This window comes from Mesoplodon mirus (genome assembly GCF_964341445.2).
Source record: "Mesoplodon mirus genome assembly, chromosome: 7".
Lineage (NCBI taxonomy): Eukaryota > Metazoa > Chordata > Mammalia > Artiodactyla > Ziphiidae > Mesoplodon > Mesoplodon mirus.
Genome location: NC_138983.1, coordinates 86,200,227 through 86,302,671, shown reverse-complemented (window position 1 = coordinate 86,302,671; position 102,445 = coordinate 86,200,227). Strand labels below are relative to the sequence as shown.

The 102,445-nt window shown below is 42.7% G+C and overlaps 5 protein-coding genes across 5 annotated transcripts; 1 reads left to right on the top strand and 4 right to left on the bottom strand.

Moving 5' to 3' along the window:
• Positions 1-5,462: 5,462 nt before the first annotated feature.
• On the bottom strand, positions 5,463-7,580 carry LOC309808849 (spermatogenesis-associated protein 31A6-like; the record flags this gene model as incomplete). The annotated part of the gene is made up of 2 exons (XM_082629421.1): positions 5,463-6,461; positions 6,840-7,580. The coding sequence occupies 2 exons, from the start codon at positions 7,578-7,580 to the stop codon at positions 5,463-5,465; spliced, it is 1,740 nt and encodes a 579-aa protein (XP_082485547.1).
• A 16,957-nt stretch (positions 7,581-24,537) lies between these two features.
• Positions 24,538-39,426, bottom strand: LOC309808848 (centrosomal protein of 78 kDa-like; the record flags this gene model as incomplete). Its single annotated transcript, XM_082629420.1, has 5 exons — positions 38,923-39,426; positions 36,135-36,265; positions 26,572-26,649; positions 24,934-25,100; positions 24,538-24,556 (listed from the first exon to the last, which is right to left on the bottom strand). Exons 1-5 carry the CDS (start codon positions 39,029-39,031, stop codon positions 24,538-24,540), a joined length of 504 nt encoding a protein of 167 aa, XP_082485546.1. The 5' UTR covers positions 39,032-39,426.
• A 7,894-nt stretch (positions 39,427-47,320) lies between these two features.
• On the top strand, positions 47,321-49,405 carry LOC309808847 (uncharacterized protein; the record flags this gene model as incomplete). The annotated part of the gene is made up of 1 exon (XM_082629419.1): positions 47,321-49,405. The coding sequence occupies exon 1, from the start codon at positions 47,978-47,980 to the stop codon at positions 49,403-49,405; it is 1,428 nt and encodes a 475-aa protein (XP_082485545.1). The 5' UTR covers positions 47,321-47,977.
• Positions 49,406-52,349: 2,944 nt separating this feature from the next.
• On the bottom strand, positions 52,350-70,814 carry LOC309808846 (BCL-6 corepressor-like; the record flags this gene model as incomplete). Its single annotated transcript, XM_082629418.1, is given in 12 exon segments — positions 52,350-52,790; positions 54,153-54,309; positions 54,474-54,551; positions 54,995-55,140; positions 56,293-56,459; positions 61,339-61,572; positions 61,576-61,593; positions 61,924-62,105; positions 63,350-63,595; positions 68,959-69,145; positions 69,617-69,670; positions 70,332-70,814. Coding segments are annotated over 12 exon segments (2,244 nt in total), but the record flags the coding sequence as incomplete, so codon positions are not given.
• A 1,316-nt stretch (positions 70,815-72,130) lies between these two features.
• LOC309807690 (interferon regulatory factor 6-like) lies at positions 72,131-80,799 on the bottom strand. The gene is made up of 2 exons (XM_082627545.1): positions 80,119-80,799; positions 72,131-72,387 (listed from the first exon to the last, which is right to left on the bottom strand). Exons 1-2 carry the CDS (start codon positions 80,192-80,194, stop codon positions 72,215-72,217), a joined length of 249 nt encoding a protein of 82 aa, XP_082483671.1. The 5' UTR covers positions 80,195-80,799; the 3' UTR covers positions 72,131-72,214.
• Positions 80,800-102,445: the final 21,646 nt, after the last annotated feature.

Genomic DNA, 102,445 nt, shown 5'->3' with positions numbered 1-102,445 from the left:
TGTGTGTGTGGAGAGTACAGAATGCAGGTCCGGGCTGGGGACAACGGACTCTTCTAGCTACCACAGTGAGTGGTGCCCCTGCAAACCTGAGTAAGGAAGACAACTTGCCTTTGGGTGGGTAGTGTTACAATCTGCATGTCTCGGGGCACAAATGTAAAGACCGACCCTGTTCTGGGAATGATTATGATTCTGACTGACCTCAAAGGGGTAATTATGAAACCCCTGGATCATCAGGATCTGGATGTTCCCTACTTTTTCCATGGTGTGATCATGACCGAAAGTGTGGCTGTAGATATCTGGGAACATTTCCAGAAATGTCCTCCTGTAGGAGTTAATTATAAAGTAAATGTGTATAAAAGAGAAAATAATATTGAAACCTATCAAGGGGAGTAGATCTTAAGGGTTAATATTGTAGATGGACTACTTTGGAAAAAATCTTTTTCCCTTGGAGTATTAAGAAGTCATCGCATAATTGCCATCTCTCCACATTTTGTTCTAGAGTGCCTGGTTTATTGATATCAGTGTGAGACCTGTTTTAAGTAAAAATCTATTTGTAAAAATCCGGATCTGTAATATGTTCTAAATATCATTATAGTGTCTTTTAACTATAGATTAAAAATCACTTCATTTTCAACAAAATATTTTGATGTAAACATCAAATGTTTTGAAAACAAAGGGGATCTGTTTTTGTTGTTTTCTCTTTTATCTAATTTTTGTATCCATTTTGTCTGGGCATATTAAATGGTAAAAATATTTATAAGATTTGCACTAGGTGAATCTTCTTAAAAAAAAATACTGAAGGCCACAGAGTCTGGGAATATTAATATCTTTTTAATAGATTGATCCCCCTTGATTTCTTATTCTGGAGTAAAGGTACAAGTTTTTCCATGAAAATTAGACACACAAATCATCTGACAGAATGTATGACAGATGGAAAATGATTGATGGGAATTTTGCTTTAATGCACAGTGTTCGTTGTAATTTTGCCCAGCTTAATGAACTGTGAATTAATAATGAGGAGCAACACATTCAATGTATTATAGTAATAAAGTGCTTTTATGGACATTTTTCATGTTTCCAGACTTTCTTGGCCACCCTGAACAATTTTAACTCAAAGGATTAAAAAATAATCGCTTATTTAACTGTGTTAAAATAGTCAACTTTGAAAAGGATATTTTCCTGTATGAACTTTTTCCTAATTGATTCCATTTTGTTCTGATCAGTAAACTTACCTGAGTAAGCTGCACTATTTTAAAAAAAGTGATCTGATAGAGTATTAGATGACATATATGACCATAGTCCATTGTTTTCTGATTCAACGACATAAGAAAGTGAAAAATTAATAATTATCCATTTTTTAATTAGGAGAATAGAAAAACTAAATTTCTTGTAGAAATAAGCCCAAAGAGTCCTCGTGTCAGCCCTGCTCCTCTTAAAAGACCGTGGCGCTGTAATACCAATGGATAATCTGGGAGAGAACCAGCTGTCATTAAAATAGATTTTACCAAGGCAAGGACAATAGGTTGCTTATTAGCAATGAGAAATCAGTAGTCTTTTAGAAGTGTACCCTTTGGAAAATGTGAGATATATAATAAATGAAAGCCTTTCATTATTCATTGTTATAAGCCAAATGTAGATTAAATGTACACTACCTTCAATTCAGATATTAAGATATCCTTCCCTCAGTAATTTTATGAGGTAACATGTATAATGTCAAGCATAGGCTAAGTCATATATTTTATAATCTTTCAAAACTTTTTAAAGCAATGTGTTAACCCTATAATGAATATAAAATGGATCCTAACTGCATGTCTTAGAAAATGTGCATTTCATAGAATTATTGAAGAATGAATCCTTAATAGCCCATCTTTTTAAGTATGTTAGCTGAACGTTATGATTGTGTAATATCATTTTAGGGCATTACCACATTTTAAGAAATAAAATAATATTCAGAAGCATAATTTTGCCAGAATGTAAAATTTAAAACCAGAAATTTGACTTGTGAAAAATCCTCACATGATTATTGGCCTGTTAAAAACTAAAGCAAACCCCACAAACCTGATGCAAGCTATTATGTGCAAAATAACGTGCTAGTTACACAGCCCTCTGGGAAGTGAATGTGAGTCCGGATGCTTCTTTCTTGGTTTATTTCATTCCTAGAGTACCTTTGTTGCAGGTTTTTCTTATGTTTCCAAAGGAAACAAGTAAGCCATCTCAAGTTTAAGTTCTGTCCTCAATAAAGTAAAAAATGTGCCAGATACCATTTGACTGGATGATAACTAAACTGGACAAATATTTTCTCTCACTGGAGACTGACAGTGTTTTAGCTGTGCTTACAATTTGTGATTCTCCTAAAAAAAGAGTACAAATGAAAACTTATGGTTACCAGGAGATGATAAGGGGGGAAGGATAAATTGGGAGATTGGGATTGACATATACACACTACTATATACAAAATAGGTAATAATAACCTACTGTATAGCACGGGGAACTCTACTCAATACTCTGTAATGGCCTCTGTGGGAAAAGAATCTTTTAAAAAAGTGGACATATGTATATGTATAACTGGCTCCCTTTGCTGTACACCTGAAACTAACACAAATTTGTAACTCAACTATACTCCAATAAAAATCTTTTAAAATAAAAAAATAGAGTACTACATGCATTTCTAAGAAATAAACATTATTTTCTTCATTCCTCTAAAATAAATAAAAATAAAATAATGTAATATGTGATCTTCAAGCTAATGAACACCTAAGAATGAAATTTGAAAATCTACATTTGGAATGTATAATTCTTTTGTTCAGAGGCAGTGACATTCCAAAAGAACAAAACTTCTCCAACATTTCCCCATTTAGAGTAATGCTGACAGTGAGTGTCTGGTGGATCTCAGAGGGGCACAACTGATAATATATTTATCATGCTGCCAGTTTGCTAAGTGGTTTCATATTCACTAAGAAAGACTTGTCAATGGATACTGAAGAATAGATGTGAGGTCTCTGTGTGTTGTCTCTGGGTGAGATCTCTGTATGAAGTCTCTGTATGAGGTCCCTTTGGAAGGTATCTCTGGGAAATCTGTTAAATCTGTGCTAGGTTTCTGTCTAAGGGTCTGTGAAGCAACATGAGGTCCCTGTGTGAGGCCTCAGTATGTGATCTCTGAGAAAGGCGTTTGTGTGAGAAGTCTCTCTTGAGAGGTGTGTCCGTGAAGTCTTTGTGTATTGTCTCTGGGTCTCTCCATTTCTTTTTTTCTTTTGGTCTCTCAATTTCTTGTCTTACTGTACCTTATGGAAGACGGAGCAGCAAGAGAAGGGCAAAGGGACTTGCTTCTTTCTGTTTTCTTGCTGTTCCAACAGCATCACCTGTCTGTGGCACTCTCCCAGCAGGAGCCAGGGGGGTCCAAGTCCAGCTTCCCCATATTCCCAGAACTCACTTCTGGGTGCCCCTGAGAGGACCCAGCAGCAGCCAGGCTCAGGTCCCAGCCCTGTCAACTCTTTCCTCTGGGTACTGACCCCTCCCACAAGTCCTGGCTCCACTCTCACTGTTCTGCCCATTCTGGAGGCTGCCTTGGGAATCGGGGCCCAGAGGTAGGGCCTGGCTCCAGGGAGAAACCAGGGGCGTGAGCAGTCCTGTGCTCACTCTGCCCCCTCCACCCCAGGTCACAGCATTTCCACGTGTTGAGGGGCCTGACAGGGATGGGGGATGGGGTCCATTTCTGTTGTCATCTGGATCAGGGGCATCAGCTGGAACAGAAATCTCCACAATGAGAAAGACACCACCTAGAGCTGTGTCCACCATGCGCCCTGCACATGGCAGAAAACACCAAATCACTCTAGAGAAATTCTTCCTCATCTCCCTGCTTTTCCATATGGATGGGGGTCAGGAGACAAGAAAAGCTGTGCCAGAAGCAGATCAGTGGAACACTCCTGGATTGCACCCTGCCCCATCCACTTTGCACAGGTCACCTCCACACCACCACGAATCCTGTCTGATTGCTTCTTCACCTGCCAGGCTCTGGGGTGATCAAGGACTGGGAGACAGGCAAGGCTTACTACACAATCACAAGCCAGTCCCCACCTCTCCCCTGGAGCAGTCCTTGGGCCATGTGTTTATGTGAAGGTCACCAGACTAGGAGTCACATCCCAAGTTCCCTAGTCCTGGCTTTTACACCTATTGTTAGGTTATCCTTTCTAAAAGTCAAGAGGTGATGATGTGTAAGCTTATTAAATATAGTATTAAGAGATTCACCTTCCCTGATTTGCTTTACTTCTATAAGTTTGACCTTCTGTTTTGACCTAAAGGTGGTTTCTCTAGGTCTGTGATCTTAGAGTTGGAATAGGGTAGAGACCCTGGCGTGGGGCCATGGTGAGCTACTGGACCCTTAACTTTTCCTCCCCTTTAGGCCTTTAGATGGTGGTTGTATGTCAGGGGGCTGTTCTTTCAGAACTGCAATTTATGGGAATCTGGTACCACTTTGCCTCCTTCCTTGGATCCAATGATTTTTCTACACCTACATCCCACCCTAAATTCACAGTGTTTGACCATCAGATAGTTACTATCCACAGTCACACCCCTATTCCATTCATCCAAAACTCCTTCTCTGGGGTTAACATAGAGTGGAAGGTAGGTGACCCATGAACGCAGCCGTTCATTTATATGGGACTGGACTCAACACAGCCCTCAGCAGCCTCCCTGATACTCCCCCCACCTACACACACAGAGCTGGAAATGCCATCCTTGCTGCTGCTCTAAAGTGTAGGAAAAACAGAGGTGGGGGAGGGTGATGCTGTACATTTTATTATGGCTAAGCTAAAAGGGGTTCATAGGGCATACCTCAATCCCAACCTTCATCAGAGAGAGAAGGAACTCTTAAGAGCAGATGTTGTATATTCCCTACCAAGAGATCCAGGGGCAAGATTTCTCCTGTTTCTGAACTCAGAGCCCATACTCTATTCCCCCCAAACTTCCATCCACTTGGCTCTGACACTTCCTGGAGCCTGAATTGGAATGTCCGGCCCTATCGTGTAAACCTATCCACTACAGTTGCATAAAGTTCAAAGTAGCATAGAAGGAGGAGAAAGACTGGTTGAACCAGATCCTTGGGTGTGGGTTTCATAGGTTTTTCCCGTCTCATTGTTAGAGTAATTTTGGTCTGTGTAATGACAGTATCATAAGGTGCAATGAAGGGACACGAGACAAGGAGCAAGCTTGTGATGCTACTGTCCACCTCCCTCCATGCCCCTCCCTTCTAGAAGACAAAGTGCACGGCACAGACAGCAGCCATTACACTATGCTTTTATTAGGAAAAAAAAAAAAATATATATATATATATATATATATATATACATGTATTGGGGAACATTAAATACCTTGGACGTGCTAAGGAGAAAATCATTTTCTCTACATGGACTGAATGTTTACTTGGAGACATGTCTTCCTACTAAAGGGAAGACTAAAGAAGGATTTTACTGTCGACCAGGCAAGACACCTCCCCAAAGATGACAATGCCTTGGACAGTGTTGATGGCGGGCTGGGGCACCTGGAATCCTTGGCCCATACTGGCAGGTACTAACTGGAAACAAACTCTTCTTGGGGGGCAAGGATGGGAGGCACCTTAGGCCCAGCTGCTCATCGTCGAACCTTACACTTTTCAAACTATGTTGGTGTCTGACTTCCCTTTCCCTGATAGAACAACTCTGGCCCTTGGAGGTGGCTTTATGACTGCAGGCTGTATAACCCATCATTCTCCGTTGCTCTGGGTAGGAGGTAAGCCTATGGCAGCAGAAACACCCACATACTGGGACTTGGAATTCCAGTTTGTGTTCATTTAACTTTGTGGCATGAAGTCCATGGTGAATTGCTCTTTTTTCTTCTGGGATCTGTCCAACAGCTGTCATGAGTGCCTGACCCTCAGCAGTCTCACTCTTCAAGATTGATCTGCTTTTGACTGATCCGTGACTCTGGGCAGTGGCTGATATGGGCTTGAATTTTTGCAGAGCATCTCGACCATTGACTTTTTTATTGGGGAAAATCCACTTTAAAAATAGCCTCATCCTTTTTCTGAAGAGGCTTTCTGGAGGGCTATGTTTCTTCTCTGGCATGAGCTGGAGACATCTGCTCCCAATAGAGTCTGTTATTCCCCTGACCTGGGCAGGGTGGCTCATACTTCCAGCTTGAGAGGTCCCTAATTCTTTAAACCTTTCTTCATGCTCGCCTGGTTTATGCCTCCTACAGTCCTCTCTTTTGTAAGTAGGGGCAATCATCTTGCTCTGGCTCTTCCATGAGTCTTGGAGTTTTGAAGTTTTGGGCTCCTGCTGCCCTAGGTTGCTCCTTTGGGCTTCCATAAGGCCACTTGGCTCCTGGGAAGCTAACCTGTCTCTGGTGGGGACTCTCTGGGGATGGCACTGAGGCACCTGAGAAGCCAAGTTGTCTGCAGCAAGGAACATGTGTTTGGGAAAGTCCTGAATCTGGTTGTCTGACTGTACCTTTACTTTGGAGTTAAACTCACTGGCAACCCCCATGTTAAGGCATGGCTCACCTGGATGTTGGAAAACAGACATTCTAGGTAGTAGGAAATGTTTACTGGCCCCTGGCACCTCTAAACTCCTCATATGTACATTTGTGGTTTGGGATTTTGTCAACACTTTGGTTTCCAAGATAACACTAGACTGTGGTTGAAGAGCAGGAGACTCCTTGGCCTCCACAGCCTCCCTGGCCTCTTCACCTCTCAAAGATTGGGATCCTAAGTTCACCTCCATCACTGTTACCCTATGGCAGGGGTCTCCTGAGGCCTGACCACCACTCTCCTCCGTTGGCTCATTCCTGACTATTGCTGAACTTGGACCTGGCTCTAGGCTGTCCCTCTTGACCCATTCCACAGTCTCACTCTTCCAGGTTCTGCCCACAAGGCTGAGTGTGAGGGACTGAGAAGGTGGCCTGCCCTCCTGTCCAGTCAGAGAAGCCTTTGAGGGCCCATGGTAGTCAGCAGATGGAATCGCTCCCAGGGCACTCTGGATTTCCTTACACACAGTTGAGGGGACAAGGAGAGGCCTCTTCAGGGTAGGAACTGACTCTTCTGTTATCACCTTCTCTCCTGAATGAGCCTGAGGAGGTTTCTCCAGGAACTCAGCACACTTGACTGTTGAGTGGGACCCAGACACACAGGTGGCTGAAGGGGAAGAGGCAAACTGCAGAACGGTGGAGGGTTGGAGCTTTTTCCGCTTCAAGAGATTTATGGGCTTGAGGACCTTGAGGGGGAGGGTCCACCTGTGCTTTACCCAAAACCTTCTAATGTGTGCTTCCAGCACCTCTCGAGTGTCTGGATCAAGGAAGGAAACCCTACAGGAGGTGTTCATGCAGGGTTCCCAACCCTTCAAGCAGTATCTTCCACAGGCTCCAGCAGGCACTGCTTTGCACGTCTCACCAGGAGGGTCTTGACATGAGAGCTGATGAAAGTTGCCCTTGCCAGGAAGCCTCCCCAGGCAGCTGTAGGAGAGCAGATGGGGCCAGGATGGCTGGACAGGACAGGCAGGGGTGGGCACCTGCAGCCCAAGAACCCTCCTCTGCCCCCACACTGACTTCATAATGCTCCTGCTCTCCCTCACCCTAGGGCTTTAGCCACGCCCTCCCATGGCTCCCCCTCCCAGGGCTGGGGTCACATTATAGGCTCTGGGAGGAAGGACGACCCAGGAGAGAAGGGGAAAGATTCTTTACCTTTGCAGAAGTGAAACCAGGTTGTGAGTCCCCTCCAGTTCTTCCAGGCAATCTCTGCAAGCTGGAAATCAGGAGACTGGGTCATGGTGGTGAAGGCAGAGGCCTAAGAGTCTTTCAGGAGGCTGAGTGCAATGGCCCTTTAGGGAAATCTTTGGAGGATTAGACTCTGGAGCCCAAGTATCAGTGTCCAAGGCCACATGTCCCTGACAGTGATGCTAAGTCTCACTTGAAAAGGGTTTGTCCTTTGCAAAGTGCCTTCACGTTAATTAACCCCTGTAGCCCTTACAACTGCCGTGTAGGGGAGAAAGGTCAGTGGTCATCACACAGAGGAATCTGAGCAAAGTTAAACAACTTGTCCACAGTTGGACTTGGAGGTCCCACTTCCCAACCCAGGCACCAATGGTCCACCACAGTCCACACACCCCATTTCTAGGTCCTCATGGCTTCATTCTAAGCACAAATTTCTGGGAAGTATCTGGGCTCTGATCTCCTTCCAACGAGCCTTCCCAAGGCTCTGTTTCCTGAAGAATAAGCTCTGCCACTGGCATCCTCAGAGACCGTGAAGCTGGGCCCTCAGGATTAGGAGAGATGGAAGCTAACTCTCGGGGGCACGCAGGACTGAATGGCAAAGGCTTACCTTTCAAAGATCCACTTTTCTTCCTACTCCTGCTCCTCCCCTTCAGCTCTACTTGATGCTGAGAGAGAAGAAGAAATGAGGGGCTAACACCCAACTCTCACTGTCATCTATCTAGGCAAGCTGTGTTCATGAACAACATGACTTTCTACATTTAACTAAAACTCTGTGGGGTTTTTTCCCCTTTTACTTATTTTTAAAGTGGATAAAAATATTTTCAGTTTTTCTTCTTTGAAGAGTGCAAAGAAGGATTTTTTTTTTTTTTTTTTTTTTTTGCGGTACGCGGGCCTCTCACTGTTGTGGCCTCTCCCGTTGTGGAGCACAGGCTCCGGACACACAGGCCCAGCGGCCATGGCTCATGGGCCCAGCCGCGCCGCGGCATGTGGGATCCTCCCGGACCGGGGCACGAACCCACGTCCCCTGCATTGGCAGGCGGACTCTCAACCACTGCACCACCAGGGTAGCCCAAGAAGGATTTTTTAAGTTTTAATCACCATAGATTTCTTCTGTCACTGTTCCTCTGATCAAGAAACACACACATTCTCAGACCTAAATGCCCACGTGAGCTTTGTCAGATAGGATTCTGCTTCCCAAGGCCAGACCTCCACTCCAGCCTCTTCTCTCAGGCTCTCAGGGGCTCAGCATTGCCCTTAGATCAGCCCCAACACAGAGGAAGGTCTCACTTGAGACACCCGCTGTGGGAAGGTGGCTGGTGAACCAGGGCTCAGGGGTCAGCCTTCCTGCAGAGATTGAACTCTTAGTAATCCAGTCCTTAACCATTAGTCACTGCATTGGGGACTTGCCCTGGAGCCCTCTACCATACCTGAACTCCTGGTCTACGATCTTAGGCTAGAAATCCTCATGCCCACTCTAACCCCTCTCTGGCCTGGCTTTTCCCTAGAAGGATGATGTTCTATACTTTTCTGAGAGTTCCCATCTCAGGAGTCTCTCTAGGTGGTTAAGAAAAGTGGAAATAAGAATAAGAAAAAAAGAGATAATCTCTGCTGGGATTAAGCCAAAGGTTTCTTACCTTCCTGATGTTTCTATGTTTCCTAGGTGGTGCTAAGAATGGATTACTCTGGAAGCAGGGGAGTAACATTAGGAAGAGCCCCAGTCCACACAGGAACCCAAGGATGATATCAATCACCCAGGAAGTTGGGCTGGATCTCAGCCAGATAGCAACCGTGTTTTTCAAAGAAAAGAGATTCTCCATCTTCTGAACTGCATTGCTGCCCTCAGGCAACAGAGCACTGGGAGTTCACTTGATGGCAGAACCCCAGGCCTGCATCACAGAGCTGTGGCCTTGTCACAGAGGGCTCCTGAGTGTGGGGGAGGGGCAATAAGAGAAAGAGGCTGAATCACTGCCCCTCCTTCCCATCCAGACCCATAGACACCTGCACCCTCCTGGGGCTTCCAGATCCCTCCTTCCAACTACTCTCATCCTGTCAGAGAGACCTTAGTCAATTTTCTGTTCATTCCATCTGGAACCTGGTTCCTTCATCCATTAGAGACCTTTACTTGAGGCCCACCAACTTGATAACTCTTGAACATCTTAAGCTGACCCTGGAAGACTGGCTGTTTCACAGACATTTTTACTCAGGATTTCCTTTGTCCTCAGATCCAACTTTCCCACGTCATGTTTGTGTCTTGTGTAAACCCAGGGATAGAACTTGAATTTCTTTTACACTTATTTAGTTTTGTGAATTTTGAATAGTGTATGTTTTGCCTCATTTTCTATCAGAGGGAACTACACACAAAAATTAAAATAATTTATTTTTCAAAATTCATAAGTATGAAAGAATTATAAATAGTTATATAATAGGGAAGAACAAATCTGACTCCACATCAGATCTTTTTTACTTTAATCTTTATGCTTTGTTGCCTGAGCTAACTCTGTCCATCCCTGTGACCCAGGCTGGCTCTGCACTTTTTGTAAAACAATGTTGCCTAGAACCTGAAATATACAAGATAGCCTATTTCTAAGGCTCTGACTTTTAAGAGCCCATTCCTGGAGATAAAAAGTTGCAGAACAGAAAATAATAATTGTTTTGTTGGAGGTTTACAGGAACACGTGACCTGACCAGGATCTGACCCATCTGGCCAGCTGCTAGAGCAAAGGATCCAACACCAAGATATTTGCAACAATTAGCCATGCCCCTCCCTCACCTTGCCTTTAAAAAGGCTTTGCTGAAAGCCTTCAGGGAGTTTGGGGTTTTTCCTGGGCATGAGCCACGTGTCTTCTTGCATGGCACTGTGTAAACCTTTCTCTGCTCCAAACTCTGATGTTTCAGTATTTAGCCTCACTGTGCATCAGGCACACAGACTTGCATCTGGTAACAGTTAAACCTTCAAATGATATTTTTGTAAGTTTGTAGTGTTTATAACTCTGGAGTTAGTAAATCTTTAAACTGCACAAAAACTTTTGGGACACACTGCAAACACGCACACACACACGTACTCATTTTCCTTAACCAATCTAGTACTTTCAAATCCAATAATCCATAATTTTCTACTTTAAAAAATCTTTCATATGTTGTCTCAACCCAACTTCTTAGTTTGCAACGATAAGACAGTCCCCACTCTCCAGATAAATTTTGAATCCATTAGGGCTGCTCTAACAATATACCATAGACTGGGTAGATTAAAGACAACAGACATTTATTATCACAGTTCTGGAGGCTGGGAAGCCCAAGATCAAGTCACCAGTATGGCCACCTCATAGTGAGAGCTCTCTTCTTGGTTCACAGCTGGAGCCTTCTCTCTGTATCCTCATATGATGGGAGGAGGCTAGAGATATCTCTGGAGTCTCTTTTATAAGGCACTAATCCCATTCATGAAAGCTCATAAGCACTTTTGCATGGCCCGGCCTCCTATCTTTAAGAGGTAGGATTTCAACATGTAAATTTTGAGAGAACACTAACATTCAGATATGTGCACTCATTCTATACCCGGAAGCTAGGAATGGGTTAGGGTGAGCCAAGGTCCTGACCCTAAAGGGCTGTAGGGTGAAGAGTAGGACTAGGGGTCAAACCCTTGGGGCTGAGCCAGGTCTTGAGCAGCCTCTTCAGATATCCCTAGTGTGTTATGTATGTATTCTCTTTTCTGAGTGTGCCTTGCCTTTCCTGCCCCATCCTCCCAGGCCCCTGAAGCTTCAAGTCCAGCCTGAACCATATAGAAAGGGAGCTTTGAGTCTTACACAAAATTCCCTTATGACACCACTTCCTACCCCTTAGCAGTAACACAAGATTCACTGAAGGATTCACATGGTAAATATGTCTTAATGCCCCATGAGGGCTTTAAAATAATGTGTATTCTCTGCTTGTTGGTCATAATTTTATACAGTTTTAGTGGGAACGTGGGCATGTGAGTTTATTTGGCTATATTGCCATGAATGTGCACTTTCACAAACATATCTCCTACATCTACTATTTTTCCTACAGTCTTTTCCTCCCATATGATAGTCTCACCTTAATTCCACCTTTTATCAAAATTTAGACTTAGGTCTGTCACCATGTGGACATGCTTTGTAACAAAATAGCTTCAACCGAGGAGGTCAGTGGAAGGCCTGGACCAGCTATCTTGGTTCCATGATAGTAAGCAAAGGATCGCAAACTCCCATGTTAAGCTTAAGCAGAAAGCAAAGTTTAGTTAAGCATAGGTACACTCTCAGAGAGGGAGAGAGAGAAGGAGAGAGAAAGAGCAGGCTGTTTCTGAGAACAGGCTATTTCAGCGAAGTGAAGCAAGCCCAAAGCAAAGTATATCGAAGCAAAGGTACACTCTCGGGGTGGGGGGGGATGGGTGTACTGTTTCTGCAAATTGAAAGCAGCATTCCTATAAAGGCTTACGAGCGCTTTTAAGGAGCATTTTGCAGAGAGGTGGGGGTGAGTGACAAGGATCATTATTTGATTGACAGTCCTGAGCTATGGAACAAGTTTTCTGCTGCGCATGCTCTCATCCTTGAATCCCCAAGAAATGCCTACTGGGTGGGGGGAGGGGCAAAACCACATGTAATTTATTGTAATTATGGTATAATGAGTTTGGATTTACTATAGGTTATACGCCTGTCTGGTCTGGGCATGCACAGCCTGGAGAAGTCCCCTTGTGTTACTGTGCCTCTCTTTAACAGGATAAGCTGCCCACCACCCGACCATAGTTTCTCCCGTTCTGGGTGGAGTCAAGGGAGAGTCCCCAGATGGCTGGGTGTGACTCAATTTCTTCTTCTTGTCTTTCTCACCACTGTCACCTCCTTGCTGCTAATGTCTGACTAACTACCTAACAGGTCTTCCTTGCATTCATATTTGCTCTCTAAATTTTCTCTATTACTTTATTTTCAATATGTTTTGTTTGATGGGGTTTTTTTTTGAAATTTAAAAATCTTATGGTAACATTTACCTTGATTTATTTAATTATTGTTCTACTGTTATTGATTTCTGCCATCTTATTTTATGCTTTATTTTCTACATTTTCTTTATTGTTTCTTTTTTTCCCTTCTTTGGCATCTTCCATTTTACAGGTCAAGGGTACTTATGTTTGTTTGACATTTGGGAATTTTTAGTATTGTAATGGTTTTATATCTTGAATTATGTTAATTTTCTCAATTTCTTACCCGTGGATGAAAAATGTTCCCTGCCATATCAGTAGACAAAGGATGTTGCAGTCATCAAGTCAGACGTCAAAGCGGGAACCCTCAACTGTGCACCTTGAGGGGATTCGGGATGGAGAAAAACAGGGTACTGGTTCTAGAGTTAAGGTGCATATCAAAGGAATGATTTCACGGAGCCCAGATTCTTTCATCTTCTCATACATAGAAAAATGCTAAAGTCCTTAACTTGAGAGGTCTAGTTTTCTTTAATTAATAGTAATCTTTTGATGTTCTGACTACCTGGTTTTTCTTGACTGCTCCCTTAGGTCTTCTGAGCAGTTCCTCAGAGTGATCTGACAGGCTGTGTTCTGGGCTTAAGTCCTCAGAAAATCTGCCAAATAAAACATAATTCTCCTTTTGGGTTGTGCATATTTTTCAGTCAGCAGTCTTGGCAACCAATGAAGGGGCCCAGAGCAGACTTTTCTTCTTTGCCTGAACTCTATGAGGATCCAGAGTCCTGGCACCAGCAGAGGCTTCTTGGGCCTGTCGCTTTCTCCGAGAGTCCAGACGAATTTGGGTGAGTATCTCCTGGTTCTTGGATCTCCAGTTTTGGTTGATGATCCTAAGTTTTATTCAGTGGTGTTAAACTCTTCTCTTGAGTAGTAGGTTATCCTTGAAACTTGGTTTCAAGAAGAAGTACCTGGGTCATCCTCAGTGAAAGACACTGGGAAGATTTTTACTCAGTTTAAACACTGAGAGTTTAACCTCGGTAGAAAAACACTGGGAAGACTTTTGCTCAAGTGGGTTAGCCTCACTTAAAAGACACTGGGAAGATCTTGCTCAGTTTAGACACTGCGTGGTTTATCCTCAGTTGGAAGACTGGGGAGACTTTGCTCAGGTGAAAGACACTGAGTAAAAGTTGGACTGGGTAATTAGGTGGAAGACTAACCTGTCTTCCTTGAATTGGCTACTTTAATAGAGTTTGTCAAAATAAAAGTGATCTTCACAAATTGAACTCAGAATGGGGAACTTAGCTTTCAATACAAAAGGAAAAGGAACAACAACAGATTTCCAGCTTCCAACGGATATCCTGGCCAGGTTTATGTACATACAAAATTTACATTTACAAGTGCTTACTTTCTTGGGACTTAAAGAAAATCTTGCCCTAAAAATGACTAAGATAGGACTCTTTTATTGCATATGCAGTTAAGTTAGAAAAAGCTGGCTTGATAAAAACGTCTTTTCAGAATTCTGACTTCAAAAAAACAAAAGGCTTTCTAGGGGAAACTTGCATTTCTCTTCCTGTGTCTTTGAAATGTTAAGTGTTCTGATATTCTTCAGTGTGTGTGTGTGTGTGTGTGTGTGTGTGTGTGTGTGTGTGTGTGTGTCTTGAGAACTTGGTCACTACCATCCAAAAGTACTTATATGGTGTACATTTGCCAATTTCCTCACTTCCATTGTGAAAGGAGTTCCCTATTCCTAAGAAAACGGACCTATGTCCGACTGACACAGAAGATGGAGATTTATCCCAGTGCATTTATATATGTATATCTATTAAATTTATGTATATATATATATAATGCCTAATGGAAACATCTCAGATGTTCTATTTGGTATTTTTCTTTAATTTTACTTATAAAATTGTGACCATTTTTAACTCAAAAGAGGAGAACTTTAAAAATTAATTAAGAAGACAACCTCAGTAGTCTAAGGTTCAGAGTGACTTGGCAGAGAAAATTGCTGAATGGTTAGATAATAGTGCCGGTATGCTTGGCTATTGTAACACTTTACATTTGAGTTTCTCTTCCTTGAAATTACAAGAACTATATGACTCAAGACAAAGATTGATAATTAGGAATATTCTGCTTGCTTTATTTTTTTTTATTATTTTGTTGTTGTTGTTGCGGTACGCAGGCCTCTCACTGCTGCGGCCTCTCCCGTTGCGGAGCACAGGCTCCGGACGCGCGGGCCCAGCGGCCATGGCCCACGGACCCCGCCGCTCCGCGGCATGTGGGATCCTCCCGGACCGGGGCACGAACCCGTGTCCCCTGCATCGGCAGGCGGACTCCCAACCACTGTGCCACCAGGGAAGCCCCTCTGCTTGCTTTTCATAGAGCCTATTGAAGAACATTTTCATTATTTGCAGGTCATAGGAAGGAACCTTCATGATCTAAGTTTTGAACAAGTAGTGTGGCAACACAAAGCTATGACTTAAAAAGGAAATTTGAAATGACCTATTTCTTTTGGCATCTCAATCCAGATATCTGTCAGTAAAATGCGTCACTTTTCAGTCAAATGGGTGGTCAGCAATATAATTTTTTATTGGGAAGCTGAAAGACACCATTGCCAAGCAGAGCACCTGCCGTGTTCACATCTATATTTGAGCATCTTTCGTTTTCCCAAGGGGTGCAAGGGAAGAGAAGGAAGGCCGAGAAATGCACTTGAATAAAGCTTTTCAAGATGGATAGAACAGAGAGCATTCCCAGAGGCGGGTCAAGTTCAACCCAAGAACAACTCTCTCAGTGCTTTCACAACTAGGTAAAATACAAGACCAGTAGTAACTCAGCTCTCAAATCAGTGCTGAAATCCAGCAGAAGGTTGTTAATATTGATACAGTTAACATACATCAAATAGGATTACTGAATTTTCTGAATCCAACTGAACTCCCAGGATTGTTTGGTTTCAAAGGCTGTTGGGCTCAAGACGCATTTGGTTTTAAATAATCCTTCCTAAAATGTTCAGCTTTCAGTCTGATATGATTGAAACCCAGCTTGAGTGTGTCTTATAATACACTGGACTGGAAAGACTATGGGCATTGAATTATTCAAAACATGGCAGGCGAAGGAGTGATATGTGGGGAGGATGTGATCATAGAAATGAGTGAGACTTGATATGTCTTGTTATCTCATTTGATTTACCTGTTAGAACTCTTCCAAATATTAGAGGAAAGAAATCAATATCAATTTTCACCTGTCACGTTCCACACTTCAGTGATGAATGAATGTCAAATTTGACCAGTTTTCTGTACCACCTGCTCTGAAATAATATTTCTGGGCCTTTATTAAAAAGGTAAAATTTTCATTGAATTTCCAAATATGATTCTGCAGTGGCTAATTCAGCTTGTTTTATTAGTAAGCAAGTTCTGATGAGTAACACTAATTTAATAAGCCTGCATATGAGGTTAAAGTTTAAACTATTCCTGCCGAAGGTGATGAGATATGACTGTGATGTGGTGGTAGGGCACTCACCTTCCTGAACGAACCCTGCGAGCACACAGTTCTTGGGAGAAACCAGTACAAATCTGATATCATTGTGCATGTCTCCTGTAGCAGTGGAATGCACACACATACAGACATGATCATGGGTGAAAAAACACACATGCGCACCTTAGAGGCTTACATTAATTTCTGAATATAGTTCTCTGGAAAGAAAAAGCTTTACTGATGATTTGTATTTTTATAGTTTATTGTTTTATCCATACTAAAACACTTCATGAAATCACTTCCTGCTTTGTTGTCCATGGAATCCTTTCCATTTTGAGATGCTAAATATAAATCGAAATAATGATTATAGTCCTTGGCCATGAAAGACTAAGTTACAGAGGACCCGGTGACTGGAGGTCAGAGCTGCCACGGAATTATTCTCTGCTCCAGAGACCATCAGAATATCACTGTGTACCCACTTAAGGATAGAATGCTGCTATTGAGAAACGAGCTCTCTTTTATTTCTACTAAAAGGAGAGAACAGTAGGGGACCTTGGCTGCGCCAGTGTATGAGACTTTCTCTGTTTTGGACAATAAGCCAAAAACAATACATGAAATAGCCTCACGCCTTTTGTCTTTTGTACTCAGCTCCTTCCTGTATTGCTCCTGATCAGTTACACTTAAATCAACAAGAGTTGCTTGAACATTTTGACAGTTATGTTCCCCATACCCTGAAGCATTTTTAAAGGGTTACTGAGATAAAGCTATTTCAAAAATACTCCCTCCAAATTTTTTCAGGGTGGCATCAATGAAAGTAACTTAGAGGAAAAAAACTTGAGTTCCTGGCCTACCACTCTAAGGCCAGGCAAGCATAAACCTTCATAGCAAAACCTAAGTTTGCTCCCAGTTGAGAATTTGGTTTCCACGGTCTTATATAAAAAGTATATGGAGACTTTAATTCCCTATAAGCCCTTTCCAAAGAGTGAATACAGTTCATCATTCGTAAGAGATGATGAAAGTTACAATTTTGTTGAATAGGTGGAATATATATTACATATAATATACATATTTATTTTTAATATATATATATATAATATATATAAAGTTACTATTCAGAGTCCTAAAACGTGGATTTTTCTTACTTACCAAGAATGAACAGTAACTTGATCTCTAAACAATAAAGCACCTGGTCATAACAGAATCATAACAAATATTTGATATCAGAATGAATTCACTGTTCAGGTGTAAAGAGGGAATAGCTCCAGTTTTCCTCTTTCGTGCACCCCATTATTGCATCCTGGACAGAGGGGATTTTCTTGATTTTAATCTAAAGGAGAAATGGTCACTTTTGTTGAGATGGAAATTGACCACCTCAGTAGGCAGAGGCACTGTTTTTATTTGGCTGAATTCATGTTTCTAGTGATAATTCAAGGTGTAATAGGGTTTTCTCAGCCACTCCAAAATCTGAAAATGATAAGCATCTCACCAGAGTTTCAGGATGGCCCATTACCTATGCTGTGGAAAGGATATTCAAAATACCATGCTTCATCAATGTCTTCTTTGACTTATTAATGAATGGACAACTACTGAGTTAAGACAGTGTCTTATCCTTGCTTCAAAAAATAAAAACAAAAAACCCCCACAAACACAAAAAAAACTGTTAACAATGAAAACTTATTATGCCAGGCCTTAGTATGGCCTGACTTGGAAATTTAGTTTCAGAGGCTTTTGTGAATATACCAAGGAAAGAGGGCCTAGGTGTATCTTATTCCCACAGGCCGCCAATAAATATTTGCTTAACGGACAAAAAATTAATATATAGTATAGGAGAGAACCTGACAGATGCTTAACATTATTGAGTGATAGCAACGCCCAAACTCATCTGTGATCAAACACTATGAAAGTATCCTCCTAAGGATAAACTTATTACAAATAAGAAGTGAAAATTCAATTATGCAGATACTTTCAGTGTCAGCTCTGATATGCAAAAAGCATGGAAGTTGTCACTGTATCTTGTCCTTACAAGATAATGCTGTACAAAATGAAAATCAGTGACTTTTCTCAGACGTGATTAATAAAACATGTAACTATGAAAGAATTTTCAAACGGTAATTATGTATGCATATATATGTGTCTCTGAAAAATCTGTGTCAAAGAAAACTGAGGCTATCAGTATAAACTTCTTTAACTTCTATCTCTTCTTACCTTTATTTCCTCCCAAACTTACCAGTATCCATCCAGCTCGAAGGATACAAGTGATTTTTATATACTGTGCAAGGTTTTTTTTTTCTTATTCATATGTCCATGTTTCCCCAATTCTCTAAATTATTGTCTACATCTTCAGGATCTCCTTTATTGGTTCCTTCATTTCAACATATAAAATAGAAGTCCTTCTCATTCTAAAAAATTCTTTTTTGCTAATTATTTTCTCTTTTCATCCAAACTCCTTGAGAGTAGCCTATTCCCACTGTCCTCACTAGCCCCGCCTGGCCCCGACAGGCAGCCCTACACCCTCAGTTTATTGCCATCTGGCTTTTCGTCCACCACTTCACTGCACTGCTCTAAGGTCACTGGGGACCTAACTGCCCAAATCCAATGGACACTTACATTCTCTGAAGGATGACACTGTCATCTACTTCCTCCTTCTTGAAACTCTATCACCTCTCTCCTTCCCAGAATTCTTTCTCTGCTTATTACTTAAACGTTGTCAGTACTCACAATTCTCTGAAATCTCATCCATTTTCATGATTTTAATGGCTGCTATGTGCTGGTGACATTCAAATTTTTATCTTTCCATGTCTTCACGTGCATGTCCAGTTATCTACCAGTTTGTCTTCGGAATTCTACAGGTGCTTTCAAATTCTACATGTCCAGAACTAAAGTCTTTTCCCCACTTCAGTTCTTTATCCCCTATTTCCAAACTCAATGATACCACCACCCAACCTTAGTCACACAGATGGGGGTTCAGCCTCCGCCTCCTACTTCTTCCTTACTTCCCAAGGTCAAGTCTTGCTGGTAATTTCCTAAATACAATTAGAACTTATTTCCTCCCTTCATCTATACCTTATTTCAGACCCCTTTCTTCTTGCTATTACCTGGTCTAGAAGTTACGAAATTGCTGTTTGGTGGAACCAGTTGTTAGACATTCTATTAAAAAAGGACTCTAGAGTCAAATAGCTTTGAGGATGGCTGTGTACCATACGCCTGCTGTGATGATCCAGAATGAACATTAGCCTACAGCAGCCCCGAAAAGCTGTACAGTAAAGAAACCTGATTAACTTTACTTAAGCCAGGTTTTCCCTTCTGCCGGCCTATAAACCTTTCAGTAGGGACAGGAGAGGAGGTGGCAGCGTGAAAATCCCACTTGAAAATATAAAGCACTGCTCCTCAGAAGAGTAGGGCATAATTATCTCCAGGCTTCTTCAGATTCCTCATCCATACTGACGTCAGTGGTCTAAAATGCCACCTGAACTTGTCCTTTCCATTCTTAGCTATTTTCTGAGGAAACCAGCTCCCCGCACATGGATGGTTAAGACCTGCTCTCCTCCTCCTCGCTGCCTCCTTTAGGGGCACTTGCCGCTGCCTGGGGACACTGCACTGATCCTCCAGAGCCTGTGCCTGTACCTCTGTGACACACCCCGCGCACACTCACGGCTCTGGACTTCCGCTGTCCACTCTGCCTTGAGTATCCTTGCCTTTCACCGGCTGACTCACCAGTTTCTCACGAGTCCTTTAAGACTTAGCTTAGGGACTGCCTCTTTTGATGACTTTTCTTTGCCTCACGGCTCCCCCTCTTCTTCCACAAACACTGACTAAATGCCCTGAATATGCCCGTCACAGCAGGTCACGTGCAGGATGAGACATCTGCTGTGCGTCTTCCCCTCTCACTCCACTGCTAAAGGGCCAACACTACATCTTGCTCGTTGTTTCACTCCTCTAACACTCAACCCATGACTAAGGAACTAACTAGTACTGTAGTAGCCCTCTTAGTAACAATCAGGCAGGACCTTCTACCAGAAATCTGACACTCCAGCTTTTCTCTCATCTCACCTTTCACTCTGATTGAACTAAAGACTTATCTGTACACGTTTTACCAGGGAGACATCATTTAATCCAGAGATGTGTCATCACATACTCTTACATACTCTGCCATTTAAAAGTTCTGCTCAGATGGGGGAGGAGACAGGTGTGCTTTCTGACAGCCCCACTGTTTTTGCACTTCTACTGGTCACTGGCTTCTCTCAGTGCCTTCCTTAAACCCTTCTTCTCTTAACAAGGAAACAGGATAACAAAGTAATTAAGAGCCTGGGTACAGCCTGTGTGTGAACAGAAACATAACCAAGGACATAGAGAATAGACTGGCGGTTGTCAAGGAGGAGGGGGTGGGAGAGGGTTGGATTGGGAGTTTGGGATCAGCAGATGCAAACTGGTGTATATACAGGATGGATAAACAAAAAGGTCCTACATGGGACTTCCCTGGTGGCGCAGTGGTTAAGAATACGCCTGCCAATGCAGGGGACATGGGTTCAAGCCCTGGTCCGGGAAGATCCCACATGCCAGAGAGCAACTAAGCCGGATGTCACAACTACTGAAGTCCAGGCACCTAGAGCCCGTGCTCTGCAACAAGAGAAGCCACCACAATGAGAAGCATGTGCACCTCAACTAGAGGAAGCCCGCGTGCAGCAACAAACGCCAAACACAGCCAAAAATACATACATACATACATACATACATACATACATTTATTTTTAAAAAGTGCATGTATTTAAAAAAACCCCAAAAAGGTCCTACTGTAGAGCACAGGGAACTATATTCTATATCCTGTGATAAACCGTAATGGAAAAGAATATGAAAAAGAATGTACATAAATGTGTAACTGAGTCACTTTCCTGTACAGCAGTAATTAACACAACACTGTAATTCAAGTGTATGTCAATAAAAAATAAAAATTAAAAAAAAATGCCAGGGGCTTCCCTGGTGGCGCAGTGGTTGAGAGTCCGCCTGCCGATGCAGGGGACACGGGTTCGTGCCCCGATCCCGGAAGATCCCACATGCTGCGGAGCAGCTGGGCCCGCGAGCCATGGCCGCGGAGCCTGTGTGTCCGGAGCCTGTGCTCCGCAACGGGAGAGGCCACAGCAGTGAGAGGCCCGCGTACAGCAAAAAAAAAAAAAAAAAAAAAAAAAAAAAAAAAAAAAAAAAAAAAAAAAAAGCCAGAAAAATGGTCACATAAGGGGAACTTCCCTGGTGGTCCAGTGGTTAAGACTTCGCCTTCCAATGGAGGGGGTGAGGGTTCAATCCCTGGTCGGGGAGCTAAGATCCCACATGCCTTGAGGCCAAAAAACCAAAATATAAAACAGAAGCAATACTGTAACAAATGCAATAAACACTTTAAAAATGGTTGACATCAGAAAAAATCTTTAAAGAAAAAATTCACATAAATCAGAAACAAATGAAAGATAATAAAGTCCATACATTAAAAAAAAAAAAAGAGCATGGGTTCGGGTCACATTGCAACTTCCCACTTACTTATAGCTGTGTAATTCTGGGCAACTCACATAATGTCTCCTCAGACTGTTCATCTATAAAATGGGGATGGTAAGAGTTCCCTACCTCAGAGCGTTGCTGTAATCCATAAACACGCTTAAGTGCCTTGGTAAATGTTTGAGGCTCTCTGGTTATTATGAATTAAAATATGTCAATGGCTTCTGGCCGTGTGATTTATATAATAGTTTGATGTTTAACCAAATGGTAAAATTATTCCATTTATTATTCCCATCTCTTTTTAACCCTTAGCCTGCTTTGTTGTTTATGTTTTCTGCCACCACAGAGTGCTAGTTCCAGGAGAGTAAAGGCTTTATTTTGTTCACTGCTGAAAGCAACAGCACCCAGAAAAGTACTGTACATATGAAGCCCTCAGTAAACACTAGCTGAATGAATGGTGCAAAGTGTTACAAGGAAAAGTACACCCAAACTTTCATTATAATAAAAAAGTATAGATAAAAAAATCTTTCTCTAATGGCTTCCAGTCAAGTAACTGAAAACACCATATGCTATAATAATAACATAAGTAATTTATGAAAATTTGAAGGCAAAAACATAATTTTAAAAGATGTAGACCTATGTTAGGCGTGATAGAGTATGGATGCTTTCTTGAAATTCACAATCAGATCCAAGAGTATCACTTTCAGACTGTTCTAGTAGACTGAGTTTACTTTTAGTTGTCTTTGATGAAACAGTCACTATTCTACTCTCTTTCTTAACAGAAATGTGTTTTTTCGAAGACTCACTTCTAATTGGTTCAGTAAGCAAAGAATTATTTTGCCCAATTCCTTTGCTTTTCTGCTTTACAGGTGAGTCAGAGCAGGAATGCAGGTCCTTCCCAGGTTGTTTCTTAGCAGAGTAGTTTTTGGTCTATTCACCTGCTTTGCTCATTTTCTCTGAAGAAGACCTGCTATTTCTAGATAATTCCTCTTCTTTTCTTTGACTTCCAGTTCCAGAAATGACGTCTGCTGAAGGAGAACATGTCCTAGCAATGAAATCTTCAAAAGACTCCTGCCGCTGCTCTGTGACTGGCACCCCCAGGTTGTCTTTGGAAGTTTCTAAGGCCTCCTGAGTAGACGCTGGGACACGGAAGGAGTCGAGAGGCAAAGGAATCCTAGCATCACCTGTAATTTTCGGAAAGTGGAGGGGAAGACAAAAGACAAGACAAAAATTCAGTGATGAACAAAGCCAACCATTAAAAAGTAGAGTTCAAAACTTCAATGTTACTCTGTAATCTTATTATTAACACAGTCAATTGATTAATCAGAAGATTTCAGAGCCAGTTTTTTTTGTAATTATATCTTGCCAAGTGATTCTCAGCTTAACCTAGCTATATCCAAGGCTATGTCCGCTACGTTTTCAGACTTTGGTGATTGGGGTAGTTATTACCCATTTCCTTTCCCTCACTAAAAATAAAACCCTATTCTGTAAGATAATTAATTTCTTTGCTATCCTCCAGGCACATGTAAACCGTATATAGTTTGTGACCAGACTGTGTTCTCAAGCTGTCAGTTCCCAAGGCCACTCTGAGATTGGCTGATGGGGGCTCCAAGTAAGGCTAGAGGAAAAGCTGACAGGTTTTCCCCTCCCATTCCCATAACCAGGTGATTCACTCTAATATGTTACCTATTAGCTATGTCTGGATTACTTATTTTAAAAATTATATCAGTATGTGTACCTTCATTAGTGTTCCTTCATTGTAAGCTGACTGCATACAAATAGAAACCTAGATAAAATATGAACAGAACAGACATTTATACAATTTAAAATCTGGAATATTTTCTCTAATGTCTTCTTTCTTCATTAAGGATAGTTTGCTTTAACTCATAAATTTTCTCAAGAACTTCCAGTCTCCTTATTTACAAAAGTACAGTATCATGAAATGGGCACACATTTACTAATCTCAGATTTGGAAAGGACTCCAGAGTCTTCTAGCTCCCGAGCATGTGAACTATTAGAGACTGATCATTATTGTTTTCTCCCTGACTTGGTCATTTCCTTTTTGCTAATCACTCTTAGAATCATTAAGTGCTGTTCTGTCCATTTACTTGGATATTTTGCATTTGTTATGGGGCACCCTGTTTTGATTCTGATTTTCCTTCTTCAAGTGCCTTCTTTTCTTCTTTAGGTGGACTACTAACAGTAGAATTCACCTGGGGACGACCTAGTAAATGAAAATATGACTGATCTATACCAGCCATTGTGGCCAAATGCCCAAGCCTAGACGAGAGGAGGAACGGAGAAAAGACAAAGGTTATTATAATCACAGAAGAGCAGTTTAGATTTCCCCAGACCTACAATCATGAAATACTTCTAAAATCTTTTTTTTTTTTTTTTTTTCCTCCGGTACGCGGGCCTCTCACTCCTGTGGCCTCTCCCGTTGCGGAGCACAGGCTCCGGACGCGCAGGCTCAGCGGCCATGGCTCACAGGCCCAGCCGCTCCGCGCCATGCGGGATCCTCCCAGACCGGGGAACGAACCCGTATCCCCTGCAGCGGCAGGCGGACTCTCAACCACTCCGCCACTTCTAAAATCTTAAAAGCCAACATCCTACTCCAGACTACAAGCCTCTCTCTCCCCCAAATCCTCAGCCCTTTCCAGATTCATCCTCTAGGAGACATCCCACTGTCTCACTAGCAGCTTCAATATGTTCCATGCACCCTGTCCACTGCCTGTCACACCTCCATTCCCACACTTCTTTACCACCTTTCCTCCAGTTTCCAAGAATGTGTTTGTTCCTTCCTTCCCAACACCAACACCAATTCATTCACTGACAAAACACCGCTCCATCAACTATCAATCTCCACTTCCCTCTTTCAGCAAAATTGCTCCCGGTTGAGAACCACTGACCTATATCTCCCCTGCAGATTAATAATCATTTTTATGTCTAAGGCAAAGATAACTTTAATTCAAACTTATCAAACAAGCAAAATAAGTGAAAGATAGGAAAATTCTTATGCATTCCCGACTATTTTCAATGAAAACTGCCTTTAATTTAGTCTTTACAAAACAACTATACCTACTAATTACTCTGTCTACAAGTTACTCTTTTATAATGGGCTCCCCACTCTACCAAAGCAGGCTTCCCTATTTGCATTTCTTAAAAAATTTAATTCCTCATTTTAAAACGTCAACTATATTACCTATAATTACACTAAATTTGGCTAAATATAGACACGTAAGTGATGAAAATTGCTCCAGTTCCTCAGCAAACTACCATTAGAGTCGCAAAGAGAAGAATGCCATGAAGAGAAATGAACTAACCCAGCATCTTTAAGGAGAACCAGAAAAGCATGGAACTTCTGAAAAGAATTCTCAGTGCTGCCCAAAACACCTTCATCATCCAGGATCATGCTTGTCAATGAGTGGGCATGAAGGGCTTCAGACAAAGAGAAAGTTGTGTTTCTTAACTGGGCATTTTCATGTTCCAGCTACACAAGAAGAGTGAAAACGTCTGACATGATTTTTTCTCATTGTCATCAAAAGTAGTCTTGCCTTGGGCTTCCCTGGTGGCGCAGTGGTTGCGAGTCCGCCTGCCGATGCAGGGGACACGGGTTCGTGCCCCAGTCCGGGAAGATCCCACATACTGCGTAGTGGCTGGGCCCGTGAGCCATGGCCGCTGATCCTGTGCGTCCGGAGCCTGTGCTCTGCAACGGGAGAGGCCACAACAGTGAGAGGCTCACATACCGCAAAAAAAACCCCAAAAAACAAAAAACAAATAAACAAACAAAAAGTAGTCTTGCCTAGTTTCAAGGAACAAAACTAAAACACTCAAAATGTAATTAATTTGTAATTAATGTAACCCTCTGCCAGTAAAGACAGAGACCATATCACATAATAACCAAAACCCACAGGCACCCAACAAAGTTTCCTATATAACACTTAGGTGGTATATAAATAAACCAAAGTTACCGTTTTATTAATGATCTTTCACAAAAGATCACATTTCTAACTGGTTCAATTCATAATGGAGCCTCATTCCACATTAGAAAATGACCTGCTTTAAGTTTCCCTTAAATTAGAAAGTGAATTATAGAATCTGATTTGAACAAAACATATTACAACTCTGCTGAATGTTAAGAATTAACTTTAGTGAGTAAAATATCTAATGCTTACGTTTAAAAGTCCTAAATCATACCCAACCCGATTTATTAAATGTACCATCACCAATATTTTCTTTGGCTTCTTGAACATATTCACCCCCGTGCACTCCTCCCCTTCCGCTCATCATCTACGCACTTAAAACCCCCTGTAAGCTCAACTCTCGTATTTCTCAGAAAGGCCGTTAATGTTCATGATGCCCCTTTTGCCTTACATGAGCAGGTGCTCAACATTTATTGAATGAGTGTCTGCCAATCCAATGGATGCACTTTCAAAAATTCCTCCCTACACTCACCCTGTGATAAATTATATTTAGATAGAACTTTTTAGATTATGCCCTGCTTTCATGCACATTATCTAATGTAATTCTCATAGTATATATTTTTATCTTTCATTGCATTCTTAGAAGTTTTCCAATATCTTAAATTTATTTAAATGATTCACTTTCCTAATTCATTGCCAGGAGAGTCTCATCATGTCTTTTATGTTACTGTATATACAATACATGCACAGAAAGTGCCTTCTTGAACAAAGAATCATGAACAGGAAATAAGCTAATGTCATATAAAAGCACACACAAACACACACACATACACAAAACCAGATTTTCACATCTTTAAAAACATGCTTTCTGGAATATAGATCATATGATCACTAAATACCAGTAAATGCAAAAGTCCATATGATACAACCAATTTGCAACATATTACAGTTTTAAAGCTTACAAAATATGTGTATACGGCTTAAAATCAAATCAAAATAAAACCAAAACACTCTCAAAAGCAGATGAAACGTGTTTACCTCACTGACTCGTCTATCAGCTTTCAGTCTTATTACTCCTTCCTCCTTTAACTGCTTTAGGCACTCCTCCAGGGTTTCCTAAACAAACAGAGTCAATATTATAAGTAATTCATAGTATAATATCCAAAAGCCTTTCCAGCTATTGGTCTCATCAGGATTTAGGGGCAGAGGCAGAAGTGAACTCAGATTTTAGTCTGCTACTGGTCATATCATACCATGCCAGTGAAATGAATGATCAAAATCTATCAAATTTGCAAAGATTTATTTAAATTCCACTCTTTCCAACATAAATTTGTGGCAGCCCACCATAAAAGGCATATGCATATAACATAGTAAGTCAGAAATAAGAAGTTACGACCAAGAAAGAAAAATTCTATTTTTATTTGTGGGTCTCTTTATAGCAGGAAGTCCTATTAACGAACCTGCTTAGCATACCTGAATTGCATAATTGCAGATTCAAAAGCATGTTTTAAAAAAGTGATCACTTTTAAAGCAATTTACAGTCAAGCACTGTTCCTGGAGTTCCCTGGGTATTAAATAATCGAATCATCAAAACCCTAAGAGGGGGCTTCCCTACTGGCACAGTGGTTAAGAATCCGCCTGCCAGTGCAGGGGACACGGGTTCGAGCCCTAGTCCAGGAAGAACCCACATGCCGCAGAGCAACTAAGCCTGTGCGTCACGACTACTGAGCCTACGCTCTAGAACCCACGTGCCACAACTCCTGAAGCCTGCGCGCCTAGAGCCTGTGCTCCGCAATAAGAGAAGCCACCGCACCGCAACGAAGAGTAGCCCTCCCCTCGACACAACTGGAGAAAGCTGGCGAGCAGCAACGAAGACCCAATGCGGCCAAAAATAAATTTATAAAACAAAAAACCCTACGAGGAAAGAACGATCACTAACTCCATGTTATTTTACAGATGAGGGAAACAGAGGCAGAGAAGTAGAGTAAGTAGAGCAGCACAGCCAAGGTCACACCACTAAGTAGCAGAGCCACACTGTGGACTCAGGAAGCTGGCTGCCATTCCTGCTCACGGAGGTGGTAGTCTTCCCTTCACCAAGGTCACTGAAATAAAATGAACACTGATAAACTATCTTAGGAGTTTTAGGAACTAAGACACTTCGGTCCTTGAAGTGGGGACACTGCTTGCAATAGGCAGAATTCTGACAGAGCCCCCAAGATGACCACTTACTGAAGTACACAAACCTTCCACTTATCCAATCAAACTCTAAATGTAGGTGCTGTAGTGAAGGGATTTTGCACATGGAATTAAGGTTCAAAATCAGTTGATCTTTTAAGATAGGGAGATTATTTTAGGTGGATGTGGCCTACTCAGGCACCCCATGAAAAGGACCTGAACTCTTCCTGAATTGAAGTACAAAAGGGACAAGAGGGAGACTCTCCATTGCTGGCTCTGAAGAAGTCCAATGCTGTGGCAGGGAAGGCAAGCGAGGCCTCTAGGAGCTGAAACTCTCCCCCGACTGACAGCCAGCAAGGAAATGGGGACCTCTGTCCTGCAACTGCATAATCTGAATTATGCCAACATGTCGAAGAAGCCTGTAGGCATTCTTTCCCAGAGCCTCTGGACGCTAACACAGCCAGACTGACATCTTGATTTCAGCTCTGTGGCCCACACAAACTATGGTGAACATCCAACGTTTGGGGCTCAATATCTTACACTTAAATTTCACGTGCTTTAACACTCTCAGGAGGGAACCCACATGTTCCCCTGTGTATCTGAGCAGGAAGCCCAGTCACGCTGTGCCTGGACTTCTGACCTACAGAACTCTGAGCTAGTCAAATAGGTATTGTTTTCAGTCAGTAAGAGTGTAGTAAAAGAATTAATATTCTACTCAACTTCCAGGTTCGTGAACAAAATAAATGATTGTCATTGTTTTAGGCCACTGTTTTGGGGTAGTTTCTTATGCAGTGATAAACAATCATAATACCTATACTTATGAAAACAGTAAGGTATATTTATACATGTTAACTGCTTTGAACAATCACTTAAAGAATGAGGAACTCTATTATATGCCATCATTGGGAGAGGAGCTGGTATCACTGTCTGGACAGTAGCTTTTGGTACCTAACAACAATCCTACATCAGGAGTTTACCCTAAGGAAATCAAAGATGTGGGCAAAGATTTATCTACCAACATGATGTCATAAGATTGTTTATAACCAAACCCTAGAAGAAAGCTTAGAGCCTCCGAATTGGGACTGGTTTAAATAAAAACAGCTCATTGTCTGAAGGAATGCGCTATGAAGCCACTAAGAATGACAAGAGGTCTCAACCAGAGTTTATGAATGGGCTTCAGGAGTGCTACATTCAAAATATATCTGTGCGTTTTTCCTGGGAGATGATGCATAAGCTTAATCAAATTCTCTGATGTAGAAGAGTAGTTAGTGACATGGCAAAATATTTCGGATACTTTTTTAAGACAAAAGAGCAGATTAGGTGTGTGTACATGCAGAGGTGGCTTTTATTTCCTTCAAGAAGTTGTTCATTGTTTTCAAACATTTGCTCAATGAACATATATTTTTATATTCAGAACATGTTTAAAAAATTGAGAGTCTAAGAACTTCAAATTCTTTAATGTTTCATTACTAAAGCCAGTCAAGTTTTCAATGGGGAAAAAGGGGAAAAAATTGCAAAATTCCTCTACTCTTAATATAATGGTTTAACCAATCTTCTAAAACTGATTTCAAAGAAATTCTAAACAAATAAACAAAAAAACAAAAAACCCTCAGCACGGTCAGAGGAAAGGAGACTAAAATTCCTGACTGGTTCTAAATAGCACATCAAAGTGCAATTACATGCAACAGTTTCTCCCTCAAATGGAGGGAATTAGAACACAGTGTTCAATTTTTGTGAAAAAGTGTACCCTCCTCCTACAAAGTGTTCAGAATTCATGTCCCTTACATGGAAATACGGAACCAAAAAAGTTAGAAAGTAAAATTGCTTGATATTCTATTACTTAAGTAAGACTAATGATAAGGCTTTGGAATAATTTTCCTTCCTGCCATCTGCTCTCCATTCCACCCTTCTGTACACCAGCTAGGGTGATTTTTCTGGGACAAAGCTCCCATCATATTGGATATCAAATTTTATGTTCAACTTTTCTCCATTTAACATTGAAATCAATCATTTCTCATATAATCAGGGGATTCATAACCTTGATTTTTTTGTGCGGGCTACAAAATATTCCACTGCGTGGGTTTACTGGTTAACCATTTTACACATTTAAATTCTTTCCAACTTTTCAGTATTATCAGACAAAATAACCGTTTTTATGCATGAAGGCTTTTTTCCATATTGAGAATAACATTCTTACAATAAATCCATAAAAATGAGTTTGAGATCAAAGCAAATGAACATTTTTAAGGCTCTGAGGTACCTATCTCCAGACTTCTTTCCAAAAGATTTCTGAGATTTTACACTGCCATCAGCGATGTATCACTTGGTATATAACCTCTACTATAACTGTTGGCTTACTTCCTCACTTAGAGTGCAAGTTATTTGAAGATAGGGGGTGTATTTTATTAAGTGTTTATCCCCAGCACCTGTGCCTAGCACAACGTAGACGGTCAATAAATAATTGCTTAATAAGGAAAATCTCTGCCACACACGTACATATAAGATGTACCTGTGTGAAAGAGAGACTGTGTGTTTTTCTCTAACTGGATAGATGAAAACTTGTCATCTTCTTTAATGTGCAATTTTTTTGCTTATAATTAGTCATTAAATTTATCTTTTAGATTATATTGTAAATATTCAGATTCTCTGAGGCAAATGGGCCTGGCACTACCCATTAGCTACATAACCTTGGACAAGTTCTATAACTCTAGGCCTCAACTTCCTCATCTATAAAATGGAGATAAGCTCCCATATTACAGAGCTCTTGTGAGAATTACATGAGTTAAAACACATATAAAATTAGAAGAGTGCTTGGTACATAGAATATGTGCAATTAATGCTGAATGAATGAACATGCGAATGCAAACAGTAGTGAAGGGCTTAAAATGAAACGGTCTCATCCCACTCCCACATCCAGCACTCAAGAAGTGACCGATTCTTTACGCAGTTTTTAATTGTAAAATACGATATGTGTACTGAGAAGTGCACAGAACAAAACTGTCAATGTGACAAATAAAAAGAGAATACTTACATAAGCACTACTCGAATCTGAAAGTATTGAGACTTGTCAGCATCGCAAAAACCCCCCATATCCTTTTCTCATCACAAGCTCCTTCCCTCTTCCCGGTTAAACACCAACCTCACTTCTTGACAGTCATTTCCTTTAACCTGCATGCATCCCTAACAAAAGAGTTTAGTTGTGTCAACATCTAACTTTACGTACAGGATCATAGTATATGAAGTCTTTTCTATCTTATTTCTTTCTCTCAACATTGGTTTAAAAAATTCATCCACATTGCTGCCTGTAGCTCTAGTTCATTCAATTTTATTGCTGGATAGTTTTCCCACTGTACAAATACACATCATTTATTTTTGACTGTTAATGGACATTTGGTTTGTTTTCAGTTTGTGCTAATGCAAATCATGGACAGGAATCCTGCTGTACCCGTTATTCTGGTGCATTTACACAGGGCGGGGGTGAGGGCTGCTGGCTCACAGGCTATTTATATACCTTCAGTTGATGGAGAGGGCTAAATGCTTTCCAAAGTAGTTGTGTCGATTTACAGTCCAGTATAAACAGGGTAGAGGATTCCCATAGTACTTCAGGTCTACAATACCTGATACTACCAGACTTTATTTATGTATTTGTCAATCTGATTGGCATGTAGTTTCCTTGGTTTTGACTTACTTTTCTCTTATTACTTAATGAAGTCGTACACTTTTCTGTGTTTACTGGCTGTTTGGATTTCCTTTTTTATGAGGTTTACGTCAACTATTGTTATTTTTTATTATTTTTTTATTATTTATTTATTTATTTTTGGATGTGTTGGGTCTTCGTTACTGCATACAGGCTTTCTCTAGTTGCGGCAAGCGGGGGCTACTCTTCATTGCGGTGGCTTCTCTTGTTATGGAGCACAGGATCTAGGCGCACGGGCTTCAGTAGTTGTGGCAGGTGGCCTCAGTAGTTGTGGTTCGCAGGCTCCGTAGTTGTGGCACACGGCCTTTGCTGTTCCGCGGCATGTGGGATCTTCCCAGACCAGGGCTTGAACCCATGTCCCATGCCTTGGCAGGCAGTTTCTTAACCACTGTGCCATCAGGGAGGTCCAACTATTGTCATTTTGAATTCTTCTGCATTTCCAAGTAATACTCTCACATAACTATTTTCTCACTAAATAGGAGGCATTATCTGTTCACTTTCTGAATTACTAACAAGTAAGGGTTTAGTTCCTCTACATTCTTTCCTATGTCCACACTGCTCAATAAAGTTATGTCATCATGAGTTATTCCACTGCTCATGATCTCTTTGACATGTAGTGATATACTTAAAAACCTACATTGGGGGCTTCCCTGGTGGCGCAGTGGTTGAGAGTCCGCCTGCCGATGCAGAGGACATGGGTTCGTGCCCCGGTCTGGGAAGATCCCACATGACGTGGAGCGGCTGGGCCCGTGAGCTATGGCCACTGAGCCTGCGCGTCCGGAGCCTGTGCTCCGCAACGGGAGAGGCCACAGCAGTGAGAGGCCCACGTACCACAAAAAAAAAAAAAAAAAAAAAAAAACCTACATTGTTGGGCTTCCCTGGTGGCGCAGTGGTTGAGAGTCTGCCTGCCGATGCAGGCGACATGGGTTCGTGCCCTGGTCTGGGAAGATCCCACATGCCGCGGAGCGGCTGGGCCCGTGAGCCATGGCCGCTGAGCCTGCGTGTCCGGAGCCTGTGCTTCGCAACGGGAGAGGCCAAAACAATGAGAGGCCCGCGTACAGAACAAAAAAAAAAACAAAAAACACCTACATTGTTGATCAACTAGAAACTCTCTCAACGTCACGCTTTGTAAAATAAGCACATTCATACCATCTTCCCTTTTTTCAACCTCCTGTCTACCTTCCAAACCTAGCTCTTACATTGTCAAAGTTGAAATTTATATTCTATTCTATGTGCAGTTAAGTCTTCTGTTATTTGAGAGTCAGTACGGAGTAAGGTTTAAGAGAACAGGCAGAGAGCCTAAACTCAAAGCCTCGATCCAACCTTAAATTAGGTACAGCCCGGGCAAGTTCCTTCCCTGTCTTAGCTTCCTGCTCTCAAAAGTGGGAATGATATTAGCACCAACCTCATAAGGCTATTCAGAGGATTAAATGAGTTAATATATGCAAAAACACTTAGAGCCTAATATATACTAAGTACATACCAGTATACAATACATTTCAGTACATACCAAGTTAATACTAACACATACTAAGTATAGTTTACTTTAGTTATTTGTGATTACATGCACGTTGACAATAAAAGCTGCAAACCAAGACAGTATTGCCATTATTACAATGAAATTAATATTGCCCACTGCAGATGCACTGTGTCTCTGTGTATAGACTACACCTCGTTCCATACTGTGTCAGTGTCACTGCCCTTGTGCAGGGTGACCACATACCCCAAGCCGCCTTGGGCTGTTCCAGTTTATACCTGTTGTCCTGATGTTACAGCATTCGAGTGCCTCCTTACACTACTGAAGTGTAAGGAGTTTGGACAAGTTCCGGTTTGGACAACCAATTAGATAGGTGGTCATTACCCCTGTGTGTCACTGAAAAGGGGGACATCTATAGTGTCAGGTTGAAGTGGATTCTTCCCTTCCTCACCAATAGTAGGTTAAAAATCAACCATAGTCTAGTGTGCTTCAGGTTTATGTCCATAGAGCCTTTTCTCCTCTGGAGTTCAAGTTCCTTCTCCTCTTCCTCTCCCTCCTCCCTTCCAACAGTGCCTAACACCTAGTAAGTACGATATGCCTCAAGGTGTTTCGAAGCTCTCAATCACACAATCAATAGAAGCCTCTCCATTCTAGACTAGCTGCAATCTGCACTGAATCCCCTATTACCTTCCTTCTTGGTTTATTGCCTCATTTTGCTGGATTATTTCTATAAATAGCTTAAGGTGTAGCACAGGAAGTCAATTTTTCAAATTTCTTTGGGTACAAAATATCTTCTTCAGCCTCCACGTATGACTGATAGTTTGGCTGGATACAAACCCCTAGGGTGAAAATTATGTGCCTGAAAAACTTTGGAGGTATCTTTCTAATGCCTTCCAGGATCCATGGTGCTCATGACAAGTATGATAAAGTCAGATTTTAACCTTTTTTTTTAGGTGACCAGTATTTTTCTCTTTGGAATGGATGTATCCTCTCAGTATTTTATTCTATTTTAATTTATTTTTTCAGTATTTGAAAGTTTCACAAGGAAGGGTGCCTAGGTATGAGTCTATTCTTGCTCATCTTGCATAACTATTTTCAATCTGAGGCCTGATGTCTACTTTCAGCTGTGGGGAATTTTGTTGCCCTTTGACAGCTTCCCTCCATTTTTTTTCTGGGTCTGGACTTTCTAATAGTAACATGTGGGATCTCCCAGATGCAGCCTCTCTAACATATTTCTATCACATTTTCCATTGTGTCTTTCTTTTTTATATACTGAGAAATTTTTAAAATTCCTACTGAATTTATTTCAGCAACCATATTTGCATTTCCAGGAGACCCCTCTTGCTTTCTGACCATTCTCCTTTTCATTAATACCCTAGTCTTATTTTATAGTTGCTAGCTCTTTTTAAACCTCTCTCGGGATACTAATTAGGGTTTTTTCTTAAATTATTCTGTTCCCTAAATTGTCCCTGGTCCTACTAGGATATGTTTGCACTCTTTCCCCCTCTCTCATATTGTAAGCTTTACTCAACTAACAGGCAAAAGACAGTTATTTTCTATTTAAGAACGAGCGCAGAAAGCTCCCTGAAGTCAACGATTGATTGGCTTCTTATGCAGGAAGAAGCGGGGAGTAACTGTAACAGGATCTCCCCCAAACACAATTTTCGAGGGTGTAAAAACTCACAGTAGCTGCCCCAGTTCTCGCCAGTTTCACTGTTTTCAAAATGAAATCATCTCATTTCAGGAGGGTGAGGGCGGGGCTGGGAGTCCACTCCTCCAAACACATCCCTTCAATGAGCTCCCCTATTTGTCACACTTTTAACTAACTCCACCCTCTCTCCTACATGCGCACCTGAGCATGGGGCTACTTTTTCAGATGGGGTCAGAATCCTCCTCAGTTGCTCGTGGTCCCTGTGCATATTCTAGGTGATGCTTTTCCTCTGTTCTACTGCTTCAGTTTCACACTCTTCCACCTGTCTTCTCTCTTTCAAAACTATGTTGAAATCTCTTGATTGTTGTGGGCATATATACTTAAACACTTTGATACCATCATTGTAGTGTCTTGTCAAAACAGAGAAGAGCTAAAAGGGTTCTCAGTGTATTCTGAATCTGCTATTCTGTGGTCCCAGTGTTTAAACTTCTTGGACTTCCCCACTGTCTATTACTGCTTTTACAAATACAATCTCGTGGTCTATTCGTGAAGGAAATGAATACACCACACCTAAAATAACAAGGAATGCGGGTTAGATGCTCTAGGGTCTTGTCATACTCTGCCATTTACTAATAAACCACTTACGTTCTACAAATTGTAGGTGCTCATTTATAAAACGAAAGGGAGTAACTCCACTTAAACTATAGATTTCTCCTACTCTAACATTTCATAATTTTCTAAGTTCTTTTCTTAAAATTTCTCTATATTATCATTAATTTTAATTAAAAAATAAAAATCTAACTTTCTCTTTTGAAAATCAAAGAGTAATTCCCGTAGTCCTACAATAATGGGATAATCAGTTCTGAAACCTGTCAAGTGTCATGTTTCATATGAAGAGAAAGTCATATTAAATAATTTTTAAAAATTAAACATGGACTTTGTAGCACAAAGACAAGGTCCCCCCAAATGGTGTTCCTTTATTTACTAGAAATGTTCAGCTCTGCATTAAAGTTGAAATAAAATAAATATATTAATTTTGAGGTGCAAAAATTTCTTATAAAAATCAATTTTTCTTTTCTGCCCATACAAACAAAAGTATGGAATGACATTAGAGGTCAGGTTTATTTGGTAATAGAATGTAGCTTCTTGATATTTTTGATTTTAGGAAAGGCGAATATCAACATCAAAACGTTTTTCAACTTTACTTTTATTTAAAATGAGGCCATATTTTCCTCTTATAAAAAGAGAGTTCAACTAGAACTGTCAATTTTCTCATCTGTAAAACAAGAGCACTGAATCAGCTGACTGTAGTCATTCAGAACTCAATTTCCTTATCTTATGATCACTAAGCTTCTCCCTAAATCTAATATACTAAGGTTCTAAGGAAAGGAAAATATATTACTAACGACATGTTTTGATTTCCGTTTCTTAGAGTTCAAATGTCCACCATTCACCTTGGTCTAAGCTTAAGGAACCATTCAAGGGGATACAGTGCAGGTGGGAGGAGAAAACAGAACCCTCACACAAGCTGTGCTGTGTTGCAATCAGCCTTCCGTTTGAAAAATAATCTTCTCTATAGCTTTAAAGTGATAACTTTGTACCTGCAATGCTTCTTGTTTCAAACGGATTTTCTCTGGCTCCTCCTGAACACGTTCTGAGGAATCGTCGACCTCTTCGATTTCTGAGGAGGAAGGACTCTCTACTGTCACAGTCACAGGAAATTCTGATGGACCTGAGTGTCACAAGAAGAAGATAGGAAACCACAGAGTTGTTACACTAAAGTGCAAAGAAAGAAGACAAGATTGTATAAAAGACAACACAAGCCAGATACCAAATATCCAAATATTAGAGGACATTTAACAAAAGTGATCTGAGGTATCATTATTTATAAATGTCTCTCACTGCTCTTTAGTGTAAAATAGGCAATGACTAAGTAAAAGTACAGTAACTTATTTTTGCTATGTTACTGTACAGACCTCTGTTGTACCTGGTTAGGATTAGTAATGGGAATTGCCCATATTATTTTATTAAGTTTCTTTCACAGAAGCCAAGTGAAGATCCAAGGTAAACATTTCTTCTCAGATCAACTTTATACTGCAAATGAAAAATTTATTCTTCACCATCAGACAAAAACAGTCTGGAAGAAAATGTAGTTTTTCAGAGGAAAATACATCAGTAAAGGGACTGATGAATAATCAGGAAGTCAACATACCTAAGCTGTGAATAATAGACATTAGAATTTTAAAAGATAAATCACATACACACACACAACTAAAACTGACCCATCAAAAACTTCATCTTCTCACCACCCTTAAGCCAAAACTAGGGCAACAGTTCTCCCAGCAAGCTTCACTGCCACTGCAGTGTTGTTCAAGAGGACATTTCCAAACATTTAAAACTGACCTGGCCACAACCCCATAAAAGTCTACACATCATAAAGAACTGTGCTGGGATTATATAACCACGCAGAGGACAAGTCACTAGGACATCATGTTGACAACAAGCAGCAACCCCTGCAGCCTAGGAAAACCCTAACAGGAGAACGAGGTGCACACCCCTCTCTCCGGGAACGCAAGGCCAGGACTGACACCCAAGATGCTCTTCTCTCAACCTCAGCAGTGGTGCCTTTCACAGAGCAACTATGCAGTCTCCCAAGACCACTGGGAAGGAGAATCTGATACTGACAGTATTCGCTTGCCACGAGGCCATAAGCGAGGGAATGTGTGTGGCCTTGGTGAGAGAGCAGAGGTTTGGGAGATGTTGCTTTATATTGGCTTTCAGATCAGGAATTTGTACATATAGCCCGCAAACAACGTTTCTTGAAAACATGTGAACATTCTTGAGTATGACAGCTCCATGTGAGGGGTCAGAAATGGCAGTCAAGTTCGTCTCACTGGGTAACAGCTGATTTGCGGACTGGAAAACAGGATTCCTTGTTTACAGACATCACCACAAGGCTGCCCGTTGTGCGCCAAATCCACACAACTACACAGTTGCCTTGGGAGAGCGACCAAACATGTTTTACATGGATTTATTTCAGAGAGGGAAATGCTTCATGTAAGGCTCTGTCAATTTAAAAAGCAAGAAGAATGACCATCCACCTTTCCCAATTCAAGCCCTATATATCATAAATATGATAGCTACACACCACCAACTGATTACATACATCACGAGCTTTGATGAATGGAAAGCCCCTAAAAAGATAGCAACAAAACGAAGTTAGATCTTCATGTAAATACATCACCAGTTAAACCCAGTTAATACAACTATTTAGTAGTATGAACAGTATCCATACAGAATTGTGTATAAAAATAAATAAACTCAAAACAAGGACCTGGAGGGCTCTGCTACGGAGAAAACACAGCAGAATTCAGCCTACTGGCTTGCTAATAACTCTCTGAACTGCTGAGAGGCCCCTTCAGCTCCTATGTTCAGGATGGTTGAGATTTCAGTCTCTCTTCTTTAAATGGTGATATTAATCGTTCTCTAATTTACCCCCCTGTGTGACCAGGATGGACCTGCGATTAAGTGTCTCAGGAAGAAGACAGGAAACCACAGAGCTGTGAAACTCAAGTGCAAACACTGGGGATTCAACACTATAGTTTATGCAACAGCAATTCACATTACCATTTGCAAAAAAGTAGTCGGTTGTCCAGTGGGGATTAGAAACATCCATTTAACATGAGCAACTGAACAGATATTTTACACAGGAACTACTTCAAGTACTATTTAAAATCAATTCTCTTTGTTTTCTTAAGCAATTGTTAATCCCCAATTTCCTGATTACTACCAAGTAAGTCACCTGAAGATCATCTAGAGCCATCTATTTCACTTAGCAAGCCTAAAGCTATAATTCAACCATTTTATTTACTGTTCTGTGACAAAAATTACTATGAACAGCTATCCCCTGGATAAGAAATCAGGTAATGCTAGTTTGACTCACTAAATCTGATTTACTGAGTTAATAAGCCAGTTCATTTAGAATAGCTCTAATGCATATTTTTCATCCATTCTGCATTAAACTATTTCCCATGCCTAAAATGTCTTTTTTCCCATTCGTACGTATCCAAATTCCTACTTCTGTGCTGTAGGGCTTCGCTCAACTACACCTGCCTTTAATCAAACTTTTCTCACATGCACAATTGGTGATCATTTTAGTCTCCTCAAGACTCCCACGGAGTTACCTCTGTTGTGACACTTGAGAAACAACTTGAAACTCCCAATTACTTTTAATTTTTCTTCCTTAGAGGGCTCATTAGGCAGAAGCCAAGCCATGTGTGAGTTACCTTTTTTCCTCTACACAAAGCACCAGAGACCACCCACATAATACAAGTTCCAAAATAAAGAACTCTAAATGACTGAAAAAGACAGGGAATGCAAACAGCTTACCTGTTGCTTTTTGCACTTTCTGCAGGACACAATGGCCGGAAACCAGACACTCCAGGTGGTAGCGCTTCAGGAGGGTAGCATTCTTTACCAGCAGAGTGTTTCCTTCCATTACTTACAGGCTTCTTTGCGGCCAAGACTACGTTTGACAAAGCATGAAAACAAGGAATCAAGATGCACCAAAGGTCTACAGAGCAACTGTCACACGTGCACACGTCGAAAGGAATCAAAAAGGCACTTGACAATGATGCCAAGCCCATTTAAAAAGAGGATCGGTTTTGTACAAAGGTTTTACATAAGCCAGCATTTTTTTTTTTTTTTTTTTTTTTGCGGTACGCGGGCTTCTCACTGTTGTGGCCTCTCCCGTTGCGGAGCACAGGCTCCGGACGCGCAGGCTCAGCGGCCATGGCTCACGGGCCCAGCCGCTCCGCGGCATGTGGGATCTTCCCAGACCAGGGCACGAACCCGTGTCCCCTGCATCAGCAGGCGGACTCTCAACCACTGCGCCACCAGGGAAGCCCTAAGCCAGCATTTTAAAAAAATATAAGTTCTCTACAGTAACAAGTTATTTTAACTAAAACAGAAGTATTGACATGTGCAGAAATGCAAAAATAAAGTTTAAAAAAAGATCCCAAAGTATGATACATTTTATGTATCATGCAGAAACACTCAAGTTTCCTGAATCGTAGAACACCTTTGGCATTTCTGAATCTCAAGGACACAGAAACACAGATATACCCATGACTTCTGCCAAACAGAATCTTCAGAAGTAGACCAAAAGTTAAATTTAAGATGAATTTTTCTATGTAAAAACAATACAAGTTATAAGGCTGCAAGTTGCTGGGGGGTAGGTGAGTCAATTTTACCTTCCTATAAGCCTGTCAACCTTCACTGCTCCTTTGATTTCATATAGAAAACACAAAAAAACCAAATGAAACCCACTGGATGAAAGAGTGAAATGTGGAGACTTACCCTATATTTCAGTAGTAAAGAGGCAAGTATCTTTATATGAAACATTTGGTTGCAGAAACTAGACCTACGTGTTAATATTTTACTTAGAACAAGCCATATATTAAAATTCACATTTAAATATTTAATTTGAATTTACTGAAAACAAACATCATAGGTTAAAATGGTTATATTTATCCTTCACAGCTACTATATTTTATTTTATTTATTTATTTTAATAGATCTTGATTGGAGTATAATTGCTTCACAATTCTGTGTTAGTTTCTGTTACACAACAAAGCGAATCAGCCATATATGCATACACATGTCCCCATATCCCACCCTCTTGAGCCTCCCTCCCACCCTCCCTATCCCACCCCTCTAGGTCATCGCAAAGCACCAAGCTGATCTCCCTGTGCTATGCTGCTGCTTTCTACTATATTTTAGCAGCATTAGGATGCAGGGTAAAATGGAGTGTATGTGGTAATATAGGACAAATATTTCATAGAGTGTAGCTTATTGATAATCACCACACGATCCTGTGTGATTTACATGCCTCTTAAAAATATATAGGAGCTCAGTTCATTTTGTGCTATTTTATTGTGTTTTTTAACTTCATTGCCATCAAAAAAAATGTTTGTATGCATACGGTTTGTATGTGTATACCCTTCCTTTACTTTCAGAAACTAATGCAAATACATTTGTATTAAAATTTTTTTAAATTACACTCTTCTTGTTAGGAGATTAAAAAATTTCTAATAAAAGTTCCCATCTTTTATTAGGCATACATAAGTACAATACAAATGTGACACAATTCACACCATTATTTCACTCCTATACTCACCTGGATCTAGGTATATACCCAGATACTGATTTGGCTTACCTCTATGTCTCCAAATAACTGAGGCAAATACAAAAAAAAGCCCAAGAAATAAAATTACTCTTAAAAGAGCTCAATGAGCTTGTATACTTCAGTTACATTTCCACTTTGTTTAATCATGCTAACTAAAAAAAAATGTTTAACTGTTCTCATTCCATGATGCCCTATTATTCTGTACTAATTTTACAGAATTCCTAATATGTTTTACATATACATGTTTTATTTATATATCTTTCCATTTCTAATATCATAGCAAAAGTCAGTGTAGCTATTTTAAGAATGCTTTACATAGGATATAAATTTTTAATAATAATATCTAATTAGTGTGATATCACAAATCTTAACTTCTTTGAATGTACTATTTGATTATTAAAATATCACTCTCTTGAAATAACAATTGGCAGACGATCATAAGTTTTTTGACTTCATAAACACTCTTAACAACTTATTTAATACACTATTGTCCAAGCAAGTTAATAGAGAATCAAAAACATACAACTTGAAGTATAAAAAAAAAAAAGCTGTATTTATGAAGATGTTTACAATAGTTTATTTGAGGTTATTTCCAATTTTTCACCAATTTAAGAAATTGACCTACTCAATGAAACCTTGTCAATGCAATGTTAAAAAGTATAACTATGAATCACAGAATTTAAATTTAGTATGAAAAGAATGGCAAATTATATTGAAGCTATGTGGAATTATGTTTATAGACAGCAGGAAGAGAAAATAAAAATGTAAATATTGCTTGATAGGATAATGGGATTAGAGGTGTATTATGCTAATACAATACCGTTATAAAACCCAAAAATCTTCAAACAACACATTTTTTAAAAATTGTGGTAAACTACACAAAACAGAAAATTTATAATTTTAACCATTTTAAAGTGGACCGTTCAGTGATATGAAGTCAACAAAGTTTTAAAACTTTCAGAGGGCACCTGAATAAAAGATGTGTTGTCCACTGGTGATTTTAATGTATCTGGTATATAACTAAAGTCACCACAAAACTCTTTCTGGGAAATTGGCAGATCATAAACATAAAAAATTTATTTTGCCTTTTATTAAACCTTATTGTTTTGCTGTTTCAAAATTCAAATTTACTCACAAGAAAGAGTCAGTTTCATATTAGATTTGGTTTCACAAATGCTGCTCCTGCTATTCATTCTTATCACCAAAAAAAAAAGACTATTTGTGACTAACGATAATATGTTACAGAAAATAAAAAGTTAAAAGGTTTTCAATCTGCATATCTGGGAACCTAAATTAAAGCATCACACAACATTTTCAAAAACAGAAAAGCCATTTGATTTGACTCAAATCTTAGTTTTAAGATGGCAGAAAGTACCTTGATAATTTTCTTTTAAGAAAGAAAGAAAACCAAGCCATTAAAGAGAAATTCTTCCGAGAGAACTGAAACATGTTATATACCTCTGACTTGGCACTCCTTCCATCTGGAGAACTTTTTTGGTAACTGTTTTCATCACAGAGTGATCTAAAGTAAAATGAATTGAAATTAGAGTAATTATTTTCCAGTGAGTGGCTATTTCCATTTAAAACCAAAAGCCAACTAATTATTGCTTTTCCCATACATTTAAATATGAAATCTACATTATATAATTATACACTTATTTCCCCTTGTGTATTCTAATTTCTTCCTCAGAAACCTAAGATGCCATCTTGCAGACTGCCCACAGTGGCTACTATTTGGGCAGCAGCAAAGGTCAACTTGAAACATTTTGCATCTAAAGTGGCTTTGGCTACCTTTGGATACAAAGTACAGTCTGAGCACCGTCCAGACGCTTAGATACCTAAAGAGCATCTAAGATATCAAACCAGGGCATCCAAGGTAACAAACCAAGTCCTGATATTCCCTCAAAAGCTGCTCCTCCCTTCTTCTAAGGGATACTACCCAGTTGCACACATAATCATCAACGACTTGTCTCCTTGTTACTATTTCTTTCATACCTCACATCTATCTGCAGGTCTTGATAGCTACACCCTCAAAACACAACCTGAATTCAACCACTTTTCACTTGCTGCAAACTTCCAACCTAACCTAGGCCATAAACATCTCTTATTTGGAGCACTGGGATAGTCTCCTAACTGGTCACCCTGTTCCTCTTTTTTTTTTTTTTTTTTTTTTTTTTTTGAGGTACACGGGCCTCTCACTGTTGTGGCCTCTCCCGTTGCGGAGCACAGGCTCAGGACGCGCAGGCTCAGCGGCCATGGCTCACGGGCCTAGCCGTTCCGCGGCACGTGGGATCTTCCCGGACCGGGGCACGAACCCGCGTCCCATGCATCGGCAGGCGGATTCTCAACCACTGCGCCACCAGGAAAGCCCCCTGTTCCTCTTCTTTATCCTCCCAAGTCCCTTCTCTATACCAGGTCACCTTATTCAGATACGATTTGCATCATGCCTTTTTCCAGTTCAAACCCCTCTACTCATTTAGAATAATCCACATCTTTACTCTGGCCTTCAAGACTTTACAAGAGCAGACCCCTGGCTAGCTCCTTGACCTCATGTCATACCACACTCTTCTTCACTCGGTACTCTGCCCAGATTGGTCTCCTTGCTTTTCCTTAAATACTCCACCCACCTACATGCCTACATACTCATTGCCTCCTTGTCCTGGAATGTGCTTACTCCACATCTTCCATGGCTTGCTCCTCTCTTCATTCAGGTCTCCGTTCAAATGCCACTTCTCCAGTGAAGCTGTCCCCTAACAAACCTATCCAATGGAGTCCTACCTGCTCTCCCTCACTCTCCTTACATTAAGATAGTTTTGCACTTCCTACTCTCTAAAATTATATGACTTATCTATTTACTCATTTCTATCTGATCTCCTTCACTAGAATGTAAGCTCCATGAGGGCAAGACTTTTGTCTGTCTCGTTCACTGCTTTATCCCTAGTCCCTAAACCCGTCTCTGGCACACAGAAGATGATTACAAAATTACTTGTGAATCTGACAAATGAATAAAGTACTCCTGGCAAGAATTCAGAGGTTGCACAGGAAAGAAAGAATGCTCTTGGTGGAAGCAGGCTTAGTATCTAGGTTCACCTCTATTCAGAGTAGAGATAAGAAAAATTGACAAGTATAATTCACTTTAATTAGTACCTTAGCTGCTAAAAACATAAGGGAAGTGCAACACTAGAAAAGTACAGTTGAAGCTTGAACAACATGGGTTTGAACCTCACGGGTCCACTGACACACGCATAGTTTTCAATACATATGTACTATCGTCCTACATGATCCAAGGTTGGTTGAATCCACACATGTGGAACCACTGACTATAAACTTATACCCAGATCTTCAACTGCGTAGGGGTCGACACCCCTAAGCCCACGTTGTTCAAGGGCCCACTGTATATGATGAGGAAAGTTAAACACATTAAGTTTTAAAAAACTGTCAATACCTGAACAAATTTTTTGTTTTGCTATGTGTTTATCAATTTAAAAAAAGTGACCACATACCAACAAGCAGATTTTTTCTTATATCCAGAACGAGCAGAGTTCTGTTGGTTTCAAGGGCCTTTAGGAAAGCCTTTGCTCCTTCACTGGTGAGGCCGCACTGCTGCAGGTCAAGTGCTTTTCGATGAAAGACAAAAGGTCACTTGCTAACTCTACAGATTTAACATATAGAAAACTCTCATTTTCTCACGTGTGGAAGAGTCCTGCACAAGACAAGTCATGGCAGGTTTGTAATTTTGGCTATGGAAAAAAACAGAAACATATACGCACACACATAATGCATAATCCAATTTAAAAACCTCTTCTTGGATGTGCAATGATAACCCTGGCTTTAGTAACAATAAATCAGACAACATATTTTACAATTACAGAACTGAAGAATAACTGTATATAACCTATGAGCAAAAAGCATCACAAAATGAATCTCAGTTCATAATTAGCAAGGGCGGCAGGGGCGTGTAAACCTCACAAGCAAAACCTGGTGGAGCTCAGAAATGCACTGCATTCTTCTGATCATGATCTTCAGCTCCAAATCACACTTGAAACTAGTTCAAAGGGGAAAACAAAATAGAAGAAATGTAATAACTGTTAGTTTTAGAGGAAAAAAAGACAAGTCTAAGAGGATACAAATAATAAAAACTTTCAACAATGTGTGAATACAGAATACATACTAAAAACCTATCATGAAAGTATGATGGTCAAGAACCCTCGCAGTAAAAGGTCAGACAAAAACCAGAAAAACGGATCATGAATTCTAGTAGTTCTGGGGCTGAACAACCTACTCATTTAAACCAAAGGGATCATCACTAAAGCACGGGTATTAAAAAATATTACATGAAAGGAAACTATCATGAGTCTTTTGTTTAAGTGTTGTGTGGACCATCACATTAAAATAACTGGAGTCTTTCAACACCCCCATGACACACAGAAATAGCAAGTCAGACATACGGATCTGACAGGATATGATACAACCCTTACAAGCTCTCACTACAGAAGAATGGACACAGGGTATAATTAACCAAATAGCCAAATTAATACAAACAGCCAGTAAACCTCACCAGTCAATCAAATGAATACAAAATAAAACACAATGTGGTTATTCTCCTATCAGATGAAGCCAAGATTCTGTAAGAAAAGCCTTTAAATAATGTCTATACCCTTTGGATCCAACAACTCTCTTTCTAAGAATTTAACCAAAAGAAATAGTCAGAGATATAGGTAAGGATATATATCAGAGTACTATTTGTAACTGAAAAACTGGGCAAAGCTTATATACAAGAATGGATAAGCTATGTGCACTGTGGCATATTCATATAATGGAATACTGAACAATCACAAAAAATGATGCAGGAGATGCAAATTTACTGACTTGCTAAAATGCTCATACTAAATTAATTGAAAAAAGTTATAAAATTTGGAGTAATCCCACTTGCATAGAAAATGGAGAGGTACTCATTTTTGTAGTTTTACATTTTTTTACAAGTGCTACAGGCCAGTGTTTGTGAGAGGCAGGCTTCGCATCTACTGTTGGGGTGGACTACAAATTGGCATAGCCTTTCTGGGTGGTAATTTGGCCATGTGTATCAAATGTCTTAAAAATAGGTCACACTTAGTCATTCCACTTGTAGTACCTTATTTTACAGAAGTAATCCCGATGGACACAGAGATGTATATACAACGTATTCACATTGTTTCTGACAGGGAAAAGCAAACTGTCTAAATAGAATTGCAAAGAATCGATTAAACTATGGGACATCAATACGACACAATACTACATGATACATCATTAAGTGAAAAAAGCAGGAATATGAAATAGCAGGTATACTACAATTCTATTTTTGTAATCCCTAAGTGTACATATATATTTGTAGAAAAAAAAAGACTGAAAGTATATACGTCAAAATGAACAGTGATTATATCTGGGTATTAAAATTATAGGTAATTGTTCTCTTGTTACTCTGTATTTTCTATAAAGGATATATGCAACTCTTAGAGAAAGTTTAAAAGCAAAATAAAAGCTATCAGTACAATGAGGCTTTAAAAAATCCTATCACAATAGTATCATGCCAAAAGCTAAGCATATTTCATATTAAAAATTCAATATTTTCAATTTTAGAATTTCCCTCTAAGCCATAAATCCTCACTAAGAGATTCTGCCAAAGCACTTGCACCCAGGTCACCAATGAGCATGTTGCAGTTCAGAGTGATGCGCCTCAAACCAGTCATGCAGTCAAGATCACGTCTCCTGGAATGAAGACTCTCAGCCCAGGTTTCTTCATGCCTTCTGGTAGTCTGATACTTCAAAGATTTAATGGGATGAAATTAAGATGCTTGAATAAGGAAACAGGGTGTGCCTGAGTATGGCTTATTCTGTCAGAGATTTACACACACACACAGATCAAGCATATATGCCAGGAGCATCAACCTGAGAAATTCAACAGTCACTTCTGGTTTACGAGTCCAGTGACCCAGATTCTGCTCGGTCAGTGATTAGATTCTAGCCACTGCATTTCCTGTTTCTGAACACTTATGTAAAGTTGGACAACTCAATTACAGTCTATGAATTATTTTCCTTATCTTCTAAGTCAGGGAATTGGTTCTAAATCCTATCTTTGCTGAGGCCCTATATTTCATCATCCTGTCCTCCAATGGCCTCCAAACACCTCACTGGGCAAACCATAAGAAAACTTTTTAATATGCATCTTATTTATTAACAAATTATATACACAAAGTTCCATACATAGAATTTATGTACATGATAAACTACACAGATTTTTAAAAATAATACAAAGGTAAAAATGTTCTCATATTTTCTTTTCCTAACTCCTAAGGCATTATTTTATTTTATTTATTTTTTTATAAAGATTTATGTATTTATTTATTTGTTTGTTTGTTTGGCTGTGCCGGGTCTTTAGTTGCAGCATGCCGGATCTTTTAGTTGTGGCATGTGGGCTCTTAGTTATGGCAGGCACGTGGGATCTAGTTCCTTGAGCAGGGATCGAACCCAAGCCCCCTACATTGGGAGCACATAGTGTTAACTGCTGGACCGCCAGGGAAGTCTCAAGCATTATTTAAAAAACTATATTTACAAAATGTATCTCACATGCTACCTTGGGTGTGCACACAAGCTTTAGAGGCCTGGACTATGCAGAGCCAGTTTGATGTGCCTTGGGAAAATAATGGTTTGACATTTAAGCAAAAGTACTGTCTTGAAGACATTCAATTCTTTATGTTCATAAAGTAAATTTTGGTAACAGGGAACACTGACTGTCAATGAAAAAAGTCTTATTACATTCCTGAAAAAGTAAAAGACTCAAAGTGCCTTTGTTACTCTAAAAGGAAAATCATTAGTGTCATTTTTCTATTAACAATAACTTATTAAAGCTCCAAGCAGAAACAACAGCAATCACTTACACAGTGCTTAGTATGTGCCAGGCACTATTTATACAAATAAGTGCATTTAAACCTCATAATGAGGCATAGAGGTTAAGTGATTTGCCCATGGTCACTAGCTATGAAATGGGAGAAAGGAATTCACTCTGTCTACAAGAGGCGGGCAGGTCAGGCGTGGATCAAGGCCGGAGAGGACGACACCTCTAGGCCACAGCAAGTAAGGGCTGAGTGCGATGCCCCAACCGAAGAAAACTGCCCCACACCGAGCGGTCTCCTGACACCCCGAGCAGGTGCTGGCCTCCGAAAACACGTGTGGGAGCAGTGGGGACAGAGCTCCTGAAGCAAAAAGGAACCGCAGTTGATTATGGAAGATTCTCACAAGAATAACGCTTCAGAGACAGCACCTCAGTCTGGTTCAACAGTTCAGGGAGCTCATATTTCTCATATTCCTCAACAGATGTCATTAAGAGGATCTGCGCCAGTGACAATTGTACCTCTTCCTGGAGAGCAAGTACAGGTTCAGGGGGTCATCCAGACAGCTCAGTCTTCTGTAATTCACCCACCACACGTGCAAACGGTATCATCTTTATCAGAAAGTGAAGAGTCTCAGGACTCATCTGACAGCATAGGCTCCTCACAGAAAACCCACGGGATCCTAGCACGGCGCCCATCTTACAGAAAAATTTTGAAAGACCTATCTTCTGAAGATACACGGGGCAGCAAAGGAGACGGAGAAAATCCTGGAGTTTCTGCTGTCACTTCTATGTCTGTTCCAACTCCCATCTATCAGACTAGCACCGGACAGTACATTGCCATTGCCCCAAATGGAGCCTTACAGCTGGCCAGTCCAGGCACAGATGGAGTACAGGGGCTTCAGACATTAACCATGACAAATTCAGGCAGTACTCAACAAGGTACAACAATTCTCCAGTATGCACAGACCTCTGATGGACAGCAAATACTTGTGCCCAGCAACCAGGTGGTTGTACAAACTGCATCAGGAGATATGCAGACATATCAGATCCGTACCACACCTTCAGCTACTTCGCTACCACAAACCGTGGTGATGACATCTCCCGTAACCCTTACATCTCAGACAACTAAGACAGATGACCCCCAACTGAAAAGAGAAATAAGGTTGATGAAAAATAGAGATCCTGTAATGTGGAGAGCTGTGATTGGAACTAATAACATAGATGGGCGTCAGCCACACTCCAAGATGATGAAAGTTAAAGCGATCATTATCCATCCAGACTTCGATGTGGAATCTTATGAAAATGATATTGCGCTTTTTCATTTAAAGAAAGCAGTGAGATATAATGATTATATTCAGCCTATCTGTCTACCTTTTGGTGTTTTCCAAAGACTGAACCGAAACACGAAGTGTTTTATAAGTGGATGGGGAAGAACAAAAGAAGAAGGTAATATTACAAAAAAATTACACGAAGCAGAAGTGCACTATATTTCTCGAAGTTTTTGTAATTCTGACAAGAGCTATGGGGATATAATTCCTTACACTTCATTTTGTGCAGGTGATGAAGATGGAGTTTTTGATACTTGCAGGGGTGATAGTGGTGGACCATTCATGTGCTACTTACCAGAACGTAAACGATATTTTGTAATGGGAATTACCAGTTACGGATATGGCTGTGGTCGAAAAAATTTTCCTGGTGTCTACAGTGGGCCATCCTTCTACCAAAAGTGGCTGACAGATCACTTCTACCAGAACTGGAAGCAGGCTCTCGAAGAGATATTTGCACAGTCATGCTCATGGCAGCATTATTCACAATAGCCAAAATGCAAAAGCAACCCAAGTGTCCATCAACAGATGAATGGATAAACAAAATGTGGTATACACATACAATGGAACATTATTCAGCCTTAAAAAGTAAAGATATTGTGTCACATGATACAACATGGATGAACCTTGAGGACATTATGTAAAGAGAAATAAGCCAGTCACAAAAGAACAAATATTGTATGATTCCAATTATATGAGGTATCTAGAGTAGTTAAATTCATAGAGACAAAAAGAATGGTAGTTGTCAGGTGCTGGGAAAGGGGGAGAAATGGAGAATTACTGTTTAATTGGTACAGAGTTTTGCATGATTAAAAGAGTCTGTGGATGGCTGGTGGTGATGGTAGCACAACACTATGCATGTACTTAATGTCCCTGAACTGCATACTTAAAAATGGTTGATTGTAAATTTCAAAAAAAAAAAAAAAAAAAAAGAAATGGGAGAAAGGAGATTTGAACCTAGGCCATTTGGCTTCCGCACCCAAGTTCCTGACTGTTTTCTACCTCAGGGGTCAATGGACTTGCCCTGTACAGGCTCAAAGAATTTTTCAATTTTTAAAATCTAAATTTAAACATTTCCAGATTTGTGGGCTATACAGTTTCTGTTGCAACTACTCTGCCCCACTGGTGTGGGGTGAAAGGAGCCACAACTACCATGTAAACAATGGGTGCGACTATGTTCCAGAAACACTTCCTTTACAAAGCCAGGCGACGGGCTGGATCTGGCCCACCAGCCAGAGTTTACCTATCCCTGATCTGCACCATCAAACTATTAAAAAGCCTTCATGTCAAATTATTAACTAACTTTAGGCCTAAATACAGTCATTATAACCACTGTAAAGTTGTTAAGGCATTATTTTAAAAACTGTATTTACAAATTGCTGATGTACTGACTTTTATTAGTTTAAAAACTACAACAGCTAATAAACACTTGATTCATTTAAGTCTTGAAGACTAGAATGGCATAGTTTCTTCACAGTATTACAATAAATGTTTTCAGTAAAAAAAATACATAAAAGTATTATTAGGTATTATATATTAAGTCTCTTATTTCTAAAATTAAGTGGACTATCTTTACTAAATGGTAGAATCCCAAACTGAAAACTGGTCATATTCTTTCAGCAAAATGAAAGCTGCGCTCACATGTATTAAAAGACAAAAATTAGGGCCTTCCTGGTGGCGCAGTGGTTGAGAGTCCACCTGCCAATGCAGGGGACGTGGGTTTGTGCCCCGGGCTGGGAAGATCCCACATGCCGCAGAGCGGCTAGGCCCGTGAGCCATGGCCGCTGAGCCTGCGCGTCCAGAGCCTGTGCTCCGCAACGGGAGAGGCCACAACAGTACCACACACACACACACAAAAGACAAAAATTAACTGCCCTCTGTATCAATATATTAATGTGTTTCAATCACATATGTTTTCATGAAAGTTTAAACATAAAATCACCTTTAAGATCTAGGCCATGGGATCTGCTCCATGCCATGTCAGAACACACCCCGTGAAGTTTACTTAACTTGTCTTAAGTGTGATAGAATTCTTTATACCTTGACAAATAACTAAAAGGAAAAAAAAAAAAAAAACCCCCACACACAATAAGATGAAGAGCCTATACATTTGTCAATCTTGACTTATTTGCTTTTCTTGAGTCAGTTGGAGGTTTATAGCCACATTCTCAAAATCATTAACTACAATCTTCCCAAACAGGTAATTGACGAACAGATGCATTCTAAAACTTGTCAGTAACAAAGCGCTATTCCAGTTTACAGCAAGAGTTTAATTCTATTTAGATACTAAAACTGAATACACTGAATACTGCAAACGTTATTCCCAACCACTCAGCAAAGTACTACATACCTTTTCAGATATAGGAAAAAAAAGAAAAAAAAGAAAAAGCATACGATTCTTCCTATTTTCATTTCCAAAGATACGTCCCAATCTTAATGATCAATCAGCGATTTCAACGTCAACTATAAACCCAGTATACTGCTGCTGTGCAGTGTACTAGAGCAATGGAAGAGAGAGGACCTCAAACCCTCTGTTCCCTGAAATTCAAAGGCAGGCTTCCTGACCCCTCCAGACCACTACTGGACACAGGGAAGGCACACTAATGTTTCAGGACCCCAACCAACAGTCACCTGCTTTGTGATTACTTCCATGACACATCCTCACCAACACCACTGAGTTTGCTGCTCCTACGGGACGTTACATGTATTTCCTATTTTAACACATACCACAGTGCATCATAATTATGATTGCAGATAGATGTTCTAACAATTGAAAGAGAATGATGACTTTTTTGCTCTTTACATCTTGCTATTTCCCTTCCCATAATATTTCTTGAAGCGAAACCATAAAATATAGACAAACACAAAAAACAGAAAATATACAAAACGTGTGCTTTGCACTTTAACGCAAACTTAAGTAAAATTAGTTCTGACAGTATCCAGCATGACAAACTTCCATGGTACAAATGAGAATGGACCAAGGTTTGAGCAGGTACAGGAGACAATCCAGGCATGAACAACACCAAGGAAAGGTAGACAGGAAGTAACATGGTGTGTAGGAAATCACGAGACCAGTCTGATGGGAAGAGACTTAAACAAGACTGAAACTCACTTTCTAAACCTCCATCTCCAACTGGACAATTCGCAGGACACAGGTGCACCAAAGTGGCCAATTTATTCAATCCCTTTAATATGGAGGAAGAGTTTAAAATTTTACTGGTTTAATTTGCCCCAAAAGCAACTCTCAACAGTTATGGCCTCTGTCGTCGGAGCTTTGTATGAAATTAAGTCAAAGTGTGGAGCTCCTTTGCCTTTTTTTTTTCTCCTTAAAAAAGAAAAGAAACAATTGTTCCGAGTAAAATCAAACATATTCCAAAGCATGTGTACATTGAAAAGTAAAGAAACTTTATTAACAACTTCATAAAAACTGACTTCAAATTTTAAAAAGAAAAAAACATGTTTTGAAGTCCTTCCGACTGGAGTCGTGTCTCATAGTGTCCTTTCTTTACAGAAATAGTCGTATTAGGACACATATGCACAAGGATTAACACCATGACACACTGTACACGGCGGGCCCCGGCGAGCTCACCAGTCGTCGTCTGAGTCCAGGTCTCTGGGGAGGATCCACTCCACGGATGAGCCCAGCAGAGTCTGAAGCTCGTTCATGAACTCCACCAGATCTAAGAGCTCCTTACTTTCTGGATTAAAGGACTCTAGGTCCTTGGGGCAAGAGAATAAGAGACTTGCTGACACTTGCCGGTAGATCTCGGCCTCCGCGATGGTGACAATTTCCACATTTGGGAAATTGCAGCGGAATATGCAGGAGGACATTTGCAGTTTCTTGAGCAGGTCTGAGAGCAACAGCCAGTTATGAGGCCTACACCAGAGAAAGGACAGTGGTTTGAGTTTCCGGCAAAATTAGAGGCGCTCCCAACTATGAACTACCCGTCTCCTGGCGGTGAAAGGGCCTGCTACTTCCACTTTGATTACCCCACCCCCACCCCACTTCTCACTGTCCTTAGAAGATCTACTTCTTCTTTTTTTTTTTTTAATTTTATTTATTTATTTATTTTTGGCTGCGTTGGGCCTGTTGCTGCGCACGGGCTTAGTTGCTCCGTGGCATGTGGGATCTTCCCCGACCAGGGCTCGAACCTGTGTCCCCTGCACTGGCAGGCGGATTCTTAACCACTGTGCCACCAGGGAAGCCCGGAAGATCTACTTCTAGCGGGGGAACTCTGGACTCATGTGCATGTGTTAAGAGACCACCTAGGGCGGATCAGCCAACTTAGACAAAAGCAGGAGCAGCGCCCCTGAACGAGCCTCGTTGCAGGCCACCCCAGTGCTGCCTTGGCTCTGGCCACAACTCAGGTCACCCCTCTCCAAGTAAGTGTACCCCGTTCTAGTCACTGGGGAAAACCAGTCTGTATGCCAACCCAATGGAGATGGCAAACACCTCTTTGACCTCTCCTCTCCTCCGGCCCTCACGGAGAGAGCATGAGAAACACTCGAGGTCACCTGGCTTTCCTTTCCTTTCCCACACCTCCAAGCCGCCCCTCACTGCTGCCGGGAGTGAGGCTTTTTCGAGAAGGGAGGTGGTAAAATCCTTCCTGATACCCTGCCATGCTTTATGATCTCTATCCCAAATAGAATGTCACCACAAAGGCAGACACGTTCCCAGCCTCAGAGTCCAAGGGGGATGCTACTCCTTAAGCACCAGGGTCAACACACAGCAGAGAAAGGTCTCCTGATGTGTTCACTCCGAAGGGTTGGTCATGGGGCACAGTGGCCCGACCGTGGGGACAAGACTCGATCTAAGCAAATCTGAAGACACATAAGATCCCAGGTGCCACATACGGCTTTCTCTAATCTTATACGAGAAGAGGGTACACATCAGTATCGTCCCGTGGACCTCACGCGCCTTGGAAGGCCCCTATGGTAGCCGTTTGGGGAGGATCCCTTCCCCAAGAGTTTACTGAAACTGTGCAATTGCAGTCGCTGACTCCCGTGTCCTTTGGGCTCTAGGGGTGTGTTCCAATGAGGGCAGTTGGCTGGGGAACCCTCCCACACCCCAAACTTTTCTGGAAAAGTTCCACTGCATTATGTGAGGTCGGTGGACACTTGGTGAGGAATTCACTCACCCCCCAACCCAGCCACCCTCATCTGCTGAAGGGGATTTCTAACTCCTGCCACCCCACAGAGCAGCTGGGCTGGCTCTCGACCACACGCTGGCCACGCTCACCCCTGAGCGACGGACACCTGGACGTTATAACACGGCAAAAGGGGGTCTTCGGAAAATTCAGATTCCAATAGGTCACCATAGGCCTCGTTGCTGTCATCCTGGTCCTCCGGTCCTGGGGGATTTGCTAAAACATCGTAACCACTTTCATCATCTGGTTCTAACCGGGGGGGCAAACAAGAGAGAGGTCAGTAAGCTGGAGCAAGATTCCAGCTGTTCGCCAAAAAGGACCCTGGAAAAATTCTTTCCCAAGCAAGTCCTGCTCACAGCACCACCCCCACCCCCACCCCCACAAGCCCAACTGAAACGAACAAGGCTGCTCACCACACACACAGCTGCCAGAGAACTCCGAAGAGCAACCGGGGTTACCGTCGTCAGGAGCCTGCAGGTTATTTAAACAGTCTGCAGAGAGAGGGGGAGAGAGAGAGAGAGAAACAGAAACAAGGACAAGATAACGCCTGCTGGTAAGAGGCAAATGCTGCTGGAGTTCGGGAACATCTCACGCTGGGGCTGGTGTCACCTCCTGATAAGTCCCACTGCACATGCCTCCAGGTATCTGACTGAAACCTCCCCACGCGTCCACCCGCCTTCCTGAGGGACTGCCCGCCTCACCGCCCCAGCCTGCCAAACAAAAGCTAGCCTGGCTAGCTAAGAGTTTTCCAGCCCCCCACCTCGCAAAACTCAAAGTATGTATCTCTTCTTTGACAGACTAACGTTGGGCCGCTTTTCCCAGTAAAGGGTCACTTAGAGTAAACGGGGGGTGGGGGTAGGGGGAACCCAGGTGAAAGGCTGTGAAGTCACCGTCTAGATGCTTGAACAAGACCGTGTCTTGACCTCTGCCGTACCTGTTAAGAACTTCTCCAGAAGTTCGCTGTGGCTCACTTTCTTGATGGTTCTACCTGAGTACGTAGCCAGGGTAGGATCAGCACCGTAGGAGAGGAGCAAGCGGACAATTTCGAGATGATCATTCTTGACAGCATCGTGGAGAGGCCTAGGAGAGGTGCGGGGGATTACACCTGTGCACGAGACGCTTGCTTCTAAGGACACGGGGCAAAATCGAGCGTGTGTGGCCAAGGCTCGTAGGCGCGCTATTTCACTGAGGAGGTGAGTTTATGGTCGCTGCGACAAATTACTCTGTTATTTCAACACATAACCCTTTACGGGACAGGTGAAGGGACCATCTCAGGCCTAATTCTTCAATGCAAATCTCTCTTAATGCATGGCCCAAGGAGGAACTCAGGCCACGATGAAAACGTTTCCAATGAACTTAAATAGTGACAGACAGTAAGAAGGTAACGTACGGCGGGGTGGGGGGAAGAACCCCAGCATCAAGGAAGCAGATACGAGAAGCCATTGTTACACCATTACAAACAAAACCCAAAAAGTGCAGTTTGTAAAAGAAACTAGGGGCAAAGTGGAACCTCTCCTGAAACCAACTTGGAGATGAGTGATCAACCCTCTCGCCCAGAAGCAGTCGACAGGCAGGGCGAGTTCTCAGGAGGATACAGAGTCCTCCTGCCCGTGTCCGCTGGGGTCAGGAACACTGTCCGCAGTCCCATCCAGAAAGGATGCTATTTGGAAACCACGAACCACCAAATACCTTACGGTTTTGCTCATTTTATGACTGTCAGGAAAGCCCCAGTGCCCTGCCTCGTGGTGGCATCCCAGGTACAACCGGGAAGATGCTTGGGCTGACTCAGACCTGGGCCTCTGGCCAATAAACCGAGGTCAAGGACAGAGTGGGGGCCAGGCCCGGGGATGTGGGTGGACACGGCAGGTCCTATCAAGCCAGTTGCCACTGGACCTGTCTGTACTCCTGCAACTTTCAACTCACATATATGTTCAAGATTGAGATTCAACAGACGCTGGTGAAGAGTCCAGGGTCTTAAAAGAGAACACCCCTGATTATTCATGCAGGCTCAACATTTTCAGGGACTTCTGTCCATAAGAGCGTCACAGACTTTTAAAGTTCTATGTAAATTTGCCAGAAAGATCTGTCCGGTTCCATTCTAGAGGACTCCGCCATCAGTGTGCTTACATGGCACTCACTCTCCATCTTTCCTTCTGGGGTTCCCCGCACACCCTGAGAACCACTGCCTATGCCCCAGCAGGGCCAGGCCAAGAGCGCAAGACCGCCACTGACCCGGTTCCATCCTGGGCACTGCAGTTGACATCGGCGCCATATTCAAGGAGGTGTCGTACGATGTTGAGCCAACCTCTTGCACAAGCCTCGTGCAGGGCACAGTAACCCGCGTTGTCGTGGTGGTTCACATCACAAATCTTGTTCTCCAGGCAGTACAAGACCACTTCCTACGGGGAGAGGAGAGGAGAGGAGAGGAGATACCATCAGACCACCATACAGTGAACCTTGTAAGGGTGACCTCCCCATAGCTTGGCGGTGCCCACTTTCAAAGGCATACATCCTTGGGGCCAAAAGCCCACCATGGCGCGGGCAGGCGGCAGGCATCCTGCTGGGGGGCGAGAGTGCGTGACAAGGGCTTGGAGATGCAGACAGTGTTGTCTAAGGCTCTGCTGCACCAGTGGCCTGGCCACGGACAAGTTACCCTTGAACTTCTCCAAGCTTCCACAGGGCTGCTGAGAGGACGCATTCGGATAACGATGAGAGCCCTCAGCCCAGGGGCCGACGTGACCAGTACAGAGGTGTCACGGCTGCTAACATCTTAGATGACACATTGCCAAGCACAGACCATTCTCACTTGATGGGTCTGTTCGGTCAGTGGCAGTGGACGATAACACAAGTTTAGATCAAAGTATGGATGACCAACACTTAAAGAGAGCTTAAATCAGCCAGAGAACATTCCCCAGCTTAGAGAAGCAGGGACATGCAGGTCAGCTACATCCTCGCGCCCCTTGTTAAGACCCCAAATCAGAACCTGGGCCTCAGATGCTCTTGTCTGTACGTTAAGTAGAGTTAAAGAGAAGCTCTCTCCCTCCATTCTCGAGGAATGACCCAAAATGCCTCCAATAACCCCACCCTCTATTTTGCCTCACTCCACCCTCTCGGGGCAGAATCAGTCTTAATATTCTCATATTTACTCAAGTTAATGACAGGAACCTGATACACCACAGGCTGCAACCTCCACATTTCAAGAATCAAATAAAACGTTCACAACCCACCCCCCCCAGAGATGTTCTGTGTCAACACTGTGCATTAGAATCACTGTTATTAACCTTATTTCTTTGGCTTGTTAAAATATTAATATGAACCACTCCCAGTAAGCAGAGCAGGAATTTATTCAATGTTTTATTACCTTAAGAACGTTTTCAGACACATCGAAAGCGTTTGCCACCAGAAAACACGTTATACTGTTTATACTGGGTAAGTTGTGCCCAGCAGAGAGCTGTCAGGTTCTGAGAGCTGGGAGTAGGCAGAACATGCATGTGGCCCAACACATGGTCTGCTGGTAAGGGGGGATGGGATGGGGTCAGAACAGGCCTCCTTGTGACATCTCTCAGGTAACTCATCTGTTAAACCTAAAACGGGGGTCATTCTAGCCGCCCATAAGTGCGAGATGGGTTCTGTAAAACCTTTTATGCCCTTTGGAGGACACGCCAATCAAAGGTGACCACTCACTTGGGAGAGAACTAGAATGTTCCATTTGCTTACCACGTGAACCCAATGGGGCATGCTGGTAAACCTGGCCATCAGTGCCCTGTTACTTCAGGTCACTGCAGCAGCTCCCTTCCAAAACAAGAGGAGGAAGACAAAAGGCACGCCCACGAATGCGTTTCTCCGTTTACATCCCAACCTGCCAGAAAGCCCACAATCCTCTGGGCTCCCAGGCCACCTGCCCCGAGCCCTGGTATCCAGGATACCGCATGAAGCTGCTGCGCTTTTAGCAGGCCCTCACTAGCCAGACTTGAGTGGACGGCTGCAAGCTAATGAGTTGTGTGCCCCAGCCAGGGAGAGGCCCTGTCACGTGGCTCTGGGATCAGTTCTGAAGGCCACCAACTGCTGTGCACACATCAATTTACTCAACCCAGGGTTTATTTGCTGTGACAATCATGGCCTTCGCCTGGAAACCTTCATCACTACTAGGGCAGATTCAAGGGTACCTAGAAATGAAAGGCCGTCCAAGCTGGTGGGTAAGTCAACTCTCTTCTCCTGGAAGATGGCAGCAAAGGCAGCAGTAGCCCCACGGCCAGGTCAGACTTTTTGCCACGGGCTGTCCTAACTCAACCACGTTGATCCCACTATTTACACAGTGCTTCTCATTTCCCCAGATGAGGACGTCTTCTGTCACCCACAGGAACCCAGGAGATAGCAGGAAAGGAAGGTAGTACTATCCTCATTCAACACTTGGAAACTGAGGCCCAGAGATATTAAACCCCAAGTTCAATTAACATGAAGTACTAGACCTATAACTCAGGTCTTTGGTACCTGGTCAGCTGGGAAGATTCAAAAGGCCCAAGAGGGCCCCAGTTAGAGGGATGCAATCCAGCTGTGACGAGCATCCCACAGGCCTTCTCTGTTGGGGGTCAAGTGGGCTAACTACACTCTCCTAGCTAAGAGGGTGATGGCCTCTAAATGGATGGCAACCGTCGCCACCAACACTTTCTCTAACTGACAGTGAAGAGGCGGGGCGAGTCTGTCGACGCAACACATTCCTTGGTTTATTTTCTCCGCTAGAAATAAACGGGAGTGTCCGAAGGGCAGCCCAGCCATTCCCAAGCAAAGTCAAACTGCTTTTGTCGGACAGCTCTCTGTTCAGCGGCTATAAGCCGAATGCCATTACCCGCAAAATGTAACCATAAAGGCCATAAGCCCGACGTTGTTAGTTAATTAGATGCCTCATTAACTTTTTAAAAAACATGACTTATTCAATTCATAGAAAATTTAACCATCACCGCTAAAGGCACAAGCATGTGGTTGCACACTGGCGTTTTAGCCTAAGAAATAGAAGCCTTTTTCCCAGGAGGGAAAGGTTTGAGGTCTTTGGCCACGCAAGTGATCTATTTAACGCGGATCTGAAGCCAGAGTGTGTTTCTAAACTTCCAGAACCACATTATAATGACATAAAGCTCAGACAGCCTTTGTACTGCACATGGTATCTTTGGCTAAGCAGAAGAAAATAACCAAGAATGCTAAAGACAAAACTTCAGGAAAACCCTCCCAAACCACACCCTTATCTGCTTAAGCAAACTGTCCTTCAATTTTAAAAGGTTGAAGCTGCCACATCTCCCAACTGGGCCATCAGCCCAACATTTAAAATTCTGCCCAGAGAAATCCCAGAAAGTTGGATTCAAAGTTGAAAGCGTTCATCTACTTGTCACAATGTTCAGCATCAACACTGGTGATCTGTGGAATCTACATATTGAAATTTACATTTGAAGAAAAAAACAAATCCCACCGTAAACATTCCCAAGGCTTCCTGTGCAATCAAAGGCCAGGTAGCCTAAAAAAGTATGGATCAAGTGCCCCTTGGTCCAGGCCTCAGAGCCACCAAACCAAAATGGAAACTGTCTTAGAGGACCAACGAGGGTCTTTTGACGTCTCTGGTCCCAAAGGGAGGCTGCTGGAAATGATGCCAAGTTCACAGGTGGGGCTCGGAGCCCCGCCCTCCACGGCGGGTGCAGCAGCACCCCGCCACCCCCATCTCCAGCATTTGCTGGAAGCGGGAGTCTACTTTCTCAACCCTAGCCCAAAAGTTGGGGTTAGGGGTCTCCCCCCACCTCCAGCGTTTGCTGGAAGCAAGGAGACTATTTTCTCAACCACGGGGGGTCTAGCTCAACACTATGTGCAACATCTGCTCTGTCCTCCTAGGCGCCCGCTCTCAGCTCTTGGGAAACCAACTGGGTGCTCCTTGGACTTCACCTGCAAGTAACTGCGCTAACTACCACAAAGTGCTCTCTAGCTAATGGAGAGGTCTCCAAGAGACGTGTAGATATACACAAGAGCACATTCAACCCACAACAACAACAAAACACCCCCAAACTAAGCATAGCCCTAGTGCTTCCAACTTCCCACCCACAGTCAGGCCTTAGGGCCAAGGCAGGCACACTTCCAAGGGCTCACGGCACTATGGACCGGCGTGGGGGGACACGACGGGAGACGGGGGACAGGGGCACAGAGCTGGCTGAGGGTGTGGGCGCCAGGGCTCCGGGCCAGCCTGGGTCCTGCCACCCCAGTGCTCAGCCACACCTCCACGCTCAGCCTGCTGAACCGCGTTTTACTGTCACCATTCAACTCCCAGAGGGCTGATGCCAGCACAGAAAAATGCCTTTGCCCTGTGGGCTATTGCATCACAATTGCTACTGACAAGTATGGTGGGGGAACTGCACAGGGCATGGAGAGGCATCTGTCTCACAGAGGTTTTGAACTGTAAAAAGGGCAATTCCAGTGTGAGCCAGTCTTGCTGAGGAGCGTGGTGGGCTGTGGAGCACTGCTGGATTGCTACCTGTACGGGGATCAGCTAACCCCTCTGAGGCTCAGTTTCCTCATCCGAGAGTGGGCTAGTACTCGTTACTCCCAAGTGAAGATGTTAACAGGGTGAAAGGAGTTACTACAGATCACACGGGCTTAGGCAGATACCAGCTCTCTTTCTATGTTGCTCTAGCAATAGAGGCTGTCACTGTCATCAGCCGTGCTGGGTTGGGATACAGCAGTGTGGACAGGGAGTTCTGTGCAAGGCTCAACCCCTGCTCCCCGCCCATCAGCCCTCGGCTCCCGTGCCCTCTCAGAAAGAGACTGCTCAGGTCTGCCCCACTCCCACCCCTACTCTGCACAGACACGTCCCACCCGCTACCCCACAGGGGCATCACTCTGCCCCAAACAGCACAAGTTAGTAGAGCTAATAACTACTCTCCTTCTTGCTATTCAGAATCCAAAAGGCTCATTAAAATTCCCCTGGTCGCCAAGCCCTGGGTTAGGTCAGATTTTATATCAGAGATAAGTGAGCCAGACTCGCCGAAGCAGCCTACCTGCCTGAACGGGAACGCAACATCAGAGAGGCCTGCCTTTCTTTTCACACCACGACTGAACAAGCCACCAAAGAGCCCGCAGTGTGAGCGGGGCCAACGCAAACACCCTGCTGGAACACCCAGCCCAGCCCGCCACGTGGAGGGGGCTGGGCTCTGAGACCCGCCCCCCATCCCCAGCCAGTGTGTCCCCCACCCAAGGAGCAGCAGCCGGCGGATCCTGATCCGGGGCACCCACAAGGATGCTCACCTCGTAGCCAAGCCGGGAGGCCTGCTGTAGGAGGGTCTCGCCTGCGTTCTTATTGACAATAAGTCTCCGCGCTTCCGGTGGCATCGGGCGGGACTGGGTGGTCTCTGGAGGGGAGCTTGAGCATGTCAGCTGCGAGGCCTGGGAAGCTGGTAACAATTGCTGCAAACGGTCCAAGGGCTTCTGGTCCTGCTTGGCTGGCGAAAGATCATAGTCGGAACTGGGCTCAGGCCGCTTTCAAAATCTCCGGACGGTCACCTATCACGAAACCAGGCAGCGCACACATTTCAGGCTGTCCTTCCAACACCCGCCTGGTTCGCCTCCTCCCTGAGTTACAAACCTGAGTGGAGGAAAGCACTTTTCCTCCTCTCTGTCTGGGGGAGGCGGGGCGCGAGGAAGGGGTTGCATTTTTACTAGCTGGAAACTTCACCACCACCCAGGAGACAGGTCCCCTAGGAAGGGGCAGGGACGTTTTGTGGGGAGGGCTACAGGAAAAGGAAAGCTTTGTCCCCAGAAGCAGAGAAGTAAGCAGGCGGGATGTGCCTGCACAGGCCCGGGGAGCGGGGGAGAGCCAGGGGCAAGAGGTACCTTGCCATCCGCATTGTCCACGTAGGAGTCCCCTGGCAGCGGCAAGCCCCGCCTGGGCTCCTGAGGGATCAAATGCTTGGTTTTGCACGGTCGCTTCCCGGATGGTTTCTCGCTGTTGTCGGTGTATTTCTGCGGCAGGGGCGAAGGCTGCCGATCCATTTCTCCGTCCGTGCACAGCACATCTGTCAGGGGGAGAAGCAGCGGGCATTACACAGTTGTAGCCGGTGAGGAAAGAAAAGCCCATTGTTAGCACTGATCGTTGGAGCAGCTTCAGTTTTTAAAGATATACCAATTATGTTTTCAAAGCACTAATATTTTAATCATCCCACATTCAACCGGCAAATAGGCTAACCCACGAAACGCCAAATGGCAAGTCGCTTCAAAGGGCCGCAAGAGAGGGCAGAAGCCAGCCCTTCGTGCGCTCCCGTCCCCACCCGTGGGGGGCCTGGGTGCTCGGGACAGGGCGACTGGGGACAGCCTGAGGCTGGAATGAGGGCACTGACAAGCGCCCGGGGTCACCCAAGACTTCCCTTCCTGCCCAGCCGCGGGCTGGGTGATGAGGAGCAGCCCAGGAAGTCGAGCTCCCGCCTCACTGTCCATTCCATAAGGAAGTGTGCAGGCTGAAAGGACCTCATGAAGAAAACTCCCCGCTCGCCACACGCTACTCTTGTCAACTTGGATGGCGCTCAGGTCCCCTCCAGGGCCGTTTCCCACAGAGGGCGAGTGATCCACCCTCCAGGAGCGCCCCCCGCCCCGTGCGTACCTTGTTCATTGTCACTGCATTTAAGGGACTCCTCCAACCAGCTGCTGTTGCTTTTGGCCTCTGCCCTTTTCCTGCCAGGTTTCTCTTCGGAGATGCTATTGCCCTGGGGGGTGACCGCAGGCTGAACCGCCTGGGTCACTTCCTTCCTGCCCTGCCGGCCAGGTTTGCTCTCTGCTCCCCCCGTTCTCTAAGGTGCAGCAAGCGGCGCTGCTTTCTGGGATGGAGCCCTGTTAATTCAATGCACACCTCAGGTTGGTCAGCTCACTATAATGTGGCTCTTCTAAGTGGTTAGAGGAACTGTTTGTCATTTCCCTCTCAGGCCAGTCAGCTAATGGAGAAGTAACTACAAATTAATGAAGAAGCCCCCCGGGGCAGGGGTGGGGGTGGGGAACAAACTGTCTTACACATCACTAACAGGGGTGGGGGAGGGGACGGGTGTGGTCACTGTGTTGGCTGGAACTTGTCACCAAGTCTCGGGAGGGGGCCTATTTGCCTTTGGCCACCTTTGGGCTCCAGCCCCTGCACCTGGCTTTGGGGGGGTGGGGGGTGGGGAAGGTGTGAGTGGCTCCCCCCAGGGCTCCAGGGTGGGACTGGAACTTTCCACTGCTCCGCTCCAGGACTTCCGTAGGGTGCCCTGCGGGCCCGAAGCCAAACCAAGCTCACCTGTGGAGACCCGTCTCCGCTTGGCTTTCAGCAGAGAGTCCTCTGGGAGCCCAGTGGTCTCAGTGTGGTTCCTATCGCCAGACACCTTGCGCTTTCTGTTCAGCCGGAGGGTGGGGCTGCGTGACACGTCCGGGGCCGCCTGGTCGGCGGGGGACTCTCTGGGGGGCCCCGTGTCCATGTCCTCAGGAAGATCACTGTCTTCTGGGGCTTCAAAGCGGTCAGGTTTGCTTCCATCATAACACTCCCCTAGGGGAGGGGAGACAACCCGGAAAGGAGGGAACAAAGGTCACCAGGAGCAGGCAGGACCCCCATGCCCAAGGCAATCTGCTACCAACAGACCGCCCCCCTTTGGAGACCAGGGGCCTCACACGCCGGAAGCACAAAACCCTCAGAAAGACGTCCCGAAGGAAGGACAGCTGAACACAACCAGCAAAGAAAGCAGAAAATGAGGCGCGTAGTCCACTCACAATCCATCCTTCAAGGGTCAATGTAAGGCATCTACACCATACGTCTATAGGCATGTGAGATCACTCCCTAACTGCTTAACTCTCCAAGGTGGCTTACTTTTAAAGGGGGGTGAGTGACCTCACAGTAAGATCCAACCAATCAGGGCAGAGCTACAAATGACTATGGAAACAGCTGCTAGTCAACAAAAAAGGCTGATGTCATCAAGAGACCAAATAGCCCCCAACTGCCATCTACACAGACATAGCACCAATGTTCACTTGGGTCAGCAGGGGCGAGGGTGAAGAAAAAGGGTAGGGAAAGAATGCTGGGAGGCTGGGAAGCTGGGGAGACCAAGGCAAGAGGAGCCTGGCAAAGGGAAAGGAAAGGCTTCCTGGTGCACACACAAGGGTCAAGGGCAATTTCAAAGAACTCAACCAGATTGCTACAAGTCCGTCTGTCCTCTTTCCACACCCGTGGGGGGAAAAGCATTTCACTGCCATCGAGGGGCTGCTCCTATTTCCTGTCTAGGAAGAAGGCCCTCAGTGACACCAGTCACCCACCTGGCACGTCTCCACGCCTTCCTTCCCAGGCAACAAGCATCTAAGGACATTTCAAAGACAAGACTCCAACCCCCTTCATGGGGGTGGGGTGGGGGGGGTGCGGCGGGCAGGGCTGAACTGCTTGCTCCTGCCCCCTCTGCTCAATCTAGCATCCACTTGGGGCTTTTCCTCCAATCAGCCCAGCCTAACATCACTCCTCACTTTTGCTCTAGCCAAAGAAACAGTTCAACTGCTTTGCTAGTCACATTGTTTCTAACACACAAAGAATTCCATAATGATCACTGTGCTGTTAAAGAGTTCCCCGAAGATGACCCTGTGTCCATCACCGGCCGGGGGTGGGGGTGGGTGTATGAGTTTGGTATTTCGTTAACACCTGAGCTAAGCTCCCACAGCCCGTTTTTCTAGATGAAATCATGGACACACCCCTCACATGCTGCTCGCGTTTCTCCTCCTCTCCCTAGACCACTTCAAGTATCACTCCCTCTTCTGCCCAGCCGGCTGGTCCCCTGATCAGCCTCTCTTGGGGGCATTCCCAGCATTTAATGGCAGCCAGTTGTGGGGATGAACCTCACCCTGGCCTGGGCTAGCCTGACCTGTGTTCTCAATGGTGGAACACACTTAGCTTTTCTCCAAGGGTATCCCAAGGTGGGGCAGATCCCCATCTACTCTTGCCGGAATGGTGGAATCACCCCAACCGCGAGGGTCTCCTGCCCCAAACTCCTGGCCTGTGCTTACGGGTGATGCAGCCCAGGCTACCGCAGGCCCGGTGAAGACGGCGTGCTGCAACTCTCACTCCGGCTGCTCTGTGACCCTCTTAAACACTCGGGCAGGAATGGCGCCACTTTACAACTCGGCCCCCCTCACTTGTAAAGTGGGAATGTTACTGCTAGCCTCCCTCCAGGGGTGGGCTTCATAATCACGGGCCGGGCTCAGCACAGAGAAAGGCTGGAAAAATCCCTTTAACCAAAAGATGCCAAGACTTTCAGACCAGCCTGAATCTCAGGCCTGAAATGTAGGAAATTTTAAGAGGTGAGCCCTGCTGGTTACACCATTGGACTTCTCGGGTCCAATCTGGTCCAATCAGCCTTCCCTAAAAGCTCCGTGGGAGGGCATCCATGGAGGAATGGAAGGGCTACCTTAAGAACCCCCATGTCCAATTTGAAAGTTTCTTTTTCCAAACTAGGTCCATCCACCCTTCCCCCAACCCCGGAGCCTTTTAGGGCAAAGATCTCAATTCCCCTCAGCTAAGGCCCCCCAAGACCTTACGCTAGTGTGACCTTACCCAGGCCACTAATAACCCTGAAGGACACCCACCCCGACTGCCCAAGATGCCCATGGCCACCAGCTATGGGGTAGAGGCTCCGTGTCACTTGGAGCTTCTCAAAGACTGTTCTAACCACGACCCACAGGAGGATGACCCTTGAGGGCAAAGGAGATGGGGAGATAAATAGATACACGGGGATCCTAACCATCAGGCTTTGCCATCATTGCTACTTTTGGCCCTTCTAAAAGTGGGAAGCCATGTGCCCTTGGTCACCCAGTCTAAGCAAGATGTGAACGTGGTCCCTGCAGCATGGTCCTATGACTCACAGCACATATATCCCAAATGCATTATGGTTGTACCATAGCATCACCTCACAGAAGCATCACCACAGCAACATTTACAAGTCACTGTGGCAGCAAAGCACCCTCACCACGGTTGAGCCATGCCCAGTGAGGCCTAAACAAGGTGAGAGGGTTCTGAGTCGCTGGAAGGCTCCCCAGGATTAAAATCCCCTTCTCTGTAGCTTAACTATAGCACCTCCAGTCAGGGCTAACCTTGTTCAAAGTTACACCCGCTACACAAGGGGTGCAGGGGCCTCTGTTCCAAAGGAGTTTACACACGTGCAGGTGCTCAGCTGGAAGAGAAGTTCCCTGAGCAAAGAAGTTTCATGAAGCCCCTCGACTGAGGCTTCCTCCAGCTCCTGGCCAGGCACTGCCACTGAGCAGGTCCTAGGCCTGTCCCAGCCAAGTGGTTGGCAAGGGAGATGGTTACTCCAAGTTTGAGAAGGAAGGGACCAATGCCTCCTTGCCCCACCCCATCTTCAAATGCCACTGAGGGTTCCTAGTGATGAACTTCCAAGTCTGAGGAACCTCCAAACTCATTTGGTGAACTTCCAAAATAAAAATTTCACTCAGCCACCCATGTGATCATAAAGAATAAATGAGTGTCTCGGCCACTGTGTTTTCAAGTTAATTTCTTTTTTAAACAAGCCCCTAGCAACAAGATGCACCCGCACCAGGACAACCAGGGCCACGCAAACAGCACCCACCACCTTGGAAGCTCCTGGTCCCTCCATGGGTAGGGGCTGCCTCAGAAGGGGGAAGGCATCTTGAAGGCATCCTGGACCCTCTCTGGGACCCCTGCCCGCCCCAAATCCCCGCCCCAGCTCCCATGTGCTCACAGCTCGGCTCTCGGCCACACCGACACCCATGAGAAGGACCTGAGCCCGTATCAGCTCAAGACATGATGGCCCAAGAACAAGAAGGCCCGTTCATATCCAGCTGAATGGAATGAACACCTGCTGTGCCTTGGATGTGGAGGCCGTGGTAAGAACAGTGGCCCCTTCAGGTGACCTTTCCTGACCAGCTAGTTACAAACCCCACGTCTCTACAAGACAGAGGGTGGGTGGGGAACCCACCTCCATTGCCCCAATCTTTCAAACGGAGCCCCTCACCTTCCCCAACCCTTCTCCTGCCCTCCCATGGTGGCGATTCATGGCTCACTGGGCCATGTCCCGGGTGCTCCAGGAAGAGACCCGTCGGTCGGTCTGAGATTGGAGGCAGGCGGTGGGGGGAGGGGGCTTTCGGAATCATCTGGGGCTCAGGCCCTGCTCCCCATCAGCCACACCGAGTTCTCGTCTCCAAGCTCAGCAGGAAAGACTGGGAAGGACGCACACAAACGTCTCTGGGAAGAAGGGCGGGTGAGGCCACTGAGACATGAAGGGCAGCGGCCACCCTGGGTTTGGCCACGTTGCTGGAGAAAAGGGCGAGAAGACTCGAGGCCGGTTAACTGCCCGCTCCCTTCCTCCAGCCTCCCTCACCGTCCACCCAGAACAGGCAGGTCCCCTCCTCAGAAAAGTGCATCCCCGTGAACTTGGCCTTGCCCACTTTTACCACGTCTCTCTGAGAAACTTCCCCAAGAGCTGAGTTATGAGGCCACTCAGGAGAGTAAGGGCTGCGTGTCAGCTGTGAGCACAGGCAAGGAGGGAGGCCTTCTTGCTGCTTCACTCCAGGGTGGCCTGGACCCTCCGTTTTTCATTCCAATCCCGAGGGGGAGGAGCTCGGAATCGTCTACTCCAGGCACATCAAGAGCCCCATCCCTCGGGTAAGGCCACCACTGACTAGCCCCAGAAATCCCCTTCTACGGGAGCCACGTAGGACAAACCGGTCCCGGTGTGGCTTACCCAGAACCCTGGCCACAGGCCTTTGTCTGACCCCAAAGATGAGCTGGGGCAGGGCAGTGCTCCAAGCAGCACAGAGAAGCACACGCTGCGGCTGACCACAATTTTCCCGAACTGCATCAGGCACCCACGACCTAAGCATGCGGGCGAACGCCGACCCTACGACTGGGTCCAAGGGCCTGGGCCTCCCAAACGTGCCCACCACCCCCAACTGTCCCGTCTCAGGAGGATTTCACGCCCACCCTGTCCTCGACGTTCACCTAGGTGCCCTCACTCACCATCACCGGTGTGGTTTCTGGGGTCCGGAGCAGGCTGCAGGCCACAGGCCACAGGCCACAAGCATGCACACTGAAGAAAGCGGGAGAAAGACCTCCACTTGCTGCCAACACATCTCATTAGCCCAGGAAGTCTCGAGGGCAAAGCCCGAAGTCAACCCCAGTGGGGGAGCAGCTGATGGGACCGCAGAGTGTGACTCGAGGCAAACACTAGCTTTCTCTCCAATTTGGCCTCCAAAACAGAATACACCCCGTCTGGTAGGAAGAACGCCCTCGTTGATCCCACGCCCTTGGAGCGTGCTGTCAACTCCTAATGACTGCAAACAAGCCTGCCACAGAAAATAATTATGCTCATCTTTCTGGTGCCTTCATCAGCCCTCATCTCATTTGAACGAAACCTCTGCCTTTGGAGGGAGAATCCGAGTACTCTCCACTCCCTCCCATAGGAGACTGTCACTCTGGAGGGTCTGGCTCTGGCTGCAAGTGTCATTCCACTGCTACCAAAAACCCGTATCCGTACCTGCTACAAAACAGAACACATACCTGCTATGCTGGAGGTCTTGCACCGCCATTCCTCTGCTCTACTGTATCAGACTATTACTAACTACAGGACTAGCATTGCTCCGGAAAAAGGAGATGCGTGCCAGGAAACAACATTTCATAGGTGCTTCACTCCTGGATGCCGCAACGCTCAAAAGGACAACCAGCCTTGCAATCCACAGCTGGGAAGGGTGGCCAGAGCAGCCCGTTCTCCGAACAGCCAGCACCCAGACGCTGGGCCGTCGGAAGCGTATTGTTTCCTCTCACCTCCCTCGGCACTGGGGGAGGAACCGCCCCGTTCCCACCGACGTGGTACCACACGCGAGCCGCCTGGGTTCACTTACATCTCTCACTGTCGTTCTGGTCGGCAATGGCCTCCTCCAGGGCGACCGACTTTGGCTTTTTGTCCTGACTTCCTTTCAGCCTTTCCCAGTCAGCGGGGCTGAATTTGCGCACCTCGGAGTCTTTGGTCGTCGGGTGGCCACCTTCTCGCTCTTTCATCTCCAACTCTGAGAAGCGCATCACTGCACGCTACAAAGAGAACGGAGATGGAAAAAAGACACACCTTACCACCAAAGCTATTTCACTGCCCTTACCTTAAAGGAAAGTATCTGCAAAGAAAAGTTTGCCCAAAACCAACCACAATTTATGATACAACTGAGATATTTTAAAATTGAACGATAAAAACGTAAGAGTGTCTATGTGTAACTAGTCACACACTCTTTATTCGTAAAGCCGTATGTATGTAGAGATATATGTGGTGTGTATGTATAGCCATACATACACTGTGGCATACAGACAGACATTCTCTTTCGAAGGTAAATAAAACAAAACAAAAATACAACGCAAAGAAAGCGAAACAAAAACACAACAGAAAAGAAAACAAATGCACAATGAATAAAGACGACCATGGCCCACAAACTTCCCTTTGTATATTTGGAAATGAAATTTAACTCAAAAGGTTTATGGAAGATTCTAGTAATAAAAATTTGAAGAACTGACCTCACAGTAAGCAGCGGGTAGACATAAAATACTGTCCTCTTGTAATCCTTCCATCTATGTAATTAAAATGGGCACTCAATGGATCATTTAGATAACTTCATCCATTTTTATAAGCATGAACCAATTTTTTTCTTAACATTGCAAAACAATTTGGCTTTATTTGTCTTTTAATTAAAAGTAAAATACCTTAAGGAAATTCCTATACAACATCTATCATTCACTAGCAAGTTAAATACATACTCTATCCCTTTAAGCAAGGTTTGTGTTTTTGGTTTTTTTTGTTTGTTTGTTTTTTTGGTGGAAAAACAAAATTGCACGAATCTCACAGACATGCGGCCGCTACACACCTCCACCAAGTATCACGTGAGGCATTCTGAGCAGCGCTTTTAGGTATATTTGTTAACGTACAGTAACGGCAGAGAAATCAAAGCGACTGATAGGTAAACGTCACGCAGTCTTTTAGACATCCTTCGCAATAATTAAAACTTCCGTTATCAGCATTCGAGTGGAGTTCGCTTAAAATCTACAGAATAACTTCAAGTATCCACTTACGTCCCCTTACTGGACACATTTCAAACATTTAAATTATCCTAAGCTTCATTAACCAAATCAGCCCGGTGTCCTGCCCTATCATACCCCCGGCCCCCTCCTCTTCACACATTAAAAAAACCTGACAACTGGTCAGGCTCCTGAAATTCGGGTGAGGGGGGCTCACCTGCAATGCCCGCTGCTCCCGGCCGAGCTGACTGGAGTCTGCGTACAGTCCGGTAGCGACACACTTGAACCGGGCACCCACGTAACCAGCGGAGTTTGCGATTCTCTTTGCCAGCTTAGATGGCTTTGGTTTCAGAACTTTGCCATCGGTTGATCCTGCCTCGTCAGCTCCGTCTTTGGTGTAGGTGGGGGTGACGTCCACACTCGGTGGGGCACTGCCCACGCAAAATGGTTTGGGATCCTCTTGGGTTTTCCCGAAAGTGACCGCAGAGCCGTCGCTCCCCAGGGTCGGCTCCAGGAATGGAGTCGAGACCGGCGTCGCCAGGTTCTCCTTGTTGGTTACCGCTGGAACATTCTCCTTGCTTAAGCCGGAAACTGGCTGGCCCGGAGCCTGTTTGAAAGTATAGGCTTCGTGGAAGTCACTGATGCGCCCCAACTCCTCTCTCAGGGCAATGAAATCCCGCTGTGGCTGTAGGGCCACATTTTACTTTTTTATTTTTAATATATGTTCACATGTTTCCATAAAGGATCCAAGGTGCCCCATAACGTAAGGACACACAATATTAGCTTTAAAAAAACATGAAAAAAAAAAAAAAGGTAAATCATGATCCTGGAAATGGGTTGTATCCTTTTAAGGGGTGAGAATAACAGAATGAGTGAGCCAAAGATTTGGGAAAGGATCTCACATTTCCAAATGTCCAAATCTTAAAATTGCACCAAGTGGGAATGTAGCTGTGGCAGTATTAACCTGAGAGAGCTCTATGATCGTTGTCTTGACTCATCACTTGCTTGCAAGGTTATAAATGACAGGGTAAGTGAAGGAGGGCAAGTAGACAGATAAGAGTCATTTCCTCATTCTCAAAAGAAGGGGCATCACCTAGGGAAGGGGACTCCAAAATCCTACAGGAATCCTCTGGATATACTAAATTTTCTAGGTGGCAAAAGTATCTCATTTGACCCTAGCAGCCAGATGGAACTTAGAAAAGTAGTGAAAAGCTACTCAACTGAATGCACGTCATATGACTACGAGCACGTCAGTGAAAAGTTCAAGGGAAGATGCTGTGGAAGAGCAGTTCACCTTGTGCTTGAGCGTCCTCAGAACGTGCAATGGGAGGTGCAGTACCTGCTCTGTCTCACAGGGACCCTCCAACCTCTAAACGCATCTTTCCTGGGAAGCTGAATTCAAAAAGTCAATTTAAAAACAAGATAGGGCTTCCCTGGTGGCGCAGTGGTTGAGAGTCCGCCTGCCGATGCAGGGGACACGGGTTCGTGCCCCGGTCCGGGAAGATCCCACATGCCGCGGAGCGGCTGGGCCCGTGAGCCATGGCCGCTGAGCCTGCACGTCCGGAGCCTGTGCTCCGCAATGGGAGAGGCCACAACAGTGAGAGGCCCGCGTACCACAAAAAATTAATTAATTAATTAATTAATTTAAAAAAGATAAAAGTCTCTAGTAGAGAAATTGTATCAGAGCCTAGTATTAAGAGCTGTAGAGCCACAAGTTTCCCACGATACCGCCTTAGCAGAGGCTGTTAAGGCAGTGACAGAAAATTTGTACCGAGGGAAATAGCAGAAGAGTTTGCCTACAATTCACGAAAAGGATCCCTGCACTTGGCCTGAAGGAAATCAGCAAAATTTGTAACAGCTTGTGTATTTGTATGCGGGATTGAGAATGAATTTCATTTTTTAATTTCTCTGAATTATCACATAAGATTCAGAAGATGCTCTCTCTGCCTAGAAGCCACCCCACTGGGATAACTATGCCTACGGAGTTCCTTTGCCTATGACTCCGACTTGCTAACAGACTGGCAGCCTGGCCCCAGGGCCTGGTCGCTGCTCCCAGTGCAATGGTGGATATGGTGTCAACGGTTGCAAAATCAAAGCCCCTTACATCCTCTCCATGCCTCGGTCCCACCCCCCACCCCACTCACCATCGATGTTCAGGAAGGGGAAGGCGTCCTGGATGGGAACGTGGTGCTGTGACTGGTCCAGCTCATCTTCCTCATCTTCTTCATCCACATCATTATCTTTCTCATCCCAAGGAGCAGATCCAGTGGATCCTACCCGAGAAACACACACACACACACACAAAGGTCAAAAGTGAGGCGCTCACGTTGCACTGTCATCCCTGCAGCTGACCCACTGTTCAAGCTAGGCACTGCCAGCACAGAGGTTCCTTGGGTTCAGTGTGCACCCTCAATGCCAAAGAGTGGGAACCAAGGGTGTTCACCCCACTCCCAGCTCCTCCTACGGAGCCCCAGTGCAAGCTCTCATCCCCTCCCCTATCCAGGAGCTGCAGACCCTGCTCCCTTCTCCTAGAAATCTTTTAATTCCTACTCTAAACCCCTTTCCACACATTCGCATCCCTTCTAAGGGCCCAAGGAGCACAGCTTCTCTCCTTTATAAGCTTACTGTGAAGACAGACCCTTCCCTCATGGCAGAGCCTCACTAGATGCACTGGAGGTCAAGTCTAAATTATCTGGCTCTTAGTCGGAACTGGCTCAACATTGAGTAAATATAGGGATCAGGTGGTATTCTCCTAGGAAAAATACCATACAAATTAAATGATCACTTACCCATCATTTATAAAGAGAACTTAATAGCCTTCCTAATGTCATGGCAATTGATTCTTAGAACAGCCTTTGAAATACGCAGGAAAGATGAGAACCCAGATTTTATAGTGGAAGAAGCTGAGGCTCAAAACGTTGAATGACTTGATTCAATGTCCCACAAGTAGTGAAATGGAAAGACCGAGGTTTATAACTCAGACCTTCTAAGTTTTAAGCCCTCCTTCTTCTAAACTACCTGGCCTCTCTTCTCAGTGTTGAGTCCCAAGAGAAGTTATTTTTTATAGAACTCAATACCCCCTCTTCTTTCTAATGCTTTACTGTTCCACTGGGTGGGCAGGAAGACTGTGCTGAGTTTATATCTTTTGTTCTCTGGGTTCTTTCTAGGGACAGCATTTCTTGCTTTATTTACCAGTCTTCAACTTTGTAAGCGAGGCGACTTTCAAGTCGACTATCGCTTTAAGGGTCCAGCCCGGAACCTGGCACACTGCCCACCTTCTCCCCAGCAGCTGGGGCCTCACCTGGGTTAATGATAGAGCCCTGGGGCTGGGGGATGTCACACACTCGATATATCTTCACTGGGTTCATGGGCACCTCCTTGGTGCCGTCGTACATCAGGTTGAATTCCCTGCTCTTGTTGAGCGCACAGCGGAGCTGGGCCTTCCATTTAGCTGGGTCGGGGTCGTCCACCCCTTCCTGGTACTTCCCCTGTCTCCACAGCTCAGGCCAGAGGGATAGGAAACTGCAGTGAGTGCCTGCTTGTTGCCCAGAAACACTGGAAAGTGTGGCCACCCTCCCTCGTACAGACACAGATACACACAGCCCTGCCTGACCGCCCCATCACCCCAACTCCAATTTAGAGACTGCAGCAGAAAACACCACGCTGGGGACCAGGCAAGGCAGGGCCCGAGAGAAATTAAACCAAATGCAAATACAGTATTTTAAAAAGAGGAGCCTCATCTCAAGTGCTTGTGCCAGCATCACCTGTGAAGACAACAATGGCCTTAATGAAGGGTTGAAAATAAAGAAAAATCTGGAACAAGTATACACCAAAATACTAATGGTAACTTTTGGATAGCAAGATTTCAGGTAATTTTGTTCTGGTTTGTTTGCCTTATTTGTTTTTCACATGAATTGCTTATATAATAAGAAGAGAAAGGGAGGTGGCGTATGATATGAAGAATTTAGGCTTGCTGTTCCCTCTCCCTTCAGTCTTTAACCTGATGCACAAATAACTGTTGAAACCAAGTACCTTTAGGAGTAGCAGCCCATAGGAGGGCAGGAAGCACGCTCTGGGGGTTCAGCTGGCCTCGGTGCGAGGCTGAGGGCCTCAAGTCCTAATAAACTCACACCACCTGCCTTTCCCTGCTTCCTCAAACTCCCACATTGGGAACATTTTGCTGGGAACACCAGTGGCTGGTGGCCTGGGCCAAAACCAGTGTGGCCCCGCCTCTCTGGTTTTCAATTTCCAGGTCTAACAGGCATTTATGTGTCTGTTCACGGGATATCAGCCCTCCCCCACTGTTAACGTATCTCAGATGTCTACACTTTCTTCAGGGCTGTGACGTATGTGCTGGTGCAGAAAAGGGGGAGGTCTTTGGCAGAAGACTCAAGATCAAGAGAACGAGATGGACCGGCCAGACTGCTCCCACTTGATGTTAGGAAGATAAGGTGGCCATGTAGTTAGAATTCTGCAGGGGAACATAGCCTATAGAGTCTATGGGTTTGTGGATCCACAACTTTTATTTTTTCAGTAATGCCAACCAAGCTCGTAAGAGACTGACATATAATCCAGAATGACAGTCTACTCGTTTTCAAAGGGGGATAAAGCTGGTCAGTGACCAGCATGGTTAAGTCCAATAACCTGGACATAACCATGTATGATCTCAACCAGTAACTCCTGTATCTGGTTTCTAATGACAATTCCAAGAACATAAGACCCACTCAACATTTAAATCCAAATTTTCAGATGACTCCAAAGCTAAATGGAAATGATTTGATATTGAACTCTAAATCTGCATTATCTAGACTATCTCTTACCCAGTTGGGTAACCCAGAATCGACAGTAAAAGGCTCCTGCTTTCCCAAAAATCACAGGGCATAAAAATGAAAAGCACTGGAAAGGCAAGACCCCCAGTGAATTTGCAAAGCTGCTTTTGTGTCTTTTTCTTTTTGACCTTGAAGCCAGGAGAAATTCTAAAAATACAAATGTATTAATTTTTAAAACTTGACTTTACTGAATATTGTTCAGATCCCCAAGCCTACAAAAATAATTTTATTTTTTAAAAAATGCTCCCTCTTCAGACTATACTACAAAGCTACAGTAATCAAGACAGTGTGGTACTGGCACAAAAACAGAAAGATAGATCAATGGAACAGGATAGAAAGCCCAGAGATAAACCCACGCACATATGGTCAACTTATCTTTGATAAAGGAGGCAGGAATGTACAGTGGAGAAAGGAAAGCCTCTTCAATAAGTGGTGCTGGGAAAACTGGACAGGGACACGTAGAAGTATGAGATTAGATCATTCCCTAACACCATACACAAAAATAAGCTCAAAATGGATTAAAGACCTAAATGTAAGGCCAGAAACTATCAAACTCTTAGAGGAAAACATAGGCAGAACACTCTATGGCATAAATCACAGCAAGATCCTTTTGGACCCACCTCCTAGAGAAATGGAAATAAAAACAAAGATAAACAAATGGGACCTAATGAAACTTCAAAGCTTTTGCACAGCAAAGGAAACCATAAACAAGACCAAAAGACAACCCTCAGAATGGGAGAAAATATTTGCAAATGAAGCAACTGACAAAGGATTAATCTCCAAAATTTATAAACAGCTCATGCAGCTCAATAGCAAAAAAACAAACAACCCAATCCAAAAATGGGCAGAAGACTTAAATAGGCATTTCTCCAAAGAAGATATACAGACTGCCAACAAACACATGAAAGAATCCTCAACATCATTAATCATTAGAGAAATGCAAATCAAAACTACAATGAGATATCATCTCACACCAGTCAGAATGGCCATCATCAAGAAATCTAGAAACAATAAATGCTGGAGAGGGTGTGGAGAAAAGGGAACACTCTTGCACTGCTGGTGGGAATGTGAATTGGTACAGCCACTATGGAGAACAGTATGGAGGTTCCTTAAAAAACTACAAATAGAACTACCATATGACCCAGCAATCCCACTACTAGGCATATACCCTGAGAAAACCATAATTCAAAAAGAGACATGTACCAAAATGTTCATTGCAGCTCTATTCACAATAGCCCGGAGATGGAAATAACCTAAGTGTCCATCATCGGATGAATGGATAAAGAAGATGTGGCACATATATACAACAGAATATTACTCAGCTATAAAAAGAAACGAAACTGAGCTATTTGTAATGAGGTGGATAGACCTAGAGTCTGTCATACAGTGTGAAGTAAGTCAGAAAGAGAAAGACAAATACCGTATGCTAACACATATATATGGAATTTTAAAAAAATGTCATGAAGAACCTAGGGGTAAAACGGGAATAAAGACACAAACCTACTTGAGAATGGACTTGAGGATATGGGGAGGGGGAAGGGTAAGCTGTGACAAAGCGAAAGAGAGGCATGGACATATATACACTACCAAACGTAAGGTAGATAGATAGTGGGAAGCAGCCGCAGAGCACAGGGAGATCAGCTCGGTGCTTTGTGACCGCCTGGAGGGGTGGGATGGGGAGGGTGGGAGGGAGGGAGATGCATGAGGGAAGGGATGTGGGAACAGATGTATATGTATAACTGATTCACTTTGTTATAAAGCAGAAACTAATAATAATAAATAAATAAATAAATAAATAAATAAATAAATAAATAAAACACAAAAAATACAAAAATAAAAATGCTCCCTGCCTCAAAGGAGTTTACAATCCCTTAAAGGAGACAGATGAGTCAATAGATCAGAAATACAGATACTATGTGAACACCAGTAAAACTGCCTAATAAATAAAGAGTCGGGGGGTAGGTATGGTTGGCCAAGTTTATCGGAATTTATGATTCTAGGGCTGAATCTTGAACATGGGTAGAAGTTAACCAGGTGAGAAGCGTGGGTCACGATACTCTAAGCAGAAGAAGCTTTATGGGCAAAGGCAGAGGCTGAAAAGCACAGTGCTTAGGGGGCCTACAAGCAGTTCAGCTTGCGTGGAGGCAGCATGAGATGAAAGTCTGGGCTTGTAAGTAGGAACCATGCCAAGGAGTTTGGACCTGATTCTTAGAACACTGAGAACCACTGAGAGATTTAAGCAGGTTGTGATGGGATCAGATTTAAGTTTTAGAAAGAACCCTCTAGCTGCAGGACTGAAAAGGGTTTGGAGGGAGGCAAGGCATGAAGATAACACATAGTCTCTATATAATCCATATAATAGTGTCACTAGGGTCTGAACTAAGGAGGTGGCGGTAGGGATAGAGGATACAGGTAACGAAGGAGCCGTTAAAGACGCTGACTTGACAGAGCTTGATGAGGAACTGAGTCTTTGAAGAAGGTGAGAGAGAAATCAAGGATGATTCCCTGGTTTAGGGTTTGGGAGACTGGGTGGGGGGTGATGCTGACCACTGAGGTAGGAGCAGGTTTAGAAAGATGATTTCCCTTTGGAAATGTCGGATTTCAAATGCCTGTGGAAGGCCTAGGGGAGAATGCCCAGCATGCCCAGGGCAGTTTTTTATCCCCACTCACCTCTCACATCACCTGAGGGACTCTCCCTGCCTGCCTCCAGCCTGGAAGAAGGTCCACCAGATTACGGACATCTCTGCCCTGTGGGCAAGGACCAATTTCTTTTCATTTCTGTATCCCTGCTCAGGCTTTAGCACACAGTAGGTCAACGTGTATTTGTTGAATTGCCTCAAATTTACAGAAATACACTTCTTGGGGAATGAATAAGTTGCTATTACGGATGGAAGGCCAGAAAAACAGCTATGAGCAGAAGGCCAAGGAGACACTGCAGAAAGTGCTGGAGGAGAAAATGCGTGCAGAGCAGCAACTGCAGAGCAAACAGGTGTGGGGATGCTCCATAACCCTTGGGGCTGGGAACCCTGGGGCAGTCTGGGTGGCAAGGGAGCCAGCTGCACAACCCCCTGGAACCCCCAAGGCACCACCCTCTCCTCTGATCTCCCTCAGCGGTCCCTGGCCCTGGCCGAGCACAAGTGTGAAGAGTGGAAGAGCCAGTACGAGAGCCACCCCCAGCATGCAACTGTCCCCTACCCTGCCAGCCCAGTAATCATGAATGCCGTCTTCCTTCTCTTTTTTACAATGTGGTACATATGGATTTTTTAAAAATGAGATTTAACCAGCTTTTCAACCTTTCTTCTTTCTAACAATATCAGTACTCTCTGACTCTCCAAATGTGCCTTTTAAAGTGGATTTAATTTATGGAAAAATCACCCTTCATACTTTCCCTTTCTTTTTTAAACCTCCCCATGGTAGTGTAATGTAGTAGAAGGAGATTTGGCCTGGGAGTTTGGACACCAGGGTTCTAGCGGCAGTAACCCACAGTTACACACGTTATATTATTAAAGAAAAAAAGTAACTTACAGAAATGTATGAGGCCATTATGCACGTACACACAAATATATATTCACTCATATATCCATAAAAAAGTAGTCTGGAAGGTTCTATAAAATGTTAAAGGTGTTCATCCCAGGGTGGAGGAGATATACGTTAACTATATTACCCTCTTAAATTTTTACAGTAAATATATATTACTTTTATAATTTAAAAAGCCAAACTTTTCATTTTTAAAAACCTAAAACATGAAAGAAAACTGGAAAACCAACAAAATTAAAACAATCCCTAAGTCTGAGGCAATGATTTTTGTATCCGAGTACAAGTGATGAATGAAAATACTAAGAATGGTGTGTGACACCTTAAAGTATAGAAAAAAATACAGTAAGGCAAGTAGGCATTAAGATAATAGAATATAAAAAGTTACCCAGATATATTCAGACAATGGACTACTATTCCAGTAATAAAAAGAAATGAATTACTAATATGAGCTACACGGATGAGTCACAACAACATGAGGAGCCAAAGAAGCCACGTGCAACAGGGTACTTATTGTATGCTTCCATTCATATGAATTTCTAGAATAGGAAACACTAATACATAGTGAAAGAAAGCATGTCAGTGGTTGCCTGATGCCAGGCCTGGGAAACTGACTGTAAAAGGACAAGAAGGAACTTTTTGCAGGTATTGGAAGTGTTCTGTATCTTGACTTTGGCGATGACAATATAGATATACACATTTGTCAAAACTTATCAAATTACATGCTTAAAATGGGTACACCTTGTTGAATGTAATTCATACTTCAATAAAGTTGATTTTAAAGTTAAATTAAAAGTCACCTATGGGGACTTCCCTGGTGTCACAGTGGTTAAGAATTCGCCTGCTAATGCAGGGGACGTGGTTTCAAGCCCTAGTCTGGGGAGATCCCACATGCCGCCGAGCAACTAAGCCCGTGCGCCACAACCACAGAGCCTGTGCTCTACAGCCCGTGAGCCACAACTACTGAGCCCGTGTGCCACAACTACCGAAGCCCACGTGCCTAGAGCCCATGCTCCACAACAAGAGAAGCCACCACAGTGAGAAGCCGGCGCACTGCAACAAAGACACAATGCAGCCAAAAATAAATAAATTAATAATAATTTTTAAAAAAATAGTCCCCTAGACGTCTGAGTGAGACAGAGTTCCTTTAAGCTTTCAGTCCCAGCTCTTCTCTGAAGCCTCCCCTCATTCACCCTGGCAGCATGTGACCACTGTGCATCTCTTTAACACCTTATATTTATCGGTTCCATTCAGATTTGATGCTTGAAAAGTTTTGTATATTTTATGTCTATCTTCCATTCAACTTGGTTCCTCTAAGGCAGGAACAATCATCTCTTTCATAAATTGAGACCATTACAAAAACAGAATTATGTTCCCTTTCCTCCCAATCAGGGGAATTTGAAGTAGGATTGATGAAATCCTGGAAATCATAAGCAAAAATGTCATTTCTGCATTTTTATGGCCACAGGGTCCTGTGTTTTCATCAGATTCTGGAAGATATCACAGAGCCCAACAATGTTAAGAACCTCTGCTTTGAATCCATGTGCTTTCACCCAGCTCTGTGGTACAAGGCACCCTGCCCCTGGGGCAATCTGTCTGTGGTCCCTGCAAAGATGATAAACCCACATCAAAGACACTTACTCTTGTGCATGTCAGTGGACTCTACTGCCATCTCTTCCTCCACAATGACGTCACTATCACCATCTTCAAGATTCATTTCTGTCTCATCTAGAACACTGTCTTCTTCCTCTTCCTCCTCCTCATCTTCCTTGGAGACATCCTTTAATGTGGCAAGTAGTCTGTTGTAACCAGAAACTTGTTCTGGTTCACTCTATGCTTCACTTTCAGAACTTGAAGTATCTATAAACTCTCTGACTAAAAGGAAAATGGGGATTTTAAAAACAAAACTTATACTGTTCTTGTTGCTACCCCACGACTATCATCAGGCCCACAGTGGAACCAAGTTCAGACTTTTCTAAATAAAAACTAGCTTTTCTGCAAATATGCAACCCTATCTATTCAACCAGACCTAGCACCAAATTTGTTTAAAACAGCTAATCTAGCTATGATTCTAGAAGCGCTTCCTCTTCTTTGAACTGCTCATGTTCCACATGGGAAGACAGCAAACTAAACACATGGAGCTTTAGGTTATAAGGCGATCTAACCTATGTGTCAGACATTTGGCACCTTTAAAGGAGCAACAGGAAAACTTACAACAAAAAAGTGTACTTTATTTCTGAGTCTGTGGTAATGAAATAAGACCTTTGATGATTTTGCACTCTATTTTATGTTAAGCAAACATGACATTCCCTCTTAGGATTCACCAAGAGCCCCCTGGTAAGCCTCCTTAACAGGTTCTAACAGGCTAATCTCTCAGGACAGTTTCATACTTTATACGATATTAGTTATCACAATGGCATTTTAACAGACATCTGCACTTAAAACTAAGCAATATTACTAAAATATAGCTTACATCTAAAATCAAAGAGAGTGGAAATGTAGCCAAACTTTAGTACCATATATAATCTTAAAAGTAACAGTCCAGAGTCTACTATCATAAAGAAGGTATAAAGCATTACCAGTTGACAAGTCTGTGGTTTTGCTTCCTTTCTGGAAACCCTGAGAAGAAACAGGCAATGTTAAACTTTAACTACTAGTATGTAGCAATTAGGAAAAGTCTAATGATACAACTTTAAATGAACGTGGCAGACTATACCGTTATAAATACATTATATCTATTGTCAAGTAAAAACTCCATATGCATTTGGACAGGTTTTGGAAGGATATGCCAAATAGATAATAAGAGACGAATGAAAAAGTCTAACAAGACCACATGACAAATACTACAGTCACACAGTAACAGGCTCTCATCCAAAAGATGGGAAATTTTGGCAAATAAAAGCCCTCGGGGTTCACCTTTTCTAGCAAGTTTCTTAAGTAGACTATCCCTCTAACTGTTGATAAAGCAGCCCAAAGGGGTGGGTTGAGCACTAAGATCATAACTGAGAGTCTGGACACTTAGAGAGGAACCCACAACTACCCAAACATTAGTTTCCTCATGGTCATTGAATAGATAGGTGATGTCGAGGGTCCCAAGCAATTTTTTTTTCATTTTTTTTAACTTATTTAATTTATTTATTTTTGCCTGCTATGGGTCTTCGTTGCTGCGCCCGGGCTTTCTCTAGTTGCGGCGAGAGGTGGCTTCTCTTGTTGCGGAGCAGGGGCTCTAGGCTCGCGGGCATCAGTAGTTGCACCACCCTGGCTCAGTAGTTGTGGCTCGCGGGCTCTGGAGTGCAGGCTCAATAGTTGTGGCGCACGGGCTTACTTGCACCGCGGCATGTGGGATCTTCCCGGACCAGGGCTCGAACCCCTGTCCCCTCCGTTGGCAGGCGGATTCTTAACCACTGCGCCACCAGGGAAGCCCCCAAGCAATTCTTTAAAAACATATAAAACGGGGCTCCCCTGGTGGCGCAGTGGTTGAGAGTCTGCCTGCCAATGCAGGGCACACGGGTTCGAGCCCTGGTCTGGGAGGATCCCACATGCCGCGGAGCAACTGGCCCCGTGAGCCACAATTACTGAGCCTGTGCGTCTGGAGCCTGTGCTCCGCAACAAGAGAGGCCGCGATAGTGAGAGGCCCGCGCACCGCGATGAGGAGTGGCCCCCACTTGCCGCAACTAGAGAAAGCCCTCGCACAGAAACGAAGACCCAACATAGCCATGAATAAATAAATAAAAATTTAAAAAAACATATAAAACGAACACAAGCTTATAAAATCTCTGCCCAGTCGCCACACAGGAGGCGTGCCGTCTAGCATCAAACTACAGGCTCAACAAAGGGTAGGAAGACCGGCGAAGAACCCCATCTCAGGCGGGAAGCCGCCAGGATCCCCGGGCGAGCTAGGCCGGCGCCGGGGCAGCGTGGCACGCGGCGGGAGCTGCCCTGTCACTACCCCCGGGGCACCGGCGGACCAAACGCGGGGACACGCGGGCTCCCACCGGGAAAGGACGCCGGCAGGGCCGGTCCCAGCCTTGCCTCTCCATACCTGTCATAGAAGGGATGCTCCTCGCCGAAATCCCTTAGATGCTTCTTCTGCTTTTTAGTTAGGGAGTCGAGCAGCTGGCTCTGGCTCCGGCTCCGGCTCCCGCGTTTGCCCATGGGGAAGACGTCAAGTCAGCCAACCTCCAAGAATCGCGTTTTTCACCTGGAAGTCGTCTCCTCAACCCACTCACGCGGGATTGCCAACGGCGCTTTACGGCGGAAGCAGGGTGCCGTAAAGCAGACCCGCTTTACGTCGCGCTTGTACGACAGGCGTTAGAACTTCCTGTTTCCCATTCCGCCCCCGAGCGAGGCTCTTTGGAAGCACGCGCACGCATGCGCAGCTTTTCTCTGAGCCCCGTAAGGCAGGCAGGCAGGGAGGCTTCGAGCTTCCCCAGGTGGGTAAATGGGTGGGTGTACTTTGTGCGTCTGTTTTGGCTGTGAGAATCAGCCTGCATAAACGTGTAGTAACTGAGATGGTTGAATGCAGTGCCTTTCTATTATGCCATAATACAAATACCAACTAACATTTAAGGCTGCCGGTGCATCTCAATTCATCCTCACAACAGTAAACAAATAGGCCTTGTTAATAAGCCTGATACTGGAGATGAGAAAGCTGATGCTTACAAAAGGTTACACACACACTAGCAAGAGAGGAGATGGAAACCTAATTCTCTCTGATGCGACCACAGGCTTTTCCCACTAGGATCTGCCACATGCGTGTGCTGTGTGAAGAATGAGGACGCAAGGCTGAGATTCCCGCCCTTACCCTACCCCCTCATTTTCTGAAAGTATTGCAAGGGCCCTTGGTAACACATCTGTTCTGGCATTTTTCATGTTATAAAAGCAAAAACACATCCAGAGAGGTAAAGTGACTTTCCTAAATCACCCGGAGAGTCGATGTTAGAGAAAGCAGTCAAACTCAATAAAGTGTCTCAAAACTGAATTGGGGCAAATTGGGATGGAAAACTTTTAAAGGGTAAGTAACTTTTCTATATCTGGGTCGTGGTGGTGGTTACACCTGGTATACAATTACCAAAATTAATCAGACTGTACCTTTGAAATTGGTACATTTTAATGCAAGTAAATAATAATCTCAATAAACAAAGAGGTCAAAACAGCGCAACTGGACTTAATACTCTAGAGACAGGCAGAGTGTGCAGGGATACTTAAAAACCACAGGATAGGGCTTCCCTGGTGGCGCAGTGGTTGAGAGTCCGCCTGCCGATGCAGGGGACGCGGGTTCGTGCCCCGGTCCGGGAAGATCTGAACAGATTCTATGACTCAAAGGGAGACTGAAAATAAGCAAGAGATTGCATTCTCCCTGAATATGGGTAAAAGGAGTTCCGTGGCTTTAGAACTGTAAGAAATGATCAAGACATATATTCCAGATACCTATTGCAGTATAACAAACCATTCCAAAATGCAGTGGTAGATACAATAGAAACCGTGTTGTTATAGTCAGGACTTTGTGAGCTAAGAATAAAGATAAAGAATACTGGGGATGGCTCATCTCTGCTCCATCATGACTGGGCCTCAGCTGTGGTGGCTTGAATGATTGGAGATAGATTGGACAACTTGACTGGCGTCATATGTCTGGGGCCTTGGTTCTGGCTAAGTTTTCTTTGAGTCACATCTTTTGGTGCTGAAATGTCCAACCAAGATGGCATCTTCATTCACAGATCTGGGGCTTGAGTTGGGCTGCACAGGCTGAAAAATCTGGGGCTGGTTTTCTCTCTGTCTCTGTCTTTCTCCATGAAATTTCTCGGTGTAGTTTTGGAGTCTTAGCAACCTGGATATCTCAAAGTAGTTGAATTCTTACATAGTGAGTGGCTTCACCCAAAGTAAACATTTCAAGAGACTTGGCTGGAATCTGTAAGTCTTCCTATGACTTAACCTCACAAGTGCAAGAACACCTTTTCTCTTGCATTCTGTTGATTGAATAAGCCACTGGATCAGCCCATATTCAAGAAGAGGGACACCACATTCTACCTTTCAGTAGAAAGGTAACAAAGATTTTAAGGTTCTATTTAATGTACTATAGCACATGATGAAAAAAATCTTATAATGATGACTTTTCAGTTTAAGTGGAAATTAATCTCTCCCTCTGTTTTCTGAATTGCATTATTCTCTGGGTAAAAATAAAAAAAGGGAGGACATAAAATCTGAAGTTCGTTGCATTCAGCCTGATTTTAAAGATACCCGATTAAGGATCTTTTTATTATGTAATAGTTTTCCCACATCAGAGACCATTGGTAATATTAAGAGCTATTTACTGAGCAACTGTAATTGCTAGACACTCTGCTTGTGTTTTAACTTATTTGATCTCAAGCCCCATGCAAGATAGGTATTACTATTCTCAGAGATAAAGGCATTGAGGCTGATGCAAATTAAGTGATTTTCTCAAAGTTACAGTAATAGATAAGATGTTTAGATTCAAACAAGGTCTATCGGATGACTCTGTTTCGCTCTACTCTGCTATGTTTAATGAAAACACAATTTTAGACATCATTACACAAACGTAGTAAAATCTCAGTTAAATGAGATGCTTGAATCATGTTTGATCATTTTCGTGTGCCATTTCAATTCTGCTTTGGAGTTAGTCTAGAATATCTTCGTTTTAACTTAATAAAGAGTAATTTTAAATCAAGAACTAAACATAATTAAAGCTTGATGAGATATTTCATATTTTTATGTTTTTTTCTTTCCCACCAGAAGGATGGGTTAAAAGCTTGAAAGCATTGATGCAGAAAAATGAATATAAATATGCCTGTCTCATGGAATCTACTGGAATTGGTTCTGTGACACAAATACTTGTTTTGAATCTAAACACAAAATTCTTGTTAATTGAAATCACAACCTTTCCACTTACATAGGCTTGACACTAGGAATTAGTTTCATCTCTTCCTTATGCTTACCTCTAATTATGGAAATAAAAATGTATTTATTTATCAAGGTCTCATCCCTCTTATGATTTCCTTTCTTCCCGGTTCTGCTCAGATTTAGACTTTTGATAGCTTTTCTATTAGTGCCGTGTCAGTGGATAGTTTGCTTCTATGCTTTCTCTAGTTTTGAGCCATTTTACACACTTTCTCTGAGGCATGCTCCAGGTCTGTTATTCACAAGCAAGTTAGTTCATATTTCTGCACATTTGTTTATTTGTAAAGTCTAACCTCCTAGATTATTGTAATAAATAAACTTACATATACATAAACAATATTCTGTTTGTTACCTATATAGATATATTTAAAGATGAATTTTACGGTTCCAAGGATGAAACGGGTATCAGGTTTGTTTCTCAAAACAAACGGAACACAGAGAACACAAAATGAATAAGCGACACAAAAGCTCACAATATATGAGCAAAACCAAATTAAGCAGGCCTGCCATATACAGATTCACAGGTTGTGCCCTCTAAAATTCCCAGGGGGCACCATTCACGTAAAGAAGAAAGTGGATGACACTCGTGTACATATGCAGTGCACCACGTGTACAACTGAACATGCAGGCCCTGAACATGAGCTTTAACGCTACCTTCTGCCTTCCTTCGACCCAGCAGGGAGAAGAGAAGAGGATAGTGAACTCAGGGAGAGTAAATAGTTGCTTTATTACTTGTTCTTCTCCAGGCCTAGAATTTTATATGCTCCTATTGAAGGCAGGTTGGTGACTTTGTTCAGTAGCCTGCAGTCACAGGGAGGTGCACTGCCTCTTTCACCAAGTATTTACACCAGGAGGTGTAACCACCATGGCAGCGTGTGGTGTGGGTAAAAATGGTCACCTCACATCTCTGTCATGCCGACTCTCCCTTTTATGGTGCTAATTGGGTGTTGTAGTCGCTCTTATGGAGAGTCACTGAATGGTCAGGTCAGTCTGGGTTGCCTATTCAAAGAAACTCACCACATTTTCAAATTACATTCCAAAAAGGCCCCTACATTTCAGGCATACCATTTTGCTTAAATTCAAACTACTGTACTATAATCAAGTTGCATCTCTTGCTTAAGTCTTAATATCCACAAACCTCAACAAATTCAATGGACAGTAGGTTGACCAAAGGGTGAAAGTTTTTTAAAAAGTAGCATTTGTATTGGGAGCAGAGTTTGGGTTTCCTTATGGTCGGGTTTCCTGGGGCCTCTTTAATATTCAGGCTAAATGCAAGCTCTTAGCCACACTATTAGAATGCATCCTCTATCTTCAAACACATTTGACAACTTATTGCATATAGAATAAAGTAAAATGTGTAGTAAGTCCTTACAAAAATCACTCTAGATTTGCCAACATTACTACATTTTCATCTTTCAAACTTCAGTTTAAATGTCACTTCCATGGAAAGGTCTTCCTGACCAGTTTATCTAAAATAAAATTGTGCATGTCATGCTCTGTCACAGACGCTTCTCTCTTCCTCCAATAAACTGTATACTATAAGAATAGTGATCTTTATAGCTCAACCTGTGTTTTCCATCTATTCAGTTCCTTAAAGTAGATACTAAATGAATATGCGTTGGAGAGTGAAATAAGTAAAGTAAGGAAGAAAGGCCAGAGGGAGGAAGGGAGGAAGGAAGGACCTCTGGCAAAGATTCTCTCTCTGTCTTTTTTCATTCTGGCTGCTGTAACAAAATACCACAGACTGGGTAGCTTCTAAACAACAGAACTTTGTTTTGTAATGGAGGCCTGAAGTCCAAGATCAAGATAGCAGCATGGTCTCATTCTGGTGAAAGCCCTCTTCCTGATTCATAGCCAGAACCTTCTTGCTGTGTCCTCACATGGTGGAAGGGGGCTAGTGAGCTCTCTGGAGCCTCTTTTAAAAGACATTGATCCCATTCATGAAGGAATTTGTGGAATCTAAAAAATACAACCAACAAGTGAGTATAACGAGAAAGAAGCAGACTTACAGATGTGGTGAACAAACTGGTGGTTACCTGTGGGGAGAGGGAAGGGGAGAGGGTAGGGGATTAAGAGGTACAAACTATTATGTATAAAATAAGCTACAAGGATATACTGTACAGCACAGGGACTATAGCTAATATTTCATGATAACTATAAATGGAGTATAACCTTTAAAAATCGCAAATGACTATATTGTACAGCTGTAGCTTATATTGTATACCAACTATATTTCAATTAAAATAATAATAATAGTCACAAAAAATCTGAAATAAAAGGCATGAATCCCATTCATGAGGGTGCCACCCTCATGACCTAATCACCTTCCAGGGGCTCCACCTCCTAATACCACCAATTTGGGGGGTTAGGATTTCAACATATACATTTTGAGGGAACATAAATATTCAGACCATAGCACTCTTCTTTGACCAAACTTGAGTCAGGCTTCTCTGAGTCCTCTTTCTAACTAGTCCCTGACCTTAGGCTCTGTCCTTGGCCCATCTAGACTAGTATTAGCATGAATTCTGGTGGGTCAGTTTAGCAAAAATCCTCTACCCTTGATATATGATCAAACTCTTTATCCCTCACCCTTCATGTCTTATCACCCTAGCCTGACTACAGAAAGAAGTTCTGTCAAATTGGTTTAGCCAGAATTATCCTTACCCCTGATGTTTCCTCTTAGTAATTTTCTATCCACTGACCCCCACCCTGCTCCTTGCCTTTATCTCTCTACTTGTTCTTATTATATTAGGAGTTGAGCCCCGTCTCCCTCTCCGACTACACAGCCCCTCTGTAGTAGTCTCCCTGACTTATCCTTGCTACCTTTAACAAGTATCATGTAGACTTGTTTTCTTCAGTACCTTCCAAGGCTTTCCTTACCTACATCTCTCTGCATGTGCTGTCACTTGTTCCATGCCTTTGTCCACATTGTAATCTGTGCTTGCGATGCCCTACCCTTTATGCCCTAGTTCATATCACACCTCTCTGCAATATCTGTACCCTTCTAGTCCTGTATTAAATACACTGCCCTTCAAGATGGCCTGTAAAACTCCTGTTGGCATAAATATTTGCCATTTTTCACCTTCCTGTTTCCTCTTAGACTCTCAAATAGAACAATGTGTGCACTTGCCTTCTACTAGATTGTAAACTGTAGCGACGCAAGAAGTAGGCATCATTATGTGCCCCTCTAATGCCTAACACCAAATGTTATGCACAGTTAGAAACTCAATAAATACCTGATTAGTTGAACTATGGTCCTACTATATAGTGAAAAATTCAAAGGCTATTGAATTGGATTCTGATCTCCCCCGCTCATGAGCTGTGTGACATTGGGTAAGTTATTTAATCTCTCAGTTTTAGTTTCATGGTTTGTAAAAGGCAATGATACCTAAATGGGTTGTGGTAAACTTTAGTGACATTCTATGTAAAATAAAGTAAATGTGATACTATATGTAAAGGTGTCTCCTGCTTAAGGTCAGGAATCCATTTGTAAAAATCAAGCAGTTTTTGTTAAAATGTAACCAGGAAACGACTTCCTATTATTTTAATGGAAACCTTTAATACGTTTTATATGTTAGCCCAACAACTCCAACGGATTTCCTGAAATGCAATGAAACAAAAGAAACAAAAAATTGTTATAATATAGATATTTAAAATCATCATATCCTAATCACCTAATAATTAATATGGTTTTAACAAACATTGCTTTGCAGTAACATGGCCTCTCTTAACCCCAGTAACATCAGAGTTGCACATCCTCTTCTGTGACACTTTGCAGGCTTTTCAAAAGGTCTACACAGGAGTCTGAAGTTTTACCCAATGTATTTGGAATGTAACTCAAGATTTTCTCCAACCACTGTGTTCTTATAAAAGTTACCTTGAGTTTGCAGATGCAAATATGTTTTATTGCTGCATAATCACTGGCTGAAGAATATTTGATTGAGAACTAATTAAATTCTCTGTAGTGTAAGTATTAAAGCAAAGAGCTCTTCTAACAGGGAAGTAATAGGAGATATTTTGTGTGTTATATCTTCATATAGGATTGCTAAACAGTGTTGTTCTTAATAAATGTTATTTTCTAACTTCCTTCCATTATGAATCAAATTAATTCTAAACCCAAGATTTAGTTTAGTCTTCATTTCTCAAATTCAGTTAAAACATTCATTTTTGGGGTTTTAAGAATTTAATTCAGTTATGCAAAAATATATCTAGGGGGTTATTTTATTTTTTAGTTTTAATTTAATTTAATTTTTTTCTTGAAGTATAGTTGATTTACAATATTGTATAAGTTTCTGGTGTACAGCAAAGTGATTCAGTTATATATATACATATATATTCTTTTTCAGATTCTTTTCCCTTATAGGTTATTACAAAATATTGAATATAGTTCCCTATGCTATACAGGAAGTCCTTGTTGGTTATCGATTTTATATGTAGTCGTGTTTATATGTTAATCCCAAACTCCTAACTTATCCCTCACCCCCTTCCCCTTTGCTAACCATAAGTTTGTTTTCTATGTCTGTGGGTCTGTTTCTGTTTCATATATAAGTTCATTTGTATAATTTTTTTTAGATTCCACATATAAGTGATATCATATTATATTTGTCTTTCTGTGTCTGGCTTACTTCACCTAGTATGATAGGTCCATACATGTTGCTGCAAATGGCATTATTTCATTCTTTTTTATGGCTGAGTAATATTCCATTGTGTGTATATATGTGTGTGTGTGTGTGTGTGTGTGTATATATATTTATATGACACATCTTCTTTATCCATTCATCTGTTGGTGGGCATTTAGGTTGCTTCCATGTCTTGGCTATTGTAAATAGTGCTACAGTGAACATTGGGGTGCATGTATCTTTTCAAATTATGATTTTCTCCTAGGGCTTTATTGATAATGACATACACTGTAGCCCACCTACCTCACTTATATTTCCATATATCCTGAGTGAGTCAGTCTCTTTTTTTTTGGCTTTTTAAGAAATCTGGATGCTTTCTAGATAATAGTTATCTCCATGTGCACATCTGAACCATTTGCATGGTTTCTTTGTAAGTTTATTATTAGGGAAGCTTAGAATAATTTCATAACAACATAGAAAGTGATTGTATACAAACTTTATTTTAACTGTGGACTACCCCCACTCCTACCCCAAATACTCATAGACTGAAAGGTCATCAGAGATGAGCCTGTCTTTGGGAATTGGAGCGTGGAAATCAGAGAAAGGAAGGAAATCACGAAACTACTTCAGTTGGAGATGAAGGAGTGGGTAAAAGCCCTTTTCTTGGAAAAAAGATGAATTTCCTACTAGAGGAGAAATCTCTTAAAATATTCAGCTGTGCCAGTGATTAACTCTGTTGCAAATTTAGTTGTATTCGGCAGGTACTGCAGGGAACAACTAGTGTGTATGCCTTGGCGTAGTAAAAAAAATTATGTAGACAGAAAGTATATTTCATTTATCTAGTTATTGAATAGCCTGAAATATAGAGCAGTCGAATACTATTTGTAATTTGCGTGAGTGTGTGTGTGTGTGAGAGTGAGCAAAGCTGTGTTTGACACTAACATCCATTTTTCCTGACTTAAGAACAATATTTTAATAGATAATTGTGGTTTAAAGAACTGATTGATGCCAGACAGGAAGTTCTCCTCATATTGATTATGTGTAAAAATGCCTAGGAGGGCTTGGGACTGACAGAAACCATCAGTAAACTTAAAAACTCAAACGAGAATTTAGTTGACAGCAGGGTGTTCAGTACAGAAAATAGTTTCAGCACTGACACTGTCTTCTAAGGATCAGTATCTATCCATCTGTATAACAGATATCTGTGCGAAAGACAGTGTGGTATGGTGGAATGAAAACTGAACTTGTAATTGGAATATGGGGATTAGGTTCCAGCTGAGTTCTTTCTACTGGTGCTATCTTGGAGAGTTACACCTCTAAGAATAACATTCTTTGTTTTTAAACTATCTCTAAGGATCTTTTGGGCTCTATATTTCTATGAAACTCTGATCCTATTTTATCATTGTAGGGGTACTGTGTGTTGGAAGATAGCTAGATAGATCAGTGGATGCATGTATGGGTGGGTGGAAAGATAAGTGAGTACATACACACACATACACATACATATGTATGCACAATATATACATATAAAAATATATACTTATATATATAGGACTATATATGTGTGTGTGTAACAGCTACAGGTTATTTCCATGCATATGTGTCTACATAGAGTGACATCACAAATTCTGGCCATGGTTTTCCTTTTCATTTGCAAATATGACAATAAATCATCTATCATCTATTATTAAAGAGGTAAGACCTCTTAACAGCAAATGGGTCTTGAAAGAGATTTTAACATTGTGAAAGATACATTAAAATAATCCACAAATATTCATATGCATGTATTGTGAAAATGCTTCTTAGTGGATACAAATGTAAAAGGTGAATAATAAAAGTATCATGAATTCTTTATTCTTCATCAATAAAGAATTCTAATTTTGAAAATTTACTGGGCAGTACTAAATAAGTGAGTATCAGGAGTCTGATCTTGCCAAAATAATAACTTTAACTTTTGATGTATAAATACTATTAGCAGAAACATATTTTTCTAGCAATGACCTTAATAAAAATAAAGCTCCTGTAAATAACACACAGTGAAATCTACATTTTACTCCCTTAATCAACATGTTTAGGTTCATGGGACACTAAAGACCACAGTCATCAATATTACAGAGCATTTTATTAAGTGTATATTATTACACCGTGAGTGGGTAGACATTTAGATCTGGATTCTACACAGACTGAGTGCATTTCTGTGGCATAGTTGTCTTTAGTTGAGTGGAATAGGCCCATCGGTGAGTGGTCACAAGTAATCAGCTATCTATATATACTTGGAAATTTAGAAATAGTTGAGAGTTTGTTTATTTATTTTACTTTAAATGTGTACAGTTTATTATATATCAATTACGCCTCACTAAAGCTAAATAATTGAGTTTTCTTGGGATTAGAGATGGAGAGAGAATTATCTTAGAGAGTAAATGAAGAGTTGGGATAAATGATCATTTTCTCTGGAAGGAAAAGGGTTTATAATAGGAACCCCTAAGAAGGCATATTGAACTGGCCTTATTTAACATTTTTTTCAAGGGATCAAGATAAGAAGTACCATGGGAGAATTTCCAAATTTGTGCACAGAACTAAGTTCTTCCAGGTAATAAAAAGATCATCAAAGTAGGATGAACAGGAGTTGAAATGAGCAGAGGAGCTCTAACGAGAGCAGGGAGAAACAGTTCAGGTCAAATCATTGAAGCTCTTCTATGAGATGGAAGACCCTGAGAACTGATGATCACTGCGGAAGAAAGCCTAAGGACTCCGTTGCCTGAAGGTTCAAAGATTACGACCAGGAAACCAACAGTGACAAAATTTGTTGGACATTATCACAAAGGATATTGGAAACAAAGTGAAAGGTATTGTCTTACCCTTGGACAAAATAGAAATTTGTCTGAACCTAGAAGTTCTTAGGAAGTTTTGATAAGTACACCTTAAGATACAGAGGGAAGCAAAAACCATCGAGGGGGAGAAGGAACTTCCGTTTGAGAATAGGCAGTTGGAAGAACTCCTCAGTCTGGAAGACACGATGTGGGAGGGAATCTGAGTAGCTCCTGTAACGTGTGTATAGATTATTCACTAAATCTTGAGTTAGCTCTTAAGATTGAGAAGAAGCAGCATTAGGGAAAAATAAAGCAAGCTGTCCTCCACATCCTAAGACACGGTACCAACTGAGACTATAAATCTGCAGGTCCAGATTCATTCACAGATGGTAGGCTGATGGGAAGCTGTTAGCCAGAGTTAGTGGGGTAGGGAGCAAATCCCCAACTTCAGATGCTGTAGAGGGTAACGACCTGCCTCTCTCATGCAGGGGGAGATGGAATTCTCAGCTCAATGCCTCAGGACTCCGGTCCATTATCATGGCTGTTCTAATCTGTTTCTGAAGTGGTCTTTTCTACAGCATTTAAAAAAGTGACTGCATTATCCTGAACATTTTTATCAAGTAACAAATCAGCTGATATAAATGCATAAAGTTGGCTGAAAGCAGGCCTGGATTTCAAAGCCCCTTCGGCATGTCTAGGTTGGGCACACGTCATGGAGCCTAAGAGTTTATTTAGATGGGGAGTCTTAAAAAGCTGAAACTGGGCTTCCCTGGTGGCGCAGTGGTTGAGAGTCTGCCTGCCAATGCAGGGGACACAGGTTCGAGCCCTGCTCTGGGAGGATCCCACATGCCGTGGAGTGACCGGGCCCGTGAGCCACAACTACTGAGCCTGCGAGTCTGGAGCCTGTGCTCCGCAATAGGAGAGGCCGTGATAGTGAGAGGCCCGCGCACCGCGATGAAGAGTGGCTCCCGCTTGCCACAACTAGAGAAAGCCCTCGCACAGAAACGAAGACCCAACACAACAAAATAAATAAATAAATTAATTAATTAATAAACTCCTACCCCCAACATCTTCTTAAAAAAAAAAAAAAAAAAAAAAAAAGCTGAAACTAAAAGTGACCATAAAATCATCAAACTTTAAAGTCGGAAAAAGTCTCATTCTTTTTCAAATGTAAAAAGCATTAACTGAGTCATTAAATGAGCTTTTAAAAAAGCCTCCTGGCAAGAGTGACAGATATAGAACTTTAAACCCATGCCTCTGGGGCCAATGCTCTTTCTATCATAAAATGTTTCTCCCTAACATTTGATGAATCAAAACATACACACACAAACACACACACACATAACGTTAGGACCCAGGGTTCACTCTTCAACTTGCTTTCAACCACATGGAAACTTTATGGATTGAGTCTTTCAGATATTATTTCAGAGCAGATAAGCCAAATGCTATTTCTCTCACCTGGCTCCAAGCACTGTTTAGTCTTCTCCAACTGGGTATAATTATTCACTAGGGATCTCACCTGTTGTTCAACACTCACACTTGTGATGGCCATGCTGTGGACTCCATTGTCTTGAGAGGAAAGCTTACACACCAAAACATTTGGGTGGGTGAAAGGAACACAGGAGAGGAGACTAGAGGAAAGGTATCGGTAAATATGTAGTGAGTTGTTGCTTTTCTACCTTGATTATGCCTGAATGGCTATTTTTATTAACATGAGCTTGCGCTACATGCTTGATGCATGACACACGCAGACTCCCTTAACTTAGAACATAATTGTGGCACATGTATCTCCAGCTACAAATATAGATACCAAAGAGCCTAAGGAGCTCTGAGGGTCATATAAATTCATTTATTTTTTGAGTTTTTCTTTTTTTGTGTGAGAATTGACTAGAAATAAAAGCTAAAATATATCCCTTACTCACCTGGCAATTTCTTTTCACCTTCCTTTTCTCAGGTAACATCTCCTCTAGGAATCCTCCCATACCCAGGAAAAGATAGTTTCTCCTACTCTATACAATCAAAACCCCCTGAGCAACCCTTTCTCATACCTTTTATAGAAAAGTGTTGAATTGTGGATTTACTTGTCTGAATCTTCTTTAACCTGTGAGAAAATTGAGTGCAGGGGCTGCATCTTCCAACAGTGTATCTTCCAGTGCCAAGCACAAAAGAGTCAACTAACATGCAGCTTTAAAAAAAAGTATCTTGTAACATATTGTAAGTGTTCAATACATTTGTACATCAAATACATGAAATAATCAAGGCTAAGAAATAGGCTAGGAAAAAATTAATGTTAAGGAGGATTTATAAATGAGTAGAAAGGGGGTTTTAGGGAAGAAATCATGATTTAAGATTATTAGTTTTTTTTAACCTGGTATATGTTGAGGATTGCTATAGAAGAAAAGGCAATTCAATACTTTGAAAATGTGTGAAGTCTATATTCATTAGTTCATCAGCTAAAATAAGGTGGTATGCACACAGCTGCTCATCTTTCAAAATTTTTCATAAATGTCAACTTGTTGAAAATATTTTGAAACTAATTTTTCTTTACCTTTTAAATTCTCTTGGAATTAAACATGGTGATTCACCACTAAGACCTTCAAGATGTATTAACTTATTTAGGCCACCATAATAAATTTGAGAGAGAGTCTTTGTACGGAGATGCATTTTAAAAAGCACAGTTAATCACCCAAAAGTAATTTATAAAGGAATTCAAATTTTAAGCATTACTCATAAAAAATGTTGAAAGGAATTAAATTCATAAAAAGTTGAATATTCTTAAATCTTCATCCCCCTACTCAATTTTCTTGTAGTTCACAGTACTGCAGAATTTCTAATGCAGAAATCCTGAAATATATCCAGCATTTTTTGGCTTTTCCCTTTTCTTTACAAACCCTCCATTATTTTCTTTTTCTTTTTTTAAAACATCTTTATTGGAGTATAATTGCTTTACAATGGTGTGTTAGTTTCTGCTGTATAACAAAGTGAATCAGCTATATGTATACATATATCCCCATATCCCCTCCCTCTTGCGTCTCTCTCCCACCCTCCCTATTCCACCCCTCTAGGTAGTCACAAAGCACCCAGCTGATCTCCCTGTGCTATGCGGCTGCTTCCCACTAGCTAGTTATTATTTTATATTTGGTAGTGTATATATGTCCATGCTACTCTCTCACATCGTCCCAGCCTAACCTTCCCCCTTCCTTGTGTCCTCAAGTCCATTCTCTACGTCTCTGTGTTTATTCCTTTCCTGCTCCTATGTTGATCAGAACCTTTTTTTTTTTTTTTAGATTCCATATATATGTGTTAGCATACAGTATTTGTTTTTCTCTTTCTGACTTGCTTCACTCTGTATGACAGACTCTATCTAGGTCCATCCACCTCACTACAAATAACTCAGTTTCGTTTCTTTTTATGGCTGAGTAATATTCCATTGTATATATGTGCCACATCTTCTTTATCCATTCATCTGTTGATGGACACTTAGGTTGCTTCCATGCCCTGGCTATTGTAAATAGAGCTGCAGTGAACATTGTGGTACATGACTCTTTTTGAATTATGGTTTTCTCAGGGTATATGCCCAGTAGTGGGATTGCTGGGTCGAATGGTAGTTCTATTTTTTAGTTTTTTAACGAACCTCCATACTGTTCTCCATAGTGGCTGTACCAATTTACAGTCCCACCAACAGTGTAGGAGGGTTCCCTTTTCTCCACACCCTCTCCAGCATTTATTGTCTGTAGATTTTTTGATGATGGCCATTCTGACCGGTGTGAGGTGATACCTCATTGTAGTTTTGATTTGCATTTCTCTAATGATTAGTGATGCTGAGCATCCTTTGATGTGTTTGTTGGCCACCTGTATGTCTTCTTTGGAGAAATGTCTATTTAGGTCTTCTGCCCATTTTTGGATTGGGTTGTTTGTTTTTTTTGATATAGAGCTGCGTGAGCTGCTTGTAAATTTTGGAGATTAATCCTTTGTCAGTTGCTTCACTTGCAAATATTTTCTCCCATTCTGAGGGTTGTCTTTTCGTCCTGTTTATGGTTTCCATTGCTGTGCAAAAGCCCCATAGCAGTATTGTGAGTGTCACTGAAGCAAACTTGGGTCCACTTATCCACGTGCAATAAACCCAATCTCCTGACACTGGGTTGTGGTGAAAGAAAGTGCCGTGTTTTATTGTAAGGCGCCATACAAAGAGTCCAGGACAGCTAGTACTCAAAAAGCCTCATTTTCCTGATGGGTTTCAGCAGAGTGTTTTTAAAGGCAAGGTGAGGGAGGGGAGTCCCAAGGTATGCGATCAGCTTGTGCACAGTTCTCTGTTTGGTTGATGGTGAGGTTTCAGGACAGTGTCACAGGGGTTAACGTCATCAATTCTTTGGCTCCAGTAGGCCTGGGGGCTATGTGCTCATGGTCATTAAGTAGTTAACCTTCCATTTGGTGGGGGTTTTAGCATCTGTAAAGCAGGAAATGTGCATCAAATACTGTTATCTATGTACTTCAGAGAGGAGCTAAAGTAGAGGATATGGGGGAGGGTTCTATCCTAGGAAGGCCCCATAGGGTCCTCCTCTGTTACATGAGCCCTGATGTTCTTTCCAAAATCCTCTTAAAGTTGAGGACAGACAGATTTGGTTTCCATTTTTTGCTACCAAAAGCATCCTAACTTATACACTTAGCATAAAAATACTCTACTAATTTGGTACCTGCTCAGAAGTCTTGCTCAGGGCTGTACACAACTCCAGCATGTGTCATTCACATTGACATTATTATGAATGGTACCCCCTGGAGTTGTGCAGTCCCCAACTTTCATAGTTGTAAAACGCTGTGCTGCTTTGTATCTGCTCATCTTTCCAGCTCCCCTTCAGTTGTCTTACATATGTGAGCTACAGTTGAGTCAGTTCCAACTACTTTTGCTCTCCAGAGGAACCACGGTATTACTTGGGCTTTTTGTGATCACTTTGTTCCCAATGCCAAATACAGATTCTTCACAGTTTGTTCATCTGACAAAGTCGTGTTTATTCTTTGATGCTCTTCTCAGATATCACCTTTACTATAAAACTTTTCTTGTCACATCATTTTCCTGCCATAGGCCCTAGGCACTCATAGTAAATGACTTTATCAAATGTAAACATAGCACTTTGTGTACATTTCTATCAATGCATCTCATGATGGTTTTATGTTAGTCTTCTGTACTGACCTATGTGCTTTTTGAGCAAACAGATTTTTCTAATTGTGGCCTAGTAGAGGAAACCCTAGCACGCAGCAGATGCTTAAAGGACTCTCTCTTTGTGGACTGTTTAATGTATTCATTAACACTCACAATTCACTGAATGAACCAAATCATTTAATATTTACAGTTTTCCACAGCAAGATCTTTTTCGACCCACCGCCTAGAGTAATGAAAATGAAAACAAAAATAAATAAATGGGACCTAATGAAACTTAAAAGCTTTTGCACAGCAAAGAAACCATAAACAAAATGAAAAGACAACCCTCAGAATGGGAGAAAATATTTGCAAACAAAGCAACTGACAAGGGATTAATCTCCAAAAGATACAAATAGCTCATTCAGCTCAATATCAAAAAGACAAACAACCCAATTAAAAAATGGGTGGGAGACCTAAATAGACATTTCTCCAAAGAAGACATACAGGTGGCCAACAAACACATGAAAAGATGCTCAACATCACTAATCATTAGAGAAATGCAAATCAAAATGACAGTGAGGTATCACCTCATACCAGTCAGAATGGCCATCATCAAAAAATCTACAGATAGGGGCCTCCCTGGTGGCGCAGTGGTTGAGAGTCCGCCTGCCGATGCGGGGGATACGGGTTCGTGCCCCGGTCTGGGAGGATCCCATATGCCGCGGAGCGGCTGGGCCCGTGAGCCATGGCCGCTGGGCCTGCGCGTCCGGAGCCTGTGCTCTGCAACGGGAGAGGCCACAGCAGTGAGAGGCCCGCATACCGCAAAAAGAAAAAAAAAAAAAAAAAAAAAAAAAAATCTACAGACAATAAATGTTGGAGAGGGTGTGGAGAAAAGGGAACCCTCCTACACTGTTGGTGGGACTGTAAATTGGTACAGCCACTATGGAGAACAGTATGGAGGTTCCTTAAAAAACTAAGGATAGAGCTACCATATGACCCAGCATTCCCACTCCTAGGCACATATCCAGAGAAAACCATAATTGGAAAGGATGAATGCACCCCAATGTTCACTGCAGCACTATTTATAATAGCCAGCACGTGGAAGGAACCTAAATGTCTATCAACAGAAGAATGGATAAAGAAGATGTGGTACATATATACAATGGAATATTACTCAGCCATAAAAAGGAATGAAATAGTGCCATTTGCAGAGATGTGGTTGGAGCTAGAGATTGTCATACAGAGTGAAGTAAGTCAGACAGAGAAAAACAAATATTGTATAGTATCGTTTATGTGTGGAATCTAGAAAAATGGTAGAGATGAACTTATTTGCAAAGCAGAAATAGAGTCACAGATGTAGAGAACAACCTTATGGTTACCAAGGGGGGAAGGGGTGGGTGGGATGAATTGGGAGATTGGGACTGACAAGTATAACTACTATGTATAAAATAGGTGACTAATGAGAACGTACTGTATATCACAGGGAACTCTACTCAGTGCTCTGTGGTGACCTAAATGGGAAGGAAATCTAAAAAAGAGCGGATATATGTATATGTATGACTGATTCACTTTGCTATACAGCAAGAAACTAACACAACATTGTAAAAGAACTATACTCCAATAAAAATTCATTAAAAATTTTAGAGTTTTCAATCCCCCATTATCACATATATCCAGGTGCAGCAATATTTACTTCTTCTATCAGCTGCCAATGTCAACTAAAAAAAAACACCAAACAATAGCAGCATAGTAAGGAGAAACTTTACTCAAAAGGGTAAGTGCAAGGAGGGGTCTATTGCAATTGGGGGAGGAGAACTATTGCATTAGGGAGAATGCTGTGACCCTAAGATCTGTAAGCCTCTCAGTGGTTAATCAAAAGGGGTTTTTCTTCTCTTGAGAGGAAGTAACAAGGGTATTAAGGGTAGGGTGTGGGAAAAAATAGGATAAAAGAGTAGCTTGAGTGGATGGTAGATCAGAGAATATTTTACCCTGAGGTCAGATGTTCTTAGGAGAGATTATATGTTGACTCAGTCTGACAGTGAGTCCGAGTTCTGGAGCCTGGAGGAAGGAGTGAAACTTTACAGTGTGATTAATTAGCAGTTTGTTCCAATTGATTAGTAGCAATAAACACTTCAGATGATAATTTATGAGACAAAAAATGACAATTTGGAATATCTTTGTCTGGCATTGCCATAGGTAAACAAGAGGAGGCATCTGTGGAAGGGTGGTTCTTAGGAATAAGCTATTTTCCACAACACAAAGGGCAGAGAGATATCTTAACTTTTGCTGTTTTCCAGGATTCAAGGGGTCAAGTGAAATTCAACATTGTCACTAATAATAGTTTTCAGGGTTGAAGGACACAATTAGATTATATAAAACTTTATTTTCTTTTCCAGTGGTCATCACACAGCCAAGCAAATGTATCCACTTGTTAAATTTAATTACCTTTTATCTTAGAGAGTTCCCCCAAATTAAATAGGTCGGAAATTTTTATAAAGAATCAAATATTGCTTTCCTGTCTGAAAAGTGTGGACTGAGTATCAGAGACTTATCAGATTCCTTTCAAGCTAAAGTCACCTTCATTCACTTGATAAGACTGTAGAGGGCACAATTGGACTGAAACAAAGCTTGAGTGAAAGAGTGTGAGAACTTTATTACACCTAGCTAATACCCAAATGTGTGCTGTCAGTGATTCATATCTGCCTTTCAGAGCAAAGGTTTTTTAAAAAATCTTTTTAAAAGAGGGCTTTCTTATTTGTCACTTTACTTTCTTTTTAATTAATCCTAACAACATTTCATGTGGGAAAATGTGTTTGAAGAGATGGAATTATAAATGAGTCCAGCATTATTGTTACAGTCCCTGTATTAAAGTGTTACTGTAAGCTAAGGCAAGGAAGTCAAAGATAGTAGATTAAGAGAAAACTGCTGGGGCAATGAGCAAGCATTATTAAAAACAAGTGACAGGTTTGTATTACTCTATTGGAAGTAGCATATAGTAGTGGAAAGACTAAGGAATTAGTTGGGCTATCCGTAAGCTATTTGAAGCACAGCTTTTCCAAAGCTAAGTAAAGTTTTCTCTAATCATCAGCTAATTTGTGGTTTCAAAATCCTGTAGTGTTCTTGATGCAGTTACCACCAAAATGAAGCATGCCCTTCTTCCTAATGGTCTACTCCTCCCCTTCCTTGTTTCTATATGTGCAAAACAAATGACATATACGAACTCTTTATGTTCTCTTTTCACCCTGCTTTCATTCCACATTGCACCAAGATTTCATTTTCCACATCAGTAATGGCTTTATAATTTCCAAATTCAAAGGTTTTTCTTCTGTCTCATTTACCTTAAAATCTCAATTGCTTTTGATGTTTTGCTCCTCACAGATGACTCTTATCTTTTTGTTGTAATTGTGTTGACTATGTACTACCTGTTACTCTTTTCACATATTTAGCAAATCAGTTTGTTACTTTGAGTGCTTCTTTTTGATTTTTCCCATTCCATTATTTTGGGAATTCACCATACTTCTGTATTTTGTGTGCTGGTTCTCCTCTATCAGACTATTGATTCAATTTTATGCTTCCAGCTAAAACCTGCCATTGGATTGGCTATTACCTCAGTGGGAAATGGCTATGGTACCCATGTAATGTACTCTCACTAAAGCCCCAACTTTGTATTGCTAATTGCCTTCTAAATATTCATAAATGGATGTCTTGCTATTCCTTGAAAGATAGCTATTCAAAATCATTTTTCTCTCCAAACCTAGTCCCTCTTTCTGATTTTCTCATTCTTCTATCTCTGCCATAGCCTTTAGATAGAAAAAAATTTGACTGTTTTTTCAACTAACACTCTGTAGGCTCCTTGCTATCCTCCTAGGCCAGGTCTTTGGGCCAAGGTAACTAGTGTCTGGATCCATTAGAAAGTCCAAGGGGGCAGAATTTTCTTTATGCTTTGTTCATTAATGTAGCCTAATCACAAAGGATGATGACTAGCTCAATTAATATTCATTAATAAATGAATGAGCCCAAATACCCAAAGTTGTTAGGTTCTCCTATTATTTATTTTACTTTAATTACCAGATGAATATTTTTAATACCACTTTTGTATTGCTACTTTTCTGATCAGAAACTTCATTTAGTCTATTTTGTCTCTTTTTTTCTGACTCTTAAGATTGTCCATTTTTCTATTCTAAGGAGGTCCTAAGAAAGTGAATTAATGTTGTGGGTAAGAGTGAACGTACTGGAGTTAAACAGCCTGAGTTTGATTATTGTTCTTTCATTTACTAACTGGGACAGATATTTAATTTTTCTGTGCCTTGATTTCTACATCTGTAAAATTGAGATAATGATCATTGGATTGATGTTAGGATGAAATAACTTAGTGCCTCTTAAGCACTCAAACAGTGCCTGGTGTTTAATGAATGCTCAATATGCATTATTACTATTATTATTAACCTCTACATTTGAAAAGCGTCTGCACAGTCAGTGACATCCAA

Bases quoted from the DNA above. Each gene is read 5' to 3' on its own strand.
- LOC309807690 (XM_082627545.1), bottom strand. From the start codon at position 80,194: ATGAATCTTGAAGATGGTGATAGTGACGTCATTGTGGAGGAAGAGATG. The intron at 72,388-80,118 runs GTAAGTGTCTTT...TTTCTCGGGTAG, and splicing joins GTCCACTGACATGCACAAGA to GATCCACTGGATCTGCTCCT.